The 143,986-nt window shown below is 41.0% G+C and overlaps 5 protein-coding genes across 15 annotated transcripts; 2 read left to right on the top strand and 3 right to left on the bottom strand.

Moving 5' to 3' along the window:
* The first annotated feature begins 17,178 nt into the window (after window positions 1-17,178).
* On the top strand, window positions 17,179-21,989 carry RAMAC (RNA guanine-7 methyltransferase activating subunit). 3 transcript variants are annotated; one of them, XM_075159976.1, is made up of 4 exons: window positions 17,241-17,276; window positions 18,045-18,095; window positions 19,042-19,216; window positions 20,842-21,989. In XM_075159976.1, exons 3-4 carry the CDS (start codon window positions 19,050-19,052, stop codon window positions 21,029-21,031), a joined length of 357 nt encoding a protein of 118 aa, XP_075016077.1. In that variant the 5' UTR covers window positions 17,241-17,276; window positions 18,045-18,095; window positions 19,042-19,049; the 3' UTR covers window positions 21,032-21,989. The 3 variants fall into 3 exon arrangements, with proteins under 3 accessions (XP_075016076.1, XP_075016077.1, XP_075016075.1); XM_075159975.1 differs by lacking the exon at window positions 18,045-18,095 and having other exon boundaries at window positions 17,179-17,276; XM_075159974.1 differs by lacking the exons at window positions 17,241-17,276; window positions 18,045-18,095 and having other exon boundaries at window positions 19,032-19,216.
* C11H15orf40 (chromosome 11 C15orf40 homolog) lies at window positions 21,317-44,112 on the bottom strand. 3 transcript variants are annotated; one of them, XR_012675212.1, is made up of 9 exons: window positions 43,984-44,112; window positions 43,774-43,903; window positions 42,420-42,547; window positions 40,223-40,352; window positions 37,244-39,359; window positions 36,209-36,311; window positions 35,017-35,152; window positions 32,600-32,821; window positions 21,317-22,979 (listed from the first exon to the last, which is right to left on the bottom strand). XR_012675212.1 is itself a non-coding variant. In XM_075159973.1 (5 exons), the coding sequence occupies exons 1-4, from the start codon at window positions 44,056-44,058 to the stop codon at window positions 40,260-40,262; spliced, it is 426 nt and encodes a 141-aa protein (XP_075016074.1). In that variant the 5' UTR covers window positions 44,059-44,112; the 3' UTR covers window positions 39,493-39,735; window positions 40,223-40,259. The 3 variants fall into 3 exon arrangements, 2 of the variants coding, with proteins under 2 accessions (XP_075016074.1, XP_075016073.1); XM_075159973.1 differs by lacking the exons at window positions 21,317-22,979; window positions 32,600-32,821; window positions 35,017-35,152; window positions 36,209-36,311; window positions 37,244-39,359 and adding an exon at window positions 39,493-39,735; XM_075159972.1 differs by lacking the exons at window positions 21,317-22,979; window positions 32,600-32,821; window positions 35,017-35,152; window positions 36,209-36,311; window positions 37,244-39,359 and adding an exon at window positions 39,493-39,709.
* Window positions 44,113-44,730: 618 nt separating this feature from the next.
* Window positions 44,731-61,712, bottom strand: BTBD1 (BTB domain containing 1). Of its 2 annotated transcripts, XM_075159969.1 has the most exons (8): window positions 61,269-61,712; window positions 54,616-54,772; window positions 53,873-53,978; window positions 52,038-52,235; window positions 51,580-51,772; window positions 50,951-51,038; window positions 46,569-46,715; window positions 44,731-45,671 (listed from the first exon to the last, which is right to left on the bottom strand). In XM_075159969.1, exons 1-8 carry the CDS (start codon window positions 61,658-61,660, stop codon window positions 45,513-45,515), a joined length of 1,440 nt encoding a protein of 479 aa, XP_075016070.1. In that variant the 5' UTR covers window positions 61,661-61,712; the 3' UTR covers window positions 44,731-45,512. The 2 variants fall into 2 exon arrangements, with proteins under 2 accessions (XP_075016070.1, XP_075016071.1); XM_075159970.1 differs by lacking the exons at window positions 44,731-45,671; window positions 46,569-46,715 and adding an exon at window positions 49,796-50,512 and having other exon boundaries at window positions 61,269-61,691.
* Window positions 61,713-70,569: 8,857 nt separating this feature from the next.
* TM6SF1 (transmembrane 6 superfamily member 1) lies at window positions 70,570-91,955 on the top strand. 4 transcript variants are annotated; one of them, XM_075159959.1, is made up of 10 exons: window positions 70,570-70,773; window positions 72,991-73,094; window positions 74,433-74,530; window positions 75,517-75,620; window positions 76,497-76,579; window positions 77,687-77,808; window positions 82,432-82,536; window positions 84,676-84,768; window positions 85,789-85,908; window positions 91,580-91,955. In XM_075159959.1, the coding sequence occupies exons 1-10, from the start codon at window positions 70,682-70,684 to the stop codon at window positions 91,769-91,771; spliced, it is 1,113 nt and encodes a 370-aa protein (XP_075016060.1). In that variant the 5' UTR covers window positions 70,570-70,681; the 3' UTR covers window positions 91,772-91,955. The 4 variants fall into 4 exon arrangements, with proteins under 4 accessions (XP_075016060.1, XP_075016061.1, XP_075016062.1 ...); XM_075159962.1 differs by lacking the exon at window positions 70,570-70,773 and adding an exon at window positions 71,862-71,933; XM_075159960.1 differs by lacking the exon at window positions 84,676-84,768 and having other exon boundaries at window positions 70,586-70,773.
* A 710-nt stretch (window positions 91,956-92,665) lies between these two features.
* HDGFL3 (HDGF like 3) lies at window positions 92,666-141,274 on the bottom strand. 3 transcript variants are annotated; one of them, XM_075159964.1, is made up of 7 exons: window positions 141,247-141,274; window positions 140,331-140,443; window positions 108,603-108,679; window positions 105,167-105,305; window positions 103,709-103,867; window positions 101,987-102,133; window positions 93,389-94,535 (listed from the first exon to the last, which is right to left on the bottom strand). In XM_075159964.1, the coding sequence occupies exons 1-7, from the start codon at window positions 141,257-141,259 to the stop codon at window positions 94,530-94,532; spliced, it is 654 nt and encodes a 217-aa protein (XP_075016065.1). In that variant the 5' UTR covers window positions 141,260-141,274; the 3' UTR covers window positions 93,389-94,529. The 3 variants fall into 3 exon arrangements, with proteins under 3 accessions (XP_075016067.1, XP_075016065.1, XP_075016066.1); XM_075159966.1 differs by lacking the exons at window positions 140,331-140,443; window positions 141,247-141,274 and adding an exon at window positions 131,575-132,002 and having other exon boundaries at window positions 92,666-94,535; XM_075159965.1 differs by lacking the exons at window positions 140,331-140,443; window positions 141,247-141,274 and adding an exon at window positions 133,332-133,590.
* Window positions 141,275-143,986: the final 2,712 nt, after the last annotated feature.

The following is a 143,986-nucleotide window of genomic DNA, read 5'->3' as shown; positions in this document are numbered from 1 at the left end:
CCCCGGGCCCGGGCAGGCGACGGGGGCGAGAATCGCCCTGCGGGGGTTTGTGCCCCGGCGGGGAGGAGCGAGAAGCCCCGGCCGGCGCGAGGCTTCAGCATCTCGTCCCCCCCGGTGCCCGCGCCGGGGGGGTGCGACCTGCCGGAGGGGGACGGGGCGGCGAGAAAACTTCGGGTGAAGTTGTGGGGGTGCCCCCCGAGCGGCCCCGCCCGCTGCCGAGAAGCCCCAACGGCGAGAGGGTGCAGCCCAGACCGGCGGTCCCGAACATGCTCCTCCCGGTACCGGATTCCCCGAGAGACCGGCAGCCCCGGGACCGGCTGTCCCGCACCGGGAGCGCGCCCCGCCGACAGCCCCTGCTCCGCGGCGCGGGCACGGCTGCGGTCCGAGAGCGGATCCCGGGGATGCCCTTCCGACCCCGAGGCGATGTCACCGCCGAGGGATGTCTTGTGAAACACAAGCAGGCGATTCTCTCCCACCACCGAGCCCTCCCCTGCCTTTTCACGCTTTTAATCCGTTTTCCCAGGGAAACGAAGGGAGCCCAGGCCGTTTGCGCGTGCCTGCCCTGCCATCCAAGGAGTTTGCGAGCCCCTGGGCAATTTCAGCCACATTTGGGCAATGGGCCCTGGCAGACTCAGCCCCACAGTCCTGATCTGGGTCTCGCACCCAGCCACCAGCCTGCTGCTCAACCCAGAAGTGCAAATTGCATCAGGAGTACAAACAGGGGGACTGCCCCTCTTTTGGCCCTCCTCAGCCCCCCGCAAATCTGTGCCGGGCGTGGTCCCAAAGCTATGATTTCCCTACAAGTTTCATGAACATTGAGGGGTGATTCCTTTCTGCTGAAGGAACAATTGCACTAGTGTGAAAGAGCTGTGTTATGGCTGCCCAACCACGAGGGTGACACTGACATGCGATAGGCAATCCCAGGACACCAATCCATAGGAGAGCCATGGACCTGCCCGATTGGGTATTTGTAGGACTGTGCTACACAGACACAGTTATTCTTTTGTGGGGAAAAGACGCCCAATTCACACACAAGAGAGGATTTTAACTTCTCCCACACAAAGTTATAATTAATACCCTGCCATCAAGAGTGATTATTTTCATCTTTTTTTTAATCTCATGTTGATTTATCCTTTCTTTCAAAGGAAGTATAGAAGCTGTGGGAAAGGCTTTATGTTTGCTTGCTTTAACTTTGTGTGTAATAGCTGGGGTTGTCCCCAGTATTACCTGGGGACCTCATGGGAACCCTCACAGGAAAACTTAACCAGCAACCTAACACCTTCCAGCTATGGACAATGAAACTGTCTCCCACTCTGACAGACAACTATTTCCTGATGTCTAAAACACCAAAATGGATTTTCAATCCCATACATTCAAATAAAGTCTGTGCTGTGGGGAAAAAAAGCAGGGTGAGTTACATAGACATTTTCAAAAGGCTGTGGGATGACACCACTCCAATATATCTGCTCTCTTTACTGTGGTCAGATGGTTACTGTGGATGGTTAAGGAGACTTAACTCCTTATCTAATCACTGACATCTAAAGAATTCCTATGTCCCGTTCTGCCAGCTGAAGGCGAGGTTCCGTTTCCTCCAGGATAGTCATGGCAAAAGTGACAATCCTTTCATGTTCATGATGGGCTGCAGCCTTGAATATGGCTTTGATATGACCATTCCTCTCTTCTTGGGGAAACAGTGAGGAGTAGCATTCTCCGAGGGGAAAAAATAGCAGTCTGGCAATCTTGTGGAAAAAACTCCCACCATAAATGGGATTATTTTATCCCATAGTTTTACACCATTTACTTAATTTTGTTAAATTACATATTCCATTCACTAGAGAAGGGTTGTCTTAGTCCTCTCTGATTAATTAGCTCATTTTGGTGAGTATCCGAAAACTGTGTTTTATGAGCCAACGCTGTATGTGACTTACAAATATCTAATGGAATTGGATCAAAATGGGGTAATGCATTTACTACATGTGTCATGATAAGATGAAAATTGGAAATTGGAACTGCAGTTGCCTTAGCTTTTTCTAATGTTTTCCAATCTTGCATTCAAGAGTGTATTTTCATTCCCAATTATAAAAAAAGCTTAAGCTTATGGAAACATAATTGGTTGTGAAATTCGTATGATACAAAATTTTGTATATTGCTTTTGTTCATAAGGTCTTCCCATTTGATTTATGCTCTTTTCAGAACTGTCTTCTAGAAGAGACAGAGTTGTGACCTCATTTCTCAAGGACCCTGAGACATTTGATCTGGCAGACAGCGAGTTAACCCAGTTTTCTGCTCATATTCGGGTTTCTGTAAGTACACTCCCTTTGTCTGAAATTCCCTCTATTCTTCCAAATGGATGAGATATTCATCGTTCTGAAGTGTGGCACACTGTTGTTGTCCTCTTATCTCTGCCAAAAAGAGGATGAAGTCCTGTCCTCAGTTTAAGTCAATGGTAAAAGTCCCGTGGAGTTGAATGAGGCCCAGATCTCCCGCAAACTGTTTAACATCATCAATATTGAATGAAGCGATCAGTCTACAGACAGTTCCATCTTGAACTCCTCCGCCATCACAAAGAGTCCTAATTCGTTTATAGTTCCCATTGATTTACATTATTTTAGTATAATTTAGTATTCCATTTTCTTAAAGTATTTTGAGTTCTTCTTAAATGAGAACTATAAATATGCTATCAAAATTATTCATTTCTTAAGCTTTCGTATGTGACATGATATTTCACTTCTGATTTGGCTCTGATGCAGGATGTGTACATGATGGTAATTCAGTCCTCATTTAGTATTCACAAGTGTGCTCTTATTACCGTGGCACGGTTCAGGAAGACTCAAAATACTGAAGGCACAGGATCCCTCGGTATGATTCAAGCTGAGCAATAAAAATATCCACATTCTGTAAATGGATGTAACTTCTTTTGATGAGAAATTTCTCCTATTCCCATGGGCCTCCTAAAGATATAATTTTTTGATTCCTAGATACAGGGTGAATATCCTTTTCAGAAAACTGATCTAGCAATCAGAAGTACGTACCCAGCCTGCATTCTGAAAAGCAAAGAGCTCAGCGGTCTCTTCCTCTCTCTCAGTTTTTCTGTTCTCTCCTTTTGTTTGGCTTTCACTATGGTCCTCTTTTGCTACTCTATTTTATTTTAGATATAATTTTATTTCAGAAAACCTGCTGTTTAGTCTTTTTCAACTATCATACTTCAAGTCAGTCTTCTCCCTATTTCCCATGGCAGATAGTATTAAATAAAATGTTCAATACTGTGATTTTCTCTTTTTTCCAACTAGACTGATGAAATTTGCATTTTTCACTCCAACAGAACCATGCCATTTCCTTTTTTTCTTTTTTTCTTTGACACATAACCAACCATTTTCAAGCTTTAAATGTTATCCAGAAGTTTAACCAAAAAAGCTTTGGGGAATTCTTGATTTTTACATTTGAAACAGAGAATTAGTTTTCAAAATCCCCTGATGAATGGAGAATTAATGTAATTATAATATCACCGGATATAAAATTTTAAAGATGAGCAACTGAGAAAAAAAAAGAATTTAAGTCAGACTGTTGAAAACACTCTGATGATTTTTGTTGTTAAAACCTACTTAATCCAATATCTAATAAACAATTTGGACAAAGGATCTATTTGTTTAAAAAAATCAACACTCCTGTCCTTTCAATTAAAATGTCAGAGCTCACAATAAACATCTGAGACCTTCAAGAAGTCCTCTAGCAAGACAGAAACCCCCTCAAAGCTGACATTCATGTGATTTCTAAGGTAAAAACAGTTTTCCTCTAAGGTAAAAGCAGTTCTCCTCTCCACTCTCCTCCAGAAATAATCCAAGAACAATCATTTAGGACTACTTTCTGTGTCTTTAAAAGTAAAAAAGGAGAAGCCCATTTTTAAAAGCGTTTTGTCAATCATTTTTAAAAGAGTGGGTTGAACATTCTCTTATTACTCTTTGCATTTTATTCTTATATGTATAATTACTTAGTGCCAGGAAGCTCCTGTCTGAGTGGAGTAATAGAAGGTACACAAGCGTTCCACCTCGCTTTCAAAAAGTTGTCCTGTAAAATATGCAAATATCAGTTCAAAGCAGATCTTTATGCAAATGCGAAGAGCTGTCATTGTCACACTGTGGTATACGCTGCCTTCTCAATGAAGACAAATACACAGCTAACAAGAAATAATATTAGATAAGATTTTAGAGAGAAAAAACATAGACACATAAAGAAAGCCAGCAAAACCAGAGTAATGCCCTACCAGCAACCACAGGTCTCCCAGCCCTGAATGTAAGTACCCAGTACAGTGTTGAAGGCTGCAAAATTGTAACAGGCTGATGGATTTCTAATAATACTGGTGTAGTCAGAGAGCATCTGTCAGTATTAATAAACAATTTGGGACAGATCCTCTAGGCACCCTCCGTTCTTTCGTCCACTGGAAATCCAGCCTGGGACACATCCAGGAGAGCCCGCTGAACTTGGTGGTCCCATACTTGGAGCAAACCTTGTTCCCTTTAACAGACCTATTTCTTTGTACTTACAAGGTAAGACAGAGAAAACAGATACTCCCAATTCTCCTTCTTAATGATTTCATTGATGTAGACACTTCGATTATGTCCACTCCACTGTAAAGTAAATGAGGCTGGTCACTCTTCACATGACAGATATTTTCCGCACCTAGTAGACCCACTGCTCTTCTCTGAAATTATGTTAATTTGAACTGGTTTTGCAATGGACAGGCTGGTACTCTGCAGAGTAGGTGAGGAGGCTGCATGTAGAAGTCTCCTTACAACTTGTATTTGAGTCTATGTACTTGTTTCATATACATCCTAATACTGCTTTTTTTTGAGCACATATGAATGAGTGGAGATCTTCATAAAGCTACTCACAGCAATGCACAGGTCTCCCAGCTGACGAGCTGGATCCTGAATTATTCCTCAAAACTGTACTAAATGTGTTCAGTTTTTCCCTTCCAATATGCAGCGCTTTGCATTTCATACGTCACTTTAGAAGTTATCAGCTTTTTCACTTGAAGTTTATTTTGGTCATTTTCTTTTTAAATCCCCAAAAGAAGAAAACAAAAAAAATCCATTTCATCTGCAAGTACAGATGATGACTCTGGTTTCCTTCCAGGCTTACATCACAAAATTCCATTTATTTGTGATTTATAAAATGGAAGTTAGTGCAATCAGGGACTGGTTATGCAGATGGGGTCGATTAGTTTTCTTTTTGAGCTAATTCAAAATTTTTGGTCCTGGCAGGCCAAACTGTACAAGAGATAGGAGAAGGAAAGAACTATATGTCTTGTCCGTTAGAAACAGGACCCTCATATTGCAATTTGGTTGTGACGATGATGGTGACAGCCAAGGCTACTAGTGAAGAAGTAGATAATACGGAAGGGAAAAGATATTCACATTTTTTGTGAAAGAAGCTTAATTTTCAAACATGCAGGATTGCACGACCATACATTTCAGCAAATCATTTTGCTCACATGTAAATTTTCTTGTAGCTCAGGAGTTTTTAATTCTCAGGCCCTTTCCACCATCTGTAACTCAATCTCTATTTTTTAAAGAAATTGCAGACATCTGTTTAAATACCCATCTCTTCCGTCACATGGAGTCTTGGATTCAAAAATCTAAGCTCGAAAATAATACTGAAGTTGGATTCCATTTCCAAGCAACCACGGACTGGCATTTTAAACGCTGCCTTTTTAATTAGCCCATTCTGTTATACTGGCTGTGTCGGGCTCTACGGTGCATGAACAATGTCTGGTGTGGCTGCGGGTCGGCGAGCCGGGCGAGCGGTCGTGCTGCCGCAGGGCCTGGGGGGATAGGAAAGAGGGGAGGTGGAGAACCCCCCCCGGCTCATTGCAGCCGGCTGTCCTGCAGCAGGAAGGAGGTCTGGCCTCCAAGGGGGCTGTGGGGCCAAGGGCCCATTGCTGAGCCTGGGATTCTGCTGTGGTCCTGCGTCATGTGTGGAACTAATCCTGCCCGTGAGGCCAGAGTCAGCTCCAGCAGCATAAGCAAAACTGAATTTTGCTGCCCCACACCTGACTTTTTGCAGCGGTGGGTACAATTTCAGGGTGTAATCAGGGACATGGGGGGATGGGGGACGGGTACGGCAGAGGAAAAGGGAGGGCAGAGCAGTGGGCCACATGGGAAGGGATGAGAAGGCGATATGGGATGTTCCTGGGGGCTGTAATGAGAAATGTGTTTTTTTCTTTTTGCAGCCTGTCCTCCTCCAAGACACCCTGCCTCCCCCTCGCCCTTCTCCCAGGGTCCTGGACATGCCAGCAGGCAGGTCTCCATCCCCCAGCTCTCTCCCCAAAGGGTCACTCCCCACTGCGTCCCCACCCTCACTCTCCCAAAAAACCACTATTCCCATATAAAATAGGACAGAGGAAGAGAGGCTGGGGCCAGAGCATTTCAGTTCTCCAGAACGGCTTGCCTTGGCTGCTTGTAGGAATTCATACCTCAGACTGGTGCAAAATACGTCATTCTTTGTGTTTCTTTAGAACTTACTCATAGGTGGACTTTGCCCCTTAATCAGCTCCTTGCTTGCCTTGCTGGAAAAGGAAGACATTTCCATGGGTACACCGGAGGTCTGATTCATTTACATGAGTGCCCAATGGCTTAATAAAAGCTTATATGTTTCCTTGTGGGCAGAGGTGTCTGGATCCCTCGCCTGGATGAATTTCTCAAAGGACTGGGCAGTACAGACAGAGTGCCAGGTGGGAATGGACCCACATGGGATTTCAAGCCTATTTACAAAAACTGATGGTTGAGGTATAGTGGTGAGCACCCCACAGCTCTCACTAAAGCTCATAAGGACACGAGTGGCACCGCAGCACAAGATTTCTCTCCTCCAATTGTGGAAAATGTCTTCAGGGAAGCCAGACCTGGCTCAGAGATATGAAGTCGGAAGTGCTCAGCTATGGGTGTCTTTCACAGACAGGGATAACTTTCATTTGCGAAGGAAACTATTTGTCACCACAAAAGCTATATTTTGCACCATTCTCTGAAAAAAGTGTTGAGTTTTTCACCCTGCAGACTGTCCTACGGAAAGCAATTCAGATGCATTTAAGAAGTAGGCTAATATTTTTATGCTTCCAAAATGCATTAGAAAAAAACAAAATCAAACCCCCCTACTGGACTTAATTTATACTACTTTCAAATAAAGTTAAAGACCTTGACTTATACCAGTCCTTATGTCTAGGTCCTGCTAAACTACGATAATTAATCAATAACAAAAGTGAAGCCCGAAGGCCACAAATCATGCAAAACTTGTTCTCTTTTTACTACACTAATAAATAAAATCTGGAAAAGTAAAAAATTTTGACAAAAGAACAATGAGAATACAGCTCCCACAGACAAAGATGCCAGGAATACTTTGATGAGGAAATGCATTTTAAAAGAATCTACTGGGTGGCAAGTTGGGCTGCATGTCTTCCCTAGATAAAACTAGCTCAAGGGGAGCTTCTGCATTCCTAATTCTACCTAATATAACTTTGTTCTGCAACAATACTTGGATCACAAAATACATAAACACTACCAATCAGTTAAACAAACACAATCAGATTTTTTCAGCTCCATATTTTGCTTCTCAGAAAGAACTTACTGTCAAGACTCTTAAATCCAATCTTGTGTAATTCTACTTAACAGAAGTTATAAAAGTGCTCATATCTAATGGTAAACACAGATTCCACTTTTCTGGGGAAATTTCATAGTCCTTGAGGGGTGTATAAAATCTATATTTTTTGAAAAATCAGAGCAAAATTTTTCGTCACTTGCAAATATTTAAAAAAACATTTTAGGGACATTTGTGGCTCAAGCACCTGGAGGAGCGCTCTCTAGATCCAGAGTGCTTACCTGGGTTTTGAAGAAGTACCGAAAGGATGGCAGGCAGCAGCAGCCATGCGTTAATATCATATTAAGTTTTTCACCCATAGTTCAGTTAGGGCTTTGGAGCCAGGGAAGGGATCACAGTGCGCTACCATGGGAGATGACACCAAGCACACAGTTCCAGAATTCACTTTAACTCCATGGACTTGATGGAAGGTGGAGCAGAACTTCCAGAAAACTTCCAGAAAAGCTTTGAGCTATGTTTTGTTTTAAATTAATCTTTAGCCAATAGAGAAATATTCATATACACACATTAAAACCTTTTCTACATACTTAAGAAAATGAAGTCAACACTATAAAGTATGGATGACACATATCCTCTATTTTTCATTTACTGTTCATTTGCAGAAGAGCACATGATTTATGTTGTGAATGTACCAACATTTTTCTAAGTTTAATTTGATAGTTTTCCTGCAGGAATAGGCTAATCTTCATCCATACCCACCTTTAATAATATTTATTACTGTTGTTCTGCTCCTCGGTGCCTGACAGAATATTCTCTCTATGTCCATCTGGTGAGCACGCTTTTCCCAAAATAGTCCATGACCACTCTTTCGTATATTTGCATGAGAGATGTACTATTATTATATTTGCATGGAAGAAGTTAGGCAATCCTGCAAAAATGTTTTTCAGTGATATCACTTGTCCAACTTGTAAATTGATTTACAATTTGAAATCTGATATCGTAAGTGGCATGTGACAGAAGATGAAGATCTAAGCAGGAAATATTTTGCAGTCTCTTAGAAGTCTAGCGAGAGTTGCTCCTTTTTAGATCCTCTGTTTGTTTGCCCAGAAGAACTAACATTTGGTGAAGGAGAATAACCTGCAGCTATTGTTACTCAGTATTCAACTTTCTTCCAATATTTAAAGCTGAATTATTGATGGTTTTACGGACATGGCTTCTGAGATACAATTCCACACCATTAGCTGCATCGGGAAAAGAGCAGGAGCCAGCCCTGAAAGCGTAACAAAGCATGTTTTGAATGCATAGGACATGCAAAGCCACAAATGCCAGCCAACCAACATCACATGCTTAAAGCCACATTCAACAAACCAGAATTTCCTCATGCACAATAACGCCTGTTGTGACAAGTAACTAGACTCTTGAGGAAACAGCCTTTAAAATGCATTTTCCTCTCCAGCTAAAGGAATTCTCGCTACAGACACCTTCCACAAGGTAATGCTTTGCATTTTCATTTGTTTTTACGTGCAGGTATCTCAAAACAATAATATCCACACAGAAGCCAACCCTGGCCCCCATGATCCCAATGGAAAAAACCCTTCTTTTGACTTCACTGGGATCATGATTCAGTCATAATTGATTAATCCTCATTCCATTCCTGTGAGACAAGTGAGGGATATATAGAGATCACTTCACACACCACGGTTGTTTCTGGAAAATATCAGCTGTTCCAAAACAGAGAGGAGCTCAGCATGCAGTTTGGAACGGGATGCAATGGCCAACGCTATCTCCATCTGGAATAATACAGGAAATGCTGATAGCCAGAGTGGCATCACTGAAAATAGATTTTGGCCAGCACACAGGGATTAAGAGCCTTACTTTTCAAAAGGTGCGCTGGGACCTTTAATAACCATAAATAGTCAGGACTTTGTATTTGTGCCTCACTGGAAAGATGGCAGCACTCACAGTATGGTGTTTCCTCATACCATGCTGACACATTGCTTCATTACTGGATCATCTGCAGCTTTCAACAGGACCGATGTGACTTCCGAGTCAAATGGAGAGCAAAGTCCTGATCCCACTGAAGGCAAAATCACAACAGTACTTGGAACCAGTGGAACAAGGATTTCTCTCCCTGGAAATAGTTTGTGGGATCTGACAGCAACATTTCCCATCAGACAGCAACTGTGAGATCTTTGATATCTTATGTAACTGCCATCCTTAAATAAAACATATATCTAGTTCATCATTTTTTTCCCTGATTTAATTAGAATCTTGCTTAGTTTTTCAGGTTGGCGAAGTCTTATCTTGCGATATGCTGCAGATGCTACTGCTTGGAGATTAACGTTTCCTTTTTAATTAAAGTTTTTACTCGGGAAATTTGTGGTACCCCCACACCAGCATTTAAAACAAAGAAATTAACTGTGTATTATTCTTAAAATGAGCAGCCATAGCATAATATGAAACAATCACATTCAATGTACCACCAAAAATTACTGTGTGGTTTTCATTTATGTGTGAGACTTTCTGAGCTTGTTTTTAACGAGCTTCCATCAGAGGCTCCATCAGAACTTTGCATTTTCCAAGATAACATCTCTATATTTTTTTAAATTTAGACTGTTGAGTAGTCAGCATGTTCTTCTGCACTGGTTCCCAACCAACATCAAAAGCAGTGTTCAGCTGAGTGTTAGCACACTAGGCAGCTGGTTGCCACCGCAGCATGGCTTCTCCAGGCGGCGCAGGGATGGGAAAGAAACAGCCACAACTCAAGAAAGCGGTGAAGAGAGACCTGAAATTGGGAAGGTGAGCAGGGCCACAGGAACAGCGGCACTGTGGAAAGGCTCCAGGAAAGCAAAGTGCCGCAGGAGTCCAGGGAAAAGATGGAGGAGGAGTAACAGCAGCGCTGGGGCAGGCAAGGACGCTGTGCCTCAACATCAGAGGTCTCGGGGAGGGCAGGAGGGGATGCAGAGGGGTGGCAGCCACAGCGTAATCTCCTGAAAGATTAGGAACCCTTGTCTGCTGGAAAGAATGATCTCCAGTCTTAATTTAGTAACAGGAGGGAGAGTAATTACTGCTAGGAGTAGTGGTGACCTAGACCCTCAGACAAGGACCAGGCCCAGCACAGCACAAACATGAGATTGAAAGATAGTCTCTGCCCAAAGAGTTTCCGGATTTTGTGTAGGGCAAGGGAAAATGCAGGGATGCACAGGGAGCGCACGGCAGTAGCGAGGCAATGTCAATGTCAGAACACGGCGCAGACTGCTCAGTACAGCTTTGCAAAATCCTGCAGGCTTCTCTGCAGCTCAGCTAATTCACTTATACCTTATTTCACTTTAGCACAGTGTGGTCTCAATACAGATTGGTATCTTTGGAAAATTCTGTTTACAGTTTTAAAAAAATGACTTCAGCTTAAGAACACACTCCAAACTTGAAGTAGTACAAAGTTGGCCCATACTTCAGCCTTTGCTTTCTCTGATGGCCCTTAAACTTAAGAGGAACTGCAGAGAACATTCAAGAACTCTCCTTACATGCGAAAAGAAGAGAAAGAAGGGAGACAAATTCCTGTGCTAACTAACAGCTTCTTGGTAAAGCCATCTGGGGAGAGCCATGTTTAGTGTCTAATGGAGGGAGCGTTACCTAGACCAGTTCCACTAACCTGAGCCTTGAGAGGAAATAAACACCGAAATACTGTTGTATTTCATTGCCTTTAGCAGAACGTGAACACGTGCTTACACATCTGCAGCGGCTTTGACACACTGAAGCAGGAGGACAGGCGTGAGCGGGGCCTCATCGCACATCTATCTGCAGGGCTGGCGGCAAGGGCAGATTTCAGACCTGGGCCTCAGCGAGGACGCGGGACTCCCACACAAGGAGCCTCAGGACAATGCTCCAGTGCCTGGGGAATGTCACCATCCAGAGAAGGGAGACTGGGAGTAAAATGGGAGACCTAAGTATCCTCTTTAGAGGTTGAATATTTGACTTTGTAGCCGAGGCAACTGATTGGTGTGCAACATGCAAACTGCATAAACTACCCAACCCAGGAGAAACGCTAGGCATTTGCTAAAAAGGCATAACCACTTCCCCCTGCTAGATCCTAGGTTTCGCAAGAATCTGAGTTTCTGATTTAAACATAACAGAAATTGTTACCAGATGTGCACGTCAGGGCCCTGAATGCACTGACAGGCCTTAATTGCCATGACCAGCCCCCCTGGGGCCTCCCCCACACCCCTGCCCCGGGCACAGGGGCTCACGTAAGCTCAGCCCTGCGCCCTGGGCCCCTGCCCAGGGCTGCCGCAGCTGTGCCGGGCTTCAGATCCAGTCTGCTGCGGCCGTGCTGGGCCTGGCCACGGACCCTGTTGATCTGGGCAGTGACCCATGGACTGAATTTCTGACTTGCCTTGGCCTTGTCTCGTCCCCAGGAACTTGTCTGGCCCTCTGAGCTCTCAGCTGCCGTCCCCGGCCAGCCCTGCTCGGGGGCTGTGGGATGGGCCCCCCACCCTGCCGGCCGCGCTGTCGGCTCACCGCCCCTCCCTGCTCCCTGACAGCAAGGAGGAAATTCTCTAAATTCCCCTTCTAAACTCAGCTAGGTGCTACTAATTTGTATCTAACTCACAAGTTGGTGTTTCCACACTGCAGCAGATTTCAATGTTTTAGACTGACACGGAAATGAGCCCAAACTGAAATTAAATATCCAACTATAAAAGAAAATTGAGTATGAATAAAATCTAGTCCTAGAAACTTCGGCAAGTTTCTCCTTTATATTTTGCAACTATCTGAGCAGTTAGCAATCCATGGTAGCACTGATTCATACATCCCCACTTGCAGGATTACTTGACATCTAAAAAGCGTCTGAGTTGGAGTTTAGACAGCCTGACGATTATGATGAGTTTGATATCTTAGCGTTTGGCTACTCCATTTTCTGACTTTCAAGCAGTTCCACAGAAGTACGCTTTAAGTATCTGAATATTCCTCCCACGTTTTTTTTCTTCTTTTTTTTTTCCATTTGTACAGTACCTACGTCTGGGAAAGAACATAACCTGTGCACCAGATGTGCTATGTAAAAACTTCTGCCTGCCCTTCAGCCACAGCATGTGTGCCTCATGGGGTCTAACCCACCTCCACCCCAAATGAGGAACATATGGAGCACCATGAATGGCAGCAACAAGACTTCGCTTTGAACTGCATTCCTCCTATCAAAGGGCCCTCTGTCTTGCCTTCTTCTTCTCTGTTCCTCTGGGTAATCATGAGGAAAGAACTGAACATTTGGAAAAGCCTCCTGGGGACAAATTCATTTCTAGTGTAACTCTGCTGAAGTTAATGGTGTTGCACCATGGATTAAAATGGCACCATAATATTAAAAAACAGAGACAGCATACTACTCTGTAATTACTGTCTAAGAGAGCAAAAATAATAAAAATTATTCATTCTTATAGACCCCAAAGGGCACAGCTGGCTTAGTCAGTTTAAAAGGTGAAAACAAAAGAAGGCAGCTAGAAGGTAGTGATTTTAAATTTGTATATATGTATATACATACGTTTAAATGACGATCAGATAACACCACCTCTGCACTAATTTTAAGAACAATACACTAGAAATATAATTTAATGTGACTGTGAGTTTTAAAAGACTGATAACAGAAATAGCTCTTAGGAAAATTAAAGGCCTGCTTTCATACTGGCATAAATTAGCAATAAATTCCTTCTAATCAAGCATTACACTGTTGAAAGCTTAATGCAAGGAATTGGGCCCCACAGCACCAAAATGGTTATTCTGTAACACAATCAAGCACCAGGAATTGCATTTTCCCCTTCTTAAAAAAGGACAATGTTATTTTTTTAGGCAGTTAACATTTAAAGGTCATTGTTACGGGAAGGAAACATTTCTTGTATTTAGTTTAGTGAAGTTGGTAGAAACGGTGCAGTCTGTTCCTTTATGGACTTCACTTTACAATACCATATGGAAGTGTGTGAAAGACACTCTGAAGCTCGGTGATGTTGTACAATATAACGGCAAAGGCAAGGCAGAGATCTGACGAATGACTGCATGGGCTTCAGAAGCATTTGTCAGTAACAGCTGCTATCTCCGTCTTTCTTCGTTATTTAAGTGGGCTTCATCTAGGCAATAATCCTCTCCAGCCAAAGGAGTAATACCCCGTGAGGAGAACTGATCTTCTGAGCACATTAGGTCCTAGAGAAAGAGCACAACTCCAAATATTTCTGCAGATTGGCTAAAGAGAATCTCTGCTTACCTATCTCCCAGTGCAATGAATGATCTGGCAAATACTTTGCGGTCATTAGTTACTCAGATGTCCCCTGGTGGTCTCACAGGCTCTTGTGCCCACAGAAAAGCAGCTTTCCTTTAGTGTGTAATCAATAACAAGGCTGCCACACACGCCCTTTGTACCTGCCATTAGCCAGAACACAAAGTCTTGCTTTCTCTAGCAGTGCCAGACATCACCATTTCCTGGAATAAATTATCTGGGGAAATCGGGTTTCGTTGTACAAACAAACCTGGCTTTCAGTTACACTGTAACTGAGACATTGAAAAAAGAATGGGAGGAGAGGGAAATTGGCCGACAGAAAACCACTGAGCGGATTCAGCAAGCTAAAGAAAAAAATCAGAGTTTTGAAGACAAATGAATTTTCACTAAAATATTATCTGATATATTATTTTGTTATTAAAAAAACCCAGCAGGATCCATAACAATCTATGGAGGTTTCTCTGCTTATTCGTTTATGGATGAATAGTCCCTTGATCAGACAGGCCCCAATTACAAGGGATGTTAGTTCCTTAGTTGATTTCTCACGGTAGATATTAACATTGAAGTAAAAGGATCCCTCCTGTTTAAAGATATAGAAATGCACAAAAAATTTCATTCTCCTTTTCTTCTGCTACCGAGATACATGCTGACTTTTCATTAAAAATGCCACAGCTGTCAACCTCTACTGAGATAAAGCAATGAACCTAGTCATAAAGAAATGGAAAATTGCAAAAAATATAAGATATTAAACAAATAAAACTTGAATAATGTTTTCCTTTTGCTTCTTGGTAAAGGCTGGTTATCCTGTACAGCAGACTTACTTCTTTTCCCAAGAAGTGTCCATAATAACAAGGGCTAGAAATTAATTTTCAAATGAAAGTTGAGTATAATGAAAACACATGAGTCCAGAAGCTGGGGATTTATGTAAAACATCAAAAGTCTTGTGATAGAACAGTAAGAGTTATCAACACTAGATAATTATAAAAAGAACTGTCATTTCCCATTGTTTCAAGGCAAACGACTTTGCTAGCAGTTTTAGTGTATATTCCTTTGTTCGGTCAGGAAGATCCATTCTACAAAACCTCCATTGATTTCTGATAGGCTAAAAGGAACAGCTCTTAGTTTAAAATTTAGAAGATAAGACTTCATCTAACAGTACGTTATTTAATGTAATGAAATCCACAGGAAAAAAAAACAAACCCTTTGAGGCTTTATCACACTACAGTAGACTTCAGAGATGCTGATTATGAGATTGTGTTCAGACAAAACCAACACATTAATTACCTGGAGAGCCTTGAAGTGAGCAGAAAGATTGTGAGAGTGGATTATCAAGTCCTCAGTCTTGACAACACTTGGAGCTAGACCTTTTAAGTACTTGGGCACCTACTATGTAGCTATGTGCTATGTGAGGCATTTAACAGGTGTTGAAAGTCCTACTCGGTGACAATATTCATTTTTGAGTGCCTTTATTCATTTAAAAATCACCTGTCACTTTGGTTTTTTTACATGCAGTTTGAACTTCAGTATAACATCTATGAGAAATCTTAGGAAATTGCCACCCAGATCATGATCTCCTTGTTGATGTTATAACCCATAGCAGGCATAAAGACAGGTCATGAAAAAAGATCCAAAGCACAAGCACCATATATAAATATATATGATATATATAATTATGTGCCACTCTGATTTAGTCATTCCCTGTAAGTGTTTTTCTATGCAGAATATGCTGATGAGAGCACCTTAGCAAAACTGTAATTTGTGAAGTACAGTGCTCACAGCATTTACAAGGGGCCCATGCCTTCAACAGAACTTATATATATGCTTAGATTATGTACATGCTTAAATGCAGGGATGAATCGAGTCTATAATTAAAAGTTTAATATTAAATTAAGTTTGGTCTTTTAATGAAAGATGTCACCCATGAAACAGCAGACTAAAGCCTCAAAAAAAAAAAAAGTATCTCCCTTTTATTAAGGATCATCTCATTAATTTTATGTGTTAAATCCTCTGTAGACACACCTGAAACTGCCATATCCAGTGGTCAAAATGATACATGTCTGGGGAAGAAATAAAATCCTACTTACTTCTGCCCATTTTAAAAGGACAGTCAGTAGAACAGGGATTATAGGGGGAAAACTTAAGCTAAAATATGTTATTTTTCAGCCTCAATGACAATTTGTTTGGCTTAGAACTAGCTATCCAGGCTAAGATACTTGCATTAGGCTGTTTGGATTGAGGTCATCATTTCTATTCTGCAAGTGACAATACACTCCTGCTATAGGTCACACAGGAGAGCAGACTGTAATTATTGCTGTTTATATCAAACAAAGGGCACTTATTCTGGTTTAATATTTTTGGAGAATTGGATACCACTATCGCTGTTGCCGAGGTATTTTGTTTCAAGTGACATACTCGATTATCAGTCTCTATGCTTTACTAGTGCCTGTGAGCAATAGAGTCTCTAGTACAGCTTATAAAAAAACATTGCTTTCTGAAAGGGTCCAACAAAAAATCCATTTCTTATACACAGCACGAGAGACCATTTAAAAATCATTGGCTTCGGAGCTGTGGAGAATAGCCAGCAATGCAAGGATGTCAGCGTCGCAGAAACAAGGCAAACGGGAACAGGGACACCAACACCATTTCTGCTACAGAAGGTCTTCATGCCACCAGTCGTTCAGACGAGGGGCAACACCGCATCCCCGCACTGCAAATCCTTTGGGCAGCCAGCTGTTAATAATTGTGTGGCATTTCATAAATTAGTAACAACACCCAGGGCCGCAGAAGTACACGAGGGGAGGTACCGTTCAGACCTCGTTTAGGGAAAGTTTTGATACCCGTCTAACTTCACGTTACTAACCGCTACATACAGCACCAGGTGGGAGCATAAATACGTGGCTGAAGCAGACGCCAAACCAGAATTATTTTGGTTTACGCAGAATTATTTAGCTGCCAAAAAGGCTTCATCTTACTTTCCTCACACAGTAGTCAACACATCTCTAAGCTTTTTTATGCCTGAAATACACTTAAATCGCATTATCAACAGTCACAGCGCTACGGCTGCAGGCGCCACGTTCACTTTACCCTTTTCAGTTGCACCTTCCTGTTAAAATTCAAATATTTCACGTATCACCTCCTTAAAACCTGCGCGGGAGGCAAGGAAAGCGCTCCACAAATCTCAATACTATTTATGTCAACCTGCTTTGTACAAAATCCTAACTTGGGGGAATCAATCCACCCACCCCTACGGGCTTCCCCCTCGCCGCCGGGGCGGCGCCGCCGCGGGCCGCCGTCCCCTCAGCGAACCGCAAGGCTCGCTGAGGGGACGCCGGCCCGGGGCGGCGCCGCCCCGGCGGCGAGGGGGAAGCGGCGGGGCCCGGCCCGGAAGAGGAGGGCTTTCTGCGGCGGTTCGGTCGGCGGCTGGCGGCGCAGGGTGAGGGGGGCGGTGGAGGCGGCGCGGGGGTCGGCCGTGAGGGAGGAGGGTGGCGGGAAGCCGAAGACCCGCTGCTCCCCTCAGCTCTTCCCGCGGCGGGCTCCGGCCGGAGCCGCCAGAGCTGCAGAGGGGCCCTACCCGCTGTGCGGGGACAGGGCCCCGGCCCGACCCGCCGTGCGGGGAAGAGGGCTCCGGCGCGAGCCCTCCTGAGGGGAGTGAGCCCCGTCGGTTGCTCGAGGCAGTGTTTGGCCTTAGGCGGAGGAAGGTGACGGGTCTCCCGTTACCGGCCTCCGCCGGATGAATGCTGATACTAAAATTATTAATCGCGAGGAGAGCAGCTCCCACTGCTCTCTGGAGAAGGCTGTAGTGGTATGCGGTGGGTCCCCAGGGCAGTGTTACCCCCTCCCCGCCCCGACTGAGAGAGCCCCTGAGGAGCGAAGTTCCTTGGAGGTAGCTCATAGCAAAAACTAACGAGGTTAGCTCATTGCAAAGAAGGAGGATGAAGTCACTGGACATCCTGCAGGAATAACTCCTACACCTGCTTCAGAAAGGTTTACGCTGCGTCATTAGGTGGAAGGGGGAAGGCTGCAGATGGGCTCTGCATATCACCAGACACTGAACTTTCTGAAGCTGACGAAAGGGGAGTTCAGCCTACAGAAAGAGTACTGTGCTGTATTCCCCATCCCACTTACCCACTCTAGTCTCAAGCTGCTCATGGGTACAGCAGGGAGAAGAATTAGGCTTGGTCATTGAGGGTATATATTTTAGCTCTCGGGGTCCAGAAGAAACCTGTCTTCTTCCTTCCCGCCAGTTTGCAAGGTGAATATTGGTCCTGCCTGCACATCTTCAGGAGACAGCAGAAGAGCTTAATCTGGAAGTCTAGAAGCAAAGACCTTTAATGCTCTAAATTATCCAGGGCTTGTTAAAACAGTAGGCGTAGAGCCTTTCTCAGCATCTGCTATTAGGGCCAGACTTTTACTGATGGACAGTACTACATAGCACCAATGTCTGAAGGGCAAATGCATATATAGCCAGATAAATAAGGGCACTAAGGCCTTAAACACAAATCCCATCAGAGAGGCATATTATGAGGTAATTTAACATCCTCTTAGGTGCTGTCCTTACCCTGAATGAAGTTATTAACACATAAATTATTGTGAATAAATCTGATTATTTTGCTTTGCTGGCTATGTGTAGCTGTAGGCTTTGCATGATATTCCACCTTAGTAAACTTTTCAGGTTGATTGTAGTAATGTTTTTCCTGTCAAAAATGGATTAGGGGTAGATTGGGAGTGCATTCTGAAGAAATACTTTTTTCTATTACTAACCCTCAGAAATGTCCCATATCTTTCTACCACAGCTCACCTGATATAGGTCTATCAAAATTGATTCAGAGATGCTGCTGTGTAATGGCTGGCTATATTAGATATTAATCAGAGTTGAATTTCTCCTGTGTGGATGGAGTCCCTTAAAAGCACTCCCAGTGTTTAGACAGATCAGTGTCTGCATATCCGGTATAGATGTCCAAAGACTGCACATAGAATTGCTTTCCATCAGAGAGAACCTATTCAGAAGAGTTATTTACAGTCTTAGATCGTCAAAACTTAAGAGTCAGTCATCTATGCTGTCTGCCCAAAACTTAACTGTGTTAATCCGAGTGTAACTTTTCATTGTCCTTCATTTGCCCTAAGTGGATTTTGGTAGCTACTACAATAAGAGTCTTCACACATTGCTAAAGCCACTTTTATCGTGTTAATGTTTAAAGTTTTCAGAATGACTTCCTTGGTTGACATGCCCCTGAATTATGAAAAGATGTTTGCTCATCGATTCACATCAGATGATGAAGAATTCCAAGAATATCTGAAACGCCCTGCAGATCCCCCTCCTATAGTTGAAGAATGGAGAAACAGATCTGGTGGCAACCAGAGAAACAGAGATCGGTACTGATTTCTTTTTTTTTTTTTTTTTTTTAAAATCTTGGTAGTTTCACAAATATATAGTTAAATGATCATTTATTTCAGAAGCAAGATAGGAATTTGTTCTGTTAATAGAAGTATCTTCTTGTTACTTCATAGGTAACTATGTTTAAGAGAAATAGCTTTCTCTGAAAAGTAATGAGGTTTTACATTTTCTCTGTATTGATAGTAAAAGTTTTTGCATTGTGTATAAAAGTATTAAGTAATTTGCTTTTTAGTAAGGAATGAGCTGGAACCACTGCCCTGGGGTTTGTTACTGCTCAGCCAGGAACGTTTTTCCAGAGGGGAAAGATGAGAGTTCTGCAAAACTAAGCAGCCTGTCTTCTGTTGGATAATAATTGGGAGGAAAATGTGCGAAGGAACAGGCTAATAGTTCGATTATCTGTTGCTCCCTGTCCAGAAAAACGTTTCATTTGTAACCTAAATATTTGCTGTACTTTGTTAGATTAGACTGTATTTCTTTTATCTAGCAGAAATGACTGTAAAATCCATCATCCAATCTGTCTAGCAAGTGCAATGTTACCTGCCTACTGCAAAATATTTTGCATTATTTCTTCAGGATGTAATTGCAGCTTTTTCCTGAATTCTGGACGGTAACATCTGATTTTTATGGGACTGAAAAACGATTACAGCATATAGTATGTATGGTAATACTAACATCATCCTTTAATATAAAGTAGTTAAACTCCAGTCCAACTAAAACTGGGAAGACTTCTTAGCTAAATATCTAAATAGGATTTGTGCCTTACCTGAAGAAAAGGACAACATTCTAACTTTTTCTTACCCTAGAAAGTTGTCATTAAGTTAAACACAGAATCAGTTTCTACAGATTAAAAAAAAGGGTGATTGTTTAAGGAGATGTTCTTACAAAACTTTGTAGTTCTTTAACTAATGAACTCTTACACTCTGGTCACAAAGTGAACCTCATGTAAATGTTGGTTGTCTACAGCACACCACTGAGATATCCAAAGAAAATGACTGTGAGGCAGCTCAAGTGTTGATAGGAATCGAGATACAGCTGAAAAGCCAAAATTTAGACTGAACAATGGCTAAATACCACTGATAAGATACACTCTCTTGAGTATGGGAATCTATATGAGACTATGAAGCAGTGGTAGTATGCGTTTTAGGGAATATGCAAATTCCAGGACTCTATGCTGTTAGGTAGGTAAATTGAACTTACGCCTGCTTTGCCACAGCTTTTAACCATAAAGTTACTAGATTGAACCTGGCTTTGATACAGCTATGGCTGTATCTTCTGGTTGTTTTTTAGATATACAGTCTGTTTGCATCTCTACTCGAAGTTCCAGCAGTTCACCTAATGCCTGTGAATGCTTTGTGTTAGGAAACAGACTGTCCTTCCATTGCTTAGTAAATAGTGTGTTGGGTAGTAGTAAGAAATTAATGAATTATCTCAGATGACTGTAGATCTGTTTTCATCAGTTTGTCATAAAAACAGGTAAGTAATTAAGTGTATAAACAGTTAAGTGACAGTTTTCATGAAAACTGTAAAATTTAAGAGTTCATTGTCATTCATCTTTTTAAAATTCACAATTTGTGTGAATCTTTGACATTTCTTTTCATTGCAGGTTTCAAGATGGTAGATATTTTAGAGGGGACAGATACAACTGGCAAGGTGACTATAGATCTAATCAGAGGCCAGAAAGAAGTTGGGGTAATAACTACCAGCAGCACAGACAAGGACAATCGTACTCCTCCCACTACGGACAATATGGCTACAACTCCTACAACCCAGGGCCTCGTTACCATCCCTACTGATGATATTTGTGGTTTGAAAGTCCAGTAATGCTATGTAAGAAATTCAGTTAGACTTCAGTTTTCTTATTTTTCCACAGTTTTATAGAAACTGAAGAATCAGTATTACAGTCCATTGCTGTTTATCTGTAGTGAGAATTGAAAAAGGGAATACCTTTTATGAATAATATAAGCATATTATATGGAGTTTGTTTAGAGTCTGTAGATCTTAGATTAAATTTCTGTCTCATTCTTTTCTCTGAATACTTATCAGTACACTCCTTTTCTTCCATCACTGAGATTTCTCTCTATTACATTTTAGAAAACGACAGGTCAGGGGAAAACAGCCATGGTTTGTGTGCAGCCTGTAGCAGTGGCACATTGCCTTAGATAGTTCTCTTTGAAAGTGACATACTGTGTCTTTCTCTGGAGAGAATTTCTTAGTTTGGCTTTTGATAGTGAGAAAAGCTCAGTTTGGTTTGAATTTCAGATGCCTTAAAACTGAGAAGAGAGATGCTATTACAGAAATATTTTATGGGGTTGGCATAGTGTCTGTTGACTCAATGGCTTCAGTTTATTTGCAGTATTCCTCTTAAAACATGGTCTAAAAGTTGGAATAAAAATTAAGTAGTTTAAATATGTATCTTCTTATTGTAGTAGTTCAGCGATAAAGAAGTTTTACCTGAGAAGTGATATCAGACAGATTAATTTGTATCATCTTAAAATAAATCTGGTATGAGCATAACACATTTTGGAATTCCCATTTCAGTAAAGCTGTAAAATTTTTATGATAATTGTAATTAGTTTGTATGAAATACTTTGTGCATGTTATAGAAGAAAGGAACCATAATCAGTACTGTTCTGTACTTTTTTTGCATGAGAAAATAGCACAAGCACTGCAGAGTGTTATTCAGTTCTTAGAATCTAAGTTCTGTGGGTTTTTTTAAGTATTCACACAATAAAAGCATAGTTCACATGTAAAGATGTTTCTGACTGTTTCTGAAACCTACTTTTGAAACATTCAGAATTGCAACACACTCATCTAGGCTGACAGTTGCACTAACATAAATGTTAATAGTGGACAGCTGTTGGTTTAAGTTAGAAGAATGGCCTACTCAGCTACAATCAAGAGGATGAGACACATTGTGATTAATTGGAAGTCTGGAATGTTAATCCACTATCTTACATTCTATTATAATAGGGTCAAAGTTCTCTATTTCACCTAATTTGTGTCAGGAGAGCAGTGCATTTCTTTGTACTTGACATTTTCTTCAGCTGTTGTACAGACATACAGAACCAACCATGCCGATTGTTGTAAAAGTCATGACATTATGTGATAAGGAGCACAAATTGGTGCATCTTGATTTAAAAACAAAGTCAAAAGCACAGTCTCCCAGCTCATAAGATGCTTTTAAGAGCTAAAGAGTATGTTTACTGTGGTTCTCAGAAACACACGCTGTATGTAGCTTTTACATAGTCTGTGATACAAAAGCTGTGACACAAGTGTCTCCACCTACCTGCTAATTATTTCTGTTTTCTGCTTTTCATATAATATTATTAAAAACTGTATCAGAGTTAACATCCTACTCCGTGAAGTATTTGCCTTGAATTCAGTTGTTTAACCTTAGAAATCTTTTAATGAGAGGTTTTTTTTCCTTAAGGAGTTTTACTGGATGAAGTGCACCCTCTTTAACCCTCATTAATACGGCAGAGCTGTTACACTGGGGGATATAAGACCATGCAAAGTTCTTATCTGTGCACTGTGGAGAGCTGCAAGGTGGTATGGTGGAATTCCCTTTTAATGCAGAATCACATGCAAAGTGCCAGCTATCCCAGACTCCCACCTCCGAGAAGGGAGTGCATCTCTTTCTGCGAAGAGCCTGACACTGCCAGCTACGCCACGGAAGTCAGGCTGTGCCAGGGTGTTGTTCTTCCTTACCATCTGGTGTAGCATCTCAGGTTGAAATAAAACCTGGCAAAAGAAACAAATTCTGTCTCATCTGTTGCTTTTCCTCAAGCCCAATAACTATTTTATTTTTAGTGTCTTTCAGCTAATGAATAAGAATCTACAACACTGTGACCAAACTGTAGAAGCAGATAGATGAGGATGGCCTAAGCAGAAGTTATGACTTAGAATCACACATTTCACGATCTCAGCTCTCTTAGTTTCTCGACTGTGAGACCAGGAGAGACACAGGCCAGTGCAGCTTCCCGGTTTCTCTCTTTACATTCTTGACTCCATCTACCTCACCATTAGAGCTCTCAATTCAACTTTAAGGACCTATCCTAAAATCCTTTAAGGATTTTCCTTGGAACAATTATGGCAAGAATCTAATTTTTTTGGGGGAATACATTTCTAAATAAATGCATGCCTTGCATTGGACAGAAAGGTAAATAAAATTCAATATATATTACCTCCAGCAGTTTCCACTTAGATGAATTAGTATTTATGATAAAGTTCAGTTTACTGTTTCTGTCAAGCTAAATAAAACCAGTAAGTATTGCCTGCAATTACGGTTTGTGCATTACAGTGTGTTACTGATGACAAAACTGAAGCTGGGTAACTTTAACATTTGCAACCTCAAACACTACAGAAATTGTTTGCTTTAACTATGCTGGAGATTGCAGGGTAAACATTAAAATTCAGCGTCTGGAATCTGACTTTAAGAGATCTCTTCCATCTGACATTTCCTCAGACATCATTATTATCATGAATAAAACAAAAGAAAGATAAGTGTTATGTATCAAAAAAATGACTGCCACGTTACCAAGAGTTTGAACGCCTCAGAAGTTCTGAATATGGCTTTTGCAGCAGTTCTAAATCCATTCCTGAACACATACAGCAATTTTGTATTGCTGACAGTCCATACAATTTAATTGATACTGAAGAATTATCATGCTAAATTACAGGTGCTGTGGCAAACAACTAAGAAAACTCAGTAGCTTTCATACAATTTCTTAACTAGCATTTAAAAAAATGCTAAAGGCTTTCAAATCACAGCCTAGCCACTAGATACTTGAAGGCAAAAGAAAGTGCATAGAAAAAAACCCCACCTTGTTGTGATTTGTGAGATACAATTTTACAAGTGTTCACTGCTATTCGACCTCTATTTTATCCTAGTTCTGCACTGGGAATAGAAATGTGCAGACGTGCTTTGAAAGGTTAGTTAGAAGCCAAACTACATTCAAGAGGCTCTCTAGTAGAGATTTCAGACAGGGAAGACAACTGTCATTTCTGATACACATATAATCAACATTCAACTTCTAGAACAAAAAATATATTCGATCTCCTACTGTTTAAATATATTCGAATATATTTAAACTCATACTATTAATTTTCGAATAAATATTCTGCTTAACCAAGAAACATGTTCACATTTGCTTCTTATACTTCTTATACTGAGATGTTGGAAGGAAAATTCTTTTTGTATCAAATTTAAGCTAAGGTTTTGCCTGCCACCACCCCTATTCCCTAGGAAAAAAAAAATCTCTGAATTACACAACTCTGGGTGAATTTTGTTAGCTGATCCAACTTGTGCAGTCACACCTTCTCTAACTCTGACAAGCAAGAGGGAGTGAGAACATGGAACAAGAAGGAAGGGTAAACAGGACTGCTCCTTACAGCAGCTACTGACCGCCTTAGGAGCAATTTAATGAAACTGCACCTCCCTTGCCTTTCATTTGCCAATCAGGAAAAATTACTATAATCTGTCCCTGTGTCCCTGTATGTTAGAAGAGAGCTATGTAACCCTGCTTAAATTATGCACAGTGCTGATATTCTAATGACCAGAAGCTAAGCAAGATTATGGGGCACCTCAGATTTCCCTGAAAAGTACCTAGGAAATACGCAGCCTGATTCGAGACACATGGAGGTAAATCCGAGAGAACAAAACAGAGTCCAGTGGCTCCAGCACTGCCAGGAGAGTAGATGGCAACTGTACTATGGTGGTGCGCAATGATCTCGCCTCTCAAGAGGATTATTTTTTCATTAGGCCCCACAGGCTGGAATTTATTTTTGTGTTTATCATGGCCTATATTTTTCTTCAGTAAAGCACAGACTGTACTTAGTGGTTGTCAGTCCTCATTTGCTTATGCGAAACAGTGATGCCAAAGTGTTATTTCTATACAGCTCACTCCCTGACTTTCTAAGTACTCTGTCCTGTTAAAATGCAAATTTATTACAGGAGATGGTAAAAGTTGGTAACAACTATGTTTTCCTCTAAGTCTAATAAACACACAACAGGAAAAATTATATCATCCCAATGGTTACCTTTTTTATTTGTGACTAGCAGAAATACAAATGAATGTTGTCTTTTTCCGAACACAGAGATGCTCCTTTTTCAAATAATACTTCAGCAGCTGGATGATTTTCTTCCACAAGTATGGGCTGCCTTCTTTTTTCCTTTTTTTTTTGCATAGCATAATTCAAACCTTGCTTCACTAATAAAAGACGTATCAATAAATCAATAACAAGCATCAAAGCTGCTCCTGCTCATTGTTTGAAGAAAACACTCATCTATTCAGAAGATGAGTTAAAGTTAAGAAAACAACTTAGTTATTTGTTATAAAACTACAAAAATAACTAAGGGGCAACCTTATCCATGGAAAAAAAAAACTTCAATGATTCAAGCAGCATCTTCAAACTGAAACATGTTACATGTTAAAAGAATGATTAAGACACTAAGCTTTTTCAAAGCTCTTGTTCAGTGTGAGGAAAGGTAAATTGGTATTTATACACCCACATAAATTAAACACTTAAGATTATAATTAGTACTGTTGAGAGAAAGGTTAAAAAACCAAGCATACCATAAGATGTTTAACTTAGCTTTTGGGCACCCTGTTCCAAGTTTAGCATGATTCAAGTTGATCAGAAAGTGGATACCCTTTGTCCAAAGTCACGTCTGAAGTTTGTTTCTGAAGAAATGCTTGAAACAATACATTTTCTATTGAAAATGTGCTCAAGAAAAATAAAGTAACAATAATAACTGCCAAGTGCAACTAGCCCCAAATGATTACATATTCTTTTTAAAAACTAAAAAGAAAATTATTTTTCCATAGCAAAGGCCTGGTTTTTAAATTTTACCCTTCTGTAGTCATCAAGTCATCTTGATTTATGAATGCCACTGAGACCTAAAACAAAGTACTTTTAAGAATACTGCTTCAGTGGTTTTGATGGTATGAGCATTTAAATACAGCACACGAAACCTCTGGAGTTTAAATCAGTTTAATGCAAGAGCTCTGTGTGGACACATGTTCTCCTCAGATCAAGCTCATGTTACTCATTTAAAAGCCACACGCTTGAAACGCCTGCTCTGAAGTGAGCTGATGGAGCATCAAGCCTGGGGTACACACACCCTCCTCTAAACCCAGCTCCAGCTAAACTGCCATAAGAACGTAAAGGAGCTTTACCTTAAATTGCCAACAGGGGCAAATCCCGTTTCCCCAACCCTGCAGCTCAGAGGATACTTCCATCAGCAGAATTACGTTTTTTGTTGCTCTAAGATAAAATGGGAGTGGGAGGGTACGTCGTACAGCCCAGGCAACGACGGGAAGGAGCACGGCTGAGCTAAAGGAACAATTGTTTCCTGGCCGTTTCCTCATGTATCCTGAACCCTGTAGGGGAAAATAAGTTTTGAGATTTGATTATTGGTTATCAAGTGACTTTACTGCCACGCCACAGCCGGGGCGGGGGGGGAGGGAAGAGAAATTCCTTCCTCCTCCACAGACTCCAGGGACCTCCTCAGCATAAAAGAAGCTGGCAGAATATGGAGCTAGGAATCTGGAAGCAGTTAAGCAGCTGGCTCATTACACTGGCAGAGTTTAAGTCCTTAAGTAAGGTGGAGAGATCCAAGGGACAATAAACAAATAGCTATTGATCACAGATCCTGCACTCTGGGTAAATCCAATTGAAGAACCTCTTTAGACCTCACAGCGGGATTGTAGTTTTTAAGAGACAAAATGGATTTAGTGCTAGGTAATAAAAGATCAGCCTAATCTTACTTCCCTCCATACCTGCATGAGACATATTCTTACTACTAGCCTAAAAATGTTTTTTAAATCCAATACCGTTTTTACTCTCTCCTTCCTATCGCTACGCAGGCACCAGGCTATTTATTTCAGATATATCTGTCTTACTAGTTCCTCACATTCTTGAGCACTCCTGAAGATGAGACCTTTTAAAGCTACTTTAAAATTCTAAAAAGACAACTGTGCCACAGTGCCAGTCATTCTACCTGAACGAAAAAGAAGTTAAAAGGAAAGAATGTTTTCAAAGATAGGACCAGACACGCGTGTTATTTCCCAGCTCAGCTACAAACCACTTTTAATGCTTTTGTGTCTCAACTTCCATCCGTAAAACAGTGGTAAGTCTGTTTCCCTCTTCTGTGCTCTGTATTTCGGCTACAAATCCTCCCAGGCAGGGGCTACTCCACTTAAAGCGTAGGTGTGGTGTATAACAATCTCAGCTGGGGTCCGTATGTCCCAACACAATGCATTAGAAACATTCTAATTAATTAAGCGAATTAATTTGTTTGCTGATTGTTAAATTTTTTTTTTAACTAAAAGCAAACACATTATTGATACTATGAAAGCAGTGACTTGATTTAAACACTGCCTTTATGTCACTCCATAGTTATATAGCACAGTACTTAGAGGTGTATAGCTGGGATCCTGTGGCCTAGCAAGCTCTCAAAGCCAGACCTGCACTAAACAATAAGTGATTCTAATCCTATGGGTGTGGCAGAAAAGCCTTTCAAAAATATAAGTGGCATAAAGACAGCCTCATCCTGGCTAAGAGGTATGGGTAGTCCAATCTGATAGTTGACATTGAATTAAAGAGAGGTGAATTAAAAATGAGGGGGCAATCTATGCAAACTGGATTCCACATCAATAGAACTTGTGACGGTTACTGTATCGAATGCACTATTCATTTATATTTAATTGATTTCAAAAACATTCATGCACACACCATACAATCATGGCAAGAGTGAGTAAAATTCCAGCCTTATGTAAGTATTACAGTGCTTGCCCTTTTTAAATCAAGTAGATGGAAAATTTTTAATGCAAACTACTAGAATTACGTAGTTAAGCATCTGAGTTTCAAAAACATTAAAGTTGTTCTTTGCACCTACAGCAAAAGAAGAGGAAAGAAAATACAGCGGTAAGGGGAGGAGTGGACGAAGCAGCCACGATGAAAGAGGGAATGTACTGGTGCGGGAGAAGGGGGGAGAAGAGTGACAGAGCAGCCATTGCAACAAATGTGTCTTATCAGAAATAAAGTGTCATCTTCTAGAAGAGTCTATTGAAAGGTCAGAGTGTCCTTAGTAGCTGAGAAGATGAAATCATCTGACTGAAGGTAAAATACAAATCTATTTAAAAGCCATTTGTGATTGATGAGAACTGGAAGACAAAGATGGCATCACAGTCCCTTGGCAAGAGAATTCCTCCAGATGGCATCTATTTCTCATTAATGCTCTGGGGGAGGATCCTAGACATCCCAGCAGGTCCCGTCATGACTTTGGATTCAAAGCTGTCCACAAACTCAGCTGCTCTTTGGCTCAACTCCACTTTTGCTGCACATGCATATGGCACACAGCAGCGCTACAGGACATCGGCTGATGAATGACTTTTAACTGTTAATTTCTGTCTCTCTAGATCACACCTCCTATACTATCTTTCAAAAGGCAGAAACCTGTCTGTAACCATGCCTCCCAAGACATGGCTCAGAAAAGCTTCTCAGGCTCTTCACGTTTTCTGCTACTAGTATAGAAACTTTAAGGATTGCTAGAAAACACCAAGAACTCTAACACAAAAAAAGAAAGGAAATCTTAACAAGTGAATGTCAGCTCATTTTTCGTTATTCATGCCTCCAAAAGTGAACATCAAGATGACCAAAACATCAACCCTGAGTTAAGACCATATCAAATATCTGCATCTTGGTTTCATTTGGCAAAATCAGAGCAGAGCTTTAAAATAGTCTCTAAATGGAAAATTCTTTACTCCCTGTCCATCACCAGCCTCTTTCACTCTACATGTTGTGATGCCACCATACCATCATCCATCCCTTCATACACAGAACATTTGTAGCTGGGTTTGAGGTTTTTTGTCCAGTTTAATTTTACATGAATTGAGGGACAGATTTTCCACACTTCCCTCTGGAAGCTGTTCTCTGAACCTCCTGGAGCTCCAACTCCCTCCTTCTTAACAACGGCTTAAGTATGGGACCTCTTCCTCTACACTGTTTATCATCAGCTATGGATTTGTTACTTTGAGACAGCTTCATTGTGGAATAGCGTGTGGTAGTGACCTTACAGTATTTTTGTCCACGCCACTTGGGATAAAAGCAGCCTACTCAGAGATCCCAGCTGAGTTCAGAAGAGCCCAGGACCCTTACAGTGCTAAGCACCTACCGAAATCTCTACCGAGCTCCCCTACTATTGCTTGCAAGAAAGACAAGTAGAGTTTAATATGGCAATCTCATGGTTAACTACACAAGAATGCCTCAGTTTCAACGGCTGAGAGGAGGTTATTTAACAAAAGAAAATGACTGTAGGTAATAAAAAGTCACTGACACCTCACTAGGATTTGTCTGGCTTAACACAGACAGGGTGGAGAACACTACCAACCTGAAAACAAGCCAAGGGTCCAAAAAGTAGAATTTATTTGAATTCCTACAGATTAAGCTGCTAAATAAACCACATTCTTTTCTGTGAGCATAACAGATAGAAATATATAGGAGCAGTCAGTCCACTGCAGCATGCTGAGAACCTAAACAAATGTTATAACGCATGAAGGATCTTGTGTGTATAACATCTGCATCGCGGCTGGGGTGGGGAAGTGCCACGCTGGGTCCGTGCTGTTTCCGAGGCTGGCGATGCCCCGCTTGTCCCTGTGACATTGCCAGCCTGCAGGCAAAACTGGAGAGCGCACAGTGTGGTAACAGGGCTGATTATCCGCCGGCAGATGATGAACTGCAGATTCCCATGCAATAATGGCAAGGCCTTCTATTTTAGCTAGCAAAACACTATAGCAGAACCACTGATCTGTAGTTATGATTTTATTTAATTCAATAAATTGTTTACTTTGTGTCCACATCTTACTCCGTTTCCAAGTCAAATTAACACATCATTTCAGGTTAAGATAAGCAACACATCCTGAATACTGATACAGGCCAGAATGTGGTTATACTAAAATCAATTTATAAATCCTCTTCATTGGCTCTTTGTCAGGAAACTTCACTATACACAAGAGGAAGTAAAGGAATAAACCAAAATCAAACATAGTATGCTTAAGGAACAATTAAAAGGGGTATTTTAATTCACCTTTGTAACCTTCTAAGAGCTTTCAAATTTATGGCTTGAAATGATAATGATTTTGACAAAAAACATTTTTTCCTCTGTGAAAGGTATTAGCAGGAAATTGAAAAACTGAAGGAAAATGAAATTGCATTTTTCACATTTGTTATGAGCCTACTCTAACTGTGCAGTGGGAGAGGTATTTATCATGCATAGCCTGTCCTTCTCTTTGGATGCTCTTTTCCAATTTGGACTGGAAGCCCTGTGTGTTAAAAGATCATTAACCAAAGTCACGTACATCATCTCTCCCTCATAAATGAAGACTGTAAACACTGCAACAGGCACAGAGACACCGTATAATCAGGGCCCAACGTAGACCTTGTGGCTCACACAAGACAAAGTAGACAGACTAAACTACCCAAAAGAAATCTTTTTTCCCCCTAAAACATACCCATCCCAAAGAAAGGGCAAGGAAATGGTCTTGGCAGCTGCTGAAAGACTGGAGCTGGTCTAGAACCTACACATACACCTCTGGCCCTGTGGGACCCTGCCACCTTAAGTCTTAGCATAACCGATTTTATTACCTGGCTTCTGGATGGATAGTGTCCTTATCCCTTGTATTTACACAAGGTTTCAAGCACATAAGAGGAGCTTTACACTGTGAACACATTATGAAAGAAGACGGGAGACAAATACCACCTTACACTGGCTTATACAAATCATGACGTTGGGACGGAGTATTGTCTCATGAAACAAAGGGCTGGGTCATACAGCCGTATCGTACAATGTTTTCACATCAGCATACTCCAAAAAAATTTTAAATAGAGTCGTAACACTGGCTGCATAGATTTATAAAGCAATCAGATCTCATGGTGAGAGGTATACTGAAGTATATGGAAGAACGGCTTTCTTCATAGTTATATTCCTGTCTCCAGGCACTAAATGCAGTATCTCTGCTCATCTCCGCACTCAATGCAGTCAGACACAATACACTTCCAAAATTACAGAAAACTAATTTTTGAAACTGAATTCATTCCTGTTTAGTGTCTCCCACATAAACCTGTCTTTTATATGGCACTCTTGGCCCCTAGCACAGAGGGGTTGATCTATGCCCCAGCATTTTGGAAATCATTTTAGGTTGCTCTTTTTGCCATAAAAGAGAGGAATGCAACGCCTCGGGTAGTGAAGAAAACTGAGCAAGATTTTCATCTCCTTCCAGGAGTCTCATGATCTAGTTTTAAATCTTTTTCCATTACTATTTAATGGTACTATAATTACTGTAAGTCTCTAGCGTTCAGAATAACCACAAAACAAATACAACCTTGATTATGCTCTTATTATTATTTGTATTACAGTGGCAACAAGAGACTTCGAGCTTTACCAAAGGAACAGAGGAGTGTGCATCTCCAAGAACCTGCATCTAATCTAGAATGAGAATTTGTAGGTTATTACAAACAGAAAAGACTGGGGAAAAGGGGCAAAACACTGAGGTTGCTATACCTAGTTTATATGCTCTTATTTTCTTACTTTAGAAGTCTGACATTCTTCTTTGGAAAAGATTCTGTCCTTCATGAAACTGGACAGAAAGACAATCAGCAGTCCTAGTCTCTAGAATTGGCTCAAACCTTACTGTTTAGGACAAGTTCTTCTCTAAAATCCTTAAATACAGCTATCTCCCCTGCTGCCAATCCAACGTTCACAACAGTCTTGAAAGCTTATTTTCTGCTGCCAAACCTGTCTCCAGTCACACTTCTTTGTTGCAACTAAGAAGTCACAGATTTATTTATCGTCTAAAACTGTGGGCTGTATTTATCCTCTAAAACTGAACAGGCATGTAGCAGTAGACCAAAGGCTGCTTTGTGGAGAGAGCACATCATTTTGAAAGAAACAAAGACGGGTGTCTCTTCTGCTCAGTGCTGTTTGCAGACAGTAAAGCAAAAGAAAGCGTTTGATTTACCCTCTCACATACTGCACTATTGAATGAGTCAGTTAATCAGAAGACCTGATTTTACCATTCCCAAGTGATTTAACTTAAACCTTGAAGTGTCATCCCCTTTTGGTATTTGTACTTTTTCAACAGTGGAAATTAATCCAGCAGAGGGGCTAGGTCTAAAAGTCAGAGATGAAAGGTGGCAATGATTGGTACAAATTTATCCGAGTTCAAATTTATCTTCTAAAGTCTTAACGCTTTCTTTTCTGACACAGAAATAGAAGTGTGCGTCTCATAGTTTGAAACCATTTTTAATACAGTCCACAGTTATCTTCCGCTGCAGAGCAACCTCTCACCGTACCCACTAACCTGAATGAGCATTTCTGGCAGCAGCTCCTCCCTGCAAAAGGCTGGAGGCTGGGCTCCCAGGGCTGCCAATGTGGCATAATGGAAACCTGCGGGAGACTTCACAATGCTTTGGACGAAGCTCTGCAGATAAGACAAGACCCCGGGAGTTGCAGTTGGCCGACTCTGGTGTCAGGGGGATGTGCCAGCCTCTCACAGCAATTACAAAGTGTTAGTCCTGGCTTGCTGTGAAGGATAATAGTTCAGTCACCAAAATGAAAAAATACTGGCTGCCTTTGTAGAATCAATTTACTTAAATGAGATGGGAAGGCAGAATAGATGAACTAGTTATGAGCAGCTCACCAACTATTCCATCTGAATTTGTATTTTAACCACACAACTCTAAACAGCATCAGTAGATGCTCTTTCTATATTACACATCAATGGCCCTTACATGAATCTATCATTTCAGAAGATGACTCTTTCCTTACCGAAAATTTTCAGATTGGCATTCAAGGGCTCAGGATTCACACTAAGAGGGCCATAGATAATATCCTTTTCCCGCCTAGATTCATAGATTGCAAGTAAAAAAAAACTGTGAAAGTTATATTGCAAATTATTAGATTTACAGTCTTTGAAAACATGACAGGTTTTTTCCCCATTCTGACTTGAGTGCTAAACAGCAGAGCAGGTAAATATCTAGAGTCTATCACACCCTCTATTCTGTGCATGTTCCTCCCCAGCAGAGCTTAGAAGGACATGCAGCAAACATTTCCAGCAAGCCAAGCAAAATTGCTGCTAGCCCAATAAATGACCTTTGATTAATGTAAATGATTCCATTTTTTTCCCCCCTCTCCCCACCATGTTTTATTTTCTTTATTTTTGGATTGGAGAAGTTCACCTAGTATGCAAACCCAGGAATCAATAAGCAAGTTCTGTTTCTTCAGAGAATCTAATTAAGGTACCTCCCACCGGATAACCACAGGACAAAGCCTAAAACCCAGCCTGGAAATAGCTAAGATCTGAAAATGAACTAACAGAAATTGCTTATTTAATTTTATAAGCCCAGGTGTGTAAGACTTGCAGCACTTCACTAAATTCTTCCCCAGGTAAAAAGACCAAGTATGTCCACTGAAGTGAGCAGGAATCATATGCAGCTGAGACACCAAAGGTTTTCTATAGAAAAGGTTGTTAAACACGCTTTAGTGGAACTTTGCTTCACAGCCTTGTGACAGCGCTGCAGAAAAATTTCTGTTTCTTGTGGAGGTCTATCTTACAGCAAGATTGGAGAAAAAAATACTTTCAAATTCAGATTTGCAATGGCAACCCCATAAAGCTGGCAGAAAGGCTTATGGCAAGCTCTGGTATTACATATTCTTTTTGTCTTTGTTTCTTTAAGTGCGTAACACATTTATACCAACATCTCCACTTACAGGCTCACTTTACTTATTTTTGCAGATTTAGGATTCATATTCTTTTCAGACTACTGAAAGTTGTGTTTAATTAGATCTTACACCTTCTCTACTTTTACACACACAGGCATTTGGCTACTGAAAGACTGGCCTTGCCACACATCCACAATTTAATGACAGCTATTGTCAAATTAGTGTTTTCAGATGCTCTAATTTCACATTTATCTTTTGCCAGAAATATTGCCTGGCACAGATTAAATAAAGGAAAAAATTTATTCTAGCTGATATGTGACAGCAATCACAGCAAACAGAAGTCATACAGTTGGACAACATCATTATAAGCTGATCATCTTTTAAAAATATCTAACAAAAAGCTCCTGGGTCTGCTTTAGTAGCTGAGCCTGAGCTCGGCAAGGAAGTGACTGAGCAGAATCAGACATTCTCATTAAGTAAAATTAGCCAAGTGCAATTTGCCTGGCTGATGCCCTCTATGTATTAGCATTTATATTCAGCCAGTGATGAGCTTAATCAGGTTTTTCAAACAAAAAGAAAAAATCCCTGCAAAAAACATAAACCTATCAGGTTTATTAGTAACAGATTGCACTGCCATTGTAAAAAGCTAAGAAACTGAAGAAAATTGTCTGTTCAGAAGTGCATCCTAGTAGCTAATGGCAATCTTTCCTCATAGCAGGAACATGACCTCACATACGTGCTAGCTGATTGATGTCAGATTTACTGAAGACAAAAGGAGGCATTTTATTAAAGAGCAAATGCCAGGAGGCTACACAGAGCAGCTACAGGGCCTCACTGGAAGGGACAGGTTTGCCCTCTGATTGCAAAGACTCTGTCACAAGGTCTTTTTTTCCCCCCCTTTCCACAACAAATGCATCTCAAAGAGCTGTCGAGCCCAAGAAACAGAAAAAGAAATGCAACGGCATCTAAGGAGATAAGTGTCAGCAACGATGCTGATGTGACAAATAAAGAGCAGAAACAACGCCAGAAAGCCTGGTCCTGCTGGAGGGCACTTACCTGAAACAGCAGCAGCAAAACTGGACGTGAGAGGCAGCAAGAGGCCATAGGAACCCAAGGCCCAGAGATGTCAGGAAAGCGGCTGCTTGAGCTGACCACGTGTGGTGATATCGCTATCAAATTTAACCTCGCAGACCTTCTGAACATCAGAAAAGAAGCAGAAAACTTTGTAGATTTTAAGGCAAGCTATCGAAAGTAGCACTGGTAAAAAAAGGTTCCATAGAAATAGCTTGTTTTATAAAATTCATCTTGCTAACGCCCCTTTCAGACAAATGGGCACCAAGTATGTCCTAACATGTATTGAGAGCTTCGAAGTTTTTTATAAATTATGCCTCAATGCATCCTGGTTTGCAAAACACTCCAGCAATGAAAGCTGGCCAAAGGAACAACATGCTGCAGCCCTTCCCACGTGCACTGCACGCATACTAGGCAATAGAAAAAAGGCAACTTAATGACAATCATCCCAGAATTACACTTCGTAACCCCAGTTATTCTCTTAAGGCAGACAACTGCTTTATCTGAGCAGCACAAAATGAGGCTTTGACCTTCTGTTGTTCATTCCAACATTCTTTTCTTCTTAAGTCCATGATTAACTGTTCTCTTTACAGCATGTTTCTATAGTGACCAACTGCTAAATTGATACTCAATATATTTCCCTTTCCACCTGCCTTACTTCAGACTTGGAAACTCAAAATGTTATTTAAACAACATTCCAAAAACTGAGCCTCAAGCTGTAGTAAGATGTTATGGTAGACTACTTCATCACACTAACTTCTTCAGCTCTTGAAACAAATAAATGTAGTGTTTATAGATGAAAGCAAAATTCTTCATGGCTCACTAACAATTACTTGAAAAGCTAATATATAAAGGACCAGGAAGAAATGAATTCCCAGTACCTTAGAGAAGTATCAGACTCCTCCTTTCAGACAAGTATTTCATTTCTTCAGCAGCTTTTTGACTGTTTATTGTGCCTTGGTTACATTAACACCCTAAGTGCAGCAGCCTTCCTAGAGAATAACAACCAAGATACACTTTACATGTGGGTAAAGCACTGTGTTCCCAGAGGGAGACAGGGGAGCATGTTTTTATAATAGCTAATATGGCAATGAATCATCCTCCTGAGATAAAGACTAAAAACATTAAGAGGGGAATATAGTAGGTTGAAATAAAAAATTTTTAAAAAGGGACTTACCTGGTTCAAGTTTTACATATGCAAATAAACAGTATGAGAGGGGAAACAGAGTGAGACACGAAGTAATCAGCAGAAAGATCAGGTGTATCTATCTTCCTGGAGGCTGAAAGAAGGAAGATATTAAACTCTGCTTTCTGGTAGATTGCCACTGCCAGTTATTGACAAAGTTGTCAATTATACAGGATTATTTAGACTGATGATACCTGAAGAAACGGGGATTTAGAAACACTTGGGACTAAAAGGAGAGATAGGAATGCGCTGCAGATGATAAATGGAGTGGATTGAAAGTAAAAGAGCAAAGAGGCCAGCTTCAGAGGGTATAATTAAATATCCTTAATTAGCATATTAGAGTACTGCAATGAAACCATATACCTACTTTCAAAGTAGGATTCTAGAAAATAATGTAACCGAGTGGATGAAAGACCAAGAACATTCTATGCCATAAAACTGCTTGGCATAGAATTTATTCAGATAACTTCTATTTTGCTAATGTTTAAATAACTTAATTATACAAAAATATGCACTGACTGCCCAGGTCTGTAAGCAGTAAGATATTAAATCACCATTAGACAGATTTTACTGAAATTGGTCAGACAACGCATTAGGAAAAGAGGACAGTGCTTGAATTAATAGCAGGATTTCAAGTAGTTGAGTAATCATGTAGCTTGATGCACATGGATAAAGCAGGGACCAACAAGTAAAAGGAAGGTTGCAACTCCAATGTTTTTAACCACAATGTTTTAAACTGGTCTAGGAGTAAGAGTTAAGTTTTATTTTGAGACAGGAGATGTGAAAAGTGTTCTGAAATTCTTGGAAAAAGCCTCCTACAATATCACAAAGCTCTGTTTATTAAAAACTGAAGAGTTAGGGATATTTGCTACCACAATTTTCTTAATAGAATGAAAGATATTTGACTGTGTTCATGAAGAGATAGTTGACAGGTTAGGATTTCAATACAAGATTTGAAAGAGCTAGGCCTAAATCAGTTTTGGCATTGTCTTGTTTGGTCATGCAAGCTGCTTAACTTTTCTATACCTCACTTTTGATATACAATGTTCTGGCAGTTCCCGTCTCCCAGCCATTTCACCAGGATACACGTATCCACAACCAAGAAATTATGGATATAATTGGAAGACTGCATGAAAAACATTGATATAAGAGGCTCTCGGATATTAGATATGGCAACACACCAGTGTTATTTATACTACCCTTCTAAAATAATTTTGGTTACTCATATTAAACAAATTCTCTGTTCCCAGCACATAAAGGCTTTATTTGCCACAATGCTACCTAGTCCACTGTCTCAGTCCTGAGACAGGGCACTACTACCAGGAGAACTGAATTTCCATCCCTCTGCTTTGATTACTATTGTGGCTTCCATCTGCCATGGCTTTTTTACACCATCACTGAGGCCTCAACTAAGTAATGCCTTGAGCAACAGAAGCAGGGGCTTCAATACATGCCACCAATAATGCTTCTGCTTCCTAAGAAGCAATGCTAGAAAACAGCCAACTGCAACAAGTTTTTAAAAAATACTGTATGATGACTGAACTGGACAGATTAAAGTGAGTCTTAAATACCATATTATAATCCAGACAAAAGAAAAAGTACTTGCCTTGGCCAAGCACAAAATCAGTATTATATAAATGGCTCCCCCCTCCCCTCGCACACACTTGCACACGCAATAGAAAACAGAAACGCAGTAGGGAGGAGGGCACAGTGCTTGTTTTCCCAAGGACTAATAAACTTCCTAGCTGAACAGTACTTGTCTTCTGATTGACAAGTGATGAATATGACAATATGCCTGGCTCACATGACGTAAAAACAACAGCATAATACACTGAAGGCACCCTATTTGTCTTCAAGATACTTTCACTGATAAGGAAGAACAGATGCGTTTAGGAAAGGTGAAGCCTCTGAAGCAGAAGCTAGCAAAGGCCAGGCAGAACATGCTGACAAGACAGAGAGGGAAGTGAAAGATTAAATTCGTTATTGTTGTAGATAATCATCACTGAAGACCAATGTACTTCAGAGACTGTACCTGCCTACCCAGCTCCTCCCTCAATCTGAGTCTGAAGTCATGGGAAAGCGTAATACATTATTTCAATATAGGATATAATACATATAACATAACATATAATGTAACAGTATTTAGCTTCCACAGAAATCTTTATAATGGCTGGTGCAGCATACAAGTCAGAATATAACTTATAAATGCAGGATTCCTCAGTCTTTGGATTGCTGTTTTCTACTCACAATAAGTAGTAGTTTAGGAAATAAAAAAACCAAACCCATGAACACTTAGTTTTGGCTTGCTTTGCCTTAGTTTTTCTGCAGCACATGGTACCCCTCTGCTGGGCAAGAACAGATGAAACAGCAAAGAGCCGTGAACCAAAACTGATTGAACAGTAAAACAAAACCAGCCTGTACGAACTGAAAAGGATAAATAAGGAAAGGCAATGTACAGCTGACCAAAAGCCTGAGAAAATAAGGAGCCCAGGTGCAAACCATTAAGCAAACAGCATTCACAATTTAGACTTAGTTCTCCAAACACTGTCCAAACAAGAAAGTAACATTTTTCATTACATCCGTGAAAATGAGTCACCTTGAAGGAGCTGTCATCTTGACAAGCACCAGCTCTCTAACTCTAAAAACAATTGTTGTAATATTTAGGATAACAGGAAGCAGAAAGAATTTCCTAAAGCAAAAGATTTTTGTCCATTAAAAACTAAAATATGAGCTATGAAGTCTGCACTACATGAAGCTGGTAAAGAAATTTAGCTGTAACTTTTGCATTCATAATATTGTTTTCCAGGAGAAGGTATGACAAACCTTAATCAAGCCTTCAGAACAGTTTTTCTTTTTTACTTTAGGCATTACATTTATAAACATACATTTTTAAATATGACAACCATAGTAAAGATAGGACAATTTCAGACACCAGCAGTGATGCAGATGAAAAAGCAAACTCCTACCAGAGACATGTGTGATATCAGGTACATTTTTGGGAAATATAATTAAATCTTACTCTGACCTCTGAAGCATGATAGAGAAGTTAAGCCACCTTCTCATTAGTCTTGAGACTGGAGTATACTTGCCCATTTTGTTTCAGACTTCTTGTTCTGTTCTACAAATGACTCTGCTCAGTTCCCTGTGGGTTGGAATACTACTCATTTTTAAAGCAAGGAAAGATTGCAAAAAAGCCCGGTTTAAAAACAACATTCTAGTAAGTGACTTCTAGGAAACAATTTTGTTTTTGTTAAAAATATAAACACAAAACAAAGTTTGATAATACTTTTTGCCCTTTTATTAAAAACAATCATTACACTTGACATACATTTGGCAAAGATACATAATTGTATCTCTACTTTTCAGGAAACTAATTACAGACTATTACAAAGTGACACCGTGTTTGCAATTACTAGGTTCTGGGTCAGTTTTTCCATACTGCAAACTTCTGGTTTTGTTTCAGTTGTTCAGGTGATTCTGCTTTTAGCTTGCCTGTGTGATCAACAACAGTATATTGGCTTAAAAAAATGTTTATTTTTTAATAACATTAAAAAAATGTACATATGTGCACACAGTGCAAAACTGCACCCAGTACCTGCTGCTAGATATTGAAGAGAACATTCTTCTAGGGTCTTTACCATCCAGACTCATCCTTTTGTACCACTTTTCACATTGAAGCCTGTCACTCCAAGCCTTTCACCTTGTTAACCAAAGTTTGTTTCACTAAGAAACAAGTTTTCTAAACCATTTGTTGAGGGACCAGGAAAGAGAACAAATCTTCCCAACAGGAAACCCTCCAGAGGACAAAAAAGTCTGCAGTGACAGAAGCAGATATGGAGCCTCAGTAAAGACAAGTTTTTCTAACCAAACCTACACGAAAACTTCAAATATACAGCAGCTATATTAACAAAGGGGGGGCGGTGGGGAAGAAGTCTCTTTCCCTAGTCATTACCCACATTCTCAACAGGACTAGATTTACATAAGAAAGAATATCAGTCCATTTACCAAGATGTATTGTCCCATTTCCTGCTTTTGTTTTAGGTCAACTGGAAGCTTCTTTTTTCAGTTTTTCTAAAATCTCATCTGGTGTCATCGATACCAAAATCTTCACCACTTTTTCACGTGATTTACCACCCTGGTTTAGACACACACACACACACAAAAAAAAAAAAATCTTTCAGAGAATCACCATCAAATACACATTCCACAAAAACTCACTGTAATGCCAACATAACAGGTACCTTAAAAATAGTTGTTAAAGTGTGGGTATGCAGAATTAACAGCAGTAAGAGATAGTTCATCAATGTCCTTTCTAGTTATTTGAAAGGTGGAAAACAATGTCTTATCTACTTTCCTTTTAAAATTGGATACAGCTCCCAGAGCATGCCCTGAATTGATGCTCTTTTTATAGGCTAGAACAAAAAGCAAGGAGTGATAAGTTTCCATAATTCACTTGTTTCATCTAGAAGCAAGACTCCATCTAATCTGCATTTTGTTTTTAAAAAGCGGGTGTGTGTGTGTATATATACACACGTATATTTGATAACTGTATACTTTCAGATCGTTCTTCAAAGTTGTCTCCCAGAGTATTAGTTACTCTTAAGCTGAGTTCTCAGGTTGATGATATCAATTAAATGAACAGAAATCACATTGTATAAGACATCTGTTCAGATTAATACAGCAGTTATTTGAAATATTATTGACCTGTTTTTATATTACTGAGAAAAAAGCTATTTTACACAGGAACTGGCAAATCTGCAACCTCATTTCATGTTGCCTGAAGACACAACTTTGCTAGTATTCAGTAAGCCATGAGAAACAAGTTGCTTGTTAATCTGCAGCCTGGCAAAAAGCTTGAAAAGCCCACAAGGGACATCCTGAAGCAGGAAAAAGTCCTTAACTCTACTATACAAAAACATAGCATGAAATTAAAATTAAAAATAGATTTTTGAAGCAGTCTACCCAGCTGCTGATGAAAATCAAGGCCCTTGCATGGAAATCTGGTAACCGCAGTTTTATACTGGATCATTACCCACCAATTTCCCAATTCGGGTTGGTTTTGTTAATGTTATCACTTACCATAAAGCAAGTAGCACCTAAGAGAGCAATCAGTACCAAAAATCACTTGCTGTTTATATCTAGCAGATCAGGATGGAAAAATCTAAGCCACAGGTAAAATACAGACTTTACCACAATGCTTCACTGAGAACAAACACTGGCTTGTGAAAAACAAACACTAGCATGTAATTATTTGGACACCATAGGTGAGAACAACTGAGTCAAGAAGGTCAGACAACACTGGCCCCTTTCATGTTCAACTCTGCTTAGGACTTATGAGAATAATATAGTTAAACCTGAACATCCTTTCAAGGCAGGAAAACAGCGTTATCTGTAAAATGCTGATAAACAAATTAAGCAGTTTGCCCACGATTCAGGAAAACCAAGACTCAAATCTTAACATCTCTACCTTTCGGCAACACCGTGGTTAATTCATTGATCACGTTGCCATTTACCACTATCCTTTAACTGGCTTCTACAACTACTACATTAAACCAACAGACAAAAATAAAAAGCACAATTTTTTATTGTGCTCTTATGTTCATGAACTATAAATGAACATGGCTGGAAAGACTGACTTTAAGCACAATGAATTAATAAAACAAATTATTTATTCAGTGCAATGAATAAAACAAAGAGTTTCTGCTCGCCAAAGTCAAGACATGTAAACTCTAACACAAAGAAACTCTTGACGCCCAGCTATAATCCAAGTGCTTATATATGCTCTTGCTTATGTGTGACAGTTAATTGTCAGAAAATTTTCACTCAAATACAGAAGTTACCTCAAAGAAATGAATGAAAAATTATTAATAAAATGCACATTCTCTGCAAAGCACAAACTTTGTGAACTGCATTGGACACAAAAGCAAGAGAATCTTTGAAGAACATGAAAACATGAACCACACAAATTTGGAAAATATATCATGATAAGAACTATTCTGATTAAAGATCTCAAAATCAGCTGTGGTTCTTCCTACACTAGGTTTGTTCTCAATGAATCATTCCATTAACTCGATTAAACACCTTTAAAGTGTCTTTTGGACTGAACTTGGAGAGCAGCTCCCTGTACTCAATGAGTAAGTTTCAAAAATCTTGAATTTAAATTGCAGTAGGGCAAGACTGAAAGAAAAAAAAAAGGAAGTACCTTCTCTAAAACAACTTCACTCTTCTTCACTTCTAGCACCTTAGAGAGGTAGCGACACAGCTCTGCATTTGCCTCCCCTTCTGATGGAGGTGCAGCAATAGCTACACCTACTGCCTCAGCTGTCACATCTATAACAAATATTTTAGGGATTTTATGCTCAAAATATTCAAAACATCTAGTTATTAAAAATGAATGTTTATGCTTTCAAAAGCGTTTTCATTTAAAACCAAATAAACTTACAGGTTAGCAGGTAATGACATTTTTACACTGCACAAATTTCCTTAAGTTAAAACTGTTAGCCAGTACAAACAAAGATAACCTTCTGATACAAAGAACAGTGAAGCCTTCAGACCTGTATCAGAGTGCAGCCATGAATTATCAGCTTTCACACAGCTGGGCACTGTTCTAAGCCCCTTCTATGTTGCCCATTCTGCTGCAGGTGTAGTCCAGCTTGGCATCACGTAGCATAACACAAATCAGGCTACCCCACAAAAAAAAGCATGATAAATAAGTCTGCCCAGAGAGCTATGCTATCATCAACAATTTCCTTGCGTTGCCAATTGAGCCTGGACACTCTACCAGAGTCCACCACGTCAGCCTCATACACATATCTGTATAAAAAGCAGTTCTAATTTGTACATAAGCAAGTCCAGATTTGTAGGGGGAGAACACGTTTTATTAGATCAAATTTTATAGTTCAAATAAAACCGCACAACCTCTTGGGATACCAATAGCATGCACAAAATTACACGTGTCAAACTGAAGTGCTGATCAAGTGTGTTTGCTGTTACCCCTTCCAAAGAAATTCGTTCAGGAGGATTTACATCGTGCTCGCTGCCCCACCTAGCGTTACCTACGGGCATCGGGGAAGAGCGACTCACGGTTCTTTTAAAAAAAGTGGGAAATTACTACTTTCTTCAGCTTTCTGATGATTTTTTTCCAGCTTAGGGGATAGAGGTAAGCTGTAGAACGCGTTAGAAAGACTAATTAGAAAAAACAGCTTTCCCGCTCCCTCCCCCGTTACTGACGGCTCCTCCCGGGGCGGGAGAGGCCACCCGCGCCGCTCTGCAGGAGAGGCGACCGGAGCATCTTAAACCCCGCCGTTACCGAGCGCCCCGAGCCGCCCGGCAGCGCGGGGCTGCCCCTGCCGAACACAACGCCGTCCCGCCTCCTCCCGCCCGGCGCCCTCAGCCCGGCACGGCGCGGGCAAACTCCCCCGAGATCCCCGCTCCCGGCCGGCAGCGCCGCGTCCCAGGCGCGGGGAGGCGGGCAGGGAGGGAGGGGAGGCGGGCAGGGAGTGCAGGCAGGGAGGGAGGCAGGGAGGGAGGGGAGACCCCCGCGCCAGCGGCCCCACCTGTGACGGCGCTGCACCGGGAGCCGGGCTTGGCGCGAACCGCCACCCTCACGCAGCCGTCGCCCGCCGCCACCACCACCGGTCCCGCGGCGGTGCCCGGTCCCGCGGGCCCCTTCCCGGCTCCTTTCCCCTGAAACAGAGGAACAGGCGCGGTCACCGCGGTCGCCACCTGCCCGCCCCCCGCTCCCCCCGGGGCCTCCCCGCCCGCACCTTTCGGGGCATGGCCCCGCCGCCGCTCCGCACCGCCGCCGCCAGCAGCCGACGGAAGCCGGCGAGGGCCAGCATGGCGCGGCGCGGCCCTTCCGGCAACACCAGCTAGCCCCGCCCCGACGGCCGCGCCTGCGCGCTGCGCCGCAGCCGCGCGGGGTTGCAGGGCGAGCCCGCCGCGCAGGCGGAGCGGCGCGGGGAGGGCGGGGCCCGCCGGGCCCCGGGGAAGGGGGGGGCGGGCCGCGTGCGAGCGGAACGGCGCTGCGGGGGGGCACCGGCACCCCGGGGCGCACTGCGGGGGAGCTTCTCCCGGGACCGGGACCGGAGGCGAAGCCGCCGTCGCCAGCGGCCTCGGCAGCTTGCTGCACGCACACCCCCGGCCGTGCTGCAGCAGCGCTCTCCGCGTCAGGCCAGGGGGGAGAGGAGAGCGCTGACCAAACTTGTACCGCGCACGTTTGAAATACGCGGCTTGTTTTAAAGACCGTGTTTTGAGACCCAAGACCTGCACGACCTTCACTGTAGCAGGCACTTAAAGAGAAATTAGGGAAGAGAAGAGAGGTTTTTTTTTTTTCTCTCCTGTGTTCTCAAATTATTACTTTAGTATCGTTTGGTGGAGGGTACAGGATTATTACACGAAGACGTTCTACTACTACACAGTACATACTGCAAGACACTGAATACTATATACATACATCAATTGCATCAAATTATTGTATGCAATCTGTAAAACTAGTTGCACGCAAACAATCCTCAGTTCATACTAATTTTTTAGTATTAGAATATCCAATGATAAAGTAACATCATTACAAGTCTTGTATTCTTATTTTCACATTATACATTTTCTTATAGGCACATATTTATATACAGTGGCTATTTCCATAACCAGCTCTATGTTCCAAAACAGCCCTTCTGAATTAAGAGAGATTCTGGAAAGATCTGTTTATTGCTGAATTTGACTTAGTATTTCTTCAGTGCAGCTGCAGATGCTGCCTGCAATGCTAAGTCCATTAATTCTCTGCAGCTCATCCAAAAAGTCAAGATGACAGCAATACGAACCCAGCTTTGCTGATGTACTTCAAAAAAATACAGTAGCAATTCATGTCCATAGGGTCATTCCAAGGTCATTTTGGAAAGAAGTGTAAGCTGGGACTACAGCAGCAGCTTTACTGTCTTTTACGACAGGTTGAGGAAAACGTACACAAGTTCATTATGACTAACGATTTTCCAGTTCAGAAAATGAATTTTACTACACAAGAAATGAAGGGGTGAAAAGACAAAGCAATTAATCACAAGACACTATTTAAAACAATCTTTTCGATATACGGAGTACTTATTCCACTTGATATTTTGTTAAGAGGAAAAGCTAAATTACATTCTGCCAGTAACGATGCAGAGAAAATAGCTTTTCTGGTACCTCTCAAACAAATTAGTTTTGTTTTTACACATTCATGTAATTTCACGGAATTTAACTGCCGCCAATAGTGAGCTGAAGTCCGCTGATACACTGACACATTCGAGATGATCACGTGAAATTATGTATAAAATATTATTTCTGGTATCTGTCCATCTTCTATTGATGTACCATTGTTGTTACCTGGTGAACTATAAAAGACAAAGCATGTTTTGCTAGCAGTAGGAGATTCGTGGATTACTTTCTTCAAACCTTTTGTTCCATAGTGGGAATCAGGACCCTGAAAAACATCAGAAGAGATTAGCAACTGAATGGAAGTGGGCAGCAAGACCCATAAGATATTGAGGTTCAAACACTACTGACTTAGGTTATTTTAATAGTATAAAATTTCTGTACCCACATCATGTAAGTTATATACAAAATCACAGACAACAAAAGCAAGTGCTCTATGTCTAAATAATTTTAAAAAAAGTTTCCTGACAGCAGACCTAAACTACTTGATTTTATCCAACTAGTAATGAATAAATATTTTCTAGTATTTCTCCTTGTCATACAGGTTGTCTATATTCCCACTTAGTTCCCTGCCTCAGCTTCTTTAATATGCAACATTTTTTTCCAACCCACTCAAACTTTGATTTCTGTATAGGGTATTATATTTAAAAGAATATTAAAAATTTTTGAGAAAACATTGAATAAATAAATTTGTCCATAACATTAAGGGGAGACTTTCCTAGAACAAATAATTCTTTCCTATGTTTCAGCATTAGTATATAAAAAGTGATAAAAGAAAACTTTGTTTCCTTGACTCTAGCTAGTGGTTAGAATATCCTTGATAAAAGAAATCAAACTAAAATTTTGATAGAGAGCTGTTAGATTAAATACTCTAGATAGTGCTTTTGCCCAGGCAGAACCAGTGACTTCCATTAGGACTCATTCTAACTCTTACATCGAGCCAGAAAATGGGAAGGCATGAAGGATCCAGTTATGAATTCTGTGCTGTGGCACAGAAGAGAGGGAGCAGTCTTAAAAAGTTACCGTGGAGTTTAACTATGGCCTTCTGTAGCACTAAACTTAAAATAAAATCAAGATCTAAACACACTTCCCCATCACAAGACAGATAAAAGAACAACTCTTGCATCAAAATAACATTTTCTTCTGTACTGTTAGGTGTTCTTACTTTCAACGTTGCACAAGCTGTGTAGCAAACTGTTGGCAAAATCTCTATAGGTTCTTTGAACATAACTCTGAATGTACTGGCTGTTCCATCACAACTAAATCCAGTATCATTTTGTCCTAGCGTTTGATTCTTCTCATAATCAATTATCTGTACAAAAACAAGAATAAAGTATTTTTAGGTTTACAAGCTTGAGAAAAAAGCTTATTGTATGGGTATTAAAAGATTAGAAGCAAACACTCGCCTACTCCACCCAGTTTAATTGCAAGAATAGTGCAATCTCAGAACTGGAAAACAGGTGTAATTTCCCGATACCATTAGGGTTGATCCAGCAGTGTGCCAAAGGATGGCTTGCGAGTTTTACACAGGCTGTCCAATCTGTGGGCTAGATTCAACACTGCTCCAACCAGGTTATAGTCTTTGCTTGGGAGATGAAGAACAGCTCTGCGACTTTCAGCTTCTGACTTTCATATACTACATATAATCCTGTACTTAGGCTTGCTGATCTTCGTACACCTACACAGCCCACATGCGGGAAGCACATTCGCTGGCTGTGGCTAATTTAGAAAACAAGTTTTTACAGATAATGTAAGTAGTCGATGATACATTCTTAAAAGAAAACAGGAACTTGCACTGCTATGTTTTATATAATTTATTTCTATTCTAGATTCAGTATAAAAATTACACTCAGACTACATATTATTTCTTTTGCCTTCAATTTTAGTGGCAAATAGGAATCACTGGCTAAAATGTAGTAACAGCAGATACCCCACTTCTCATTTTGGATAGTAATCCTGATCCATGCTGCTGAACACCTCTTGCCGAAGTTGGGTATCAGAGCTTTAGAGTAACATGAATACCTCTCATGATTACTGCACTAACAAGAATCCTATCCATTTTAATATTTTATTATTAAATTGCCATATAATTTTTAATATTGCACAAATGAGATGAAGCCCTATTCTAGGCAAAATGTACTCTAATTTTTTTCCCAGCCACAATCAATAGAAGTATTAACAATTATAATGCTGAAGTCCTAAGCCCCTTTCACATAAAAGATGTATTTGCAATATACATCATCATTATTTTAAGTCAAGTATTAAATGTTTAACTCTCTGAAGCTCTGCTAGTACTGATGCAGGTCCAAGAAGAAAAGTAGAGAGACAGGACTTAAATACCTTTCCGAAAAGATTGTGACAAGAAAGTTTCAGATTCATCAGGAATTGGGGATACTTCCAGAATAAAGAGAACCTGTATAAGATGGATGGCCTTCATCTGACCCATAAAGGTACATTAGCTTTTCAGTTTGTATCAGAAGCATGTTTTTCAAGTGAATCTCTTGATCATTTCCATTTAATATGCTTTGGTTTGCCTTGCAAGAACTAAATTCTTTTCAGATGAAATAAATCCAGCAAACATGCTGAGGGAGGACACCAAATGCTCTCATCTGCTAACAGGATTTTAGGCAAGAGGACCAAACAAGAGTTAATGGAAAGTAAAAATCCCCAAATATGTATAGTACAACTGCTAGGTCCTCACCACCAACTCTTTTGTTCTGAAGATCCAGTCTAGTGAACTATGCTACTCATTTACATAGATGTATAGTTTGAGAAAACCAAACTGATGGCACTTCAAATTGAGGAATCTGCAAGTGAGCTTTTAAACTGATGAATGTGGAAAAGCCAACAAATTCCTTCAAAATCTCATTCCAGACACATTCTCTTTGGAACATCATAAGAGGAAAGACACAACATTTTTTTCTTAAGAGACAGACACAAAATTCCTCTCCTTAAGTACAGGACGGTCAGAGAATAGTAATCATCAAATAGGAAACAGAAGACAAATAAACTGTCATTTAAATAGGATGCCCAGAAATGAACCAAAACAGCAGTTCCAGCACATGCTAGAAGTCTACGAAATAAGACAGGGACAATGGAATTTCTGTCCCTAAATGAAGTCACAGATTTCACAAAATTTCCCACACACCTAGCAAATCAATGTGGTGTGATAGTACCAGGTTACGAAACACACAGCACAGAGTAAAACTGTGCTAGTCACGGAATGTTAATACCTTGTAAAAAAGCTTAGAATCAAATCAAAACTAATCTCAGTAAGAAGCAGAATTCAAATGGACTGAATTTCCATACTTAAAAAGGAAAAAATATAGTGCTGGATCAATATTACTAGAAGACAATCCCAACCACAACATGTTAAGAGAGGTCAAACAGGCTACAAGAGCAGGAAATACAATTTTAGTGGTGTCTTCATTTACCCGCTCAGACCAGGCAAGTGTCATATCAGGACACGAAGCAGGGGTGACATTTTTAGATGCTATCACTGACCATTTCATGAGCTTGCTAACCAATTGCTCAGTAGGAAGAAACGCAACCCTTGATTTGGTACTGAGCGATGAGCAGGATCAGATTCAAAATTTCATAATGGAAACACTATGTAACAGTGTCCATAATATACCTAGAGTCAATGCGCCCACGTGAACAACAAAAGCAAAGCCACCACAGCTGTGCTAAATTTCAAAAAGAGAAAAATGAGGAAGCTTGTTCAAAAGAAGCTAAAACGAACAATTAAGAAAATCAAATCCCTATAAGAAGCATGCAGACTACTGAAAGACATCACACGCCCAAGTACAGTATTGGTACGTATCACCTATTCGGAAAGGCTTGAGAAAAGGGGGAAAAGGTTGGCATGGTTGATCAGCAAAAGGTTATTACTGGAAATAAACAAACAAAAAAGGGCATCCTACAGAAATATGAAGTTGTATCCAGATTAAAATAGAAAGGTTCAAACTGACAGATTAAAATGTAAAAAATACAATTAAGCAGGCCAAAAGAAGGTTTAGGAACAGCTATCTGAAAGCATCAAAACCAATGTTAAATCATTCTTTCAACACAGCAGTAGCAAAAAGCCCTATAGATTCTCTGGTGGACTAAACAGCATGAAAATATAGAACGAGTAGCAGCAGGATACGGTCCTCACATAAGACTCTGGAGAACAGCAATACAAATAAGTCATTTACCAGCAGAAGAAACCGGGGAGATTCCCGTGCTGGGACAATGTTTTCAGCAAACCTAAAATTGAAGTAACTTTACAGAAGTTGTTGTGGTAACAGCAACATACAACCTTCCGCCTAAGACTGAATCAGTAGCAAGTAAGATGTCAATCTTTCCAAAAAGCTCTGGGCAAGGACAAGCCTCTAAACCCCAATACGTGTACTAGGTGAGCTAAGAACGTAGTAAATACCCAACCGGGTCAGACAAATTGTCCAATATGCTTGGACAGTGGCAAGAAAAGATGTTGCTGAGGGTTAGCACACAAGTCTCGGCTCTGCTATCTGTTCCCCCAGTATCCACAACAGTTCTACTAGGGGTGCTACAGTGCACATCCCCCTTCTGTTCCTTCTGGAATCTTCTAATGGATCTGCTATGGATGAATGACAATGTTCAAATACCACCAAATTCAAAACATGGTATCTGTTTCTTGTGGCAGTATGTTTAGTATCCTCTGCATTGAAAAAATAGTCATCTGTTTTGATCTGAGAGTATTGGGAAGCGTCTCCTAGTTCTAATATTCTGGGGTTTGGTGAATAACGAACAGTTCTGCATTTCCCCTATCCATTGTCCTCATGATTTTAGAAGCATTGCTCACACCTCCCCATAGCCTTCTCCCCTACAAACTGAAGAGTCCTAGCCTTTTTGGTCTCCCTTCATAAAGCAGCAGCTCTATCCCCTTAATCATTTTAATTACCCTTTTCTCTACCTTCTAATCCTAGTGTGTGAGACTGGGAACTACACACAATACTCAAGATGTGGGCGTACCTGGCTTTCATACAGCAACACAATGTCACCTTTTATCTTGTTTTCAGTATCTTCCTCATGACACAGTGGGCTTTTTTAGCAGTCGCTACATGTTGTGTCACTGATTTCAGAGAGCTGTTGATGACAAACCCGAGATCTCTTTCTGAATTACTAGAAACTTTATTAAAGGAGAAACTTTGTGCACAACTGAACAGATTACAAAGCTATGAAATTCCTCCGCAGAAAGCTTACAGGAATTCAAGGTTAGACCGGACAAGTATCCTGAAGAAAGATTCACCAGGAGCTACCAAATAGAGAAACCAAACTGGTCTCAGGAAATGCCTATACAGAAAATGATTGAAGGACAGGAGAATACAGCAGGAAGGGAGAAGAGTTTCATATTGTTCTTACTTTTCCCTAGCCATGCGCTTATGACCGCTGTTGGGGACAGAACACAGGTTAGATTCCTGGCCTATCAGATTGCTCCTACTCAATTCAAATATACACCAAAACTTTTGCAAGTACTACAAATGTAGTTTCTGCATAAGCCTATTTAAACAGAATGTACCATACCTGTATATTAACTTGATAGTCTGTGGGTCCATGAATAGATCCATATAATCCAAATCCCACTATGGAAATTCTTCTATTAACTGTGAACCTAGTAAGACACAAGCCAAGAAAGGAATTTAAACAACTGTGATCAGTCTGTTACCTTATTCCCAGACAAGAAGGAAAAAGACTTGCACTGAAGAGTAGGGAAGTAAACTGAAAATGACATTACATGAATATTTTTTCCAATAACACTTTCTATTTAGATTTCATAGTAAGAAAGGTATCAGTTTTATAGGTTAAAGCTTTGCTAATCCCCCAAGATATTCAGTATCTCTAAACAAAAAATAACCAGATTCTTTTTAATATCTCCAAAATAAAAACAGATCAAGACTTGGTATTTTAAAAAGGAATATGCAGCTAACAACCAATAACTCTAGAATGCACCCAGTCCTCCTGAGCATTGTTCTTTGCTATTTTATGTGCACAACAGCCTAAGTTATTTTAAAAAAAGGAAAAGAACAAACGTGCCCAAACAGAACCAGCATGTTTGTTACTGTATCTTATGCCAAAAAGTCGAAGTTGAGTAATATGTTCCCTTTCTTCCCACACTTCTCTGTCTCTCCTCCAAATAGTTTCAAAAGCCATACCTAATCCGATCACTTGTTCCACTGTAGCCCCAGCGACTCTCCACTTGCTGGAACCTGTTAATGCTGCATTCTTTTCCTCTAAGGCAACATCTTGGTCGGTCAATATAATCTACTTTCGGTTTAGGATTGACAGTAAAATGCAGGAAGAGATTTACTACTTCCCGATCTGACAAGATTCCAGACTGAGCAGGGCCTGTGAAAAGAAGCAACTTCTAAGACGATTCGAAGAATTACTCCAACTGTTGTATTTAAACCACACATATTTGCAAACTGAAGATGACAATAATATTTTCCAATGGCCAGATCATATTGTGCAGAATGTTTTGCTTTCATTTGTGCATCACAACTTCTATTAGTATGATATTAATAACAGAATAGACTGTTAAGCATCTAAACACTCACAGGTGAACAGAGCAGAGATATGGTCTAACAGTAAGACAAAGAACCCCAAAACTCACCTGCTGCAAACTCTTCAATAGTCATTAATGGAAAACGGATTAAGGAAAGAGCTCTTCCAAGGACTTTTTGTTTATTTCCAAATGTCACAGGCAGTTGTTGTCTTTGACATTCTGCTTCTGCCCAGCGAACAACAGCTCCGAAGAGTCTACTTTCTCGAATACTAAGGGTATCTCTTTCTAGAACTGCGCATAATGTGTCTAAAGAAAAAAAAGTTAACAGATTTAGGTCAGTTTTCATCCAAACCAGTAACAGTGTTACACATTAAGTAAGCTTAAAATGTTAAGCAAGTAAACACTAAGAACATTCATAATAAGACATCGAAGATAAGACAACTTATCTTATGTATAAAGAAATCTCCCAACGGCGTAGAGACTCCAAACTAAAAAATCATTTTCCTGCTATGAAGACAGCATATGAACTTTCTTCTTGATTCCTAAGAGTGTGACTATATATAATCTATGTAGTAACAACCAATATCCTAAAGAATTTTCATGGCTAGGGCAAGATCAAAATTGGAAGCAACCAAGCAGTAAATGCACACTACTAAAAAACCAAGTTATTCATGATGACATTGTCATGCTCTCATCTGAGTAGCCACCTGCCATTCTGGATCAACTATAGACACAAGCAGCAGTGGTGCACACAAAACCAGTTTAAAGATACATGAAAGTGATCTTAAACATTGACTTATTTGCCACCCACAAAGCTTGAAGGTGGAACACAGGATGTGAGGCAAGGTACTCTCACATGTTTTACAAAAGCAAGCTTTCCTGTATTTCTTACTCGTTCTGGCATTTTATGAATAACAGGTATGCAAAAATTCTCAGTTTATCATAGAACACAAGCCTGAAAAAAATGTGTTTTCATATTCTGAATCTTCTGACTTCTTTGGGAACTTTTATATGCCCTGAATTTAAGCAAGGCATGTTTGCAGGTCATAGAAAATATCAGATTGGAAAGTTAAAACAGATTGGGACTTATCAAGAGGAGAGATGAACAGTCACAGTCTTGGTACAAATCCCAGTAAACACGAGTTAACAATGACTTTAGAATTTCTTTAAGCGCCTGGAATACCTTCCTTTAGTCTGAGTTTTTCACACAGTCTAGCTGAATTGGAGTAAAATCTTAGACACATACAGCAACAATGAAATTAACTAACCAAATATACAACTGCTAGCTTTTCATAAAAGATGAGACATAGAAAGCAGCAGTTTAGAGAGAGATATATATGTATTTTTAAACAGATTTCATAAATTGTACCTGATCTGTGTAACACTGAATAGAGAAGTACCATGTGGCAACAAAACAGTATGATTCCTGTTAGGCGCAAAAAGCAGGTGTGGATCCCTCAGGGACACGGCACAACACTCAGCAAGTGAAAGCTTTGGCTTTAATGAAAGCGTAGTGTTACCGCAGTGGGAGCCCTGGGACACCTACACTAATCAAATGACGAGCCAACGCAGTGGAACCCTGCTCGGGAGTGAAGCTCAAAGGAAAACACTGCAGGAGTGGATAATAAAACTTGTGCTGATTAACATATCATACATACGCAATGTCCTGTTTTGCTCATTAGCAAACTCACTGACATAATGCAGGTGCTATTGTCCGAATTCTGAGATCTGCAGCTGGCCGTCACGTTGGCGCCCATGCAGAGGTGGGTGCAGATGAGGGGGGAAGCGAACTACCCCAGGTTACCACGACAAGGAGATAAGATGTGCTTGGGACTCTACATACTCAGATGGGGGAGGCAAACTATCCTGGGTTACCGTAACAAAGCCTTCTCGCGCCCTACAGTTCCCTTCAGAAGTTTACCGCTTCGGACACGCGAACTTACCTATATCAATATCAGTAAAGCCTTCTGCACTTATTGCATCCATAGTACTTTTGTCTATTGTGTCAAGACAAAGACTAGCAAGCTGAGGTTCATCAAACAAACGAGCCTAAAAAGGTAAAGAGATACATCTTAAGCATAAAATTGACAAACCACTAATCTTAAAAAGCAAGTATTTTTACTCTAGTATAGATCTAAATTAAAATACGTTGATTTGTCTAAGTACTCTTTGTGTTTATACCTTAAAGAGCACTTAAATTCTCAAAGGAGTGCATAATTAAGCAGAATTCACTACATGCAAATTTTCCTTTGTGCTTATGTTTGTAGTTTTGGCAATATAACTAAAAAAAAAGTACACATCAAATCCACTATAGCGAACTGAAGCACAGTCTTAACAAAAAACAATTAAAAGATTCATGCAAATACACTGTAGAATAAACTGGCTCCATTTGAAATGTCCCAGTCCATTGCATATTAAAAAGGAGGAAAAAAAGGGACCAAAAAAGGGACCAAAAAAGGAAAAAGAAAGAAGAAAAAAAAAGAAAAAAGCAAAAAAGAAAAAAAAAGAGCCTTTCCTCCACATTAATAAGAAGTTGAGTCTGTAAAAATGCTAACAGAGCAACAAGACATTTTCATACATAAATTAAGATTATGTGACAGCAAACCCACTGTGAAGTAATATTTAGTCATTTCCCTCCAAATACTGATTTTCCTAGTAAATCAAAACTAAGCTTAAAATTACCTACTTGAGTAAGCAGCATAAAGGCATTATCTGCTCGGAGGTGCTTTGTTAGAAAATCCACACAATGTGCTTCCAGGGCTGGGACTGCATACTTTTTAGCAGTGTATAAAGTAGTCATGACTGTTTCTGGACCAATTTGAACTTCATCTGAATAAAGAAACCTAGAAATCAATATACAAATACAGATCATAAAAACATATCTTGAGGGGGGCAGTCAAGCACAACATAACAGTCTCTTTGCATTTAGAAAAAAGGTCAAAGATTTGCACTGTGAACATGCAACAGTTGACCATGTAGCATTTTTACAAATCAATAAGTTAGTTAAAGGATTGAAGAAAGACTATGACGTTAACCTAATGGCATACGTTTGTTTTAAATATGTATTACTCCCTAAGACTGATCTGGCTGTACTAGTTATACATAGCTACCAAACTGTAAACAACAGCTGAGCTGCAGAATTACTTAACATACGAATGCATGCTCTTTTGATTCACTAGGAAGAGCTGTATTTCTAAATATCAATACATAACCCTCTATGGCTATATTACTGAACTTAATTTACTGACAGTGCACACTAGCTTCCCTGCCCTGAGGAGAATAGTGTCAAGGACTTACACTGTGATAACATCTTATGTCAAAGTCACCATTCTGCAGTGTTCAGAGGAGAGGAAAGGGAGTAATATTCTAGCAGATGACCTTGACTCTTCTATTCCTGCCATAGCAAAACACTCTGGCTTGTCTCCACTGTTTGAGGTTAGATGATTGAAATTTTACCATAAGCCATGAACCAAAAGATAGAAGTCTCCACCAAAACCAGGAAAAAAACCTGCTTCCTGAGCAGCTGTTATTCAAGACCAGACAAGATAGGATTTATTTTAAGGTTCTGTATGGAAAAGATGACTTTTTAAAAATAACTTTTCTTACAGGTGACATTGAAAATAACCTTAGCAACATTTCATCAGTTTTTCAGATAATAATCAAGAATAGTCTGTGATTTACAAAAATAAATCTGTGGTACACAAATAACCTCCTCACCTCCCCCCCCCCATCACCAGGTGATTAAACATAATAAACCAGGGCACATTAGCAAATGCAGGAATGAAGACCAAGACTTTCCTTTATATTTCTTAATATTTTTTGTTCAGAACTTCTTGGAAATGAATGGCAAGCAACAAGTAGAGACATAAGGCGTGTTTAGAAGGGTTTTTAATGTAACAATAACTAGTTTGTATTTAACGGAAGAAACCTGTTAAAGTAAAGGACTCAAACTTGTTTGCAACATGGCGAGATCAAAGTAACAGAAACCTAGAATTAAAGCTTCAACTGAAGTTCTTCACTGTTTATATTTCTTGTATTCCAAGAAGACTAATTCTCAGTAATTGCTAACACACAACTAAATATGGCCTTCAACATTAATTTTCCTACCAACAGGTACATATTTACCATTGCAATACTCCAATCCATTCAGATGGCCAGCTTTCATATCAGTTAGGAAATGTGAATGATGCTCTAGATTAATTCTTTAAACTGGATTTACATCAAACAGCTTTTAGAAAGAATGAGTTTAACTAAATGCTAACATTTTTGTTAGTAAAAGTTTCATACAGTTCATTTAGAACTGATTTATGAAAGCTATAAACTATTATCTGCTGACAAAAATGATGGGCTAACTTGCCAGTCACAATCACTGACAAATTTACTTTTAAGAAACTAACATCTCTAACATAGGTAGTTTTGTATACCAAATTGACAAGTAGTTCATTAAAGAACTAGAATAGCGCGTTTAGATTTTGGTTTTAGATTTTAAAAAATCTGTTTCAAAATGCCCTAACCTTCCTTGTATGACTTTGTAAGAGCTTGGAGTCCAAATCACATAAGAGCTGAACGTTAACAGACTGTAAAAAAAGCAGCATTACCACACAAACTACATTATAAATTCTACCTAATCCTAAAAAAAAAAAAATATTTTCACCAAATTGTTTTTGGAACATGATTTTCATTTTATTTTTTAAGTGTTTCCAAGCTGAAGCCATTGAACTGACCCACCAGAGGATCTTATCTGGCTTGTGGTTCACTTTCTACTATACCTTCTTAAGAATCAGGGTGCAGTTCCAAATCGCACTTTTCTGACCCTTGCTTTCCCAGGAATTTTGCAGGCTTTTTCCTCATATGATCAGAAACCAATTACATGGCCAAATGACAGGAATTCAAATTTTTCATTCACATGAGATCTATGAGATACAGGATGCTTTTTCATCCCTTGAAGGACACTCTTGAGGCTCTATGCTCCAATCCCTCCTCTGCTGCATGGCTGGATATACGTTAAGAGACACTCCTCAACTGAAAGTGTGTCAATGACAAACTAACGGGACTTAAGTGATTAAAGTCCTCACAACTAAAATTTGCACAGCATCTCAAGCTCACCCTGTTGACCTCATTATCTGTTTCTACACATCAATCACCACAGAGCATAACAACTCATAGTTCCAGAACATGCAATATAGTTACATACTTTGAAACTGAGAAAACTCATGACAAAAAGCGTCCAAATACACTAAGAAAGTTACATTGTCGTTTTTTTGTGTATAATATTTCAAGTTTTTGACAATGCCAATACTTTTCTGGGATTTGCAATGCCAAACAGTAGTCTTTTGCAAATACTAAAAAGTGTGAATTTACAAAGTTAAAAAAGGTAGCTGTAAAAACTATGAAAAATGGTAATAAAGTACATTGTTCTAGGATGTTGTACAATTCTATTTCCCTTAAGTATACGGATGGATGATGATGATGCATTCATCTACTCATAAAAAAGGAATTCTAGGTGTGTCTTCTCTCTAAAAATCCCTCTGCTCATGTGCCAAGAGGTCTGTCTCTGTGTTAACTCTTCCGTTTGTGGCATGCCTGAACTACCACACCTTTATGTTCGTACCACTGTTCCTCCTCCACTTAACTCAGTGGGGCTCAAGATCACTTATCCTTCCCCCTTGCCTTCTTTCCTCCTCTCATCCCCTTCAGGAGACTTACCTGCTCTTTAGATATTGACTGATTTTATTGTCATCCAGGACGGGGTGTGTGTGTATGTGCATAGTGGAAGAACACTTTTAGTGGCTAGAACAATTTTTCCAAGTGACCGCTCAATCATTCACTTTACATAAGCCTCTCATATATTTTATACTTTTCTTTACTCTCAGGTTAGCACATCTCTCTCCCCTAGTCTTAGCATCTTCCCAACAGCTGAAATATTTTCACCATTATAAAAGCATACAGGAATCTTCTTCCAGTTAGTCATGATTACCCCTCTATTTACGGCTTGCCAAAGTCCTCTGCAAAGACACTGGAAGATGAACTGCTAAATTTGTGCCATGCCATCACTTTCCTTTATACTATGATCAAAGGACAAGTTAAATTACTGTAAAATGTGAATGAACTTTAAAAAAAATCTTATTAAAACCAAAATGAAACCCTAAAGCAGAATCCTACTGAGACAACTTTAATTTTCTTGATCACTGCTATTCAATTTGTACAGTTAGAAACATTTAAAAAAAGCTGTTTAATCGGGAAGCAGATTCAAACTTTGTGATTTTGATATTATTTCAGTTCTTAAGGATTTATCTGTCAAACTACTGAAGTAGTCAGCTGCTTTTAAAAAGCTTCTCTGGCTCATGTTTGAAAACTCTTCAGGCAAGAAGAATACTGGACGATAAGCCAAAACACACACCACAATCATTTCTAAGACTTTGAGCTCCGCCAATTGTTTTCTAAGAAAGTTCTTTCCCTTTCCCCAGCCAATTTTAGAAGGCGCCCCTTTTCCCATCTTTATAGTTAAGATTTTAGCCCACAGACAAGGAGGACTACCCAACTTTCTCTAGGGGAAAAAAGAAACCCTAAAATGTATTACTGGAATTACAGTGGTACTATCAATTAAAGTTTCAATTAATTATTTTTAAATACTTTAACTCTACAAATGTATTATTTTAGAGGCCCCGTCAGAAAAAGGTAGCAATTGTAGCCGATTTTAAATTGTGTACGCATATATCCAAAAGAAAAATCAAAAACCAGACGTCACATTAACATGGTGACTATCAGATGTTTAAATTGTTCAATTTCTAACTACTTTTTTCTTCCTCACAAACATAATTCTTGAATTACCACCTATTTTGTGACAAAACACTAACATTGATACAAGTTTACATCACAGGACAGAGAAATGACAGTCTCACTGGACAGATACAGATGGAATGAATTTTTTAAGAGAATCAGAGAAATTTTCATCAAAAAAATCTTTTCCTTTGGCTTTAATTTACAAGTAGCATTTGTCAGTAGATCTTTATGAAACACATCAACTACAGATAGGACCTAATAAACCATATGAGTAAATAAAATGGAAACGAGCTGTGGAACATTAAATAATTAGTAAATTATCCCTAAAAGCTTTTGCATCACTTAAACATTTTCTTTACCTTGATGTTCATTTGCTATGTGTATTCAAAGATCCCAACTTAATTTCTAGCCGATACACCTCAAATTGGTCTTTGCAAAGATTACAGAAAGGTCCTATAAAAGGCAACCATCATCTGACCAATTTACTAATGACAGATAGAAGAGGCCAACAGTGCAAAGTATAATTCTTGTCTCTTCCGGCCAACATCAGGAAAAGACCCAGTTGTCTTATAGTTGGTATACTTCAAAAACAGTGTATACGAGCATGGAAGAAGCCCAGTACTACTCTGTATTAAAGAAGTTCTCCTTAGATATGTTTTTAACAAGGTGTTGCAATTTATTTTTATTCCAATATAAGCTCAAAATATATATGTAATATGGAAGAATGTCCTAAAAAGCTACCACGTATTTCATACCAAAGAAGACATCAAACCTGAGATGTTGCAACAGTTCATCAGTCTGGTGATATTTAGACAAGATACAAGTATAATCAGTTTACTTACGTAAGTCCCCTGACCATTATGTACTTGCAGCTCTACCAACACAAGATGGCTTTTGTTTGCTTCTAACAACATCTCTTCATTCACTTCTACAGTTTTCAAATACCATCCTTGTTATCTTTACTTAGAACTCTCCTGTTTCCGTGTTTATATTTTTGTCCAGACAAACTTCTCTCATTATATCCACCTTTCACTGTCCAGTGTTTTTTCCACATATATACAAACACATATATGTGCACATTCATTTACTTTTAACCTTTGAAATCATTTTGCTTGAAAGACACTTCCCATTTTCTCCCACTCTGCTACACAAACTCTTCACCTCTTCACTAAGAATCCACAAAATGAATACAGCTCATTTGCTAACAGCAACAGAGAGACATTGCGGCTGCTGCATGGTCGTTTGGGGTTTTTTTTTTTGGTGTTTTTTTTTTCTTTGGTTGGGGGTTTTTTTGGTTGTTTTTTTTTTTTCCAAATCAGTTACTGCAACTCCTGTGTCCATGATTACTAAAAGGAGTAGATGACTTCTCACTGTTCTTATCTGTTAGGCCTCAAAACAAAGAGAAAGTTGCTAAGACTTTGGAGCTTTTCCCATTACAGAAAGCTTCAAGACACTACATATGTATTTCCAGGCAACAATATTACTTGTTTCCCAAATGTTCATTACAGAAATCTGTTTCATATATTTTACAGAAGTTCTGCCTAGCAGAGGAGTTTCTTTGAGAAAAACCTTAAGGTTAAGCAATTTAGTCATATTACCACACCACAGCCTGATTCACAAAGAAACTATCAGTAATTGTTTCTATGAACACCGTAAATTTTATTTACACTGAGTAAAAAGAAATGGTAGATAAACTCAGCAGTTTTGTAAGCATGAGAAGTAGCAGATCCTATTCTGTCCAAACTAGAAATCACTAACCCATTGTACATACTTTCTGCCATCACTGCAGTCATGGTATCACTTGGGTGGTTTGTGTGTAAAAAGCAGTTTGTTACTGCCTTCTGCTGCATGTTCACTCTCCACCCAAAAGTATCTGAAATAAGTGTGATTACAATGGGTATTACTCTGGTAAAATGATACAACAATTTATTACCACCGCTGAAAAAGAAAAGTGAATAGTAAGATGAATAAAATTTCAAAGTAAGTATCAAATGAAATGAAAAGCTTGGTACAACAGCCTCTGACCCTTCTTAGCCATTATTAGATAGGTGGACGGACAGCTGCAACGCTCAGAGGAACCACTAAATCCCATCATCTTACTTTAAAAAAAAACAAACCAGAGTCAAAAAGCCAAACCAGCCACCCACCACTATCAAAGTACTTTTCTGAATGGACAATTAGCTGCCCTAAAATTAGGACACTTCTCTTGGGGAAAGGATGCGGGGGAAAGAGCAAGAAGGAACCAAAATGTGTTCGTGGGGCGGTTTGACCTTGCGTGCCAGCCCAGAAGATGGTTACGCGTTTTCTCTGCATCTCCCTCCACGGACGCGCACACAGCGGCCCGGGGGGAAGGCTGGGCTCTTTGGGGACAGGAGCCAGGAGGGGCACGGAGCGAGGAAATGACACCAGCGGCCCAGCGGGGCCCCCCGGCCCGGCCCGGCCCGGCGGGCGGGCGATGCCGGCGGGAGGAGAGACCCGCCCCGCTGCGCGGTGCCCCCGGCCCAGCAGCCCCCACCGTGCCCGGGGCCGCCCGCCTCCGCCCCGCCGCGGCCTGACCTCAGGAGCGCCAGGAAGGCGGCGGGCTCCACGTCGGGCAGCTCGATCTCGGCCGAGGTGGTGGCCATGCCGCCGTTAAACATCGCGTCGAAGACGGCGCTGCCGGCCGCCAGGACGAAGCGGTGGGCGGGGATGCGCTGCTGGCCAGGCCCGGGGGGCGCCCCCCCGCCCCCGCCGCGGGGGCTGCCCTTGCCCACCACGAAGTGCACGTCGCTGAGGAGCTCGTTGGAGAAGAGGAAGGCGAAGCGCTCCCGCAGCGAGCCCTTGGTGGCCTGCCAGTTGTACAGCGGCTCCCGTTGCAGCACCGCGCCGGCCTCCGCGGCGGCGGTAGCGGTAGCAGTGGCGGCGGGCGTCTCCGGGGGCGCGCCCGAGCCGCCGCCGGCGGCCGCCATCGCCGCCCTGAAGGGCCGGGCCGGGCCGGGCCGGGCCGGGCCGCTCCGTCCGCCGGCGGCACGCGAGCCCCGGCCGCGCGCCCCGACGTCAGCCGCCCCTGCGCCGCGCATGCGCCTCTGCCTCGCGCAGGCTCGCGGGCGAAGCCGTTGCTGCGCGTCTGCCCTTCCCCAACCTGAGGGGAAGCGCGGGCGGGAGGCCGCGGGGGCAGGAGCGCGGTCTTACGGGCGTCGGCCGGGTCCCGTAGGCAGTGTTTTGGATGTGTGTCACTTGTTAGTTTTATAAAACCGTCCGATACCCGCGTGTGCAGTGGGAATGCGCTTCCAGAGCCGCGAGGAGGGAAAAACCAGACATGCAAAGCACAGAGCACTGCAACAGTCACCAAAATTTATATCGTTACGTGTGGGAATGGATAAATTTTGCAGCTACTCTGTTCAGGCACGTGAAATGAGAATTCATTTTTATAATACCTGATTCCTTACAATAAAAGGCAAAACAAGGATTTTTAAACTATTTTTGAAATAATGTTGAAACTTTAATGACTGTGGGCATGTGTACCTTACAATTCTTATACAAAAGACATCCATTTACAATGTGTCTCGACATTTCATGTTTTAAACTTCTGAGGAGAAAAAACAAAGCAAAACTAGCAATAGTGAATGTAGCAGAGTCAGTGCGGTCTTTGTGCCTAAAGCAGTAGCCATCAAATTTAACGTCCTTGGACCAGGGAATGTAAGGTGGTGAATTAACTTGGCAAATTCTGACGAGCAAAATAGGACAATTTTTAGTGTACTATCTTGGTGGCTTTTGGGAAAAAAAGGGGAAAGAATAAAAGGTGTTTGCGTTTTCACAGTCCTGTCAAACCAGACACTGTCAGTTGAAAAATAAGGTGGATCATTTTGCCACCTACTGGAGTTTTGCTGCAAGTACGGCAGCAATTTAAATTACGGAGCTGAAAGCTATTTATCATAGCTCCTGACTTGTCAGCATTTATGGAAGCGTGTGGCTAAAAGAGGAACAGAATATGTCACCACTCTACATTTAGGTTTATAATTAGGACAAAACTGAGACCAAGCAAATGTGGTCCGTTTCGCAGAACAAGTTTTGGAGAACCTTAAGCAAGATGGAAGCAATTTCAGCAGGGTAAACTATAGTCGGAAAGGGCACAAGAAGACATAGTACACCAACCAGAAAGCAGCAAGTAGCTTTGCACAGAGGCTATATTTAAAAATAAAATCATACTGCTGACTTAGAATAATGAAGGTATCACCTTTGCGCTTTCCACATCCCAAGGTGGGCAAAGAAGGGAAAGCGGAAGAAGCCCAGATTCCCTCTGATAGCTTAGGGACGGAGATGGAAAAAATCATGAGGGAAACAGTGGCACCATGGACAAAAATAAATAGTTTTCTGGGGGTATTTTTTTCAGTCATGGGATAATCTGGGTATTAATGACAGTTTCTGTCATTGCCGTCTTTCTGCTTTTAGCTTTCCGTGTTCACTCCAGGTTAGTTTGTCAGCTGAAAGCCAACAGCCATGACGGCTCTGCTTATAGAGAACCGTGTTTATAAAAAGTGAACATATTGTCAGAAACACACTAAAGGAAGTTAACGAGGACAGAAGAGGGTTAAGGAAAAAAGACGGAAAGGTACGCCAAAGAACTAAAAGGAGGGCAGCTGGGGCAGACAGAGTATGTAAGATAGTTTCAGGGACGAGAAATCAATCATAAGAAGACAATAAGAAAAAATGGGAAAGACCTATGAGATGGGCTGAGAAAGAAAGCTGAGAGAGAAAATGAGGAGGAAGAAACAGAAATAAAAATAATACGAAAGAAATCAAAAGTCTAAAAAAAAAGAAAACCAGGAAAGGAGACAAAGGAAAGGAGACAAAGAAAAGGAGAAATGCGACCTGGATGCCCATCAGATCTGATCAGCTAAAAGCCAAATGCACTAATTTAAAGAGTTTTAGAAGTGAGAGCTAAGAAAATAGTAAGTAACAGATTTCCTTTTGAAACCGGGCTTTTCTGCATGTAGACAATGAGCCTCAGACATTTGTTTCACCTTGTTATCTTCGTGCCAGCTTCCTTCTTAAAAAAAATCAGCCAGTTTTTCTTTGGCATTATCAGTAGGTGGATCATAGCCATTTTTATATGTGATCTCATGGGATTGTATTCACCAGTCCAGATCAGAAATAATACACAATGCTTTTCCCAAAAGGGGCTACACATTAATGTCACTAAAATGCTGTCCCGTTGTTTGCTTTCTCAGCATGCTCAGTTTTTGTCTAGGAAATAGTTCAGAAATTAATATAGAGAAAAATATTTGTGTAACATAAGCAGTGCAAATTGGCCCAAGAAGAGCTTTTTGTTTGATCTCATGTAACAGAATGGCTACAAATCAAGGGCTGCAGACAAAAGTTCAACAGTATTATATTATATAGCTGTGAAGGTTGTCCTGATCACTAGCCAGCAAAACAGAAGGTCAGGGAGTGTCTACACTTTAGAGCATCTCATTTTCAAGGTCTACATAATGGCCTGAGCAAGCTCGTGCTGACCTGGTGCCTTTTTGCTGTGGAAATTCATGAAGGAAGAACTCTCCAAGTTTTGAGGTTCCTTTACCTGTCAGCAGGGAGAGAGAGGACAAAGAGGGTTTCTATATACTGAAGAAGAACCAGAGAATGTCCTGATCAAACTGCAGGGATTTCTGAGATACTTGTGATGCCAGGGATGTCCCAGAGACACAGGAATGCCTGCCCAGCGGCCCTGGCCTTCCCTGCCAGTGAAACAGGGCCAGTTCTGTGAGAGCCATCAAAAGGGTTTGAGTTACAAAGCATATTGTTTTCAATCATTTGTTCCTGAAACGATTTAAATTCTCCTCCCTTTCCTTCTTTTCCCAAATGAACTCAGCTTTGTGTATGTTCTAAGGAGCTGTTTGTTGTTATGATCAGAGTTTTTGAGCTGGCACATATTTTTACAGTGATTAGCAATTGTTCTCATAAGCGGTTAGCATCCTTTCTCTGCTTCAGGAGGGAAGAGAATAATTCAGAGTAAATCACAGATTTGTTTCTGATTAAACTTCCCGGTTGGGGCCATTTGATGACATCTTTTCCTTTCCATGCTCAATTAGATTCTTAAAATCTCCTACATCTGATCCATGTCATTGCTATGAATGACAGACATGCATATTACTATTCCCATGACTGAATTACTAGCAGCATTAAAGTTATTAAAATGTGTAATGCTTAATAATAATAATAATAATAATAATAATAATAATAATAATAAAAGTTACCTCCTTGGGCTTTTTGTTGTGATTATTACTGTTTTCTTCTCTCTGGTTTGCATTAACGTGTACTGTTGTGATGTGGGGTCTGCAGGTAACATAACCTTGCAGTTTTTGCAGCACTGGATCCATGCATGCATAGAAAACAAATTCAGAGTCTTAGATCTGAGGAACACTGAAGGGCAAGGATTAAGTCTTGTAAAGTGCCTATAAAATGTTGACAAAAGAGCCAAAATAAAAGCAATTGGTATTTTTTCTCTGGTATAAATTAAACTGTAATCTAAAACTGACCATAATAAATATGCAGCTTTCTCAGAATTTTAAAATTCATAATAATTTCTATCATTTCTACAAGTAATTCTTGTAAGCGAGCACTTTATTGTGCATTTTCAGCTGTGCTGATTAGTTGTCCTGGAGTATTAAGGTTGTTATGCCTCTTGTGCCCTCAATTATATTGATATACTTTTCTGATTTTTAGTGAAAATACTAATAATTTCTACATTAATTTCTGTTAATATATTGTAATTATTCCTTACAGTACACTGTTGCCATTAACATTCCTGCTAATCAAAATATTTCTGTGAAAATTTTCAGAATCCTAAGTTAGAGATGTGTGTAACTGATACAAACATCACATGGAAATTTTCAGTCACTCCAGCTGTGGAGGTAGCTCTTTCATTTTTAATTCTGCACATTTATGATTATTATTATATACAGCAACATTCTTCACATCTTTTATCTGAAAGTAATTACAAAACAAAACCAATTAATTAAGCCTTAGAAGATTCTACTCACCACATACCTATTTTGCATATAATTTCAAATACTGACATGGCTGGCTCTATGAAAAATCTTATACTTTGACATATTTTTTAAATAATTAAAAATGTTCTGTAACTGCATAGCTGGAGAAGCAAAGTAAGGGAAATTCTTTTATTAGTTATTACCAGCATATCTTTATGATTGAGCAGTGACTATTTTGTGAAGCTATTTACTTTTCAATCTGTGCTAAATGTGTTGAGGCACAGCAGCGTTCCAGACAGAGCACACATTTTCTCCATTTCTCCCAGGGTGTTTAGCTAGCAGTTCAATTTCCACATGATTAACAAGATTCTTGCTGAGAAGCCACACTCTTGCCATTTACAGTTTAAGTCAAATAGTACAATTGACATACTCCCTTTTACTATAATGCCTATTAATTTTACTCTGACATGTCTCTTTCCCTCTTAAGATTATTCATTGGTGAATAGACAGGCTGTAGCACAAAAAGCAGCTCCATTTCTGAGGTACTGATATGCAATTTTGTAAGTGGAATGGACACTAATCACTAATTCCTCTTTGCATGCTGCTTTGGTGCTGTGATTGCTGCTGGAGAATCCCCCCAAATCCTCAGCAGATCATTAGCACATGGCCTCCTGACCCTCAGTGCATACCGTATGAACTACATTATAATGCCTCTGGTGCACCATGCAGCCTGTGATTTACAATACAGCATCATTGATTAGGTCTTATGCCCTCAACTAACAAGAAATTCAGAAAAAGAATAGATTGGATTTAAAGCTGTTGGAGGGTTGCAGTTTTGTGTGGTCTAAGCTGCTCCCTCGGCAAATTAACAAATTAACAAAAGTCCAAAACGTGAAGCTTTTAATTCATCTTTTAATTCACCTTTTAATCCATCTTTATCTGGACTAATAGTTACTGACTTCTCTCGTCTTAAAAACTCACTTGCAAATACAGGAAGTACACTCCTAAGAATGGATCAGCTTAGTTCAATAAAAATGAATGACACGAGTTGTTTTGTACCAGGATGGTATTTTGTAGCTGGCATCATAGTGCAACGAAAGCTTGCTGCTTGGCAGAGCCCTATGTGAACACATGTGCAATGCTTCCATGAGCTATAAATAGCATCTCTTAATCCTTGCATTGATCTTCATGTGCTTGCTTAAGGTTCACCTACCTATATTTGTATAGATTAATGCCATTTCTCTGATTTAAAATAAAATCAGCTATGTCTCAGTATAATGTTAAGCCCTACAGTTTGTTATGATTTAACAGGCAGTTATCAAAGATACGAGCTTTTTCCCAGACTAAAAGTGGACACAAAGACCTAATGGCCAGTTAGTCTCCTACTTTGAAGCTGACTGTTAATAAGTAAGCATTTTTATGTCCTCCGCAGTATTCTTTTGCTGGCACACTTACAAATGCCTTCCTCCTGACATCAAGACTGATCTGCCGCCATTTAGTAGAGAGAATGGAGAGAAACATCTTCCATATTATAAATACTGATTATTGATCCAGTAACGGTCTGATCGAGAAGCTGGCAAACATCAGCCCAAGCATACTGCTTGTGAGTTGAGTATTGCCAGCCAAGGGGCCACACAAGTGGAACCAGTGTGTTGCTGAGGTCAGGACTCCCAGCAAGGAATCTGTTATGTGGCATAAGGCTGATACTTGTGATTTGAGAGAGAGTTGGGCTACCTATAAAAATGACCATTTAGACAGAAATAATGTAGTTTCTGACACCGGAATGTTGCAGTGTGGTGAAGGATCATCGGTTTTGACACCGTGCTGTTGTCTTTCAGATAAAACGTAAGATCAGAATTCTAGGAATCTCATGTTGTCAATAAATATGATCCTCTGACAATTTCTACATGGGAGGGAGTCAATTTTCGTGTTTTCATTACTCCATTTTGCTTTGCTAAGCTTCACTGCAGTTTATGTAGGATGTACGTGTTTTTCAATCTTATCCTGACATCTAATATTGCTATATAGTTAAATAGTTGTATGATTTTCTACAAGTGATGGCATCCACGTGCCTCATGATGATGTTACCATTTATGAAATTCAGGAAAAAAGAAAGAAAAAATGCTTTTGCAACATCAAGAAATGAATATAATTGAGTATGTGACAGGAAGCTGAGAGATTACACTTATTCTGGTGACAGCAGCTTATCAACACCGCTTTCATATAACACTTTGATTAGTAATTATGTTGTTAAAGACATCCTATTCCTACCTTCATTTTTATATTGCTGTTCTGGTACATGTGAACAGAGGGTGGTGTTACATACAGTTGAAGTCGAAGTTGTTCTTTCCCCTTCCTCCCCCACAAGCGCACTCAAAGCTTTCAAGAAATGCATGTGTTAGTTTTTAAGGACTTCTGCTTTTAAACTGAGGGTGTTGTTCGATCAGTGAGACAGTTTGCTGTTTGACTTAATCTCTGACTTAAAACCCAATTTTGAGCTATTTGCTGTTGGGGAAGTTGATCAGTGGTTTTGGGCTGCACTAGCTGAGAGAGTTTTCCTTTTTTTCTCTAGAATTGGTGTCAACTATATAAATAAAGTCAACAATAATGCTGGGGATGTTATTTTCTTTATAAAGGCTGAAATACAAGCCGGGATATTTTGGCACAGAGAAGGAAAGTTGGAATTAGAAGGATGTGTAGCTACTAGAAATAAAGATTTCTGATATGGAAAGCATGGATTTCCAGAATCCACACGTTCAACACTATCATGGGTGGACTTGAGGGCCTCTTCTGTCAGGAAATGGAAAGGAACGATGGAGCTGGAAGGCTCGCTAGTGCTTCTTTCACAGGGTTAGAAGTGGAAATGAAAGGAAAAAGCATGCCCTTTTGAACAAACACTTCAAGCATCCCATTTCAGAGGTCTTTTCTGCTACCAGATGAATATAATTTTTTTAATCAAAAGTTGATAAATCTCAACACAATAGACTCAAACAATGCTCCCTATACAAGTGAGTTGCTATGTCCCCACCACACTATGTGCCCTGACAGTTTCTGCTCAGAAGATGAAACAGGACTTGATTAACAAGCCCAGTGCAAATCAGTGCTGGAATATGCTGGCAGAGTGGTAAGGAAGAAGTTTCCCATATAGCATTTGACTTTACAGACACAGGAACTAAGAAGTGAAGCTTGAGACATGAATCTTGAGACTGCACTGTGGCAGCTGCATACAAATAAGCAGCCTATACATTTGAAAGCTTGAGAAGTAAACCGGCTGTGCATTGAAAGGTAGGCATTTGGAGGCGGTAAATTTAGCCCTGACTCATCCAATGGCAATTTTGACACTTGGGTGGACTAAATTACGTTTAGGAGTTGCATCATGTTTTTACCAGATAGTTTGATTGAGCATGGTTTAACCCATTCATATGCCTATGGCCAGATTCTAGACCTTTCTCACTTGAAATAACTATGCAAGAATTTGTTTGTATATAATATATAGGACATAGATACATTCTGGGTCATCAAGTTCCTTTCTTGCAATCATATCAATTAGTCTATTGCTTAAACTTATCAAATAACATCGTAAAACTGGACTCCTTTTTTTTTTAATTCACTACTCTTATTGTAAAAGACTTTGAAGACCCTTTACTGCTCATAGCTAAAAATCTGTTTTCAAAAATTAGTTAAAGTTTCTTCACAGCTTTGTCCTTCAAATTAAAGACTTCTTTCTTCTCCCTGGTGTTAACTCCTCAAGTATTTACAGAGAGCACTCGTATGCCAAGCTCTTCAGTCTCTTCCTGACAGACAGGTGCCCTGTTTCCTCAGCCACCTTAGCAGTCCTCCTTTGTATGGTTTCAACCGAGGGAATCGGAATTGCGCACGTTATTGCAGATGGGTGATTTTACAACGGCGTTAACACTTCCTGATCTCTAACCAGAAAGAGCTTGCCTGGCATGCTAGAAATGCAGTTGCTGTTTTTCCCTGAGCAACACAGGATGATCGTTCTCTCTTGGAAATGTCCTGGATTTAAATGCTCAGTAATTTCTAGGAGTAGTGGTTTTCATTTCTGTTTGTCTTGCACACAAGACTCAACCCACCTTTGTTTGCACACTGACAGTGTAGTGTTGATACTCAGGTATAAACAAAGTTTGAAGCCAGAAAAAACCGCTGATGGATAAATTCAAACATATGCCTAGTTTTTGGGTTTTTTTTGACATTTAATTGGAAAAGGTAAGTTCATGATCAAAACATTTTTAAAATGCTAATGTCCTTGTTCTTAATAACCAGCTAAATTCTGATGCAAAAAGAGATGCATAAATTTTCTCACGGGTTTCTTAGAGAGACTCCTGCTCTAGCCAGATTAAGGGAACCTCTTTTCCATCTACCACCTTTCACCACAACGGATCGCTTCCGAAGACACCGCGCACAGGACTGCATCCACCTGCCCCTTCCTGCAGTGCCACTGGTTCACAACCCCTGAAGCCTCTTTCACAACGCTCAGGTCGAGCCCCCCCGCCTGCTACAGCATCCACTTGGCATTTCGCCGCTCTCGTTCGCTGGCCCCCCGCGGAGGAGCCCCCTTCCCTGCCGCCGCGGTGCTGGCCCCCCGCGCGGGCGGCACCACCCCCGGCATCATGGCTCGGCGCCACTTCGCCTCTCGGGCAGTCCCCTCCGGGGCAGGGGCGAGGGGGAGCGGGGCCAGCCCCGGGGCAGGCGGAAAGCCCCGCGCCCCCCCCGCGCCGCCCGAGGGGCGACGGGCGGCTCCGGTTTCTGAGGCGGATTTAACCTTTCCCGCGCGGGGCGGGAGGGGGCGGCCCGCCGCGGGGCGCGCGCCGGCGATGGGGCGGGCGGCGGGGCGGCGAGCGGCGGGCAGAGGCCGGCGGGGCCGCGGGCGGGCGGGCGCCCCTCCGCGGGGCGTCAAGGGCTGAGGCGAGGCGGCGCCTCGGGCAAGGCGCGGCGCTCGCCTCGGGGCGCAGAGGGCGGCTGCCGCCTCCCGCCGCGGGGATGAGCGCCTCGGCGGCCACCGGCGTCTTCGTCCTCTCCCTCACCGCCATCCCCGTCACGTACCTCTTCAACTGCCTGGCGGCCGACGGCAGGTGAGGCGGGCGAGGCCGGGCGGCTCCCGCCTGCGGGAGGGGAGGGGAGCGGGCGGGCGGCGGGGGTGAGGGAGGTGCGGGCGGCCAGGGGAGCCCGGCGGGTATTTTTAGCGGCGGCGCAGGGAGAGGGGGACTGCGGCCGCGGGGCTGAGCGGGACGGGGCGGGAGGCGGAGCGGGGCAGCGGACGGCGGGGGTCGGGCCTCGCCGCGGGCAGCCGGGCGCCGGCGGGGAGCGGCTCAGGCGGGAGCGCGGCGGCAGCGGGGAAAGAGCCCCGGGTCCTGCCCACGTCCTCTAACGGGAGCCGTGCCGGGATGCAACCGGGGAGACGTGAGCGGGGCTCCTGGCGCGGGAGCCCAGCCTGGCCGCTCACCCCAGGGCCCTCAAAACTGCCGGTTTCGCATCACCTGAAGCGTGTCCCGGCGTCCCCGGAGCTCGGGTCACCGCGGGGGCTGGCTGGTAACGCCGAAAGGACAAACCAGCGCGGAAGGTATCGCCCGGCCCCGCACCGTGCCTTGAACCCCGGGGCAGCGGGCGCTGGGGGCTGTCCCGGGGCTCCGCGGCCTCCCTCCGGCTCCCCTGTCAAGGCATTCACAAACACAATTCAATTCTACTTAAAAACGAATGGAAGAACTCACCAGCCCCAGAAGGCTCCGGAGCCGCACGGTTCAGGCACCCCGTAAGACGTGCGAGTTTTAACTGAAAATGTCCATACGCCCTCGCTCTGCCAGAAAAATAGGATCCCAGGACAAACCGCAGGTCTAGAAAAGAAAAGTCTTTCCTCATGATAAAAACAATGTACTTAAAGGTCTGTGTGGTATTTTGTGATCTCACAGCCTGGGGCGTTTTGCAACTTTACCGCACAAATATTTGCTGCATGTTTTTAAGGCTTTGCTACATCTGTTCCTTCTTCATTTTCCTCCTTCTGGCCGATAACTTAATTTTTTGTTTCTCACTGCTAGAGAAATGCTGAATAACACATGTTGACTTACTTGATTCATTGCCAATATTTATTTCAAATTGATAGACTGCAGTGAAAAGTCACTGCAATATTAACAGCTGTAATGGCATGAAGAAATTAATCACTGAGAAAACAGACGAGCAGAAGAATCAAACCATAAAATAAATCAACAGGCTAGCACTGCTCATCCTGACTCAGAAAGTATGTGTGTATATATTCTGAAATAGTTGATCTTGCAAATTTTTGCAATAATTTTAAGTCAAGTTTCACTAAGGCTGAAATTGTCATAGTATTATTTGTTTGTACACAATGTGTTTTCTTGACACACAGAGTGATATTATCTATAAAATCACGTACCAAATATTTTTAGCTTATGCTTCTGGACTTTAATTAACTTTCCCTTCCTTTTTTTCCCTATACACAAGCACAGAAGTGAAGACAGGAGGAGAGTCTGTTTTAAAGAGAACTAGATACAATTTAAGCACTTAGAGCTATAACCCAATTTCCACCTGATTTCCTTAACTTGCATTTTCTTGGGGAAGGAGACAAATTTGCTTTGTGCCAAAGATTTTTGTGCTTTCCTCCACCACCACTTCACATGCATTATCATTATAGCCCTGTCTTCAGAGAAAAGGTCTTTTCTGCCAAGCCTACCTGCAGTGGTTGCTGACCCCCCCCAGGCGATCCTGCCTTATAGGGCTGGAGAAACCTTTGGTAGCACTTCCAAAACTGGAAATTAAACCTAGATCCATCATAGGCACTCCACACTGCTACTCCTGTTCCATGGGACTGATGTGTTTTATTTGCGAATATGTAATTTCCTGAGTAGACAATTTATTGCTGAGGTTAGACTAAATGTCCCTAATGATCCTTTCTGGCCTTGAAATCTCTGTGTTTGTGACTTTCACCTCTCGTTGGCCTTTAAGTTTTCCATCGGTTTTGTTTATTTTTGCAGATACCAGTATGAAAACTGATTTTAGTCAGACAAATCTAGACTCCTGGATATGTTGTTTATCTAGCTATTTTCGTATTTTCTTTTTTTAGATGATTGCATGTGAAAAGACAGGCACATAAATTCTGCAAAACTATAAAATTAATACTATGACAGACTATGTGATGGACTTTAAAAACAGCCTTTTAAAGTCTTTTTAAGAGTATGTGCATTTGAGGATAGCTTATAAGAAAAGCTGAAGAAGCAAAATCCTGTCTCTTTCTCTGTCTTTCTTTTAAATTCTTTTTCTTTTTAATACTGTTACAGTTCCTGGGCAATTGTTGCAGTTGGATTGCTGGTTCTGGTTTTTATTGCTCTGTTGGCTCGTGTTCTTGTCAAAAGAAAACCACCAAAAGACCCACTGTTTTATGGTATGTCTTGGTAACAATGAAGCTAAATTCAGAAAGTGTTAATTTATATAAATGATAATATATTATGGTTATTTCAGATTGAACATTTAAGGCATGGTTTCAGAACCCAGTCTGGTGAGGTGCTGAGGAGACAAGAAGGAAAGAAAGACTGGGTAAAAAGGAGGAGAAATAATGTTCGTTTGAACCTTTTTATTCTTCTTAAATAGGAGATCCAGCTTCGGGACAAGCCAGGTTTCCTATTTGAAAAGAATAAGAATAACACTGTGAAAGTGTTTGAAATATGGTCATACCTGCTCTGTCAAGATCCTCTTTGTAGCAGGGCTTGGGCACCGCAGTAGACCTCGCATATATTTCATCCTGAGCAGATTCATTTGGGATTTTATGATATTTTGGATCAACAGCCTCCATGATTTGAATCTTCCTATGATTGAATTCCTTAATTCTCCCATTTTCGTTAAGTTTCTGTGTTAACTCACCTTTGTGAAACCTCCCCAGTTCCTGGCTCAGGCTGTCTGGAGACTCACAGAAGCATTTCTATATTGGTACTTTGCCATAAAAGAATAGATACATTGGATACTTTTTAAAAGGAAACCTTAGGTGTAGATTACCTTATAGCAAAAATCTAGAAAAAACACTGCTGTTGTGCCTGTGGCTGGCACAACAGCTCCCTTGAGCTGGAAATTTTGCAAGATGGGCCCATAGGCAAAGCAGGGTACAAACCACTTGTATTTGCCCTCTGTCTTGCTCCTCATTACAACTTGTAGGTGTCTGTCCCCAGTTCTGTGTGAGGTCGGGAACTCTCAGTTCACGCTGAAGTCAAAGGAAATAAATAACATAAACCTACCGCAAATAAATTTCCTGTCTCAAAGGAGTGACTCGCTAACTTGCCAGATAGGTCTTCTATGGACTGCCGTGGCTAATGCAGTTTGCCTTGCTCACCTTTAAAAACGGCAAGTCACATTTCCTTCTCCGCCTCCTTTTTGTTGTCCTTTCCCCTTTCCAAGAGATACTATAGTCTGCTTTGTGTGAGGAAGATTTTTGAAAGGCTACATAGTCCTTTCTGCAGACACTGACTTTCTATGGAGGCTGTGCCTACAGCTCTATGGAATTCCATGTTCCTAAGAAAAGCTTCCTAAGAACTTTGTTGACTAACCACTAACTGAAAAATATTAAGCTCTCTGGGAAAGTCATATTGTATGTTAAATATCTGTGACCTCAGAGTAGATGCATCTAGTTCAATAGATTTCTGCCTGACTGAATTTATCGGACTGTGAAGTAACTGCATGATTCCAAGTCTTTTATTCATTTATTAATTTTTTTCCCTTTACCTTACTACAGTTTATGCTGTATTTGCCTTTACCAGTGTTGTGAATCTAATAATTGGACTGGAACAGGATGGAATTATTGATGGATTCATGACTCATTACTTGAGAGAGGTAAACAATTGTTTGGCTTACAAATGTAAACAAAATCTGTACTATAAATAGATGTTAGAGTATTTGTCACAGAAAAAACCAGCCACTAACACATTCAAAAAGGTCTTGAATTTGGACATTGACCTGTTTCATTATTGTTATGGACAAAACCTTCATTGACTTGAAATCACTGATTCATTTGGAAAAAATAGCATACCTTTCAAGCTCCGTTATTTCATTTAGTTGAAGTAATGCTTTCTGTATTAACTCCTGTGGGAATTGAATAGACTGTACACATTTGCAGAAAGCCATAGATATTCAGCATTCTGGAGTGGATGAGTACTGCAGTACCTAAATGTGTTACCAAGAAAGAAACAAAATTGTTCCTTTATTTTTGCCTAATCACTTTTCTAAAAGGAATTAAAGTAGAGTTAAAAAATGATGATGCCAGATACCTAGTCAGCAGAATCTGTTGGCTGCTGAATATCAACATCCACCAAAAATAGCTCAGTAAGAGCTTGATATGAAAGTCACTGAAGTCATTGAAAAGATTCCATGAACTTTGGCGTGAAATGAGTTGGACCTTACAAGGTTATACGTTGTCATCAATATATTCAATGCTGTTGTAGATTTCTAGGTTGCTAAATATATCTTTGTTAAAAAGATAAATATATCTGTGTTAAATGTATCTTTATTTTGTAGCTTTTATCACTAAAATATGGAAAAGTAAGATTTCCATAATGTAGCAGAACAATGCCGACAGTCATACATAGGAGTTTTCCCTTCCATCTTGCACCCTATTTTGCAACTATAGAACTGATTTAATTATACCTGATCCTACTTAAATCAGGTTTGTGCTTGGAAACGTGTATTGTCAGTCAAAAAATGTACCTCTGGATTGAAAGAACATCAGTTACTTTTCTGAGATTGTTTCCTGCTGTTCTTTATTAATTATTTGTTTTTCTTCCTCTAATCACTGCATCTTTTTAAAAATAAATGTTCCCTAGGGTGAACCATATCTGAACACTGCATATGGCCATGTGATCTGCTATTGGGATGGCTCCGTTCATTATCTGATGTATCTGTTGATGGTGGCAGCTATTGCATGGGAGTAAGTAATTTTGATTTGTGTACTGTTTACTTTGCTTGCATGCTCACATAACCTACAAAGGGCTTTCTTTTCTATGTAGTATTTAGATTTTTGTTTCAGGACTGTTTCATGTCTTAGGCCAAAGCAACGCTATTAAAATTTCATTACTTTCAGGAATTGTACCCTCACCGAGTTACCCTTTCTCTCAGCTGAATAAGCCCAGCAAATGCTTTGAGTTGTAGTCTGTCTTCTTCACTCTGCAGCAGAGCACAGCCCATCTGCATGCTTTGTGTTAGTTAAAAGGAAAGCTTAAAGATGATGCACGTTAAAACCATGTGTGAAAAAAACATTTTTTTTTTCAAATAACATATTTATGATAGGAATAATATATTGCTTAGCATGATGATGATCTCTCATCCATGTTAGAGAGCATCATGCAGTTTAAGAGAAAATGGTTATTTGTAGAGATTCTTATGTTTCGTGCTGTTGAGTGAAGAGTTTGAGAACATAAGTATTTAAAGCTAATGTACTTGCTGGTAATAGAAGCATTAATAGATTGAAATTAATTATTAATTATTAATTCTTTTATAGTCTTGTACAACCTGTGATGTGCAAAATCATGCAGTCAGCCTTCAGATGAGTGAAACATAACAGCAAATAACTGAATATGCACAAATCCTGTACTGTTCATGTGATAACCTTCTCACACATGAATGTAGGATTTCTCCATACCCCCCTCTCAGAGGCAAGAATCCACTGTTGACTTGTGGTACAGATCTTAAAACCTTTACTTATTAAGATACAACCATGGCAATTAGTATAATATATGAGGGTGATTTGGGTAGGGGATTTTTAGGGATGGTGCAATAATTACGTCTTGTTTTCTTTTTTAAACAGACAAAGCTATAGAACCATTGGCCTCTACTGGCTAGGTTCCATTATCATGAGCATCATTGTCTTTATGCCTGGAAACATTGTGGGTAAGGACATAAGTTATATGACTAGGTTTTTCCTGTGAAGCATTTTCTAAATTCATCATTAGGCTATCTATATTTTACTGCAGTATTGGTTCCTTTCTGTAATACTATGAAAGAGAAATTTTAGGAATATCAGTAAAGACGTGCAAGATATTTCAAAACTTAAATATGAGGAAGGGAAGATGGAGACCAGGAAAAAAAAAACTTTCCATTTACATTGCTCTCAAGGAAAAAAAAATTGTATTTTGTTATACCCATAAGGTTTTCATCCACACTAGGTTTAATTTAAGCAATGAGACAATAACTGTCTCTTAGTATCATAAAAATATAAATCTTACTTTGCATAAAATTTCCAATTTACTTAATAGTCTGACTTTCAAGCAGCTTAGAAGAGGCATCCAAATCACCTTTAAAAGTGAAATCTGGAGGTTAGTCTATATTCAAATAAATTTAATATTCCTAGATTGCTAACATAAATCAGTGCATAGCTGTGCTGCTAGAGGTTGAGAATTGTAATAAAAAAATTTACATCATTATTACTGGCAGGTGGTGCTTTAAGAGTGCCACCCTCCTCAATTCAAGATTTCCTTTTTAGCAAAGCTTAAATTAATGCAAATTTGACAAGTGTTCAACTGAGAAAAATGTTCACGTGTCCAAATCCTGTAGTCAGCTTTAGAAAAGTTCGCTATGGCCCCGCTTTTTATGACTTTGGAAAACAAATGCAATATCAGATCTTAAAAAACGGATACATTCCTTTTTTCCATTTTTTTAAAGAATGATGTCACTATTTGAAGCAGGTTCCATTAAGAGATTTCAAAACTGTCCCATCCTATAGGATTACCTAGTGCAGAGTGACTGAGGTGGTTTCATGTCCCCTGAAAAAACCCCTAATTTCCGAAATGGGTGATAGGCGCTCTGTCACCTGTGACTCTACCACTATTGAGCACATGATTTTCAACAATATTTGTATGTTGCTTTAACAGCAATTTCTAATGTTTTTTGTTTACATTACCATACCTGGTTCAGGTTTGACATTACGTAGGATATTTTTTAACTCTTCTGCAACACAGCTTAAAAATTCTCATACATCTTATAATTGTTTTTTAACAGGCAAATACGGAACAAAAGTGTGTCCTGCTTTTTTCTTAAGTGTACCATATATTTGCCTTCCCATATGGGCTGGGTTCAGAATTTATAACCAACCTTCGGTGACTCATGACACTCCAGTCAAGGTAATATTATTGTATTTAAGTGTTGGCTACAATTAGGGAAACTGAAATATGCTTGCTGTTTCTACTGAGTTTTATAGGTCCCTCCGTGAGTGTGGAATGCACTGTAACTGTTCACTGTTATGACAATTGCTGCAGGGCGTGTAGACACTGTAAAAATATCTATTCTGAAGGACCATTTCGTTATGGTGGGATAAAGAAAAAGCAAAAGAATCTCATGTTTAGAGTAAAGAACTCATTTTTAGGTGTAATTGTGTTACTACCCTCTATCTATGCAGTTTCTGACTGTTTCAATTTCTTAGCTGATGAAAATACTGACATATACCAGCTTCATAAAGCACCACAAAATCCTTATAGAAGCTCTGCAGGAAAGTATTCTTCTGCAGATGACTTACAGATTTCATGTAATTTAATAATTTTTTGTATGTGCATTCTGCAATATTAGATTCTAGAGGTAAGACATTGTACATTAATTGATATGAAAATTATTTACATACCTTTTACTTATAAAAAAAAAATCCGTAAAAATAATGTTTACTTAAAACTCTTTAGACCTTTGCCTTTGAATTTAATAGTTAGGCTGTAATAAGGTTAACTAAGCCATCAAAAATGCAATAATAGTTTATGCACTGTTTTATAAAAAAAAAAAATCCCTGCAGTACAAAGCACAGAACAGATCTTTAACTCTTTGTTGCTATAAGCAAGCCAGTTTATTGCCACAGCACACCATATCAGTTGTAATATAATCAATTAATATTTTTGCATCACAAGAGCTCCTGAGTCTCAGTCAGGTTCGTTCTGTAACTGAAAACATAGACACAGATGAAGGAGTTAGTTCCTATTCCGTAGCTAATAGGCAGTCAGTGTGCAAGGGGCGTAGCCTATGGCATAGAATAACAGCAGATGATGCACTGGTAGACTTTCCCAGAAATGTATGAAAGATAACATTCAGCCATCCATCCATGATTCTTCAGTAGGAAAGAGGGGTATAGACAGATGTTCATACCTCCTGAAGTTTGAAGAACTGCTACAGAATCACCACTTTTAGGGCAAATCCCTATGAAAGGCAAATTAGGGAGACTTCAGGTGCCAAACCCTCTTCTAGCCTCCTGCATAGGCTTATAGGAAACCACATGTCCCATCCCAAAGCAATGTGAGCTGATTTACTTAAAGGTGTCACTAATTCTCACCAGAAACACATTCTTTAGAGTCATCAGGGTAGAGAAGTTAAATGTAGTTAAAGGTAGTGATGGCGATTTTTGCTATATATATTAGTGAAAACATCCTTTGCCTGGAGGATGGATGAAGGTTTCCATTTGTTTTCTTAGTACTGAGAACACCACAGAAATTGCTATTATGGAAAATAAGTGATGGACTGCTTATTTGCTGAAATATAGCCATGTCTCCTATGCTTATCAGGAGCTAAACTGCTTACCTAGGTTTGGTATTTTACTTTGGTATATATTGCAGAGAAACTTAGTTTTTAAATTCTATTTCAAAAAGATAGTGCATAAAAAGCTGGTGGTCTGAAAATTTAACATTGCACTTCTTAGCGAATCCTTTCTTGTAAACCTAAACTTCCTTGCTCAAAAGGTCATAGAAAAAGCCTTGATTCCTTTCACTGGGGCCTCCTACCCTTCCTAAGTAATTTCTTTTTTAGAAGTTGTATTTTATCTTCACAGCTAATTTATGCTCCATATCTGAGCATAAATACCTGGGTTCAATAACTATATACCTCAAAATGCCTTTAAATCTTAACACAACTACTCATGAATTTTTCTTATTTTTTATACAACTCTCTCAGTCCTAAATTAAATATTGTTTCCAGGAAATAATTGTGTGTAATGCTATTAATCAGTTAGCTAATCATTGTAAGTCCTGAAAATATTTAGTTCTCTTTCAATACATCATTTACAACTAGCTGTAAAATTGAACTTTTTTTAGCTATTATTATTCAGACTTATTATTATTAAAGATATTAAATAGATTATTAAAAGATTTAGGAAGAAAATGTAATAATGCTTTTAAACATGATAGTGGAAGTATATAGAAAAATACTTACATGAAAGCAATGGAAGCAAGGTATATTCTGTTGGTCAAGGTATTCATTGCTATAATATTATTATAAACCAGTTAGCTAAAAAAAAAAAGGAATGGAGTTATGCCCTCTTTTAGAATCAAACCAAGCTGTGCTGCCGTGTTTACAAAGCCAGTGGATTTATCTACAAGTATGTCAGCTCAGAAAAGTTAATGTCATGTAAAACTCATTAACAGAATTAATACATATAAATTCAGATTTGCACATGAATTCTGAAGGGACTGACTTCTATGGACAGCACACAAGATTATTCCGCTTCCTTAAAACTGATCATGTAAGGAGCCTCTCAGAAGTTATAGAAAACAGCTTTTTCCTGGAAGTGAGAGAAACTGCAAAGCATGCCTACACACTTCCTTGCTACACAAAAGAAACAGCAGGGTTGGCGAGATCTGTGCAGAGTTCGATGTTGTTTGCAATAAATGGGAAACCTGTGGCAGGTCATCTCTACTCGGCCAGTGTACTTAACACGTAATTCATTTGAACGTGTATTGACGTGACTTTGCTGTGTAAAAGAATGGTAAGGCAAAATTACTACGTAGCTGAGGTCTGTCAGCAAAGTGCATACTGTCTTTCGAATTCTTGCTTCTGCTTTTTTTTTTCCTATGCTTTGCATTTTCATTTTGTTTGCATAAATGTATGCATAGAGAAAAAAGCTGCGAGTTTTCTGTACCTTGGCAATTTCACAAACTCGTACTGCACCAAAGGTTGTTTCCACTAACATTGGCTTTGTCTCCAAAACCTCTAAGTACAAAGTTCTATTGTAGCTTTGTGATCACAGTAAATACGCACATTCATTTAATATACCTTTTGAAAGGAGGAGTGATACACACACACACACACACATATATATAAAAAAAAGCTTCATACTTAGACAAAAGTGGAAAGAAAATATATCAACCCTCCAACTTTCCATTATGCTTAGGTAGTCTATATCTGAAAATGACTTGCAACTCAGCAGCCATGGGAGGCCTTTGTCTTTCATAGGAATAAGTATTAGAACATAGACATTCTTTGCAGGTAATACTATAAAAATTCCTACACTAGTACTTTAAATACTGTGAAGTGACACCATACTGCCAAAACAGACCTGTTCTTTGTGTTTGAAAAACAAAGGTGTCACTTTTTTTTCCCCTGAAAAAGATCCTTTAAAAGAGAAATAGTTTTATGAAAGGGATGGCCTATGTGTTTAAAATAGCCTTATTTTTGTTAAACTACAATTCAGATCTTGCAGTTCTTACTCAGGAATTATGCTTGCAAGGTCAGTTCTCCTGTTTCAATAACTTTATTGTGAGTACCTTGATCCTGAGTGCTTTTAACTGTGCCTCTACATCCTAATTATTGTTTTGTGCTTTGGAGACAATTCCGCAAGCGTATAACAGGAAGGAAATCAGGTTTTTCTTTTGCTGTCTGCATGCCAACACTCGGCTAATAAAAAGGAAGAGGAAATGAGTAACACATATAAATGGGGAAGTTTTCCCTCTGAACTACAGAAGGATACTCTCATGTGCTTATAATTTTGTCTGTGACTACACAGTGCTGAAAGTGTACCTTGAATCATTTCCATGGGTCTTTTCAGTTTTACCATGTAGGCAAAGAGATGACTTTGGTTCCTCCAAGCCATCTTCCATGTTATCTGACCTTGGCTACCATAGAATGTGAACCCCTCACATCTGCCCACACAGTGCAGCACAGGGATTCCTGTTTTGAGGCTGAGGAAAGGAGGTACAGAACAGATCAGATCGAGATGCTGAGAAGTGCTCCAGTGCCCGTCAGAGGAATCCATCGCATACAGTAATAAAAGAATGAAAGGAGGATTTTCCACGTTCCATACACACACACACATTTCATTCTCTATTTTTGCATTATATTTTAAGATATATTATTTGCTCACTGAACTCAGCAGAGAACTCAACTGGCCACAAAAAAGCTTTTATTTTATGCCAGTGATATTCCATTAATTTCAATAGTGTCACAGGCTGCTGAAAACCAGCATTCACTGTCAATAATGAGATGGACCCTCATTTTGCTGTCCCTCCAAACAGTCCTTTTACAAAGTGTATTAGATTCAACTTCAAATGTTTGAGACAAACCTATGTTTCCAAAGCTTTTCTACATAGGGACATTCAGGAAAATTAATTCATTCCAATTAACAAAAGACGCAACTTTGAAGAAGTTAGTTACGCTGCTTTAAAGCCTTATGTGATTTCAGAGTTAGAGTAGTGTTCATTTGATTTAGGTTGCTTTGAAAGTAAACTAATCTGTATTGAAGTGGCTTTAGTTGGATCTATGCATTTCTAGAGTTTATTCAAATTAATTTTCCTTACTGCATCCTATAAAGTCTGAAGTCACCTTTTTAGATGTGGAAATCTTTCTGTCTCTGAAATCAGCGGATAAATAGGGTAATGTAACTGAGAACTAAGTGCTTCTATCATAATGTTTCACCACTTCACTTGTAGTGACTGATCTGGAGTTAAAATACATGTCACGTGGAACCGGGATGTACTTACTAAACATATTCTGTGTTGCAGGTGGTTCAGGAAGTCCAGAAGAAAGGACTCTTAAGACGACCAATAGATTTAATGTTAGCTGCATACCTCATTCTAGCAACGGGGTTTTGCATATTTAGGGGCATGGTAAGTTGAAGATATTTTAATATTCTGGCCTCTAATTTTCAGTCAAACTTTTAAATTTGAAATCATTGTGTCTGTGTGAAAAAGTATGCACATTTTGGTCAAGGGAAATCCTGTGACTTTCAGGGTTGGAATAGGCCTTAGATATACAAAGGGCAAATTGATTATTTATAATAATTAGTGGTGCTTTGCTTCTGCATTTTGCCCTGTGTAAAGTATGTTTTTCAAAAGAAAGCAGGTGCACAACCACAAGAGTAAATAGCATCCCAAGTACAGATCAACATGACCTAAAACTGTTTTCATTGGTTTGGTGTTACATTTATGGCCAAGAACATGGAGACAAACCAACTAAATTAAATCTGTATTCATGTTTTTCTAAACAGAGATGCATAGTTAAAATTATATAGGAAACCAAGTTAGTTTACACTGCATGAGATAGAGGAGAACATTTCCACCTGAAGGAAAAAAAAAAACAGACTTATCCACATTACCTGAACAACACTTGTTATTTCTACTTACCAAAAGCTGATTTTTTTTAAACGTTTGCTTTTTAAGCATAGTTGATTGAATTAAAATTTCTGAGGGAATGAATCAGAACTCAAAATACTTGAAGTAGATAAATCCAGTAATAGGTAAATCTAGTCCTTTGTCAACTCTAAAGCATTTTCTGTCTTAAGCGGAAAGGAAGTTGTATGTCATTCAGTGAACTCAAATGTTTAAGTGCCTTAGACAACCGCCTGCTTGCTTGATTTGTAGATCTGATCCTGTCTAGAATAATTCAAGTAAGAGGTGACAATAAGTACCCAAGCGACATTTTATTTACCTAGCGCATATTGTCCTTTTGTAGTTCTGCTGCTCACATTAGTCCGTCATCTGCTGCTGTTTCTCTGAAAACTTGCCTCTCAAAAATATTTTTTGCTTCTAACTTGTCACAGACTGCTTATTTCTTATAGATCATGCTACTTTAGAGAACCACTGATGCAGTGGTTAATCAGCTGCAGGTTAATCAGCTGTTTTACCTGTAATTTCACTGTGGGAAATGTAAATCTTATGCTCTACATCTAACTTGGTTCTGCAATCCCACTTCTTCATTTCTCAGAGGAATTTTTTTGTTGATTTTGAGAGTGTCGTCATTTCCTTATGTATTTCCTTTACCAAACAGGAACTGCTTACTGGCCTTACTTATACATACAGAGATCAACTGAACATCTCTGTGTAAGCTGCAGTAACCAAGATTTTGTGAAAAAGCTAATAAAACATAATCCATTATAGCCTATCCAGACCTCCTCCTTGGATGCCCATGATGGAAAAGAACAGGGAGGAATATCCACTGTTGTAAATCTTTGCATTTCCCCTCAAAGTCATACAATAAATACACATGAAATTAAGTTGTGCAAAACTTACTGTTCAGTCCTGTAACTTAGGCATTAACGATACCTCGCCATAAAACACTTAGAGTGACGGCTGTTGACACAGATTGCTAACTCATTTTAGAATAGTATTTTTTGTAGTAGCTTCAAGGGCTTCTATGAAGAGGAACTGCTTTTGCAACTGGGTCTCTCTCCATGTTTATTGGGAACTTTGTTCTTTGTATAGGAATGTAAAATCCAATAATCTATCCTTTGCTACTCTTTTTAAAAAATTATTATTATTATTTTAAGTAACACCTGTGTCTCTGCATTGCTCTCCACTGCTACCTTGCCACAATGCAACTCTTTTCTTGGACTACATCCATAGCTTGCTATCCTAAAATGGGGTGCTTAACCTGAAGTTTCCACTGTTTGGGCAATTTTCCATTGCAAAGTTCATTGGTTGGGATCAAAGTCTGTTTATCAGAGCAAATCAATAGCGATTATACTTTTACTACAGCATAGCCAACTAACTGAATTCTCTTCTAGCCAAAATCTTTAAAGCAGGCTGTCAGCATTTCCTCGCAAACCCTCTGAGCAGGAGCTGAGAGGAGGCTGCATTTGCTTTTTAACTGGTGATCAAATGGATCATCTTTGCAATAGATTTTGAGCAAGCCTCCAGGATAGCAGTGCTGCAGACCACTAGTGAATCTTTAGGGCTGGTAACAGGTATCAGGTTAGCTCACTTTAGAACAAGTCTTTGTTCACGGGAAGTTTTAAAAATTCTTCTTAGATTGCTCTGGATTGCCCTGCTGAACTCTGCCGGCTATATATTCAACTTCACGAGCCTTATATAAAAGATCCTGCTGCCTATCCTAAGCTTCAGGTAAAGCATTGACTGTGGAGCATGGAGTGATTTGTTAACTGGCATAAAGATGAAGCCATGGGTTTCACAGATGACAAGATCAATAAGGGAAGTATTTGTTCATGGCAAGTTAAACAGTATTTCGTATTTTCTACTACAGCCATTACAGGGTACCAAGTCTTTGTTGTGATAAATGAACTTGGATTCAAATCAGTTACCTAGAGTTACATGTCCTAATTACTGAGCCTTCTTTTAATATATCCCATGAAACATATCTGCATGCTTTTTATGATCATTCCCCTTCCTTAGAAGGGCAAAGTAGACTTTCAGTTTGGAATAATGGAGCAAAAAGGAGTGTAGTAGGACTAGATTCCTTAAGCTCATGTTCGCTTCTGTCACCAGTGACACACTCCTTGAAACGTGACACTTTTTTTTTTTTTTTTTGCAAACCCTATTTACACAAGCATTGCAGATGAGGGAATGTTGTGCTTTAGTTTTGTAGTATTTGCAAGGTTGCCATTCTTTTGTAACCCTGGCTGCTGCATGGGGGCAGGTCCTGAAATTATAAGAGGATTCATAAGGGAGGCAATGAGCAGAACCCATATATCTCCGCTGGACCTGTTCTTTCTGGGAGAAGGGTGGCTTGGGTGTATCTCGCACCTCCCAACTGAAAGTGCAATGGAGCTTGAGAAATGGACACATGTGTTGTGTTGGACACCGAGTTAGGTCAAGCCACGCTTATTGGCATGGTCTCAAGATGACAAGGGGTAGGAAAAGGTGTCCTGGGATGTGGATTTGGATGGGGCGAAAAGACAACAGCCATCAATATTAGTGGAGGCCTTAGGGTAGCTGGATGCAGTCAATAGCATCGAGGTGTGAAATTCTTTTCTCAAAGAAGTTATAACTGCAAAAAGGTCTGGGAATCATTGCTGCCAGGAGTGTAGTTTTGAATAGTCTCAAAACCTCAGTCAGCAGCTGGCTAATTTTTAAATGCATCTCCCTCACACTGCAAAGCAACTAATATTTCTGTTTAAAATGCAGATGCTGGCATACATGTTCTACTCTGTGCCATACTATGTGATTGCTCTGTATGGCCTACTGGTGCCTGGTTGTTCCTGGATGCCCGATTTAACCCTTATACATGCTGGAGGACTAGCTCAGGTATTTCTTTGTAAAATGTTCACTCTTGAATTACAAGTTAATAAGTAGAGACCTATGGAGTAAATAAGGGGCCCAGGGCTTGATCTTCTCATGCAGGTTTTATGCCATTGTAACTCAGGTCACCTTTTATATCTGTAAAAAACTAATTTAAGGCAGTGGAGAATCAAACCTATTATATGTCTCTAATGACTGCATTCTTGCTTTAGTAGACTTCTCTCCTTCTTCAGAACCTTTTCATTGGGCTCATTTAAGCCTTATAAAGCACCATGCACTCTTTAGCTGAGATCCTGAAGGAAACCTGTATTAAAGCTGTAACAGTCAACCATGTAAAAAAACCCAAAACACAACAAAACAGTAAAATACATTGTTTCTGTAATATGTTTTGGCCAACTAGGTAGTCTGAAAAAGAGAAATGGAAAAAAGTATCTACTAGTCACATAAAATGAACAATATCAGTTGATGATGTTGATTTAACACTGCGAACCTCCGGGGCCACAAACCACAGTAACACTGAGACATGCTCGTGTTGCCAAAGGCAGACCAATGATCATACTTTCTTAATTAATTCTGTTCTGATTCTCTTAAATAAGCAACTGTAGTTAATTACTAGATGGCACTGATGGTTATGAGAAGACTGGCCAAAACAAAAAAATTCAAAAGGAACTAGTAAATGACTTCTCATGACATATAGATGACCATTTAACAGTTGAGACAGTGACAATTGATGTGTACTGTATGTAAGAAATGAAATGTGCTCTGAGCATCCAGATGCAGAGAATATGCACATAATCCTGCAACAATAATGAGAACACAGGGACATGGCAATAAGTGTAATTCAGGTACCGCTGTTTGTTTGACAAACACTTTGTTTCCCAGGCCAGAGACAACAGTCATGGATACAAACTACAATCCAGCTTAACTGCCCAGTAAGGATGGGGGGAGTGACAGTTTATTTTCTATTTGTGAGCAACTATCGCAGAGAATATGACTTTTTTTGTTTTTGAACACACCAGTTTATAGAGGATCTTGAATCACCAAATTGTATCAAAACAGTATCCGCAAACATGTAATGAGGAGGTTTAAATGCTCAAAAGGTATCATAAATATCATACAACTGTGTTTGGCCCAAATCTAATCTAAAAAAAGCACAAGCTAGCTAAAGTAGGCAAGCCAGTGTCAGGAACCTCTCTCTACTGACAGATTACTCAGGTTTCATTAATTCCCCAGACAGTCAGGAAAGAAACCGCCCCTTCAAAGATTATTTAGCACAAAGAAAAGTAAACCAGAAGTCAGAGTGTGCTGACTACAACAACCTTGCAAATTTACCAAGAAGCTCAGCCCCTCAGATTGGTGATGATTTTTGGTTGGTTGGTTTTGGTTTATTAGGGTTGGTTGGTTTGTTTTTTAAAATGTTTCCCATAACAAACTTTTTTTTTTTAATGGCACTTTGTACCTTTTCACTGTATGATTAATACATGCAGCATTTTGTTACTGAAGCCTAGAACCCCTCTGTTGTCCCTTGTCGTTTGGCTTCAGGATAATGTTGATTTACATATTAGATAAGGAGAAGAAAAGCTACCCAAAGCTAACACTCAAAATTTCCCATCTTACTCTTTGAAGCTTGTCCTAGACACAAGCAAAAACCATGGGCTGACAAAAATTAACTGCTGAAGAGAACTGTATGTTGCTGCACACTCGCCACATTTTATCCTGATTCAAGAAACATCTATTTAAGTTTGGGGGGTTTTGTAGTTTTGACTTTAGTGCACTGCAGAATGAACTTCAGTCATCCCACAACTGAACATGATTTAATTGATTTGGACTTGGTGAACTGTGAGCAACCTGGGACGAAGTGTGTGTGACAATGAATTGAGGGCTCACTTCTATATTATTTTTGGTTTTGGTCATTTTGAGGCACAAAACACATTTCCAGGTTTGTCTACTGTTTTCTCAAGTTAAAACACTTGTAACTGATAATTAGAACATAGGTAGTTACTGAAACACATGTAAAACGCTCTCTGTTATGCACAAAGGTCCAAAAAAAGTAAATATCTAATGATGAAAACAGTGGGCATTGCCCCTGGGAATGAACACTGCTCCTATAGATGGGGAATGTGGGGATTTTAATTATTTTTATTTCTGTCATTATGAAGTATGTACTTTTTACAAAGACAAGTCTGTCTTGTAAATACCATGTGATGCATCAAACTAAGAACCTCTTAAAGTGCCTAGCCTTTCACACACACAGAGAAGTATTTCCTGTTTTTCAGAATTACATATAGCGCTCAGCTTGAATTACTCTGTTACTAACATTCACACTCCAAAACCAGGTTGTAACCCTTATTAGACTTTCTGAAGCTTCACGAAGAGCTCTTTAAATGTCACACGACTGAAGTACCAGGAGCTTTGATTATACAAAAAGGTTGGAATAGTCTCTGAACTTGATTAAATTGCTATTTCCCTATGCAAGTGAGCCACATGAGAAGGGACGAAGAGCCATAGCCTTGCTATCCAAAACCAGCTCAGTCTCACCAGCTCTCCAGAGCCCGCTTCCCCATTTTTTCAAATGTAGAAAGTTTTTCTCTACTCCTTCTCCATCTAAGTGTTTTCCTTAATCCTGCAATTTTTGGTGGCTAGTTTCTGCAGTGCCTCTTGTCTACAAGAGAACCTAAACCTAAGGAACATATTTTTCTAGGTTACTCTCTCCCCACTCTATTTGATGGCTTTCCCTAGGCTCTTGAGACCTGGTCCAAACTCCTCCAAAATCAGTTACAGTCTTTGCCTGATTTTGGTCAGTTTTAGAGAAAAGGCACAGAATGAAGAAGGACTCCTAACCTTTTTCCAGGCCCTTCTCTGTCCCTAGCTGGAGGGCTTTCTTGACTGCAGGGTAAGAAATATTTGAAGTATTGCTTATGATTAGGCTACAGGCAAAAAATCTTGTAAAAAAAAATCCAAACCCAAACTATTTCATACAGACAAGAAGCTTACTGAGTAGCAGGCGTATGCAAATCGCAGTTGTCAAGTTGAGCAGTGCCACGTCCAGCACCAGGCAGCTTCCAGTTGCTGTGGGACGGCCTGATCAGCAGACTGGCTGAGGCTTCGAGGTTAAAGGCTGTGTGTTAAACAGATAAGGCTACCTTAGAAGTTTACCTGCAGCATCTCATTTGGTTGGTTTCTCAGCCAAGGTCTAGGGGTTTGATCCTCAAAATTCTCCACTTAGAGAGGGTTGAATAACAGAAAGCACCAAGGAATGGCTTATTCGCTGAGAGGACCTGATCACGGCGAGGTAACACAACAGGCTCTAGGTTGCTCCTGTTTACCGCAATGCCGGCCTGTCGCACAACAGGCACAGTGATGTGCAGGAACTAACGGCTTTTGTCTTACTGCTGAAAATTATGGATTTGGTGCAAGTCTGCCTGGTACTTGAAAGAAGAGCAGGCCTGGGCTACTGGTGAGTGAGAGGTCTGCTTTTGAGACATCCCCCTGCCCCAAGGGGGACAAAAAAAGAGGAGGAAAGAAGAAAAAAAACCAAAACCAACCAAAAACTAAAAACCAGAAGCAGAGTACGGTCATGGAAAGGAAACACATGAAATTAAAGACATAACACAATTTCCACAGAGGCAAATCAAATTAAAAAAAGAAAAGTGACTTTAACAGACCTAAATATCCTCCCTGATAATGAAAGGAAAAAGCAATGTGTTATATTGAAAAACAAGTCTAATAAACAGTAACTTCATTATATGGTGCATCATTAGCTAGTAAAAATCTTCATGGGCTACAAATAGAACAAAATGTTTCTGCTTTTTATAATGCTCAAAGCTCACTAACCTGCCACAACTCTTGTAAGAGACAAGACCACACAATAAGGCTTAGATCTTCAAAGGCATCTAGGAGGCTGTGGGAGTTCTGGGTCTCCCAGCAGCAGTCCCTTACAGCTCTTTCTGACAAGGCTTACTATGAACTTACTATGAATTTACTATCAACTTACTATGATGCACAGCTGGCCACTCTTGGAGACAGGCAGGCCTTGCAATCCTCCACAGAGAAGTACATAGCTTGTCCCCCCCAGAAGAGGCTCTAACATACTACCCGGAGGCTGTTAGTGCCTAGGTGAACATTAGACAACCCCAAACCTCCTACCTGAAGCCTGGTGGTGGCTGGCTGGCTGCTTGGCTGCCTCGTATAAGGAGAGGTCTCTGCTGCTGAGCACCAACGCCCTGGCTGCCTGGGCGGAGATGGCTCCCCAGGCGAGGGAAGGCAGCAGGCACCTGCGCACAGGCCACCCAGGTGCCACAGGCGGCTCCTGCCTGAGACAGGTGAGAACAAACAGGCTGCAAGAGACAGCCTGAATTATGAGGCTGATACAAAAGGCCGCTGATAGCATGCCACTGAACATCTGTTTACTGTGTAATAGCTATTTACAGAAACAGGCTAAGTGGCACTCTGCTGAAGTGTGTTTGTATTTGGTTTCTTTGATTACTTCGTTTCCTGACTCAGGTTTGCTAGATCAGCTCTCCCTGAAAGCGCAGGTGGTTAGACTCACCTGAAAACTGATTTCCTTTTCTGTTCTGATGTATGGTCTCAGCCTAACCTTTTGCCAGAGGGGTGTGTATTAGAACACCTGCGCTGTATTTCACTTTCTACTTCGCTAACCGTGAACAGAACTGTGTTCTTTGTGAGTCCAAAATAACTCCTGCTGAAGCCAGAACAGGGGACGTGATTTGGCCATAGTGTACTCCTCTGCATTACTAAAATCCTGGTGTCCCTTTCTCCTGCTCTGCTTACGATCAAATTGATGTTTATCTTCTCAGATCTCCTCCACTGCTAACTACCTAACTAATAATAAAAAAATTGGACACACAATAGTTAATGTGAACAAGCTGTGGCTTGAAATAGCAGGTAACAGATGGAGACAAAAGACAGTGACTATCCTGACGCTTCTATCTTTAAATGTTTGTTTATGCTAAAAATATGCTTCAGCCCAGCAAGCTTGTCTTTGCATATAACCTTCACTGTAAACTTAACCTATACTTCAGAACCGCCCCCAGCCCAAAAGCCAAATATTGCTGACGTTTTCTGAAATCATCAGGAGTTCTGGGATCAGAATCTGGAAGACTGGGTTTAAGATTAAAAAAAAAAAACAAAACCAGAACTAACATAGCTTCCAAGTTTTTATTTTCTAACTTTATTCAGAGTGAGTGTCTGTCTGCTTCCCCTTGATGCCAAACACAACATTCCTCGGTAGGTGGGTGCGAGTCCTACCCCCACTACTGGGCGGAGGCTCAGGGGTGCAGATCCCAGCGGTGATGCACACTTCAGTGGCCATTTGCCTGGGGAACGATCATGGACCCTGTTGCATGAAGAATTACCTATAAGCCACGGGTGAAATCCTATACTGATGTAAAGATCAGTGCCACCAGGTGCATAAAATAAACCTCCTACCATGGTACTGACAGTTCCTCGTATGACTCTTATACCAAGATATTAATGACCTTAGTTTAGACTGTATTTTTATACCGCTGTGCGAAAGTATGATGGATAATTCTGGAATAAAAGGGCTGGCTTGGAAAATGTCACTGGAGATGCATACTTGCATGCAGATTATGCTGTCTTTCCAAAATATACATCAACTTTACCTTTTTTTAATATATACGTTATATACACACCACAGGCTCAATTTTCCCATATTGGTGCTTCTCTTCATGCTCGAACTCCTTACATCTACAGAGTCCCTGAAGAAGCAAAACAGTTTTTTCTGATATTGAACATAATGTATGGGATTCTTCCCCAGCTGTTGGCTTACAGGTGTGTCAACAAGCCAGAGTTTTTTATGAAAACAAAACAAGAAGAAAAAACGGAATAGCACAACTGTTTTCAGCTCCTCTTTTTGGCTCTGTATATAATTGGGTTGGGATGTAATTGAACTGCTCAAGTGGAACCCAAATGAAGCGTGTAAGATGTGTAAAATTGCACAATTGTGTAAAGTTGCACAGTCTGTTTTGTTTATCCTACTCAAAAAGGGAAAATAAAGACAACTGCCTTCAGTACCACTTCTCAACATTTTGACTTTGCGCTGCAGTGGAGTTGCTAGTTCACGTAGCTATTTTTAAGTAAGCTGCTTTGACAGTTTTAGAAATACTGCATGAAGTTAAATAATAATAATGATGTCAGTGTTTAGCCTCCACACACTGAAGAATATCAGTGCTAGCAGATCAGAGCTACTGTAGGATGTGAAGGTCAATATTTTGAAGTGTGAAAAATTAACATACATAACTCTGTCACATGCACATGTTTTATTTGTCAAAAAGTATGTCTTGTGGGTCAGCCTTGTTAGAAGTCCCAAGAAATCTTTTAAGAAGCAATCAACTCTTATGGTAAGACTCCATATATGATAAGCAAATCATATAGTTTTGTTAGTTCTTTTAAGGATTCACTTCTGCAAGGACTGCTCATCTGCTTGAAGTTAAGCACGTGCTTACTAGCACTTCTGAACTGGGCACGGAGGGCTCATTACCTCGAACAATTGGGCTTACACCGTAGCATGCATTTTCAGAGGAGGGTTTTTTGGCCGTGTTCTTCTCTGCAGCTACTTTTGCTAATGCTGTTGGGTCATAAACAAGTAGCGGCAAATACAGCGACCTTGGTTTGTGTAGTTTGTTTCTGTTTGCAATTACAACTATTTCTATGACTTCTCTGTGTATTTATACTAAAAGCAGTACGTTTAGTGCCTTTCTCACAGATGAAATTAGCTGATACATTTTAACTGGAAACACTTTATTTTGGGATGTTTATTCTTGGCTGTTTGGATTTAGAGAATTTAATTTTCTTTTTAAACCTAATCAGTAACAAGAAAGCATCAGCTCATGCGCATGCGTGTTGCACCCTGCACAAGGGGACTTTCAGAGCAGCCAGAAATCCATGCTTTAACCCTCTCCCGCGGAACACTGAGGTGTAGTTCACCGCAGTGCTCAGACGAGAGAACCCACGGTTTTCTACCTCCAGCCAAAGGGGCAGGCCCGAAACAACGCATCTCAGACAATGCTTCTGGGCAAAAAGGGACTCAGCAGTAATTTCCTCCAGCACCCGGCCTCCCTGGTGTGGGCTCCTTCCATGTACGCTAGAATTGGGGATAGCTCCATCCCAGTACGTCCTCCCAAGAAAACAAACCCAGAGCTGTTGGGCTGTAATAGGACATGCTGGCTCACAAACAGTTATTTGAGCCTCTGATGTTACCTCTAATGTTTTTAAAGAAACTTTGAATACATTCAAGGTGAATTTAATAACCTCCTGTTATCCCGAAAAGGCAAAGTACAGAAAAAATAAAGATCTCACCTGCACTTGTATCTATTATGGTCAACTCATGTTAACAGAATGTTTTGCTTTAATACTTGACTTACATTAATACCTCACATTATTACACGTATGAAGCCAAATATGACGCTAACTTAGTTGCTTACAACCTCAAACCTTACTCCCAATACACATTCCAATAAATTTATTCTGTAAAAACAATACATTTTTTTGTTTTCTTTTTGTTTTGTTTTTTGTTTTTTTGTTGTGGTTTTTTTTTAGTTTTTTACAGTAAACTCGTCAACTACAAACCTTGAATACGCAAAAGATGTTCCAAGGACAAGCATAACAAGGATTGATAAAACCAGACTAAATATGTTTTCACAATAAAAGCTGGCATAAAAATAAATAAAAATCTCTATTATCACAATAGCAACAATAATGTACACAGAATAATGGATTTGGAATGCTTACTTACTAGTCTAGTTCTATTTCCAAAAGGAAAAAAAAGCCAGAATGACAGCATCCTTTTTTAAGCCTTTCATTATTTAAAATTGATGTTTTCTTTTGGTTTCCCATAGGGTTCTATATCACAGTAAGCTTAAAAATGGAAAGCATCCAAATGAATGATTTCAAATTGTGTTGGCATTGGAAAAAATCCTTGTATTAATCTAAAGAAACACAAAAAGACTTTCACTAACTCCACATATAGGAACTAAGTCAGATAGTGTACATTACATCATGATTTTGAGAAGTATTAAGAGTATAACTAGCTAGGTACTTCTAATAAGGAAAGGTATTTTATTACATTATTGAACTTGGCGGTGATCTCAACTGAAGAATTTTTCTTTTATGTTGTAAACTGATCAAAAATCAAGAAAGTATGGATATAGGGAAATTTAAAATTATGTTTGTAGGTGGAAGATACTGTTGTAGTCTCGTATGGAGGGGACTCATTTCTAAGATTTACTTGTTTTTAAAAAAATGCTGATTTAGAATGATATAATTTGGAGTTACACCTTTTCTATCTAGAAAAGGAATCTAAAACATGTTCAAGTATGCGATATCTTCATAAACCTCAGCCACTGGTAAAGGGCAACTTCATGCAACCAAATAATATGAAAATCAAAAAGTAACCCTTAGAAAAAAGGGCAAATGTCATTTCTGCAAACACAACAGATAGGAATGTGAATAATGTGCATACAAACTGGGATGCTGTTGATGATACTAATGAACAGATGTGGTGACTCATATCAAATCCAAGAATATTAGACAACCAAACATGTAACCTTCTTGTGTTTTCCCTTAATATTCAGCAGTCATTATGTTGGTTAAGTCTGAAAGAGAAAAAAAAAATCACATTTAATGTAAGAAAGAGCGTGCTGCAACTTGCTTGATATAATTAATGCCATATTCCCACACTTCAAAGTCACAGGTATAAGGGGTCAAAGTCACAGTCACGGGTCTGTTTGAACAGAAATTTTTTTCTAGAGGAAACTGCTTACGTTACATCAACTAAACATACCACTACAAAATATAAAAGAATACCGTTTAAAAGTAAACATTTAGGGCTTTATTCAAATAAGCAGCTCGAGTCATGTATGTGGGTTGTTTTTGGTTTTCCCCAATCGCTTAATTACGAATCTTATAGTATACTTCACACACAACCAAATTTCACATTTTTCCACTGCACTAAATCACTGACACGCTTCACGCAAAAGCTCAGGCCCTGCTGCATTCCTGAACGCCTTGCGATGAGAACACCCTTCTGCTGAAACAAAGGAACACTTAGCAAGGATGAAGAAAGATAAACAGTTTTCATAGCTAACGTTGCTTCTGAAAAGGAAACGGTTTGGCTTGGAGTTCACTGTAAGGTGATGACAGAAAAGGAAGAAACTCCCACTTCATGACTGAGTCAAGGTCAGCTCTTGCTTCCACTGACGTTAGTGGGAACAGGATCAGACTGTCCTCGTGTGATCACGGCAAGTGTCTCCAAGTCTCGGTTTCTTCGTATTAAACAGAGAGAGCACAACCCACCTACAGGCACAGGGACAAACTACTTTTGTCCAACAACATGAAGACATGCAACGCTACAGGACTACCTAACCCTGAGCAAGACGTCCCTTCTGCTTTGTAAAGAATTCAGAGCGTGAATGCGGGTCCACCCACACCCTGATGGACGGAAAGAAACACAACACACAAGCAGTATCAAAGAATTGGTGCCGTCTTTGGCGTGATCATCCAAGAAAAAAAATCAACATCAAGAAATAAGTGGGGGGTACAGGTTAAATCCACTGGGGATGACGGAATTTTCATTTTACACAGGGTCCGGAGGAGAATATGAAAAGAAGACATTTTAACATCCCTGCACTAGCAGTGTGCTGCCTAAGCTCTCTCCCCCTCTGGCCCATCGTACCTGCTGTGTGTGATGCCATGGCTATAGCGGACCATGCTTCTCTATCCAAGAGGATAAGAGCATACAAGTGCCCACTTAGCAGTCTGGGATCCCAATCTGCTTGCTGCACCTCTGAACGAAGGGCTGTGTTTGTTCAGTGTGGTTCTTCCCTCCTACGACAAGGGGTTTGCAAACAGCAAGTAATGGAAACCTGCGGTTTCTGTGTGGGAGGTCCTGGTACATCCTGACTAACGACACATGGTAAGGGGTTATTCTAAAATGCTCATGCACGTAATGATGGCTTACAGGAACTGCCGGAGCCCTGCCTCCCCCCAAAAGGTGAAACAGGGCGCTGCTCATCCAGAGCACCGCACTTCCATTGACCTCTCTCCTGTTCAAGAGTCAATGAGATGATACTGACAGATGCTTTGGAGACGTGGCTTGGAGGGGTTCACTGCCTTTTCTTTCCCTTCAGAGGGAAGTGCAGGCACCCATTAAAACAACTACAAACGATTAGTCAATCAAACCATGCCTTCTGCTAACGTTCTTAATGACAGCTGCTAGCCAGCACTGACAGGCAGGATGGTGGTGAAGCAGTCAGTCCCTGCGGTATTGCTCTCAGATCCAGTCAGGAAAGCTGTCCTTTCGGAGTCTGAGACCTTTGCACGTATTAACAACAATTCCCCTCTGGGCTAAGGCCAGAAGATTGGGTAGGCACCATTCTCACGTGGGGCGCTGGGAGCATTAATACTGCCACTCCCCACTGTCTCACAGATAGGTCCATTGGGCCACGGTGTGGCACAAAGCCAGGTATGTAAATCATCCTCTAGGATTTTCACAGTTTCCAGTACCATCTTCCAGCATGACACACATTTTGCCTCCCAGGCGGACTCCCAGGTGCCCCAGAAGTCAGCAGTTTTCTCCTCCGATGCAGGCAGCCGCTGGGGCCAGCGGGGCTGCACAGGGACCTCGGCTCCTTCCCCGACCCAGGCAGCACGCGCTGCCAGGCTCCCGCGGCAGCCGCTGAGCAAGGATGCGGCAGAGCTGAGCAGTCTCCATGGTCTCCATGGTTTCACATCTCTTCAGAAACAGAACAACTCGCATCATCTTTGTTTGAACAAGTCTCTCAGCTTTACTGTAAGGTATCGTACAACGTGTGCCGCACTGACCAACGCTACTGCACACAAAAGAAACAGCACAGAATCTGACTGATTGGAGTGAAAAATTTCAGTCATCAATAAAATTGAAGGACAGAGAACACAGAGAGCAGGGAATAAAACTAAATCCACAAATTGCCTTGTTTTTTCTGGCACTGAAAATTCCTTCCTCAACAGTATCTGGCAACTGACTCAGCCATCCTGTACTTTAAAAGCTCTTGCTGGATGGGCAGAAGGATAATTATTTACTTGCTCTGTACGATCATTGTTATTCCATGCTGGTTTGAGGTCAAAATGGTTACAGGATTCAATGTAAGAGAGATGCAAAGAGTGTATTTCATCTATACTGGCTGCTTTAATCTCAACTTGCATTCAGACATCTATGTTTCTCCTTAGTTATGTCCCATTGCCTTATTTAGCAGTGCTGTTCTCCTGAGCTATATGAAGGCAGCAGCAAACACACCTCTTTACACCAGAGAGTATGCCACTATTTGATTTTTACATAGAAATTTTTACTGTGCAATAGTTAAACACATTTTTACAAATGTTATCTTTTTGGACAGGCAGATTTTAACTTACTTCAAATTGCTGAAAAAAATTCAGACAGAAATACATACTCGGTTTTCATTTTCTAGAAAAATGACCAATAAATGCTTTTACATTGAATAGAGCCCTACATGCTATGCTTTTAATGTTGATAAAACTCCAAACCTGTTATGCAGCGTAACCAATGTTGTTCTTGAGAAGTAAAGAAGGAAGAGCAAAGGAACCAAACATCTCAAAACCACATCAGAAGGACACAATGAACCTGTGTTTCTCTGGCCAGTTTTGCCATATAACACTTGTCTTTCACAGCAGTAGCTGGAATTGTTGCTACCCCACAAGCACATCACAACAAAAAATATGTCCTGGACACAGGCTGTTTTAAATATGTTCTCCCAATTGCAATAGTATCAGATGGCAGTAATTTTGGACCAGATTTTGATCCTCTTATTCATGCTGGCAAGCAGTCACCTCCACAAATAGATCCACTGACGCCCATGTTAGTAACTGATTGTCAGCGTGAGTAAAAAGATCACAGTCCTTTACCCCACTTTAATATTCAGGCCGTACCAGGAGCAAAAAAAAAAAAGTATTTAATTTCTAACAAATCTATTATTTTTCAAAGACTCGGTAAAATCATTCACCTCCTGAAAGGCAGCCACATGCATCCGTATACAAAGAGAATGCCTCATTTACCAACACAATGTCCAGACTGTAACTAAAGTAATGAATACCAAAAGAAAAACTTGCCACATACCCTGAGTGCTGACTACAGCCAGCTTTCAAACGTCATTATACGGGTATCCAGAGAGTAAAAGTAAAAAGCAACTTAGGTGTTCAGTTATAAAGATTCAGAGTTATGCCAGCCAAGAACCAAACACACAAGTCACTGGAGATTTAAATGCGGAATGTAAATCTGCTGCCATGAATTCACTGATTTATGAGCTAATTTTGTACCACAGAAAGTAAACAACACAGAGCCATGAATACCTTTCCACTGGAATATTCTGTTTATGTGGTGTTTTGAGAAAGCCAAAACAATTTAGTATTTAATAGCAGAGGACTGTCATGTGGGGTATGTGTCTGTGACTCTTGACTTGTGCAAGCTCTGGGATGGGCTGTCTTAATATATTATTAGTTAATTAATATTAGATAATAAAACCGTGAGGTTCAGGCTTTGCATCTTTCTGGGGAAGGAATCAGCCAAAGAACAGCAGTGAGAGAAAGAGCTTGAGAAACAGGTAGTGGCAGGACGTAATTCTAAACTGTGGCTGAGTCTGAGGAAGCTAATGTTTCTTCTGTTGAGAGTGCCTGTAGTCCTCAAGAATAGTTGAGGAAGTATGGGATGGAGATAAGAAGCAGCTTTGTCAACCCCAGGTATAAAAAGAAAATCACAAGTTGAGCCCTTGAACAGTATGAAATTGGCTAAAAAAATATCATAGCTTTGGAAGTACTTTTTATTTGCTCTGGGTTTTGAGTCTTTAGGAAGCCATCACTTCACATTTTCAAGCTTTCCTCTACCACCTGGAGGTTAGAAATTTCATTAAAAAATATAGGTGAAGATGCTCCTGCAATCATTTGACTTCAGCTGTTAACCCAAGAAGATCCCCATAATGCTGAGGGTAAGAGTGTAATTAAAAGGCAAAGTTCCCTCTGGTCTGAAGAGGGGAGATGTGTCTTCAGCCTGCAGTCCAGGCTTTATAAAACATAATCGCTACCTCATTATTATTAGCATTATTAAGAGAAAAGCTGCTTGTGTCCTTTAGGCAACTCTTGCATGGTCAGAGACCTGGGAGGTGCAGAGCACAGGAGCCAAAGGCTCTCCAGGATGCAGCCCGTGGGGAGCACTACAAGCAGGGTAGCTGAGCCCGCAGCCTTCTGCCCGCCTGCCTTCCACAGCCCTTCCCAGCCTCCACTACCAGGCATCTTTTAAGCAGCCGGTCACGGTGGCAAAACCAGGGGAATGAAACGTCTATCCTTGAGATCAGGGCTCTGAACTCTTGTTTTTCTCGTCTCTTTGCCTTCATGCTACCTTTCTACAAGTTATTTTCAAATAAACTCGTATCTGGTGTGAGTCTCGCGCAGTCCCCAGCACCCTACCTTTGGGGGGAGGGAGCAGGTTTGCACCCCAGTGTTCATTTTGGTATGATCTTGGCGCCATCTCATGGCCAGATTAACGTCCTGAGCTTGGCTGGCCTCGCAGGAAGGCGAAGCGGTGGGTGTGCAGCTCCCGCTGCACGCTGGGGAGGAGGAAGCCTATCTTCTTCAGACTGCGTGTTGTCGGTCCAATGCTCTTCTCACAAGCTAAATGATTTTAAAGAGACCATAATCTCATCTATGATGGTGTCTTTTAGCAGACCTAGACATTCTTCTGAATTCATGTGTGTGAACAAGAGGACCATATCCCTGTTCTGCAGGCACGTGTTGGTCTCTTTCGACCTTCCTTTCTATAGAAGAGAGTCCAAGTGTGTGGGCTGGAGGAGCTCAACACCCTCCGGCAGACTGCCAGTCTGGATGTCCAGCAGAACGTGGCTGCAGGACAGCCGGCCCTGTACCCCAGGAGGCCCATCTAGACACACGCTGTGTGACTGGCTCTTTAACACCAACTGAAAAAACAATCTGGTTACTCTTTCCCCAAGTGCCTTGTGTCTGATGAAGGTATACCTTCTAAAAAGACACCTGGTCTGGCTTTGAGGATGCCAGGAGATGGAGTGTCCCCTCCTGGTCCTAAAAGAGAACTGCACTACTGCCAAAATCTAAAAAGAGGATTTACTTGTGAAATGCTGATTCTGCAGCAGAAATGCCCAAGGTGAAATACCTGGATCAGGATGTGAATTTCTTCCAACTTGTCAGTGCTTTTATCTCAAGCTGCCCTTAAAACGGTCTCTGCATGTCTCTTTAGTACATGCTGCTAAAACTCCACCTTTCCCATAATGTTAAAAGCATCCAAGATCTAGGTAAAGACTGGTCGTTCAAGTGTGAGGTCAAGGCCGAGTGCTGGGGTTGCAGAAGTCAGAGCAGAGCCAACTCCTCACACGGGTATGACGATGTGGACTGTGAGTATTTCTGTGGAGCTGGCGCTGGCAGGAAGGACACAGAGACTGCTGACGATATTTCAGCACAGGGGCTGAAATATCTGCAATCCTGAAAACGCTGCAGACCACCATGATGTTCTAGCATGCTGGACTCTACCTTCCAGTGGTTACAAGCCATGTCACATCCAGAAGGAAGAGCTTATGAATGTCACCGGCCACAAAGCCAACATCCTATGTGACTGTTTAGCCACCTAATCTGTGACTGACCTAACTCAGTAAGTATTTAGTCCTTACACGGAGAACATGCCTGAAGTACACAGACATATCCCTGTCACTGCCCTCCTGAACCTCTTGCCACCTCAGATGGACCTTATGGCCAGTTTTCTCACTCAAATACCTATTTGAAGATATGAAAGTGTCACAGGGTTCACTAGCCAGAACGTGGGCGATACATGCACCGCGCGCTCGCCACATCAGCCCCAGACTCTCAGATCATGCGGGTGAGGTGCTGGGAAGGTTGTGTCTCCTTGTGTCAGCCTCTGGCGCAAGCCAGCTGCTTGTTCAGAGTGAATGGGAGAGGGTCAAGGCGTATTATCTTCCTGACCCCGTGAGCCACGTATCAAGGTCTTTATAAGGCGAGGAGCCACTGTACCAGAGAGAGACAAGGGAAAGGAAGCTCTGGGAGGAGTCTTTAAGCAGGAGACGACAGCAGCTCCCCAGCGGTTGTGTTTTGTGAGAAAGGGTTGAGGCTGAGCACGCAGCTGGGTGCTAAGGCACCTCAGCAATGTCAGATGAGAGCCTGTGCTGGCTGGCTTCCTCTCACACCTGGGGATTCGTGTCACTCAGCAGCTCCTGTGACAGCCCAGCCTGGCCACGTGGCAGAGCCTTGGCGTGGAAACTGCACAAGAACTGGTTCTGAGCAGGAGCTGTGAGTGCTGGAGCAGGGCGGCTCGTGCTGCTCCAAAGGCTCAGAAATAGTAGTGGTTGTTAAAGGTGGCTGACGATTAACCAATTCCCATGCCAATTCCCCTGCTCAGCAGCCTTCCTTCCAGTTGTGGTCACAACAAAATAATACTGGCATGAACACACAACTGACACAAACGTACAAGATCATATGAACCTGCTCTGGAGCAGGCTGTATATCCCCTCCTTGGAAGGTCACATCCCAAGCAGGATCTGCCCTAAAACCCACAGTATGCACAGTCTGTAAAGTGCACGTGAACCCTCACGAAGTCCAAAGAAGTCAGTTGGACTGCACAAATTTTAAACAACTGTGAAAGGATAAGCAGGCTCCCACTGTTCAGTGAGCCAAAATGCATTACGCAAACAGTCTGATTCTGCTCTCACATCAATTTTGCATCATTCCAGCTCATGGTTTTCAGTAGTTCCTCTCAGCTGACATCCATGCAAGTGTTGGAACAAAAATAATGCTTATAGTATCTTTTCTCATTTAGTCGTTTCTCTAGAGCAAAATTTGTACCAGTGCAGGGACCAGTCCCATGTTTCTGTTCTAGACCCATTCTGAGCACTGAAATGCACTGAAAACGTGAAAAATCACATGTGGTATGCACAGGTCACTGCAATGCAATGTCTTTCACCCCTACCTCCAAAGCCCCCCAAAACTGCATGGGAAGTGAATGATATTAACAGAAGATTACCCCTTCACTGGTTTTCTGCAAATCTGAAGAAGTGTTTCTTGTGTCATTGCCTGCGTCCCCAGCATCAGAGCTGCTCTTATTTTCTTCCTCTTTGCAGTCCTTATCATCTTCATCTCCAGGAGATTTCCGTGACTGCTTGGAGGATTTCTAAAATGATAAAAAACAAAGTTAAAAAGTAAAAACTGAACTTCAGTCATAGAAAGACACTTTTGAAATGTATGTAGAATGCTGTCTGATCATGTGGTTCCCTGTTCAAGGTGAATATTGGGGAGGATATGTGGGGTGAAAAGCCTTTTTCAGGTGAAGTAGTTACTGCCATCATTGAAGCAAAAGGAGAAATTCTGTATGTTCAACGCAGGTTGGCAGCACAGCTGACTGTAAGACTGACACAGTAATAGGAGATGGGTATTAGTGTTGGGTCACCTGTAGGTTTTGCTAGTTAATGAAACAGATGGTGCCAGCTTGACAAAAGTTTTGATTAAACACAGAGATGTAAAATGAGAATAACATTAGCAGAGCTGCTTTCCATACTTTTTTTAGTGCTGTCAGCTTTAATATATTAACATTACAGCCATGTGGAACCAATACATCTTTTCTGCTCCCTTTATGTTATGCAATTCTACAGTACAAAAGGATAAATTGTGGCATTAAGCCACCATTTTCCTAATCCTCCGTTTGCCCAGAGTCTTCTGGAAAGAAGATGGTAGACCAGACCTGAATTTCTAATGTAAAACACACAAAGGGGGTGAAATTACTTAATACATTTTGTTCAGTGGATGAACCACAAAAACTCCCGCTCTCTCCCAAATTGCGCCTGGATCAGATTGTTTGCTTGCTTCTTTTCATTTCATTTAGTTTTCACTTTCAGAGAAGAATAACATGAATGTGAATGAACATGATTCTGCCACACTTTCCACTAAGCAAAGTACAGACCTGGAGGCACACACAGAGCCAGAGGAAGTGACTATAATGTTGCTCCCTTTCACCGAGGTGACAAGTTAGAAGCGTATCTGAACCCAAAGTTGTCACTACGCAGGCGATTACGTTCACCAGCCATTATGAGGCAGTCGGAGACACATTACTCTTAGCTTCCTCATCTACACTGTTACTTAGATATTAACAGATCAGGTAGGTACTACAATGCAGGTCTTTTATCTACAAATTGAGTGCCCTACTCCCTGCTTAATGAATTAGTTCTTCCTCCCTCCCATTCTGTATCGTGTACTGAAGTATTTTACACTTAGCTGCAACAGGAGCAGCTGAGCACATCTGACCTATCGTATCTTTTAGCATGGCATCTGGGGCACTCACGCTGGAGACAGGAGAGGGAAGCTTGAACTCTCCCAGACAGGAACCAAACTTGAGCTCATGGCTTCCAGGAGGCACACTCCCAAGGCTTTTTTTTGCTCTTCATGGGGAAATACCTATCTAAGATGATCAAACCTATCAATCCATCTTTGGATGGATTTTCTTTCCAGCCCTTCTGAACTCCTTCCCATACTTTCACCTCCTTCTCAAAGCTGGGCACTAGAACAGGGCAGAGTATTTCAACTGCTGTCTCACCAAGCTATCTACAAAAGCAAGAGCACTTCCCTTTGCCTGTTTGAACACCATCGTTACTGGAACGAAAATGCTGAAGAAGGAAGAACAGATTGCCATGAGGTGGACAGTATTCTAATTATAAATGCACATGGGTAACAATGGAAGAACTCAGAAGATAACCTTTGAAGTGTAGGATTTTTTCCGTTTTGAGCCTGCTTTTTCATTCTTTCTTTTTCCTTTTCCATCTTCTTCTACCCGATCACCTTCCTCCTCACTGCTGGCATCTGCTGTATTTCCTCCTTCTCCTTCAGTTTCTGATGAGCTCTGTTGCTGAATTGCCTTTAAAATAACAATAAGAATAACAATAATAACATAAACAACAAAAATATCACTAAAATTTATTACTTAATTTTTGTTCTGTATTAAAGACAGAAATACTGGTAATAGACAGCTTATGCTTTAGTAGCTATAGTTAGGAAGGGCTCAGGTTATTCTTGCAATTATCAATAAAAAGGGCTGCAAAGGCAATTTTCTCAGTCACCCCTTGAAAACAGTTATCAGATGCAGATTCTGGGATAGCGTGTTCTGAAGGGTTTACACAGAAACAGAAGATCTGATAACAAAAATGTGTTTGCCGGAGAACTAAGAGTTGCTCAGTGGAGAGACCTGGCATGTTCTACTTTGGGCAAAACTATGGAAACTTTTAGACTTTGGCTGCAATAGGAGAGACTTATTCAGGAGAGAAGATGGCTGTTACAAAACCCCCGAAAGGGCAAGATCTCTGTGTTAGGAAAAAGCAAACACTGACCAGAAGGCTGAGAGCTCTTTGACAGTCTATCTCCCACAGACTATTCACCAGATTTTTTTAAATCCCCAAGTGTATTCAAAACATCTGTAGGGCTGAAAATATGAAACAGGAACTGAGAGGGGCAGCAGCTTGTCTGCAGGTGGTCCGTATCTCTGGTTTGTAAGGTTTTGTGCTAATAATGTAATAGGTGTTTGCCTTCTTTTGGAGGTGATTTCTGCCTTCAAAGGACCACATTTTTTTAATGAGAAAAGTTCTTTGTTTTTATACAGCCCACCAACTACTCTTCTTCCCCTCCAGCTTCACTGACTTTTTGCTCCAGACATCCAACAGGGAGAGCTGTTGTACAGCAGCTACTATCTCATACCAGCAGCTTAAACCTCCACCTTCTCACCTCTCACAAATTTAGCAGTGGTGTCCTACGTGTTATACATTACCAATGTAAAAATCAAAAGTGCAGTGACCTTAAGATCTGTGTAAAATACACTGAACCTGATATAAAAATAAACAACAGAAAGAAGAAGTCAGAAATTATTCATGTTTATACTGGAGTAAATAAAACCTTCCATTTTTAATTCAACTAAATCTGCTACAGAATTTTCCACTTCACCGCCCCAGAATATCACAGAAAGCAAAGCTACGCTTAAAATTCAGTGTCACAGAGTGCAAGACCACGGTTGTCTTTACATTACATAATTACAAAAGCTGTGAAACTTTCTAGCTCCACCAAAACCAGGGCCTTCCACATCACTCATACAATGTTTACATTGACAAGAAGTCTTCAAAGAAGAAAACAAGAAAGATAAGGAGGAATAGAAGTGAAAGTCATTTACCTGATATCCAGTAAACTTTACTCCAGGGTTGTTTTCTATTTCCCACAGGCCTTCATTAAATCCTTTTCGCTTGTTTGACTTCCCAAACTTATCTTTATATTCTTTATATGGGAAAAGGTCTTTGGGCCCCAGGAACGCACTGCATTTTAACACAGGTAACGTTAAAAAAAAGGACTTAAATTCCTCCTCTTCAAAAAAACCCCAAACCATTAACAGTGCAAATGCTTTCCCTATTCTTCTGCTCATTCCATCATTTCTTTTTCAGTTTTGTTTGTTTGTTTGTTTGTTTAACACGCTGGCTTTGAGTTACTGCTGTGAGTCTGATTTAATGGATTGTCTCACCATTCTGATGTTTGATGTTGCAAAATCATGCTGGGTCTCTCTAGAAACAACTAAAACGAGTCTCATTTATTATATTAACTACTGCTGGGAACTGGCACTTGAACAGTTTATGAAAGGGATTATATGACGTAACTGCCTGCGATAGCAAGGGACCAAACTTCCAATCCTATGTGTTACAAATCCAGAAAGGCCTAAAAATACCATATGAAAAGTCAAAACATGTAAGGAGTGCTTAGAACCCATGAGCCAAAACTTATCCCTTGTACTACTGAACAGAAAAAGCAGTGGCATTTATTATTATCTATACTGCCAGTAAGCCTAGGAGCTTCTTTCTTGGAATAAGCCCCCCACATGCTAGATTCTGTGCCAACACAATAACAATGTTCTCTTTCCCAAAAATCTTATAATTTCATATAAGACAAGAAACAATGGGAGAATATAGGCAGATGAGTAATACAAGGAAACAATGAGACACACAGGGTGCTTGCGGCCAAATTGTTTTTTAGACAGCACAGCAAAGGAGGGATTTTGTGCTCTGCTGCTGCGTAAGTCAGCTATGCACTAGGCCAACTAATTTCAGGCACAGGCAGCACAACGCAGGGAAAAATAATTAAAAAAAAAAAAGAGTGGTGATATATCCTGCTTTTTCTACATACTTTACAGTAAAATTCTAACTTCTTATATAAAACTGAAGAAAGCATAATTTCCTTTTCATTGGGTGTCTATATCCAGTGTGTTTACTGTGCTCTGTATCATGGTACTGGGATGGCTAATCGTAAGTTAAATTAAAAACAGTGAAGGCAAAAAAAATACTTCATTCCCACATGGAAGATTCCATGTCATCAATGACCGGAGCTAAGCAAGTCACAGTGTCCTTCACTATAATCACTGTCCTACTTTCCTGATGATCTTTGCAATTAACGTTAACTCTATGGTCTCCATCACCATGGGATCTTGGAGCTCCACCAGTTACAACACATTTATTCTTGTAACATCACCATGAGGTTGGGAAGTTGCCCTTTTTTGCAAATAGCTTCTGAGGCACAGAGATCTGCCCAAGGTCAAACTCAAACTGATAGCAGAGTAGAGAGGAAAACCCAACTCTCTTCAGTCTCAGTCTAATACCTTAATCACAGGATCATATTTCTTCCTTTCTGTAAACATTAATTTAGATTAATGACTGATTTACGCCCTGATTCTTCCCAGCATTTATGAATGTGCAAAGTTTCATTCACTTAAATCATCCCACTGGCCAAGAAGTTTGCCAGTACAGAGCCAACTGGTGGCTAAATGCATCAGATGACAAGTCTCTGGGGAAAGAGCTTCCTTTTAACCACACAGGAGAGAGAATGGTATCCACACTCAGTTGTCTCACTGAGAAATATCTCAATTATATAATTACAAAGCCAAGAATTAATTTCTACCTGAAAGCCAAACAGTGATTTCCAAACTAACAGATGTCTCTTTAAAATTAAAGGCTACAATAGAGCAAGGGATCTGAATAAATTATTTTATCTATGCTTTTGCTAATACTAGGAGATGTCTCCTTGTTGCCAAAAATATATTCAAATAGTTCTAACACAAATAACGAAGGAAAACTGTATGAAACTTACCATAAACCACCTCAATTTAGCTCAACAGTAATGTATGGAAATGTTTCTACAGCCTTTTATATATAGTAAACACTAAAAAACTGTCTACATCTTTGTTTGAAATACGTTCATTGCCACTGGGAGAGATAACAGTTTCCACTGCTCTGCTATAAAAGTAAGGAGCTGCAATCTACAGTTCATTTTCAACAATTATGTTTTTTAAATTATTAAGGTAGTTACTACAAACTGTTTTCCTGTTTCAGATGTTACAGTCAGATCACGGGCTAACAAAATCCAAACCAAAAGAGATTACCAGTTTGGGATTCATTCATTTCAGAATAAAAGTGGTCAGAGTTTTTTTCTCAAAATGTTTCTCAAGAAAAATGTTTCCATTAAAAAAAAAATTACATTTTGATTTCTGATTTTAAAGCATCATAAGTTTATTTGAATTTTATTCTTTTTAAATTATTTTGTGACAGTAGTAGTAGATCATAATATATCAAAATATCAGGTTGTTTCATTACAACAATAGGAAGAAATATTTTAACTGAAGAGAGGCTATTGATCTTTATTAAGCAGAAACTGCCTTTAAAGATTTTTAAAATAAAATGTGACATATGAGCTATGGGGCTTATTATGTTCTGGAATAATGTTAAAATTCAAAAATAAACAATAAATTTTTAATAAAGCTTCAAACCTCTAAAATTAAATTTAAACTGTCATCATAATTTCATTTTTCCATTTTTTAAGAAATTCCAGAAAACATGTCCCCTGCAAGTGGGGAAGGAAAAGTTTTAAAATGTAAACATTTAATGCAAAATGGAAACTGTTTTTTTTTTTTTAACTACCTCTGACATAGTTTAAAATGGAGACATGTACATTATAATTTTGAAACTCTGTACTTTGTAGCAATTACTACGAGACCTAACTTACCCTTTCTGTTCTGATTCCTTTCTTTCCCTATGAGCTCAGTCAGCTCAGTTCTTCTATCACTTCTGGGAGCGAATATCCTACAATATCCCCAGCACAAATCTCAAAGGAATGCATATATTTTAAAGCTATGTGAGGACTGTGTGAGATTCTGGGGTCTGCTTCCTTTCATTTTACAAACTACCAAGTGAGTTCTCACACAGGACACGAACCCAAACGTGTCTGAACACAATAGCCTGATCTCTGCTATTACATCCAAGTAAAAAATTTTTGCCGCTGCATCTGAGTTCAGATGACCCTTTAATAAATTTTTGCCAACGCTTTTCTTTACGGGAAACACAGGCACTGGTTATTTATGCTTAGACCATGGTATACCATCCACACAGCAGCATTCCCACCTACTTTCAGGTTTCACTTCCATGTGTCAATACAAACGAGTTGGGCTCGTAGGACCCATCTCTAGGCTCCCAATGGCTTCAGTCAGGATTTGTTCCAATAAAATCAGTGGAGATAACGTTAGCTGCAGTGGAAGAAGACATTTTCAACGGAAAAGATCATGTTCATTCACTTACGTTTCGTGAGTCCCGAAAAAGAAGATGGGATATTTATTTGCTGGAGGCTTCACGGCTCCTTCAGGGAGTTCATCAATCTGTGAGACAGAAATGGAAAAAGGATTATTCCCAAATGTGGTGTCCCTCATCCAGGAATCCCTACCAAGCCATGGAAGTGCTAGTGCAGGTATCCCACACCCCTGGGAGGTCCCACTGTGTGCTGGGGTGGGGAAGGGAAGACGGCTGCTGATTTTTCAGGCAGGCAGGCAGGTCATACAAAGTCAGCATGTGACAGAAACACTACAGGGAGAAGAAGACCAAGGAGCAGACAAAAAGTTTTAACGATTTCATGGGCATTATAATACACAAAGGCAATAAAATCAAATCTGCTTAATTTAAGTGCTAACTTCAGATGCTCCCTCATCAAAGGCACCGAAGCCCAGAGGGTAATCCTGTCTGTCTCACACAGCCACCTAAATAACTTCTGCAACAAATAGGGAACAGATGGTATTTCTGAGACTCTGCAGCCGGAAAAATGGACAATCTCCCATCAGTGCTTCCTGGTGGCGATGGTCGTACCCAGTGTGAAATGTATAATGCACGCCAGGGAGGAGGGCCTGGGACTCTCTTCCCCTGCAGCATCCTAGGATGCTGTTTTTGGTCACCGATCCCCTCTGTACTCCATCTCTTCTTTCACATTTTATCCCTGACCTCATATTTCTCAAGATACAGCTGCAGAGCAGCTAAGGGAGGGATGGTGAGGGTGCTCTCCTGAGATATAGCCGGGATTGGGACAAACCCCTCAGGCTGAGCAGTACCTAGACCCCATCTTCCGACACCTGAGTGAAAGCATTGGTTGCAAGGCAGGAGGTTAGGCCCATGACTTAGTCTTGTCCATATCTAATTTTTCAGTCCTCTGCAACAGAAATAACAGAGTCCAGGTGCCTACCCACATAAACCAGAAACACAGTACAGCTTTAACTAAGATCTAAGTGCCTGCCTTCCCAGAAATGGCACTTCTGAGCATATGTGGGCGTCTAAAATTAAGTGTCCAGAGAACTCTGGCTAAGAGGGAGCCTAATGAATCTAGATATCTATAGGGCAACACCAGCGAGCAGGTGAATGGCTTGCTGCCTGGGTCTTAGGCAACTCAATCTCAACATAAGCATATTGAATCCTGCCAAATGTCACTGGAACTGAGAGCAAAGTGCTGACATACCAATGCTATACGAAATCTGCTCCTCAGCAGAGCATGGGGATGGAACCTGTATGTTTTCACTCAGGAGGCCAGGCCCACATGTGCTTTCCTTCTCTTTTCCTGCCGAAGGACCCCAAACACTGAATTCTTGTTGATTAATAAACACCAGATTGTTTTCAAAGGATGTTCTCTTTCACTGTAAAGCATCTGCTGGCTACGTAGCTCTCAAAGGAGTACGAGCTTTTATAAGAATTGAAGTCCTTTTGGTCTTTCTGCAAGGACACCCGTTGGGGACAGAGAAACCAGAGCCACATGTGAAGCTGTAACATCACAGGACTCCTTTCTGCAAAAGAAATGGATGCCTATCTATCTTTTAGGTCTAAGCGGAACATTGTCTGAAGCTACGCCAAAATCAGGCGATATAAGAGCACTTCAAAACCATTCCCTGCCTCTTTTCTGCGGCACGGCTCAGGGGGGTGGGTGGTGAGGCTCTGGCACGCTGGGCCACGTGTCAACGTGCACTCACTGCCCAGCACGGTCTGCAGGGGACAATCCGTGATGGTCGGAGATGTCACACACCTTGTGGGCACAGCAATTACCCAACTTCTTTTACTTAACAAAGTTAATGAATTGATAAGTAAAAGGAGAATCTATTATTTAAATGCACATCGAAGGAAGATACACACTGGTGGAAGATGGAAGTGTGCATTCACTTTTAGCTCAGCTGTGTGTAAGAAGGAACTGAAACGACATGGCAGGCTGTTTGGCATTCTCTTCATCATCAGGAATACATAGAGGAAAGACTGCCAAAGATATTTTTTTAGAACTCATTATTTTCTGACATTAACTATTTGTTTTTAAGTAAGTGCCCATAATGTGGTTATTTGCTCACTAATTCATGATTTAAATACAGGTATTAGACTATTACAGTGATAAAAAGACTGCAGAGGAAAAACACTGCAACTTACTTTACAAACTGATAGGGAGATAGTATGTCCCACTCTGCAATACATTTTATGCCTCCTTAAAGATGGCAGTATCTACGCATCAGACCAAAAAAGGCTGTGCTGGCAGTTTACCAAGTACAGGGGTAATACACCTCAACTGTCTGGATGCCATAGCCATCTTCCTCTTTATTACGACAACAAAGATGTCCAGAGAGATACTAGACCCCAGAAAAATGTCGATTCCCGCGACTGAGACGCACAATGTCTGCTGAGACTTGAGTGCGAATCTCATTTGGCTGCTTGAAACGCGGCGCCAGCTCTGGGCTGCGTTACAGAACAGCACAGTCCAGTTACTGTCTCAGCCCTTTAAGAATTTCTCATGAAATAAAGCGAACAGCTGTAAATGATCAGTAAAGCAGAGGAATGAAGACATGCTTAGCAGGGAACGCTGATCAGAAGGGAATGGGGATCTTACATCACACAACGTGCTATGCTCCAAAGCAGCGAGGATCTTCTCCTAAGCAACATCCCAAGTGGAGTTAAGCCTCATGTCGTATTCCCAGCACTTTATATTGTTAGCTAAGGAGGCAGCACCAAATCGACAAAGGACAGCACACACATCTGTCATGCAGCTCACCTGCTCCCCATTTCGTGGCATATTTCTTTATTCATCCGAGTATCCCCTCTGAGTATGTATCATCACAGGAAACCATAAAAAAGCTTTTCATAGCTTTTGAAAGTTGGCATATACACACAAACACATGCAGTATAAATCTGCACTAAACAGCTCAAGGATAGACTGTTAATGCTCCCACTCTAACATTTCACCGTGCAGCTGAGGTCAAGACTTTTCCTGCCTTCACTGATTTTGCTGTGAGCTCGCCAGCTCTCAGGCTTATATGCTAGTACTGTAATGAGGTTGAATATGAAGTGACAGTGTTATCTTACGGCCATTTAACTCTGTGGCAAAAACTCCAGGGAATTTAGTGAAGGATGAGACCCTCTCTGCTGTTAGGAAAGATCTCTTCCCTTTTTACGTTTCACGCGAATCCCTGGATTAGAGACCCTGAGAGGAGAGTTTGCACAGTCCACCCATTCCCAGCAAAATCACCTTAGCCCTCTGAACGCTGAGCCTCTAAGTGCTTATTTAGCTGCAGAACAACCCCAGCACTCCTTGAGGATCGCTGCTGTTTTGTAGTAACAGAAAGCAAGCAGGACAAGCAACCATACTGCAGCCCACTGCTGCTGTGCTCAGTCACAATTTATTCCCATCCTACAAGATGTTTTGGTTAAATATGCTGAAGATTTGGATCTGATATTTTTCCCCATATCAGCAAGATTAAAGACAGAGAGAGAGGGGGAGAGAAAGAGAGCGAGCGCGTGAGCACAGGAGCGAGAAAAGCATCACTGCTTCAAACCAGGAACAAAAGAGATAAGTACACCCATACTAGGACACAGTGTTGCAGTCACAGAAACCTCGCTAATGACTAAAGCATCTGTCTATCAGAGCGCCAGACTGCGATTGCATTTTGCTCCTGGAAGGAAACAAACAGATTCTAAAGTGCCCGTTATAACCTGCAATCAAACAGGAGATTCATCCCCTCCTGAACCAGAGCAGACAGTGGGCTGGAGCTTGCTGCCACAGAAATCAGTGAGAGCAGTGCACGGTGTGCAAATCTGATACGTGCATCAGCAACATCATGGGCAGCCGCTTCAATTATGGCTAAAATTAAAGCAGGTGGTTTCAGATTTCGAGTTTTATCCCCTTTGCTCCCGTTGCTGTCATCTGCTTAATGAATAACAATTGCTTTCTTTTTGCACAACCTCAGCAGAGCTGCACTTCCCAGCATTTGTTTGCCAACCAAGCAGCAGAGCTTTAAAGACGTAACTGTGCTTTTTTTTCGGTAAACAAATGCCAGGCTTCTAGGGTCAGGAACACTGAACAGAAAATTCAGCCTGGACCTCTCAAACCAGACCAGGGCTTTATCAAATGGTGTTGCTAGGGACTACCAGTGTGCAAGCAAGAAATCTGTCTCCTTACGTTGTAGTTTACAGGCTGGGATGTATATGCAGCCCGAATATTTTGCTCTCAGTGGTGCTGAGTAATTGCTGACTTCTCAGGTAGTATTTCCAACTGGTTCTCACAGGCTGGGTTTGGCAGTACTCATACTGCAACACCTTCTTCCCAGTTGCCATGAGGTTAGGGACCCTGGGGAGAGAGGCACTGGCTGGGTGGGTTGGACTGGAGCTGCAGAGCCATAGCCCTGTGAGGAGGACAGTGCAGAGTTGCCCTCTGAGAACAACAGTGGCTCCCAGAAGCACAAATCATCCCCGTGCCTGCCTGTGGGATGATGTGGCATATTCCAGACAGGCGGAGGACCTCCCTGGGAGGGCTGGTGCAGAACCAGAGAAAGCTGCACCCCCTCCTGGGTGTTCTGCTCCGCAGAGCTCTACATTCCCGGCAAAATGGGAAACATGTCTCTCTGACACACAGAGAAAACGGCAAGCTTTGTCTCTCTGCTTGTCTATGTAGAGCAGCTTTCTGTGGAGGTTTATGTTATTGCAGCAGTCAAGAAAGGGGCAGTTCTGCCCATCAAGGCGAAGGGCATCCCAGATGCATCTTCTTCCACTTAGAGGGAGAGCAGGTGTCTTCTTGTAGGGCTACCACAAAATCTCTGTGCTGTGGATAAGCTGCTGTTCAGAAGCAGGAATTCCAGGCTGTCAGGGTGGCTTTCAGACCAGACCCTGTTCCATTATGTTCCAACAGAATTTTGCACTGAAAAAAAAAAGGCATTGTGCAAAAATACCTATCAGGTCCACATGTACAGGCAAGAAAGCTTTACTTCATCATGCAGAGATGCTTATGTGGGCACTGAAACCACAAGAACAAGTCCTTTTATTTTGCAAAAAGAGGGAATTAAAACTGCAGAGCAGTAATCACTGATTGTTTTGACATACTGTAAATGCCTTTGATTGGCAAAAGCACACAGAAGCATTGCAGAGATCAGTATCTCCCACTGAAATCCCTGGAGTCACTGCACAGCAGTCAAGCAAAGGCCTATAGTATTTTTGCTGGAAAGTGGTTCAAGTTGCTTATTATTGCCCAACACATGCAAGCAGCTTGATCTTTTGCAGTTAGCTTATTAGCAAAACTCTAGATGGATAAAAGCAATACTCTTCAAAATCCATTATTAAAATAGGATATTTTGCTTTTCTACAATGTTTTTATTCAGATGCATTTAATATGCTTTTTAATAGCTAACGCTACTGGGAGTCAGCAGTATGGCAGTATCTTTTCTAAACCATTATTTAAAATACTATTCTGTAAAATGTAAAATATTAATTCTTTTTTTCCCCAGAGGATCCTAAAATGTAAAAAAAAAAAAAAAAAAGAAAAGAAAAAAATATCCAACCTCCTTCAAGCTAAAAACTGTGACTCAAGTTCTGTAGTACTTAAATTGAACAGCAATCCAACTAAAGCTGATTGGAGACTGCAGAATTTTTCTCTCATTTATCAGGACCATATGATATTTGAAGCAGAGCACAACTCCTTCCCCAATGTACATCACATAGTAGAACTCCTAGTGTGGAATGCTGGCATATGCACTTTTTCACCCATTAAAAAAGATAACCCTGTGAAGGGTGAGACTAGAAGCAGAATCCAACTTAATAAGGTGGAATTGCACAGCTACAAAAGTAAAAATTAAAAAAAGTCTCCGGGCATGGAAGAGAGTGCCATCAGCAAAAACAAAAAGCAAAACAAGATTAAAAACAGCAGAGCATACTTTTGAGCACTGCTGAAAATGGCTGAAGGGTATCCTGCAGACAGCCAGAAATGACAATATAAAGACATCAATCCTCCTTTTTTTCTGTGCATGCTCAGGACCTCAACGAGATAGAAGACAATGAAGGGTTAGTTGGAGTCCAAACAATGCTGGCAGGCAATGTCTCACTAGGAAAGATCAGCAGTCTTGCAGCTGAGTTCAGCCCCTTTACATTCCTAATTAGCAGCATATTTTTAAGACAGAAAGTTGAAATACACTTTCTGCAGAGCTGCTTTAATCTCCAATATGAAAATGGGGCCAAAGCTTAGTTCTGCGTGACTGGTATCTATATGTATGGCTTTGTAGATAACAGATCTATTCACGTGATTCAAGTCCTCTGTGAGCTTTCGTGGCTGGTGGACAGAAGACTGTCCGAGGAGAAGACTCGGGGCATACAAAGACTAGTCCTATCTCTGCCACTGGCCTCTGGGATGACCTTGGCCACATCACTGCATCTCCTTCCATCTCACTTTTACAAATGGGGACTATGGTACTGTTCTCCTTATAAAGCACTTGAGGTGCTAAAATGCTATTTATTACTAATAACAAATACTTCCAGCTCTGTCAGAGGAGGATTTCAGGTTACCAAACTGTAATCCTCCCACTAAGCACACCCCAAAATTCAGACTGCTGCAAAAATGCTCCATTTTCTCCAAATGAGGTGTTTCCCTGCCACTGTGAGCAAAGCAATGCCGCTACCACCAGGATTTTTTTCCCCCAGTCTGTTCCCTAAGGAAAGGAAAGGATGTGATCACAATATTTTCAGTCCGACTCTTACCTGCAATAACTCAGGGACGCATCAGACAATTCTGCCAAACCAGACAAAAGGAGAAAGGCCAAAGAGAGACAAAATTTCCCCATGTTTTGTGATAAATAGGCTATCCATCAGAAGATGGACAAACAAGTAGTCCATATGCTGAGAGACAGCTTGCAATGCAGGCTCAACCAAAATATGAGACAACAGGGACTCCACATAAAGGCAAGCCAGAGAAAAATAAACTTCTTAAGTTTCATGGCTCACAAAATTACTTTTTATTTGTGGATGGGTGGGGAGAGGTTGTTCATTTTCAACAAATATTGCCAGCTCTGAGGCATTTTGTGTTTACTTTTCTTCCCTTTAAGCATAGTGAAGCTTTATCTTCCTTTGTCTGAATTATTCTGCAGATATCAAAATACTGTTTGCAATGTACATCCACCTGAGCAAACCGTAGTGAGCTCACTAACACCAAATGAAAGCAATTTCTGATGACAAAATCTGGTTATCCTACTTTATCATCTTACTACAAATATTTTTGTCTTGAAATATAAAAGTGTGCAAGAAATGCACATACAAAAATGTGTTTGGAAGACATACAGCAAATAAAAACTAATTAACCAGTCAAGACATCAACAAACTAGAAATTTTAGGGACTGCACATTCACAAACACTGTATTTGTCTCCTGCCACTCTTCTCATAAGCCAAAGGGACATGAAAAGTCGTACCATACCATCTTCCTCCCCAAAGTGCTCAGACAAACCCTGCCACCTTCCATATCACAGCTGCTCAAAAGAGTGGATGAATGGTATAAGAACTCATTAGACTAAGGAATATTTTTTGGCCTTCCAATATTTACACTAGAATTTTACTATTTCATTGATTTTGTTTGTTTTTAAGGAAAAATGTTATACTCATGAGATAGGATTTTTTGGCCAGTCAACTTGATCAAAATCTTTTCAATCAGATGCAGCCTGCCTAGAGCGTTGACGTTTGGTCAAATACACACAACCAAATTTTATACTCGAGGCTTATCTGTTCCATGTATCCAAAACTCCATAGTGCACTGTTCAAGCTTTTACTAAAAAAAAAAAAAAAAAAAAAAAAAAGAAAAGAAAAAAAAAAAAAAGTGTTGCTAGTCCTTATACTCAGATTGGCACACTTAAAGCCAAAAGTGAATTTCTGGAAGATTGCAGGTTCCGAGACTTGGCTGGCTTAATTTACTACTTCTTTTCCAATGTAATTTACTTGCCCAAAAAGTCAGTTAAAAAGTTGGATTGGCACAATATTTCCAGGCTGAAGAACACCAAGCGTCCCTGTGCAATATTTGGTCCAGCTTCCCACAAAGTACACAAAACCCTGTTGACACTACAGCTTGTGGCTAGAATTGTTTTCAGTAAGGAAATGTGATCGATGGAGACTGCAGGTCCCAGAATACGAGCCTCCACTTTGCGTCAGGGTGAACACAAACATACTAGACACAAAGAAGGGAACAATCTGCTTGGCTTGCTGCAGCCCATGGCCTCCTGCTAGGGAGGATTCAAGCTTGACGCTCTGGAGGTTGCTACTATCATCTGGGCCTTTGGGTACAGAAAACCTTCCTGCTTGTCTCCTCTGTGACCTGTTTTGTTACCGTCAGTTGCAGCTAAGGAGTATAGTATCAGGGGACTGAAACGCTCCTTGTCACTGAACAAGTGCCTGCGTAAAAAAAATGCTTACCGTTACATCAGAAAAGAACACAAAATCTTTGTCCCTTAAAAGCGCAGAACATTTTTAGAGTCCTGCAGCCCTCTGAGGTTTGGGTGCAGCAATAGAGATGAGACTACATGAGCATCCTGACCAGCTCTCCAGAGGGAATGGAGACACAGCTAAGCATGTATTTGGCTTTAGTATTTTGCTCTCTGTGGACCCACAGACCATAAAGACTCATGGTCTTAAATACCTGAGTGTTGGTGTTCTTATCAGAATACCTATCTGCAGGATTTAAGCAACTGCTTCAAAACATAAACTTCTGTTTCACAGTATCATAAACTAACTTACCTATTACCTACCCACCTTTTTGCACCAGCTAAGCTGCATACACGGCGCAGAAGCCACACGAACAGGTAACTTCTGCAGGCACTGACTATGGCGGGGGTCCTGAACAGACACTACACCCTGGCGCTGAGGGCTGCAGAAGCACAGGCACGCTCAGAGCACCAAATCACAGCACTTAGGGTGCTCACGGGAAGATGGTGGACTGGGACTCTTCAGCAGGGGAGAGGCCTCAGTCTGGATTTTGGGGCTATGGGATAAGTATAATCACCAAGCATCACTGGCACATAGGCCAATTATTTTGTTGTGATTCAAATAACACGTACAACAACATGTACACAATCTGAGGAGAATGAGAAGCAATGGAATCTAACTGCAAAGCCAATGGAATGGAGTGATTTGCAATAATTTTTCTTTCAAAGGCAGGTTCTCCTGTCTACTCTGCTGACAAACTGCAAACTCGTACCTGCAGAAGGGCTCAGCGTCTGTAGAAAGCCTAGGGTCGGTATAAACCTAACAACTGTCTGTAAATAATTGTTTCCATTACTCCCGCAGTCTTAGCCACCATCTATGGTACAAAACAACCAATTAAAGCAGCAGACTGTTTTGCTAAGATGGAACTTTTGCCTGTGTCGACTGGGTCACTAAAACTATGGAATGAAAAGAGATTCATGGAGTCACAGCGGTCTCTGTGCAGCACTCGGACCCAACTTTGGTATTTTTACCAGGTTTGCTTTCAATCTCTGCTGAGATTTCCAGGAGCTGTCATTACGGTGTCAAATACCTTCTTTGCAAATTCCCTCAGCCTAGGTTAAACTCTGAGGAATTTTAATCTGTCTGCCTAAAGAGAGTCAGGAATGAGTTTTTCCAAGCCAAGTCATACTCCTCCCCACCTGCCTGTTTTTCTGCTTCCAAAACCTCAGAATGAGAGTTTTCATTTAGTTTTGACCAAAAATGTAATGTTGCTTAAATTTACTTAGATTAGATAGTTCCTAGAAGATTAACAGCCTTATTTATCAAAATGAACATTTTCCTCAAAAAAAACCCCCAAAACCCAAACCAAAACCCTCAAGCAGCAGCTTACAGGAATGAAACTCTTTATACACAAATATTCAAAGCACTCCATTATGTACATGCAGACCGACAAACTTAAATCCTAATTACTAAACCATGTTAGAAAAAAATCACTCAAATGAAATAATAAAAACATGAAAGACAAAAAGATGTATTTTTAGAGCTGTAAATGGCATTAATGTCAGAGACAAACTGAATATATCAATATGGTAGTGACCAGACTTGCTAGGGTGGCATGCCCATTCTAAAAAATATATTCTGCCTCACAAACACTAATTATGAGTTTTAAGCATGTCAGTACTCTCTTTTAATTTACATGGATTAATCATGGGCTTGAAGTTGCCTACATGTTTATATACTTGTAGCAGTAAGAGTTACTTTATAACATCCTTTCTTGCTATCCAATCAGTTAACTTGGAATTTGTGTATGAGGTATGTGTAAGTATTTTGTGTTACTTTCAAATAACCTCTCGGAATACGGTGTTTCCATGAACACAAGTTATCTACAAAACCTAGTGACTCAGCTGCAGTTACGTTACAGAAGTCACAGAGTTTACTCCAGAACCTGCTTTCTTCCAAAAGTCTCTGATTTTCTCTAACTTTCCTTCTCCAAATACCACCAAGGGCTTCTGGCCATCGCTCTCATTTCTATATCAAACTTGGAGGGGTAATCAGAAGATTAATTTTAAAGGAATGATGATTTTAAAAGGATACAGACTATCAAGGGACAAATTACGCATGTGGAACTGTAATAGCTGTTTTCCTGCACACATTAATATTAAATTTTTAAAACACTCTTTACCTCTGAATCAGGAGTGGCATCCATACTAAGCATGGGAGCTTAGCACTCTCCCTTGGCAGCTCAGTAAAAAAACATGTTTTAAATCAGGTTACCATTTTGTTTTAAAAAGTAGCTGTAAAGAAACAGCGTATTATCCTGACTCATATTGTGCAAATAACTGGGAAAAGGCAATTACACATAGAAGAGTACTTGGTTAGTGAGACACATATCTGGAACGAGGAAGGACATTAGGGAACACTGCACATACAAATTTATCCTGGGATTCAGATACAGTGTTTACATACACCTCACACAAATCACAAAATCCAACCAAAAGCCTTTCAGTCAGTACGCAAAATTTTAATTCTTCAGTGTCACTTGCCTTTACTTTTTAACACACTGGTGATGACACATGATGTGTCCAAACCACGCACCACAACCAAAGAGCTTTAGCTCACAATGCGTTTAATCCTCAAGATCCCCAATTCAGCCTCACATGTAGCATTCACGATGGCAGTCCTTTTCAATAAATCTGCCTTGGAGACAACCCTGACACCCCTGTTACTATACCAGGTCAACTGTATTGCTGGCATTTGACAAAGAAGTAAACTAACACCTTCATCTAGCAGCAAATGTTTCAGAAAAAGTATAAGCTTCTCATTAAAAAATTGTTCCCCTTGCTCCCACATATGCTAAAGAAGCTGGCACTTCTTCTTAACATATTGTCACTAAAATCTTTATTATTATGGGTTTCTAGAAACGTAACAGCTAGAGGCTTAGTCCTGCAAGCACAGCTGGGCATACAGTTTGGCAGCATAAACAAAGCCATTGTCTTTGTATGACCAGATCCCATCCAGCACAATAACATGGCAATTATATATGGAGGTGAATCCATTAATTTGTAAGGCAGGAGATGGCATAAAACTTCTTCCAAAAGATAAGGAGAAAACATTCAAGCATTTTAATGCTGAAGAGCCCTGTCTGACAAATGTGTCTTCTCTAATCTCTTCTCATCTTTTAACAAGGAATTGTCATTTTACCAGAAGTACCAATTCAAAAAACCTGCTCAGAAAACTGACCCACTCCCTTAATAACAATAAAAAGCTCCAAAGCAGAGTCTCTCAAATAAATGCAAAGAAAACAAAATATTGACAGAACAAGCTTATTACTGGTGATATATCTTTGCAGAAATTAAAATTCTAACCACAAAGCTTAATAACTTTATGCTATCTTCTTCCAAAAGCTGTGATAGAAATACTGACTGTGACAAAGAAAAATAAAGTTTGCACAAGAGGAAGATTTTGAAAAAGAGCTCCTGATAAAAAGCAGCAAAAAGGGGTACCTGAAAATGTGAACATATGTGAGTCACCTGATCCAGACACCATACGAAAAGAATTATCTGTTGAGTTTGCTGACCACTAATATCTTTCAAAAGCCCTGGTATTTGGAGAGGCACTGCAGTACGGAATGTCATCTTTTATTTTTTTCTTTTTTAAGATGAACGTCTGCCTTCTCCCTTAGTCTGTGGTCCTACTTTATGTTTCTACAGGCACGGCAGCACACATGTAAGCAGTTTTATTGAAATCAAGGAATCTTTATGCAGTCGAACTCATTCGCTGCCTTTGGGACGTGGTCTTTGGAGAGCAAACTAATGGGATAGGTATCATCTTCCTTCCGTAACAACCAGGACAGCAAGCCTCCAGCCCTGCAGTGGATCTGCGCAGGGCTACTCCTAGAACACATGAAATGCCCGAGCCCACGCCTGCCGGAGGATAATGAAACACAGTGGTAATAGCACGCTGCTAACAACACAGGAACCTCAATTCTGCAAACACTTCCACATATGATTAATCCTGAATGAACGCTACCTAATTGGATTCTAGATAATAGTGTCTGAAGAAATCCTTACAGAAATACAAATTTACGCTGGCTCAGATGGAAACAGTGGCATCTGGGCTGAAAACCAACCAGCAACTAATTAGTTTAAGAAAAAGATGACAAAAGATGCCACTACAGTAGGGCAGAGTGCCTGGCATGAGATGCCTTGCTTAGGTGTATTCCTTGCCAGGATCTGCCTCACTTAACACCTTCTTCCAAGTTCTGGAGAGGCATCTGGGACAGTAAGCTGGGAACCTTTGCAATGTTAAGACAAAGACACTACCTTATGCTCATATGTATGTATGTATAAACATGCAGTCACTCCACTACACCCAGTGATGGTAAAACCAATATGGCAACTGAATCACAGAGTCCTGGGTCTGTGAGAAATACGAGCTGCAAGTAAACCGAAATTTAGTTTGCAAAAGGAAAAAGCTAACACATCTGGGAAAAAGAATTGGCAATGTAAGAGAGAGAAAGCTGGAAGCAGCAATACTACAGGAAGCCAATAGTGGACCACAAGTTACATTTGAACAACCAATGTGCTGCAAAGGTCAAGGTAATATGCAGAAATCCCCATATGCAAACACACATCCTGCCAGAGAGCTGGCAGACAACCCTCACGTGGTGCGACCGCACCCAGGAAAATTATTTCGGCCCTGTGCAGGACATCACCGTACAGGCTGGTAACAAGTTGAAGGAAGCTAAAGAAAAATACACAGATATTTATGTCAACACACACACCAAAAAGCAATCAATGGGGCCGGAGGGATTGATTTACATACAGTGATGAATAATAAATTATATCGCAAGGAAGGCAGGCCATGCATGGATGGCCTCCCTTCTGCTATGGGGTGCAAATCACGTCCCTCCATGCCTGCTGGCTCTGGAGCCCTTCTCAGCCGTTGTGCTTGGGTGGTCTCTGCACGAGCAACAGGAAAGAGAAAGGCAAAACTCCTCGAGAGAAGGAAGGACACAAACCTCCTTTTGAGGCAGAGTCCTCTGCTTTCTGGCATCATCTTATGCTGCTTGGTCAAGATGGCCAACCTACGGCACATGCTAGTCTAAATGCCACTCAACCAGGGCTTTCCTTCCTTCCTCCCCACCCCACAGATGCTGCAACAGGAAGATACTGATATGTGCCATAGAAAAGGTGAACCGTAAGTGCCCTACATCTAAAGTTTTCCCAAAGGATACCTGGAGGAGGAGCTGGAGGAACTGCCTCCTAGTTACCAAACAATAGATTAGGGACTAGGGTAACAGGCAGGAACAGAAACCTGAATTCTTGTTTTCTTCAGATGGAGGAGATTCAGCTGAGGAAGATACCCTGCCCTCCAGGAATTAAAAGAAGGGGTTCACACTATCCCCTTCATGGAGGCTTGAACACTGTAAAATGTAAGATTTGTGGAGCTGAAGAAAAACTAGCAAAAAATTGCTGCTTGTATCCAGTGACTTTCTATGCAAAATGCATAAACATATGAAGGGAAGGACAGTAACTCCAAAATTGTTCTTTGCAACTATAGCATTTGCTCCTCATCTGTACTTTCCTGTTTCTCCCACCTGGACTGCATCTCCAGACTGATGCTACATATCTCTGTAAGGTCACACCCTATGTTGTTATTAAGTTTCAATATGTACTTATATTTAGTACATTTAGTAATCCAGCCTGATATGGGATTGATTCCCAGAAATGGTTTGCATTATTGTGCAATTGTGTCTCGAGCTCTCCCAGACTTAAAGTTTTTTCTACTCATTGTCTCAGCGTGGTTTTACTTTCCGTGTTGTAAGCAGCTTCACAGGTAGGTGCTTTCCAAGCCCAAGGAGTACAAAGTTACTGACTTTAAAGGCTGACACACTGTTTCCTAGTTGACATCGGTGACACCATAGTGATACCTGTAAGTCCCTACAGTCTGGAATTTTTTCCTTCCTCCCCAGCCCTACTTACTCTGCTGTATGTAGGATGCTTTGTTAACTGATGGTCTTAAAGAAATTCTCTGGTGTATGATATTCCTTGCCCTGTTTTTCCTCTTTTGTTACATGATGTCTTCTATTCAAGCAGCCAAACTAGAGCTGGCAAACAGCCTCTCTCTAGGTTTTTTACACGTTGCTGCAAGGCAAAATAAACAGTTGTTTCCAGTTTGCATTTTCAGGGCTACAGATGTATGCTAATTATCCTTTCAGTCTGCTAATGGAAAACCGAAAGAGATTTAAATGTACTTTTCTAAGGCGGAGACCAAAGCCTACGGACACCTGTCCCTTCTGACTTTGGGCTACCCAGAGCACAGTACAATGTCATCTCCTCCCTTTATGTTGACTCTGAAGGTATTTTCAGATTTCAGCAGGGCTTTACAAAAGGCCAGGAGACAGAGACTAAATCCTTCTGAAATTCAAGAACATTATGTTTCTTTTTGGAGCAGCAGTGATGCCAAGGATAATATTTGGGTTGACCTGAGACCATTGGAAGGATGGGGAACTTCAGAATGGGGCGATAGGAACTACATCATAACATGGGAAGTTCATTGTTTTGTTAAGACGCTGTAGTAATTACTCAAATTTCTTACCTTCCTTTTGTTTTATAGAACAAAAAATTAATACACAACAACAAAAAGCCCCACCAAAGCCAGGTCTCATATAGCCTTTCGGTAAAATCAAGACTGTCATGTCAAATAGTCTGAGTAGAAGAAAGGAAAACTGGAAATGAATCTGCAGTTTATTTCCAATTTCTGTATCAAGTTTAAAACTGGCTGTTACACAAATGAATGAAACAATCTCAGATGTGCAAAGCCAGTAATGCAGAGACCTTCCCAAGAGGAGGAAGCAAGGATCTGTTTCCTTCTTTAAGTTTTGGAAGCTTTACCTCATGATACTCACTTGTCTGCCAGATATTTCTTGGAATCTTTCAAATAACTGTTTATTCTAGTTGCTCCTATTGTGCTTCAGCCAAACTACTGGGCCCTTCGTTGTTGACGCTGCCTCTGTTGGAGTCCAGAGTCAAGTGATGTGCTACCACGGCAATGTGCTACACCTATGTTTTAAGCATCTATCTTTTCCATGGGGGTATGTATATCTATGCACAGAATAGGTATGTGTATACACACACATACATGTCCATGGTATGTAGAGATCAGAGATACAGATGACACAGGGGGAAGACTTGAAAAGCACCAAGGTACCTAAAGATACTGCGAAGTACTGATGTTCAGCTAATTCCCAACACCTTTAAAAAGCTGACTCCACAACCTCTTCCTGCCTGCTCCACACAGGCTAATTTCCAGTGCTTGTTGCTATATTTATCGCTCGAATTACAGTATTACTGAGAGGCCTCAGGCTGACTTGTTCTCCCTTATGCCTCTCAAGCATACAGTGGAAAGATCTTTACTGCTCAGACACCACCACTTCAAACAGTTAAAATGTCCAAGCTCTCTACATTGTCATCACTCTTCCAGCATTATCAGGAAATCCTTTCATCTATCCTCAAATGACAACTGTATATACTTACTGTCAGCAATCACTTGCTCACAAGATTTTTACTACCCCAAATGCAGGAAGACTCGTTAATGGATTATTATGATGGGGAAATCAGGAAATGAAGAGTTAAAACTGAAAACTCAGCCTTCATTTTGTTGTCTATGCTTACAAAAAAATCATTCCAGTTGGGGGCCCTAAAAGGTTCTTTACACAATAATAAAAAGAAGAGATCTGTCAATATTGTAATGAAAACTAACATTTCTCATATCTTTTTGCAGAACATTCAGATTGACTTGACAGGCTACAGGGGCACCCTTCCTTCAGACGAAACATATATCCAATGTTTTCCATGAGATTAGTTGATGAAAATTACTCAGTGGCTTCAAAATGACAAGGAAAAATATCTAACAAAAAGCCTGTACAGTATGGGTATTAAAAACTTTAATTGCTTATTGCCTCCAAACTTCTGAGACAACTGTCTTCATTCTGGGTTAGCTTCATTTGGACTTAAAATCATGACACTGCAGGAGAAAATGTATTCATCTATTGTCATTTACACAAAAAGATCAGACTTGCACATTTGGGGCTAGTTATTTAAACTAATTAAAAAAGAGAGAGATTTAAAGAACTGAATTTTAATGTTTTCCCAAATATCCCTGTCTGTACTAACAACAAACATAGAACATCTTCACCCTGAAATGATTTGTTTGTCAAACAAGAGCAACTGGAAAGGTTTTACTGTAAGCTATGGTTCAACTTATATATAAAAATTACTCCATTTTACGCTACAATCCTCAGATGAAATCTGTTTTTAAGTCACACTTAAAGCAGAATGCAGGAGCATGGAGAAAGACCATCAGCTGCTGAGGTTCCCCATCTTCTGAACACTAGGAGAATTCACACTTCAGTCTTGTTATTTTTGTTTTAGGAAATGAAGGAAACAGTACTCAATGAGCTGATGAACTCACACCTACTCTGAATATGACCAGATACCTGCAAATAAAAGTTTAGATGCTATCTAAGCAACATGTGTCAACCTGGTGCAGAAGGTTTAGAAAGTAAAAAACAGTTCCATAAAGGACTCACTGCCTTAAATGTGCTCTTTTCAGATGCACCAGAGCAGAAGTCACAGGAGTGCTGCCTGAAGAAGCCATGACTTCACCATTAGTTCCATGGTTAAGACAGACCTTTGCCGTGATCAGCAAATCATGTCTCATCTCAGAAAGGAACAAACAGAGACCTGCCATGAAAAATTGCTTGCAGATCTCCAAGGAGTGATGTATGAGTGAGGTACATAATTAAAGAGGGAGAGAGATGGAAGAAGCTCCAAGTTGGTAAAGGAGAAGTCACAGGAGACTCATAACACGGCAAAAGTGAGATCATAAAACAGAGCAACCAAAAGGAAAAAGGAGAAAAGCACATGGTGAAGGACTGGACAGGTCCCAAATGGCCAAGGAGAAAAGCTCAAAAGACTGCAGACTGGGTTTTGGCAGAAAAACACAGAGAAAGATCTGTTGTCTATTTCTGATGGATCCTTTGAAGTTTTCTGGATCTAATCTGATTTTTGTCTGTCATTCTTTGCCAAAAAAGATAAACCTTGCCAGGGAAAACCTACCTTCCCTTATCCTTATACTAATAAGAAAACAAATGGTCTGTTTTAAATATCAAACACTTAAAATGTAGAACCTTTCTTCTATGATGTGTTTGAGAGTTTGATTTTTCCAAGCTGTCATGCTTGCAATTATAACTGACCAAAGTTGTTCCTGGTTAAGTATCTTGTATTTTACCAAACTATGTCAGAACAAGGGCCGTGGTCCTACACTGAGAGTTTCACCACAGTGACGCCACTGGCTCCATCCATACTTCACTGAACTGGAAAAGAGAGGTTTATTTACTAAAATGCTTGCATAGGGCTGTCCAAACTATAGATTTTTAAATTTTTTTACTGATACTGAAAGTCTTCTGGAATTCTGTCAGTCTGTAGTAGTAATTTCTTTTAACAGTCTCTAATATTATATTACACTATAATACTATAGTGTTATTAACCTTACCTTTTTAGGCTCTAGTCTAACAAAGTCTTTAAGCATAAGCTTACCTTTAAGCCCTTCCCTTGGATGACTTTAGTTCATACTTTAAGGTGCCTTACTTTCATGCCTTGCTGGATGGGGGACATAGTCAACAATACTGGAAAAACGCACTCAGCTAAAAATTATCATGTAATCCTTACATTTATGATGCTCAGCCTGACACAGACACTAGCTCCCATTAAAATGACAGCATTTACTATGTATTACTCTAAGCAATATACTGAAAATTTCACACCCATTTGCAACTCTAATACATTAAAGTGCCCCAAATACCATTTTGCCATTGCTATTGGCAGTTGCTTTTTAATAGTGATATTCACATATGAGGATTGTCAGCTAACTAGCAAATCTGGAGTTCAAGTGGGTGTTAATTCAGAGTATCAATGAAAGAAATGGTCAAGACAAACAGGAGTCCAGAAAACAGGAAATTCACCTTCACAAGACAGTAAATACACCTTCATAATAGTTAGTGTGCCACTGTCACTTTAAAGGCTGCCTTCTCCTCCCAACACAAAATGTTCTAAATAGCTCTAAACATCCATGTGTTTTACACTAAAATACATTGTCTTACCTGCTTGAATCTCTCTTGTATTGTCCCAAATCAACTTTATCATCCCCACACAAACTATTTGTCTTTACCCAAATCTGGTTTTTTTCTCCCCAGCTGTATGATCCTAGATTTCTGTTCAATAATGGCATTAGCCATTTACTTGGGCACGCTCTTATTTTATTGAGGTCATTCCAGACTTTTTCCTCCGCTCTCTACAGTTGCATTAACAGCTTCCTTCCTATTTTTAAATCAGCAGCTAATTTCAGCAACTAAGTGCTTATTGTTTCTTCAGGGTCACTCATAAAACAAACACCATTATTGATCTTTCTGAATCTAGCACTAGTTTTTCCCTTTTATCTCATCTGAGTGACTATTCAAGGGGCAATTTCTCAATAAGCCAGGACATCTATCCTAGATAAACCAGGGTATCTGAAGAAAGAGATTTTTCTGTCTATGTGTGCTGATACAGCTCCTATCATGGCAGTAGCCAAGCAACTCATAAATGTTAGTGATTTTGTCTCCACACCACCTTTTTAAAGGGAAAAATGTTGTTAACTGTCTTCTACAAACAGGGAACTAAGACACAGTGCTTCAAAGGCAAAGACTACTCATGAAATACAGAATGAACTGAATCCTTATTTCCTATATTTTAACCACAACAGCATCTTGCCTCTATTTTTCTATGCACCCTAGACACACAATTGCTTATTTGTTGGATTACAGCGACTGAGGACCTGGCCAGTTGGTATTTATTCTGCATTTTTGATGAGCATCTGAAGACAACTGACATCACAGGCTAACATAAAAACCATGTTAAACCAAACTGCTGCCAGTATTTTATCTACTGTTATTAATTAAGCTTCAAAACAATTCTTGGGGCCTAAACCCTAAACCTATTCACTGTCCTCCAGTTAAGTTAAAGGAAATTTTGGCTTTGACCAAGAAAACGTGATACCAAAATTCAAAGGAGCCCTTCCAGGTAATAAGACCTAAGTGACATCTTTCAGACACCAAGTATCTAAAAGCATCTTTTGAAGAGAGTGGTTTTATTCACCAATTCTATTTTAACAGGGTATGTAAAGATAAGATTTACTGGCCATTACCATTTCAGCTAAGTGTGGCAAGTTTGGTCCTTTTCAAATAATTCTACACCAATCCACAAAGAAACTTTAAATGCACTTTGACTGCTATAACGCACCATCAATTATTAGACAAAATTTTTCAGTGGTCCCTGGGCGTATCATCATTAGCTGGCCACTTTCTTCACGGTTTCTCTCTCTTTACTCACAGTGATGAAAGTCAGGCTTGCTGGTCTTGTTCTCGCCGATTGCTAGATCAACATACCTCCAAAGAGAGGGGGTGGAAAGCTAATGGTCTAGGACTAGAGATTGCTGCCTACGCTGGATATGTCTGCAGCGTTGTGCCACGTGGAGCTGGCTGAGCCTACAAGCATTATACCTAATGAGAGACAAGAGTAATTGAGCTAGGTGCAGATCTGCACTACTGCTTCTGGGATCCGAGTTAGATTTTCTGTATGACACAACCCATGCACACAAAAATATACAGTTAATTCTGAGCCAGGTCAGTTATGTCTGTATGTTTCATTAAAGGGTAGGCTGAGTCCTTCTGTCCTACTCTAACACTTCTCAGGTTTATTAAACACAGTTTAAGAAGTTTGTCCCTAGACAGGAAATGCCAAAGGTCTCAGAGATGCAAAACATCATTTGGCAGGGGCAATAACACTGCCATTTAAATGTATTGTTACTTGTATTATTAAGCTAGTATATTAGCATGAAATCTGCAAGATTTTACATGAGAATACAAAGATCAAACAGGCTAATTGCATAATGAATAAAGAAGTAGGTAGCAAACACTCAAGGATCTGGAAACAAGCGAATTCTCTGGATAAAAGGCATTCAGTTAATCAGAGTATCTGAGTTGCATTCTCAACTCAAATACTTCTTTTCTTCTTATTTGTATATGATAATGTTTTCTGGGAAACAAAATAAAGACTAGTGTCCTCACTAGGTTTTTCCTTCGCTTAAGGAAGTGTGCATCAGGCAAAACTTGGTAACCAAGATGAAGAAAAGTCTTAGAAAAGATGGTATGCACCGTATTGTTCACGAGCAATATGTTAGGTTCAGGCAGACATCAGCCTGATCTAACGTGAAGTTGTATGTAACTGCATCACGTGTTACAGAAGCACGTTCTGTGCCTCTTGACACTCAGGTGAACTAAAACCCACTACTAATGCTCCCCTAGCCTGACTGCTCTCTTCCTACCCCATCATAGACTCTGGGCTCTCTACAGTTTCTACCTCCGCTTGCTAAGTCACGTTAGAACTAGAGACTGCTTTGTCTTCGCTTTACATCCTGTTAGTTTGCACAAAGGAAGTAAGTTTGGTTAACAGCACACCTACTTTTTCCTAGTGAAGATGTACTCTGTTGGATATTATTGCCATTTAGATACCTATTTAGACACACAGTCAAAGGCTATGACCAGCTGCATAGCATATAATGATTTTTTAACGGAAAGAAAATGCCGCTAAAACAAAAGGCCCTGTTCTGCTTCTGGGTAAACAAATGGAGTTTTACAAAGGCTGAAAAAGGAAAGGGATTAACATGCCTCAATGTGGTAGTGGTCTCAACTGTTCATATTAAAATTTTCACAGTAAATTAACCCATGACAGAGGTAGGAAAGAAGTCAATTTTCAGTGGATCATGCTGTTCTGCTGACATAAATTGCCATTTTTTAGGTAGTATATCCAGCAACCTGTATAATGATAGAATAACAAACTGCAACCCAGTGTTGATTAAGTTCGGCCTTTTGCATGCTAATTTTAGCCTGGACTGCCAAAATAATTGAATGCACCACCTTATTTACATGCTTCTAGATATTTAGCACCCTCTCACTATTCTTTCTTCACCAACCTTTGCTTAAGCCTGTGGTGTTGGCCTGCCCTCCTTGTACGGTGTCTACTGTTCAACACCACTTCTCTGCTTCCTCGGTTATACTCAGGACACCTTTCAGTTCACTTTCCACCACTTACACCCATCCTTTTCCTGGGCTTTCTTGTCAAGGGTAATGCTAAATGTCAGTCCATTTTTATCCTGCCCATCTATGCTTTCCTGCATGTTGCAGACAACACTTCATTATCTTCATGCTCTTTATAAAGACCAGCAGCTTTCCTTGACTAGAAAATGATGGCATGAAGCACTACCCAATCGTCCAGGTAAGGTTAGAGAAGACAAGTAAATACAGACTCTCACTGGTTGATGCCTGCCAACGAGTTCACACAACACGTGTTACACAGTGAGTTTACACAACAGTGACCAAAAAGGAGGGAAGAGACAGGCTGTATAAGTGTGCCACGGTACCAGACCCCCCGGAGAAAGCTCTGCTCTGCGTTATTGTAGCGGCACCAAAAATGGATGTTTAAATACAACGGGGCGCTTATCTGACTGCCAAATGCCCACGATGCCTTTCCACCTCAGTTATATCACAGCGGCGTAAAACAAAAAACGACAAAGGACTATGAAAGAAAGTCAACACAGTAAAAGACAAAATAAAGCGGGAGGCCCAACACCCGAAAAGCCTGCGTACGGAGGGGTGGCAGCTGAGCTGCAGGGACGCAGCACCCTGTATGGACACCGCCACACCTCAGAGCCAGGCCCTGCTTCACCTCACCCAACCTCTCCACACCAGGCCATGCCTCCCGCTCCCACCGGCGCCCTAACCGCCGGGCTCGCTGAGCGCCCGCCACCCCGGGGACAACCGCAGCCTGACTCCGGGCCTCGGCCCCTTCCCCCTGCGTGCCACCAGGCCTCGCCCCCTCCCCACATGCCCCCTCTAGATCTGGTCCTGCCCCAGGCCGTGCCCCTTCCCCACACCCGTCCCCAGGCCCGGCCCGAGGCCTTGTCCCCCGCCCGGGCCCTGGGCCGCGCTGGGCCCGGGGGAGGCGGCCGCCCTGCCCTGCCCCAGGCGCCGGCCGCGGGGGGAGGTGGGGGCCTCTCTGCCCCCCGGGGCAGCCGGGGTCCGGGGCGAGGGAGGGCGTATAATAAACAGCACCGTTGTCATGCAGGCAGGGCTGCCGGCTCCCCAAGCCTCCTCCCCGCGATAACAACCCAGGTACAGCCCGCGCTCGCCCCCCTCCCTTCCTCCTCCTCCTCCTCCTCCTCCTCCTCCCGGGGGGCCGGGGAGAAATCTGCAGATCAAAGAAAAGATGCACAATAATAAGGGGGTGGGCGCGCACCGCGGCCCCCCGTCCGGCGGGGCCGGGGCCGGGGCCTCCGGCGGAGGCTCGCCGCGGCCCGGCCGCTGCCCGCCCGGCGGGAGGGCGAGGGGGCCGGCGGCGCGGGGCCGGGGCCGGGGCCGGGCGCCCCCGCCGCGGTACTCACCCGGGCCGGCCAGTGCGGGTACCCCTTCATTTTGGCGAACACCAGGTCTCCAGCTTTGTATTCTCGGGGCCGCGGACGAGCCATCGGGAGCCGCCGCGGGAGCTGCCGTGTGTCCCCCCGCCCTCCCACACCCCCCGCCCCGCACACACCGCCCCGGGGGCAGCCGGGCGAGCCCCCGCGGGGTGCGATGCGCCCGGGCACGGGGCGCAGCCGGGAGCGGGGCCGGGCCGCGGGCAATCCCCGATCTCTCCGGCGGCGGCGGCGGCGGCGGCGGCAGGAGGAGATGGGGTGTGTGTGTGTGTGAGTGTGTGTGTGTGAGTGTGTACGCGGGGGAGGGGGAGGCCTTGGACACAACCCCAGCAGCCCCCGCTACCAGGGAGCCGGCTGGCGGCGGGGCGCCTGGCCGGGCGGGGGCGGCCGGGGAGCCCTCACCCCGCGGCGGCGGGCGGGCGCGGCGCTGCCCGCGGCCCCCCCGTGCGAGCTGGCTACGCCGCCCGCGCCGCCCGCTCCATCCCCGCCGCAGCCGCCGCGGCCCCGGGAATATGGAGCCGTCTCCTCCGAATTACTCCTCGGGCAGCGACCGAAAACAGGATCTTCTTATCCCCCCCCGTCCGCGCCTCCCCCCCGCGCTTTCCCTTCCTGTTATTTTCTAGGTACACAGATCGGTTTCTATGAAAATAGGAGAGCAGAGAGCGGCTCCAGTCCCTCCCGGCCCTTCCTTCCCAGCTGAAGCATGACATGGTTCTTTATGCGCGCCCGACATGGAGGCGACGAGACGCCGGCTGAGCACGGCTGATTTTTGCAGGAGGGCCCCCAAGTTCCCCTGGCCAGAGGCTCCCGGCTCTTGGGCCTGGGGGGTGCTCTGTCTCCCCTTGTCATGGGGGCCCAGGCCCCAGCGTGGATCGTCCCCTCGCGGTGCCCTTGGCCCCCCCAGCCCCGCTGGTGCACACCCTGTCAACAGGCCTCCCGTGCGCCGGGGCTGCCTCCACCCGGGGGGTGTCTGCAGACCCCTGGCTTTACCCCGGCCCTCCCCATCCAGCCAAACACCCGGCCGCAACCAGGCCGCCGGGCAAAGGCCTGGATCCAGATCACAGGGTTTTCCAAATTCTGCACCCAGCCTCTTCCCTACTGCCAACCCCTCCACCTTCCTTCTCAGCCTAAAAGTCAAAAAAACCCCACAGCCACAAAGACTGGGATCTGCTTAAATGCACAACAGGGTGTTTGGGACCTGGCTCTTGCCAGATGATGCCAGTTTTTACAAACATGCACCTCTGTGGAAGGCAAGCACTGGGAACTCAGAAATCCAAACCCCAGATATTGCTGTTTTTACCATATTGTTACCAGTTAAGTTGTAATGTTCAGAAATCGATTATTATTGACATTTATTATGCTGAAGTATTGTCTAGAGGAGCAAAACTAGGAAGGCACCTGCAAGCTGGGCCACAAGCGGAAAAGTTTAGGAAAGATTTTTCTGCAGGTTTGGCTGAGACTGTAGCAGTGGGTTCCCCAACCATTCCCACATGAAAGACGGAAAGTATCCCCTCTGGGTTCAGAGAGAGCTCTGGCTTGGTGCTTCTCTGGGTCCCAAGGAAAGCACCTGGCTGCAGGCAGTTCCCGCTGATGAAGAAGGAAGTCGGTGGCTGAAAGCTGTGGGGTGACATTTCGGGGGGGAAGTAGATGGACCATAGAGAGCACTACCAGTCTGTAAGGGCTGGTAATGGCAGAGAAAGAAGAGAAAGAAACGCTGCTTCTGGCACCTGTTCCTGGGCTGCAATAGGACCAAGAAGACTCTTACTGTTTATAGTGTCCCCAGACGTGGTTCTGGTACCCAAACACTGCTGTTGGTAGTACATGAGTTAATAAAGTTTGTCACTCCAGGTCATAAAATAGGATAAGGACTTCTCTGCTGTCAGGGAAGCACTGCTGTAAAATCATTAGCTCAGGTATCAGTAGCAGACTAACAATGGAAAAAAAAATCCAAGAAGCTGGATAAACATTTAGATGATTAGCCTGCACTGTGCTCAATGCTGTTATCTGTTCCTGAAGTACTGAGATCAGTGACAGGGTTGCCAACGCAGCCACCTTCGGTATAGACATGTGGCCAAACAGCTCACTTTCACTTTCACATCAGATAGGATTTTGCGTCCTTCTAAATTGATACTTCATTTCAGTTTAAATTCCCTTCAGAAAAATGTAATATAAAATCTGAGTACAGGAGCTGTGGACTCTGATCCGAGTCTGTCCAGAATAATCCTATGTGTTGTGTCTTGCCTCCCATACCTCTATTATCTCCCCAAACCAGCCTTATCTCTGGAATACTTACTAGAGAGATGGAGCTGCTTTTTTTTTGAAATACATTATTTGCTTTTCATCTACAGATGTTAATAGCTCTTTCTAGTAACTTATCTAGTGACCTTAAATCAGAAAGGAGCAGGATGTATGCCAATTTCTTCCAAAAGAAAACTGTACACATTATATACATATCCATGCAACAATGTATTGCTAATGTCAAAATAGCAAAATTCAAAGTGACTAGATACTGAACTGAAACATCTCATTGAAATGTCCACTTTTTTACTTCCTTTTGTCCCAGCATTGGTGTCTGCAGAGGATGCAGTGAATAAATAATGTTTCTAGTCTGTGGTGAAGATAATCACATACTAGAGCTCCAAAGAAAACTCATGCCGTGCACATGCAAGGGTGCAGCTCCCTTTTTCTCTTGTGTATAGGCTGCAAAGGATAAATGAGTCGCCAAGGTAAGAACTCTGCTCAGCTTTGGCCAGCTTCAAACTCTTAAACACACTTTGCAGACAGTTCCTCCATTAAGCCATGGTTAAGATGCTGGGACAGGATGGGGAAGAAAAAGCAAATTTCCCTGCTGATAATGAAAAACCAAATCAAATGTCCCACACATTAACAGCACAGAAAATCACCTCAGCACAAATAGCAAAGGAGTTTCTTAGTATGTATAACCCCATCAGCCACTCATCACAGCATACAAAGCCTGAGATCTTCTGCTATGTCACCTGCTATGTATTCTGTTCCTTTCGCTTCCATTACAAAGAGGAGTTCATCTACCCTTTCTACACAGAAGTGGGAAAGGGGAGTGAAGAGAGTTTCTTCCAAACACTTCAAGAGCACTTTCAGATCATAAGCCTGAATGGAGGGGTGTGGAGGCTTGCTAATATAAATGCTACATGTATATAGGCCAGGTCCTCAGGCTACAGCTGAGGCTGCTTTGGGCACAGATACAGAGCAGCAGGTCACAGACGCAGCAACACTGTGTCCTTACTAAGCAAGGGAGACCTGAGCAGGGACGGCTCTCTCCTTCCCCCTAAGCTCCCTAAAACAATAAGACCAAGTACCCTCTCACTTCTCATTCTACCAGGCAGGTGTTATATTTCCAGAGCAGGGCAGTATATACAAGTACGAGCAGGGAGTAAAGGCAGTGGCCCGTCAGGACCATGCAGAGAGGTGGCAGGGCCAGGAGTGTGGTCAGTAGTGACACCGGGAGTCACCCAGGACCGATGGTGTCTGAGGTAACAGTTTTGAAGCCACTACCACACTACTGAATTTTGCTTTCCTAATAACTCCCAGGAAACAGTGTTCTTAAGCTATTGAGAAGCTTTAAGCCTGCCCTGGTCATTTCCCCCCCTATTCATATGAGGAGAAAAATAGCTACATTCCTGGTTGAAAATTTTCATAGAGAAAGAATTCCATTGATTCAAAAGTGTGGATCAATCTTTAAGAAAAGAGCATGTGGACATAAAAGGCCTAATTTCAAAAGCACCCTCCAAAGTCATGAATAAATTTTTAAACGTACGTAAGTTTTGCATTAAATACTCCATGATCATAGTTTTGCACACATATATTGGACATTTGTATGCAAACTGTCTTGTATATGGACCCTATTCCTCCTGCTATCTTGCACTTGCCATTTTGTGAGATGCTGCCTATATTGTGTCTGTAGAAGCCACACAGATTATTATATTTGCCTCTGAAATTCTATTGCTGGCCACCTTACTATTTTTGCTTTCCCCGCTCAAATCCCTTCTGAGATCAGACTATAAATGCTCTGCAGCATAGCCACTTGTATAATCAACTTTACTGTAAGATACTGAAATAAAATTATTTATTTTTACTTATCTATCTATAGCTGATATAATTTTCTTTCCTTCTGCATTTCCTTTTCCTGTATGTAAAAATGTGTCAGCGATGATTACGATGATTAGTATTTTGCTTATGTCCACAGTAAGCTAGTGCTTATCTGTTAAATATTTTAATAGGAAATTGTTCTGAGTCACAACTGAGCCATTCCCCTGTGCAAGACATGTCTGAGAGTACTGTCTGCAACCATAGAGCTACTTCACGTCGGGCAGAAAGAGGCCATGATATTATATGTCCATCCCGACATGCACAGAAAGGCACTTACCATGCCCATTAGGATATTCTTAGTTACTGGAGATAAGAAGCTCACCAGGGAATCTCAAGCCTTCTCTGTAATAAGCTTAGAAGGGTGAAGGGTGTGTATCATAGCTGGAGCAAGTTATCTGTACTCAGTTTCATGAATCTTCTTATGTTATACACTGGAGCAATCTCCTAATCATATTAAATTAGACATTCTTTAAGGTGGTTGCTTTACATGTTGCAGAGGTATGAACGTGTATCCTAGAGGCAGAAAAGATCAGAGCACTTCAGTTAAAATTAACTTCCTCTCTGGTTGGGAGCTTTCCACTCTTAGCTGGAAAGGTTTGTATGGGTTGGAAATGTTATTAGCTAGTATGCATTGCTGCCTTTTCTTGTTCTCTACAGGCGTTTTAACTAAAGCTACAGCAGACAAAAGATGCCTACAGTTAATGCTGCTTAACAATTTCCAATTTGAACCTTTGTTTTCAGTTTCTTGTATATTTTTCATAATTTAACCATTAGAATTTAAATTTTCCATGATAATTGTGTGGCTAAAAATCAAAACTCTTCTGACAATGACAGTAGAAGAAATAACTGTAAAATTACCAAATTGCCAGGTACTTTTTGTTATCCTAAGAATATCCATAAAAATATAGCCAAGTTGCAAGACTCTGAAAAGCACTCATACGCGCTCAATAGGGGTTGATAAACAAGTCTCAGATGTTCTGTCTGGACTAAACATGCTCTAGGCTAAAGTGAATGTGATTCAACTCATGACAGGACATGACTGTGGAAGCAAAGCTCATGAGAGGAAAACATGCTGTCTCCCTACAAGTACCTAGATAGTACACCAGAGTGGAGTGACCAGACCAGCATGCAGAGAGAACTGGGAAAAGCTGGAAGGGGAGCAGGAGCTAACACCTGCGAAAGACGTAAGAAAAGCAGAAGGGGATTAGGATACAGAGGAGAAAGCAGCCACAAGTGTAAGAACACAAAGATTTCAGAATATCTTAGAATACATCAAGAAAACCCACACATTATCTAACAAAATTCTGTGGCCCAGGACGTCTCATTCTCTGCTGGTAACTTCTCTGCAAAGACTAATGTTCTGTTACTATGCCGCCAGTTAACTCATCAGCTTATGTGGAAATCTTGATGCTGGATTCAAAGGTATCAGACTCTATGACCTACTAGAGTCTCTAAGTGGAGAAAGCCTGAGACTTTCTACGGGCGGAAAAAACGGAATAAACCAACCCAAAAAGAGATTATTAAAGACTGTATTACAAACCTCCCAAGAAGACAGAAGAATTAAAGTTCCATCAGCAACCTGAGCCCAAGTATTTCCTTACATCTGACTACTTGACTTTGCAACTTCACTGTTCTTTGAATTTTCTCTTGTGGCATGGGAGATGCTTTAGCAACCATTTGTTGAGAAACACTCATCAAAATCTAGTACTGCCATTAACATGCGTAAACATTATCTGTGATATGAAGATTATCTTGTCGGACAGAAGTTGCACAGTCTACTTTGCTGTTCCCATAATTTTAAGTGTTTGGTAGAGGTATCATTCATTACAATGAAACTAATGACTTCTCATCTCCATTTGATATACTAATCTATAAAATGCCACTTCAAATCGTTAGGTGAGAAACTCCATCTCTAAAGCTATAAAGCCATAATACCTAGGAAAGAAAACCTGCAACAGACATTTTTCCTCTAGAGAAATATTTAAAATGTGTCATCTAAAGCCTCAGAAATTTATTGGGTGAGAAATATGTTGAGAGTTGACAGAAACAATAAATTTAGTGCCAGATTCATGACACTTACCCCATCGTAGTTTCCCCTCATAAATACTGGAGAAAAGGCTTTCTCTCACATGCCCTCTGGTACATTCATCAAAGTGTCTTTTGGAACGTGACTTAATGAATAATTACATCCCAAAATGGACAACAGAACATATTTATTTAAGGAGCTTTGTAACTTCACTTTTGTGTCACCTGAATGACAGTGTCAGAAGCGGGGGAACAGAAAGAAATAATGTGGCTAGTATGCAACCTCTTGAGACTGTGACTGTTTTGTACCATAAAACCCCTCTCAGGGGCAGTGGTTTGACGTTGGGATGTACCTATTGCTCTAGAATTCACAGGTCCAGAACACAAGCTCTGAATCTCATCTGTTGTAATGCACTGTGATGCATAGGTGTTATCACAGGAAAAACAAGGAATTAATTAATAATTCGGTCAGGAGTTTCTTCCTGGATAGCTTGGCATCCACAAGAGTTTAACAGAATCCAAACTGAATGACTGGAATGTTGTCCCAACTCTGTTGAAATCAGTAGAAAAACTCAGCATTTTTCCCATGATGTCACCTCTCAAGCTTTCTTCAGATCATCCTCCTCTATTCCCATGATCAACATCACCAAAGTCTCAGTGACTCAGATCCGTAAAATGAGTCTTATCTCCCTCCACCTTTTTTACCTAGGCCACATCCAAATCTTACTATCTTTCTTTTTCCACGAGCATTTTTCTTCTCTGTGAAGGCACTTTTCTCCAGATACTGCCACTACACATTCTTGCCCTCTCCCATCCACATACCCTTTTTCTCCAGTCCATGTGAAGCAGTGCCTTTGAGGATATGGCAATTCTTTATAATGACTTTGCTTTGCTCAAGAGTCACTTGGAAACTTATTCTTCCTGCCTGTGTTTTACACATTGGCCTCACTGGACTGAGCGTCCTGCTGCTTCTTTCCTGTGGGTTAACCCCAGGAGGCAGCTAAGTCCCCCACAGCCACTTGCTCACTCCCCTCACCCAGTGGGATGGGGAAGAGAATCGGAAGAGTAAAAGCGAAAATTTGTGGGTTGAGATCAAGACAGTTTAATGGGGAAAGCAAAAGCTGTGTGCACAAGCAAAGCAAAATAAGGAACTCATTCACTACTTCTCATCGGAAGGCAGATGTTTAGCCATCTCCAGGAAAACAGGGCTCTATCACCATAGTGGTTACTTGGGAAAACAAGTGCCATAACTCCAAATGTCCCCCCTTCCTCCTTCTTCCACCAGCTTTATATGCTAAGCATGACAACATATGGTATGGAATATCCCTTTGGTCAGTTGAGGTCAGCTGTCCCAGCTGCGTTCCCTCCCAACTCCTTGTGCACCCCCAGCCTACTCGTTAGCAGGGCAACATGAGAAACAGAAGAGACCTTGATGCTGCATAAGCGTTGTTCAGCAATAACGAAAACATCCCTATGTTATCAACATTGTTTTGGTCACAAATCCAAAATATAGCACCATAAGAGCTACTGTGAAGAAAATTAACTCTACCCCAGCCAAAATCAGTACATTTTTTCTCACCTTCCCACCCTCATCCTGCCCAGACCTGCTGCCTCATCCCCCTGGCTCCTGGATGATACTAGTGCTCAAAGGGACTTGGGGGTAAGGACTGAGATATTACTGGGGTTGAAGGCATTGAGGAGAGTCCTCAGAGGCTGTGTGGCCGTGGTGATGCTGAGGGTGATAACCAGGGTGGGTGCCAGGATGAAAATGGGCATGAGGAAGTGCTTGGGGAAGTGGATATGAATGATACTGCACCTGATGGGTGGCAGGGGAAGTTGTCACTGGCCAGCAGAAAATGTGGCAAGTTATTTTCTCTCCCTCCCTCATTCACAGCAAAGAAGGTCCCAGCTCTCTGGGCAGCTGCTCCTTTCCTCTTCAGGGAATGAAGGGAAGCTGGAAGGGAGGGACTGAAGCTGCCGAATCTACCACCACCACACTTGGTCTGAAATGCTATCACTTAAGCCTTCTGGTGTACTCTGAAAGATCAGGACACCACCCTGCGCAATGCAAGAACTGGTTCCAGCTGGCTTTGTGAGAACTTCTTAAAAGCACATTTCTTCACACATTCCACATACCCACTACCTCCAGATCATGTTTCTTGTGATGGCCTGCAAGACTGCCCCTTCCTACTTACATCTTGTCATGTGGCAGCCACATGTCGATTGTTTCCCCATTAACCATGCCAAACTTAATATCCTGCTCACCTATTTGTCTCTCAGAGATCTCCAGCCTATACTCCCTGCTCATGACATGTCCTTCATATCCTGCTTCTCAAGAATCACAACCTCATTTCTTTTTAATTCCTTCCCAAAAACTCCATTCCTCCCAGACACCCAGGACAACTGATTAGGTCTACCACATCTCTAATGAGCGAGGGTTAGCATAGGAATGTAAAGAGCCTGGAATTGAAGTGGTATGTAGGATGAGAAGGAAAGGTCACGAGTAGGATGTGGAGGAGGAAAGGAAGTTAGCATGCTTAATAACAATTAAGACTATAACTTGTAATTAACATTACCTTGCCTGGCGTTTCAGTGATCCCTTTGTTGTATAATGTATCCCTTTCCCCATAGTCTGACTTTGTTTTCCTCAACACTGCAGTCTTCAAAGAAGGCATGGTTTTCTTCTTCTGAGTTTGGAAAGTTATATGTTTATAAATAATAAATACAATAATAATAAATCAGGGCTACTGCACTTGCTAGCTAACAGCCAGTATGAACTAGGTCTCTCAGAAGTCAAAGGGTCTTTTTCTGCTACTGTTTATGCCACTTTATCTACTTTGGATACAGTGAAGTCGCTCCTGATTCATATCACTGAGAAACTGAGTTGCTAAAATGTAAAATCTCAATAAGATACAAAGACAACAGAAATATTACAAAATAATACACATCCTAACGGATTTGCAGAGAAATTATTATAAGCCAGGAAATGTGCCTATTTCTAGAGAAGTGACAACATTACTATTTAATTAGAACATAGTGACTTGGTAAGGAAATGGCTTGCTTCTGACCACTTGTTCATTTTCTTCTTTAGCTGCCACTTATGTTTAAGTGGATGCTATCTTATCAAAACTTAAATACTGGTTCAAATCTTCCCACTGTAGTTCAGAGAATTACAGTTTTCAGAATAAACAGAAAAATGATACCAATCTTCATTGAGTAGCAGCAAGGGGGTTAGTATATTGCTGGAAGACAAGCATAAAATATTTAGGCTGGTTAGTATTAAGAAAGTCAAAGAGAATATTATGAGATGAAGCAGCCAAACAGAATTGGCAATGGTAGTCTTATAATGGACAGGTATTTATAGACTGTTACTCCCACTGGACATGATGCTCCTGTCTTACTCAGGCAAACCTCCCACTGAAACTTTCAAAGGGCATATTGCCTGTCTAGAGATGAGCAGGGACTTTGGGACCGAAAGCAATATCCAAATCTTTTGTCCATTCATGTAATGCCTGTATTAATTGCTTGTATTGCATCCTCCCCCTGCAACTTCATGGGGTCTGAGAGATTGCCGTACTGGGCAGATGCTGGCCCTGTGAAAATAAAAGTCAGTCTTTCTTGCCATGTGGCCCATGGTGCCCAAAGAGGAGAAATAGTTTGAACACTCACAGCTGCTTTTTGTCATCCAGTGATCAACCCTGAATTTCTGAGGCATGGCTAGCAGAGGAGCAGTAGAAAGGCAAGCATTGGTACATCTGGTTAGGCACCGCAGACCTTTAGTTAAATTGTGCTGCCCTGCAAGTTCTAGCTCTGGACCTATGTGTCATTTTGGACCCTGCCAACAGGAAAAGATCCATTTTTCCATACATCTGTGTGAAGGACAAGTCTCAGGCAGCAATGGCATGAAATTGAAATGAGCTGCAGTTTGCTTTCCCACGCAGTGTCCTCCTCTGCCCGCTACCAGCCTTCCAGGATAGTTTTTACCTTACAACGGTAGCTCAGGGAACTCATAGCATGTAGACTTCAGCATTCAAAATGGAAGGATTCAAACCAATACAGACTATTTACCTGGATATCAGTAACATCCACATAATATAAAATTAACATTGTTAACAAGGGATATGAACAATCGAGATTCAGGGCAGTAATATAAACCAGTAACAGCAGGCTATTCTATAACTGAAAACCATAAGCTGTTTTACATCTAGTACTGGCCATTATATAGACTTTGTGCAATTTGTTTGTCTGTTTCTTTCAGCAATGGGACTTCAAATGAACAGGCAAAAGATGGTTCTATTTTGTGTTCATTTCCCAAAGTTAATAAAGTGACAACAGCTATAAAAATTAAAGTGAGGAATTAATTTCTCAGTTAATATGTAGTTTACAATAATTGTAATTGTAACAAAGGTCAATAGGCCAAATGCTCTTGGTGCAACTTTGCTGACACCAATACAAGGAATAATTTGGCTGGTGTGTACCCGGTGTATCCAGTCCTCTGCTGCACAAGGCAATGGAAGGAAGCACACTCACGCAAGCCTGCCGCGTGTAAAATTCCCATTAATTCTGACCGCCCACTTGCAAGACTAGCAAGACTCTGCATTTGAGTTCTCCAGACAGAATTTCAGTCTTATAAATACTATGTAGTTCTGCACACTTACAGACTACTAATGAAAAACTGGAAGATTAAATTTATGCTAAAAGTTACTTAAACTGTATACATATATCACATAAAATTGTATTCAGTGAAGTATACACACACAAAGCTGATATAAACCTTCAGACATCAGGAATGTTATATACACATTCCTTTATTTCATTGAAAATGAACTCATTCTCTCTCTCACACACACGTTCTCATACACACACACACTGTAACGAACCTACTGGTTCTTACTGATCCTGAGAATCCCTGAAGGGCTGGGCAGAGGTCCAAATAGCCGTCTCATAGTAGATCACCCTGCCATATGTTTGCTTTTCTACACAAACATTTGCCAGGAAATCTATCACCGTCAATGCAGCACCATCATGTGACATGATAATAAAAATGTTTATGTGCAGTCTCTCTCAGCATTTTGCAGAGAGGGAAGTATCCGTAGGAACAAGGATACTGCTGCACCCTCTCTTTTAACTACCACATTTTTTTTGGCAACAGCTTTGATCCTCTCAGTGTCCTTCTTCTGTCAGTAATCACTCTGGTTTGGATTAAGTACAAATGCTCAATTTATCTCGTTTTTCTTAGTGAAGTGCCCCTGCAAGCTCCTTTATTTGAAGCTTGTGCTTCAAACACTTAAAAACTAGGGCTTTGAGCCCCTAAATGCTTGTCTCCAGATGCATGGGATGTAGTTCATTGCCAGACATGTCAAAGGCTGCTGCTCCACCACGCAGCATGCTCAGCTCCAGCCTTCCACTGAATGGGCAGTAGCATTTGGAGCTGCTGCTACAGTAGTGAGCAGAAGCCAAGTCAGAACATGTACACTGCAGTCGATGGGAATCTGGGTTATATTGTGATGCTCCTAAGGCTTTATTGTTACTCTCTATCCATATACTGACTGAATCACTCAGATGTCCTACAAAAAACTCCAAGAATAAATGACTGAATAGAATAAATGTTGTAGTAGAAACACCTCCATATGAAAAATCCTACAGAGGCAAACTAAAGATTCTTACTTGAAAAGACTGAAGATGTTATCTCTTGATGTTGTGTCACCATGAATTGGAATATGCCTGTGCAATGCCAACAGCTGAATCTCTACCAAATTCAGTGGAGCCTTACCTTTCTTGGATAACAACTCTGCTGGGGATGGATTTGCTTTTAAATTGTTAATTTATTCCATCTTTAAGGCTGATTAGTCCCAATGCTGTGTTTTGTTTTCTGGTTGGTCCGAATTCTTCATCTAGGAGAAGGTGTCAATATGGTGACAAAACTGATTTTACTTCTAATCTGCAAAAACTACACAAATCACACAACTTGGTTCTATATTACAGCATGCACACATGCACTCTTGACACATGGCTCTTGCTATTTAGAGGGAAAGCTTTCTTCCTACATTTTGGTGGGTTTTGCACTAGAAGTCAGGGAGGCCCAGCTGGGGGCTCCTGCACTATTTAAAAGGATACCGCAGGGCTGTTTTAGTGTAAAAGTAAAAACAGATGACACTATGAGAAAAGAGCTTCTCTCTTGCTTGCCAAAACCTCTACAATTTCAAAATTCATCTATGCATTTTTTCATATT

Source organism: Calonectris borealis, chromosome 11 (genome assembly GCF_964195595.1).
Source record: "Calonectris borealis chromosome 11, bCalBor7.hap1.2, whole genome shotgun sequence".
Classification (NCBI taxonomy): Eukaryota; Metazoa; Chordata; class Aves; order Procellariiformes; family Procellariidae; genus Calonectris; species Calonectris borealis.
This window is presented reverse-complemented; position numbering and strand designations above follow the sequence as displayed.

Bases quoted from the DNA above. Each gene is read 5' to 3' on its own strand.
- RAMAC (XM_075159974.1), top strand. From the start codon at position 19,032: ATGTTTAAAGTTTTCAGAATGACTTCCTTGGTTGACATGCCCCTGAAT. The intron at 19,217-20,841 runs GTACTGATTTCT...TTTTCATTGCAG, and splicing joins AACCAGAGAAACAGAGATCG to GTTTCAAGATGGTAGATATT.
- HDGFL3 (XM_075159964.1), bottom strand. The intron at 108,680-140,330 runs GTAATGTTAATT...TCTGTCTCACAG, and splicing joins TCACTGAAACGCCAGGCAAG to ATTGATGAACTCCCTGAAGG. The intron at 105,306-108,602 runs GTAAGTGAATGA...GTTAAAATGCAG, and splicing joins TTTTTCGGGACTCACGAAAC to TGCGTTCCTGGGGCCCAAAG.
- BTBD1 (XM_075159969.1), bottom strand. From the start codon at position 61,660: ATGGCGGCCGCCGGCGGCGGCTCGGGCGCGCCCCCGGAGACGCCCGCC. The intron at 51,039-51,579 runs GTATGGCTTTTG...GTGTCTTACTAG, and splicing joins GGAACAAGTGATCGGATTAG to GTTCACAGTTAATAGAAGAA. The intron at 45,672-46,568 runs GTAAGAACACCT...GATGTTTTTCAG, and splicing joins CAGCTTGTGCAACGTTGAAA to GGTCCTGATTCCCACTATGG.
- C11H15orf40 (XM_075159973.1), bottom strand. From the start codon at position 44,058: ATGCTGGCCCTCGCCGGCTTCCGTCGGCTGCTGGCGGCGGCGGTGCGG. The intron at 43,904-43,983 runs GTGCGGGCGGGG...CCTCTGTTTCAG, and splicing joins GCGGGGCCATGCCCCGAAAG to GGGAAAGGAGCCGGGAAGGG. The intron at 40,353-42,419 runs GTACTTCCTTTT...TGTCTAAACCAG, and splicing joins GTGAAGTTGTTTTAGAGAAG to GGTGGTAAATCACGTGAAAA.
- TM6SF1 (XM_075159959.1), top strand. From the start codon at position 70,682: ATGAGCGCCTCGGCGGCCACCGGCGTCTTCGTCCTCTCCCTCACCGCC. The intron at 73,095-74,432 runs GTATGTCTTGGT...ACCTTACTACAG, and splicing joins AAAAGACCCACTGTTTTATG to TTTATGCTGTATTTGCCTTT. The intron at 77,809-82,431 runs GTAATATTATTG...TCTGTGTTGCAG, and splicing joins CTCATGACACTCCAGTCAAG to GTGGTTCAGGAAGTCCAGAA.